General features: G+C 41.1%; 3 protein-coding genes across 26 annotated transcripts; 1 reads left to right on the forward strand and 2 right to left on the reverse strand.

Annotated features, from left to right (window-relative positions):
* Positions 1 to 537: 537 nt before the first annotated feature.
* Positions 538 to 47,520, reverse strand: ADPRHL1 (ADP-ribosylhydrolase like 1). Of its 6 annotated transcripts, none has more exons than XM_080375488.1 (10): positions 47,271 to 47,520; positions 44,526 to 44,622; positions 39,092 to 39,256; positions 37,516 to 37,672; positions 32,655 to 32,780; positions 29,916 to 30,056; positions 26,729 to 26,856; positions 22,737 to 22,869; positions 21,480 to 21,633; positions 538 to 15,606 (listed from the first exon to the last, which is right to left on the reverse strand). In XM_080375488.1, exons 5-10 carry the CDS (start codon positions 32,749 to 32,751, stop codon positions 10,842 to 10,844), a joined length of 5,418 nt encoding a protein of 1,805 aa, XP_080231614.1. In that variant the 5' UTR covers positions 32,752 to 32,780; positions 37,516 to 37,672; positions 39,092 to 39,256; positions 44,526 to 44,622; positions 47,271 to 47,520; the 3' UTR covers positions 538 to 10,841. The 6 variants fall into 6 exon arrangements, with proteins under 6 accessions (XP_080231614.1, XP_080231611.1, XP_080231612.1 ...); XM_080375485.1 differs by lacking the exon at positions 37,516 to 37,672 and adding an exon at positions 43,107 to 43,568; XM_080375486.1 differs by lacking the exon at positions 37,516 to 37,672.
* A 3,062-nt stretch (positions 47,521 to 50,582) lies between these two features.
* DCUN1D2 (defective in cullin neddylation 1 domain containing 2) lies at positions 50,583 to 75,970 on the reverse strand. Of its 11 annotated transcripts, XR_013926054.1 has the most exons (9): positions 74,432 to 74,938; positions 73,185 to 73,401; positions 69,946 to 70,114; positions 67,134 to 67,264; positions 62,184 to 62,351; positions 60,617 to 60,713; positions 59,292 to 59,372; positions 54,321 to 54,403; positions 51,878 to 51,935 (listed from the first exon to the last, which is right to left on the reverse strand). XR_013926054.1 is itself a non-coding variant. In XM_080375505.1 (8 exons), exons 2-8 carry the CDS (start codon positions 73,357 to 73,359, stop codon positions 51,038 to 51,040), a joined length of 903 nt encoding a protein of 300 aa, XP_080231631.1. In that variant the 5' UTR covers positions 73,360 to 73,581; positions 75,832 to 75,970; the 3' UTR covers positions 50,583 to 51,037. The 11 variants fall into 11 exon arrangements, 9 of the variants coding, with proteins under 9 accessions (XP_080231631.1, XP_080231630.1, XP_080231629.1 ...); XM_080375505.1 differs by lacking the exons at positions 59,292 to 59,372; positions 60,617 to 60,713; positions 74,432 to 74,938 and adding exons at positions 50,583 to 51,117; positions 75,832 to 75,970 and having other exon boundaries at positions 51,839 to 51,935; positions 73,185 to 73,581; XM_080375504.1 differs by lacking the exons at positions 59,292 to 59,372; positions 60,617 to 60,713; positions 74,432 to 74,938 and adding exons at positions 50,583 to 51,117; positions 75,832 to 75,969 and having other exon boundaries at positions 51,839 to 51,935.
* Positions 75,971 to 76,200: 230 nt separating this feature from the next.
* On the forward strand, positions 76,201 to 112,239 carry TMCO3 (transmembrane and coiled-coil domains 3). Of its 9 annotated transcripts, none has more exons than XM_080375490.1 (13): positions 76,211 to 76,378; positions 79,185 to 79,730; positions 83,830 to 84,009; positions 88,127 to 88,318; positions 89,095 to 89,223; positions 92,110 to 92,202; positions 93,374 to 93,560; positions 94,502 to 94,619; positions 95,196 to 95,391; positions 101,552 to 101,702; positions 108,020 to 108,099; positions 108,614 to 108,763; positions 110,383 to 112,239. In XM_080375490.1, exons 2-13 carry the CDS (start codon positions 79,284 to 79,286, stop codon positions 110,494 to 110,496), a joined length of 2,037 nt encoding a protein of 678 aa, XP_080231616.1. In that variant the 5' UTR covers positions 76,211 to 76,378; positions 79,185 to 79,283; the 3' UTR covers positions 110,497 to 112,239. The 9 variants fall into 9 exon arrangements, 6 of the variants coding, with proteins under 6 accessions (XP_080231619.1, XP_080231621.1, XP_080231620.1 ...); XM_080375492.1 differs by lacking the exon at positions 76,211 to 76,378 and adding an exon at positions 76,454 to 76,474; XM_080375491.1 differs by lacking the exon at positions 76,211 to 76,378 and adding an exon at positions 76,516 to 76,791.
* The last annotated feature ends 4,948 nt before the right edge of the window (positions 112,240 to 117,187 follow it).

The following is a 117,187-nucleotide window of genomic DNA, read 5'->3' on the forward strand; positions in this document are numbered from 1 at the left end:
TTTTGTGAATTGGCGAAGGAGTTCAGATGAGTTTAAAACAGAGATACGTACTTTGAAAAACAGATATGGAAAACATATTTCCCTAAAAGTGTGTGTGTGATGATTCAGTGGGACCCAGACTCAAAATTTTTGACCTCCTCAGAGAATCTGGCTGATGGTAGCACTGAGATCAGTAATGCTGCGAGTCATTGCTGAGTCCTAGTCTTGGATCTTGGTGTGGGACCTTTGGAGTCAATCAGTCAATATATGTATTTTGTAATTCATGGCAACGTATTACTAAAGACTGTAGGGGGCCCAAGAAAATGATAGGATGATCATCATATGCCTTTACTTCTCCTCCTGCAAGCGCAGTCTTAATGATTTTGTGCTGTGGAGTGTGGCCGCTGCTGAAGTCGGTAGTGAAGTTCCCTGTTTCCATTGCAAAGAATAATGCATAAAGATCAGCCAAAGTGCCGGTATTGCCATCTTCAGGGTGATATCCTCATGCCTAGTAGACAGCTGCTCATGTAGTAGCACATGTAGTAGCAGTAGACACAAAATTAGACATTATGGGAGAGCTGTTAGGGGAGGTGAAGGGTTAAGTCTTAGCCATCATCTTCAGGCAGCGTTTGATTTTCAGATTCCTTTAAGGCTGCAGGGCTTTTCCCCATCGTGTCAGGCAACAGCCACGTCTCCAAATGACAACCTCGCCATCTGCAGGCCAGCAAGACAACTCACAAGGACTGGGGGACAAAACAGCCCCACAAGCTCAGGGGCACCTTGCTTATGGTGGTCTTAGGATTTCTTCTTTTATGCACCAGTTAGCAAAAGGAAATAGCCCTTTGGGCGTTACCCCAAAGAAGTTTAGTGCCTGTCTCTGGGGCTTAAGCCTATTCCAGTGGATTGTTTAAAAAAACGGGAAAAAAAATTAGACCTGATGTTCTTCAGCGGGCTTATTCTACTCTTGCTAGCAGTCTCCTCATGCCCGGTCTTAGCTGCAAGGAGAGAGCATGCTGCATGGCTCCTGCCCCCCTCGGCTTCCCAGCCCAAACCTTAACACCCTCCACTCGCCTACTAGAAATCAGCACCAGTTTCCCTATGAAATATGGTTTCGATTGGAACATACTGTTTCTTCAGCATGTTTTTTCCATGAGTACATGTTTTATTTTTGAAAGATACTAAACCAGGGTGTTTCAGGAAGTTTGAGCTTGCTTTGTCAGGCTGGAGGAATGTTACTGGAATGTATTATTCTACTTGAAATAAATTTTAAGGTGAAAAGTTACTTTATTTCTGTGGCTGTCTTGTAATGCTCATGAATCACAGTTGCATCCAATTAACCATAAAAAGTCAAAACCTAAAGAAAATGTTTCATTTTTATAATATTGATTCAACTCAGCCCTTAAAAAACCCAAGAGGAACCTGAGGCAACCTCAGTTTCCCCCCATTTTGAACAAAAGCTATCTCAAAGATGCTGAAGGAAAACACATGTAGTTTAGCAACAGAAAAGTTTGAAAACACCACAGAGGAAACACAGAATCTGCAGCCCTTCTTTTGCCAGCCCTCTAAGCCATGTCCTCAATACGGCATGCTGATGAGAAACAGCAAAGCCTTGTAACTGCTATGCTTCCTGCCCATAATTCACCACACATTTGGCCCCACTGGTCCTTGCAACTGTGAGTGAGACCCAAGCCCATCTGCCGTGGCCTCCTCTAGCTCTTACCAGAGGTTTGGTGGTGGTCTTGTCCCACCTGGGGCTTCTGCTGTGGAGGGAGCTGCTCTGCTGCCATAGGGTCATAAGGAGGACAGCCAGCAGATGAGGGGCTGCCCAGCGGACCTGTCAAAGCTTCAGGGTCCTGTCACTGCTGGTTGACTTAATACACTCTTACAATCCTTCATCAGTCACAGGGCACTCAGAGAGGAATTTTAGCATCTTCACAGAGGCTGTTGTCATCTCATGGCCTTTGGAAGTGAAGCTGAACTGTTTTTCAGCCCCTGGGAAGTGGACAGGAGCCCCTGGGAGCCCCTGTCTCAGTGTAGTTTAATCCCTGAGATTTGCAAACAGCTGATTTTTCATGTAAACCTGGGTTTCTAAAGGAGAAAGCATAAAGAAAGACCTCATTTTTTGTTTCTGTGTGCCTGGAGTTGGGAGTAGTGGCCACTTATTTTTAAAAAGCCCATGAACCCATTTTTTTAGGCAAAACTAAGCCTCAGTGTTACCTTGTTTCAAAGGGAGCATCCAGAGGTTGTGTCTGTGCCACATGTTCGCTTCCAGATGAGTTCTGAAAACGATGGACTGAAGTTAGTAGAAAATAATAAATGTAATCTTCAGTTTCCCACATTGCCTGGAAACTTCAGGTGAGCTCTTGGTTGCAGTCAGGTAGGCAGTACATCCATATACATGCATTTGTTGCAGATTGCCATGACCCAAAGAACTTATATATCACGGATACAAAGACAGGCACCAAGGTGAGAGGAAAAGTCATCCATTCTCATTACACAGATGAAGAAGCAAGGCATAGAAAGAAGCTGATTCTTTTGATGTCAAAAAGACTTACTGTTTTGGGGGGTGGAGGGAGGAGTCCACTTATCTGTATTTTCATCATATTTTCTTAGGAACAGCTTGAGCTTAAGTTCTTGCTTCCATGTGGTACCTATACCAGTCTGTTTCTTCTAATTCTTAGTGACGTTCAGCTTCATACTCACTCCTGCTGGGAATCACGCTCCCACAAACTTTACACAACCCCTTTGTGCCTTTTTTGAACATGGGTTATATGGGTTGGTAAGGAGAAACACCAGATGAACATCAGAAGTCCCCAAGCAACAGCCAGCATAGGTTTAAGTAATAACAGGGGAGTTGCAACTCAATTAAACATACAGCTGAAAGAGTGTTGCCTGTCTACAGGATCTCTTGGATAACCTGCATGTTTGTGTGGGTTGTCTCCCACCACAGCTCTGCTCACTCTGCACCGTACTTCTCCCACTCAGTGGCCATCTCACCTGCACATGTCACCTGGAGAATTAACACCGAAAGAGTCGAAGGGAAGGTTAGGATCCATGGTGGTGGTTTTGGAAGAGGAGTAATGCACAGAACAATGGAAAATGTGGCTGGGCAGCTTCTGTCCTGGTTTCCCTGTGCTGCTCGCATCCAGGTGGGAGGTCCAGGCTGGGTGCTTGCTGGACCCTGGCCACAGCTGGCAGCCGAGCTCCCTGCTGCCTGTTTTGCGTGTCCTCTGTTTTAGGTGGGACATGTGGAGGGATTAAGTACCAACAATTGCACAGTTTGTATCAAGAAGGAACAGAATGGAACCTGGCTCCTCTAAAACATCTTCAGATGGGGCAGGGTGAACCCTCAGCAAGATTCCTCTTTTCCCTTCACTTTTGGCATTTGAGGGAGCAGAAGAAAGGGCCTGGCTTAGGCAAGGGTCAGGTGTCTCCCCAGGGTTTGCTTCTCACAGGCTAGCCCCAGGTTTGTCCGACGGCTCCAGATGAGCAGCAGGCAGGGCTGCAGCACTTCGGTCACCCTGGACTGCTTTGCAGGTAACTATTTCCATGTTCAGAGGTTCAGTTTGCCTGAGTTTTGTGTTCTGGTGGGGAGAGTATCCAGAGTAAATGCTGTTTTCCTTAAAGAAGGAGTAGCTGCCTGAGGCTTTTCTGCAGCTCTAATGCACTAATGTGGTCAGCAGGTTATTGGCTTCTCCTGCCAGCCTTGAATCAGGGGTAACCAAACCTGATCCAGGCCTGCTGCTGCACCAGGTTCATTTCAGGTGTGCATTTAATCAATTCCTTCACCAAGCAAAAGCAAGACAGACAGTGACGTCAGGTCATGCAGCCCTGGCTGGCCACCCCCACTCAATGGGCAGCACAGGAGGAGGACGCTGGTCTTTCCAGCCTGATCCTTAGCCTGTCACTGCTCCTATTTTGGTGGCTGGAGTCACCTCCTTGGCATGCAGCCTGCTCTTTGCTCAGGTCTGAGGAACCAAAAGGGACAGGGCAGCAAGGAGCAAGCTGCAGAAAATGCAGCTTGTCATGTTCTTTTCAAAGCCACAACATTTGCATAATTAATGCTCCATGTTTTCTACGAATTCCCAACTGTCCCATGAAACTCAGCATGTGTCAGCTCTCTTGGGTGTAAGGAAAACAGTTTGCATACTGATGAGATACTTACAGGCGCTGTTTCTCTGTTTCTCATGTTCCTTCCTTGATAATGACAGAAGGATTACAAATTCATTATTTTGTACGCTTTTATTATTTTCATCTTCTGAACACACAAATAAGACTCCGTGGTACAAATAAGTAACCCATCTAAGAAAGAAAACAGTTTTATTAAGAAATCTGTATGATATGACAATGGTACAGACTTTTTTGTTACATGGTGGGTGTAATTTAAATGAGTTAATAAAGAAGATGTCTTTTGGGGACTTCTATTCTTCTGTGATAAGTTTCCTGGAGCCTAGAGACAGTTAGAGCTGAGATGCATTTGGTGGGTGCTTATTTGGGTGCTTGGATCACTGCTGCCAGCACTGTTCCCATTCTTCAGAAGAATGTAAGATCCCAGTAACAGCAGCTAGCAATCCAGAGCTGCCTTTGGGTGGTCCATTGCATTGGTACGAATCCCAAGGGTGACAAGAATTTCATTCTGATGGTGTCAGCTTGACAAGAATTTCATTCTGATGGTGTAGCTTGACTAAACACAGCTATTTCTTAGTAAGGATGGACTGGCTCTACAGTGTCCAAGGGTTTTCTTTCTTTGATTCATGGGAATCATGATGGGAAGGACTCACCTTCTTTTTAGGCTGTCTCTCAACCGTATAAAAACTCTCACTTCCCTGCAAGGGCCAGAGTGACCAGCTTAGCAAGTGCCATGGTGCAGGCTAAGAAAGTGCGTGGTCTGCCCAAAGTGGTTGCAATTCCTTGTGGTAAAAGCAACCGGCATTGGCTGCATTCACACACAGGGCTGCAGCAAGCTGGCTAGTCCCTGCACGCCAGTTCTTTTGTTCACAGTCTTGTTTTTTAGATGTAGAGGCAAGTAGGTATCTGTGAACTCTCCTGTATTTCAGAAATCTGGGTCGGTTTTTTTTAGAAGGGGCTTTGGTTGCCTAACATGAGGCATCTTATGAAAGAAGCTTAATTTTCAGAAAGCAGGTGCTGAGCCCTTCCCCCCAAAATCAGACCCTTTGATGAAGTGTCCCATGTTGGATATTTGGAGTCACTAACTATTTTTTAAAATATATGCTGTAACAGCTATTTGATGGCTTTGTGAGGATAACCAGTTCAGTGTGTTATAGATTTCTACGGTTTTATCTTCTCAGGAAATTTTCCCTCTGGCAGTACATTTGTGCTGTTGTATGGCATGCACCACTGAGAGCCTGCTGTAGTGCTGCCTTGCCAAGTGACAATGCCACCATCTTACAAAGTTGTTCTTGCTTCTGCAGCTCAGTCGAGTACAAGCAACTGAAGGCACATTAAGGACAAACCAAGTACAATAACAGGAGGTGTGTAGCAATTCCCAAAATGGTTTCAGGCCCTTTGGGTCATAAGAGGTAAAATACTGACCTGCTGATTCTTCGGCTATTCAGTACACAAAAAGTCTTTTAGCTGGCAGGAAAGCAGATACCCAGCAAGACTTTTTTTTTCCTTTTTGAAAGTTCTCATCAAAGAGTGGAAAATGTTTCATTTTATGAAAAGATGCTCATGGAAATGAAAAGGAGAAATAAAGATTAGAGGAGATGATGCATTTTAGAAACCAAATAGTGAGGGAAGTAGTTAAAATCGTTTCTGCTAATAGCTGATAATACCCTGTGCTGATTTTTCAGGTACCAGCCAATTTACTTCAGCGTTCCAGAGGAACTCCTCACCCCAAAATCCTTAAGGATACCTAGCTGTTACTTGTCGGGTTTCTCTGGTCACACAGGCAAGCTCCTTTTGGATGGCATGCAGTCCTTAGCGGCACAGGAACAAGAGAAGAAATGGTCGCCTACATCTCCCTACTATTCCCACCGCTGTCCCTACTTTCCCTCCGCTTCCGTCAGCGCTTGCTTGCAACCTGCTTTAAAATTCAGCCATTAGGTGGAGCGTTCCTACTGCCATCAGCCCAGAGCTTTCCTCTGGCATCTCGGGGCTGGGAGGGATGCTTCACCGAAGCGCTGGATAACCCCTGTGTGCTGGGATCTGCTGGCTGCAGGTGGGAACGAGAAAGCTAAAATGGGAGGAAGAAGCTGCATTTTAATGTGAGGTATCTTCTATTCTCTTTAGTGCTTTTTTCCATTACCAGCTCCATTGACATCCAAAAAAGTACAAAGGGGGAAAAAACCTGAGGCAAATCATACAATTTAAGGTCTTGGTCTCTTTTTTTGTCATGTGTAGTGTGTTAAAGATTGTCTGAGAAACAGCACTAGAAGATGTTGATAAATACTAAGTTATTTCACAGTTCAGAGCTAGAAGTGTGCATTCATTAATTTTTGGTTTCATTTGAACAATTTGGAATTCGACAGCGCTACCGGGACAACAGTTTCTCCCCAATTTTGAGGTCTGGAGAAAAGCAGTGACACATTTCCTACCTTCGATGTGGACTGGTCGTGCCTCATGGTATAGCACTGGCCTGAGTACTTCCACTAGCTAGAACTTCTCAGGGCTTGGGCTCTTTATGCTTTATATCCCCTCTTTCAATTAAAAAAAAAAAAAAAGGGAACATTTCATTAGTCTCGTGGAGACAATACTCATCCAGCACGGCTTAGCAGCCCTTCCTGAGCTGGCGGGGGGGGGTGTGGGGAGGGAGCTCTCAGCTCTTCCCCTGGGCTCTCTGAGCTCTCTCAGTGCCTGAAGCCCCAGAAATATGGGCATCACATTCACTTCATGAAACTTCTGGAGAAAGTGGTGGTCTCTGTACAAAGCTGGGGCTCTGAGGCCTGGATTTGTCCCACTCAGCCTCGAGCACCTCAGTCAAGGGATGTGTTGCTGTAGAAGATGGAGGGAGAGCAGGGCACATCCAGAGGGCCATTGACCTTGTGCTGAGTTTGGGGACCAAAGGCAGAGAGGTTAGTCCTTCAGTCAGAAATGTGGGAGAACGAATGGGGCTGCTGGAGATGATGGGCGTGTGTCCGACAGTGGGAACGGGGGCTGTGCTACCTGCCGTACTGGTGTGCAGTTTGTTCAGGTCCAGGCTTGGCTATCCAAATCATCCCAAACCAATCCCTCGGTGATTCCCATATTACTGAGCTTACCTGAGAGGTGTGCTGCTGATGTGAAGTGACTAGGGGAGATTTTACTATCTTCTAATTAGAGAGGACATACAAAATCTGACAGACTTCACTGATGACCGCTACTGGAAGCCTGCCTGGATTCTCTGCTTGTCCTGATCTCTGCGCCACCACTAACCACTGAACTCCTCTCAGACCTGCTTTTTCAGCTGGGAACCTTTTAGGTACCCTAGTTCGGGCTCTTTAAACACCTCTTTTATTTGGGCTTCCAAAAACTCCTGGAAAGCTACACTTTGGAAAATCCAGAGCAATGGGCTATTGCCAGGGAAATTACATGGTCATTCATTGTGCCTAATCCCCTTAAAAAAAATCTCTGTGGGAGTCTAATTCCATAAGAATCTGAAATTTTAAACGATGTCACCACAGAGGGGTAACCTTGAAAAACCTTGCCTACCTGGGCTTTGTTCTTTCTTTCTTTTCCTTGTGCCTGGCCTGGTTTTGGTTGTCTGTCTGTATCTACAGCTAGCCAGGGCTTTAAGGAGGCATTACTAAAACTGGCAAAAAAAAAATTCCTGCTGCATTTAGTGCTTGCGAAGGACCTAATGCCTTCAGTGACCTTGAGAGATGCATTTTAGTAATGCAGAGACCTGGAGCATGGTGAAGGAACAGAACCGTACAAAACTACACCTGTTGTGCAAAACTACGAAAGCCGAGAGATGTGCCTGCAGGAGCACCAAAAAGATCTGCTGTTAGGTCAGACAAAGTGAGGTAGCAGCCCAGGAAGGCTCCCTTCACTGCCTCTCCTGTCACAGGGTGGGGGATGTGCTTAATGGAAAGCAGAGCCACGAGGCCTCTCCTCCTAGTGTGAAGGAGGCTGGGAAAGACTCCTGGAGACTGGGAATGACACTGTTTTCTGTTGTGTGTCTCCCTCAGGCAAGGGTCTCATCAGGGTTCAAGCCTGGCCATTTGCACACCTGGCACGGCTGACATCGATACACGTACCACTCCTTAAACTCCAGTTCTTTTGGAAATACCCATTTCTGGAATTTCTTTGCTTATCACCAGTGCTAAATTTCCTGTCAGCATGGTCTGGGGTGGCTTGTTTTGGGCTGTTGACTGCAAGACACACCGAGTTTCTACTGCTCTTCCAGCCATCACCACAGGAATTTGTAAGGCCTTGCTCCCTCATTCCTGAGGGATTAATTGTGTTAACTCCTGAAATGAAGTGATTTCCTTAAGTGAGGCATTACCCTTAAGGATGCATTCAGTGCAAATCTCTGTCACATTTTAAGTGCACTTCAGGGAGGAATGGCCAATTAACTTGGATAGGTGATTTACATTTTACCAGGGAGATTAAGGCATGCAGCAACCTAGAAGTTAATCCCCACAGGATGACTCTGCGGGAATTGTCCTGAACACGGGGTGCTGTGTTTTAGCCTCCTGGTGCTTTATCTCTGTTGAGAAAAATAGACATTGCGGTGTAAACTGGAACAGCTGAGGGTCTCCCGGTGCCCGCTGACTGGCTCTCCTGGAGGGCACCTGCCTAACACTTGGGTAACTTTCTGGCAGACAGAAGAAGTCCTTTAAGTTTTAGAGGGTAGTGATTTCCAGGTGTGAATAAGGGGCAACACCCCCCCACCCCCCCCCACCCCCCCGTAAATGTCTTTTAAAAGATTAGAAAAAGAATAATTAAAATGGCTTCTCCTGTGCTGGCAGGAGAAGCCAGCTAATAGAGCATTTACTATTCAAGTCTGGTGCAAATTCTCTATGTTGTAAGGAACTTTCTCAAATGGGTAATGAAATCATGGACAATAAAAAGTAAATTATAGTTTAGGTTTAGTACAAAGTGGGCTTTATGGTTGCCAGCTCATAAAAGCTCAGTGGGTGAAGTGCACCTCTGCATTTCTGCGCACCTCTGCACAGAAGGGCAGTCTTCCATCTCCAATAAATTCTGCTGGGCCTCTGTTTTGAGGACTGGTGTGAAATACAAATGTGATTTTGATTTTGTGAGCCTCTGGATGCCAGAAAGCCAAATTCTTGACATGTTGTGAAGGGAAAGAAGTCTAACTCTAAGCCTTTTCAGTGGTCAGGGGACATGATGTTCATGTCCCCTTTTCCTCCCAGCAGCGTCACCGTCAGGGCCAGCCCAGTTGTCACGTATGTGACTCACGCGCATTGTGCTGGCAGACGGGTTTGATCTCAGCTTGCTGCCAGCCTGTTCTTGTCCCTGTCCCCTCGCTGGCAGTGGGTCAGGGCATTCTGCCAGCCTGGGCTGGAGGAATGGTCAGCCCTGGGCTGCAAAGAGTCAAGTCTTGGAAAGCGTCGTAAAAATCGAAGGCAGGTCACTGCCATGGGGGAGCAGGATCTCGCTTGTGCAAACCCTCTCTCTTTCTGGATAGCTCTGCAGCTTTCTGAAGGTGGGACCTTAGAATACGCCTTTAGGGTTCCTCCACAGTAAGTTTTAACCTGAACACATAGTTACAACGCTAAGCTTAAGTGACATACGGGACAGTGGTACTGTAAGATTCCTCTGCCTGACACAGCTTTGCTACGGCACCCAAGGTGGCAATCCTGTCCTCACTTCTCCAAAACAACGTTCATCACACACAAACTTTGCGCAGAAGCAGCTATTATTGTAAACACAAAAAATCCTGTCCCATTAGTAGGGTTCATTGACACCGGCTGCTTCTCACTGCTCCATTGCATGTTGCGTTGTAGAACAAACGCTTCCTAAGACTTTTAATGTGAGCTGCGGCACCTGCCTCCTGTCTGTGTGCCCCAGGCTTTGGAGTGGGACAGATGTCCCAGGAAGAGCTGAATTGCCCTGGCAAAGTGTTGAGTCTCTCTGGCTTACATTGTCCTCAGGAGAGGTCCTCAGGGCCTTTCAGCTTCGAGCTTTTCTGAGCTCTTACACTTGTTGCATCTGCAGTAATTAAGAACCCCTTGAAATGCTGTACCTTTACAGCAATAATGCATACAGTGTATGGCCAAAGTGCAAATAGCTTCGGAGGAGGTTAAATCACTATTTTTCCAATATTAATATTAATGAGGCTGAACATTTGCATTCATGGTAAATCCTCTTGTAGCATCAATGTCCTTTGAGTTTTTTTCTGCAGATAAATGAAGCATTCCCCTCCTTCCCTCACTACTTTTGCTAAGTGTCACTCAGTGCAGCGATAAATCAACAGTTCCTGCTAATCTGTGAAAAGGCAGAGTTTAGAATAAGTGGGTTTTGACATAATTAAAGCTGACACTGCCTACCACCATTCCTGGAAGAAGTACTAGCAGAGTTTCATTAGAATAAGTAAATACAAATAGAATTCACCCTGAACAGTCGTCTTTGTTACAAACAAAACCCATTAGTTAGCAGGGAGAGTCTGGAGCAGGGCTGAATTCACGCTGATCTCCAAACCCTTCTCATATTTAATTTATAAACTGATGATTAATTCAGTGATTAGCTAATTCACTTGCAGTGATTAATTTAATTCATGTCTTCAGGCTAAAGTTTAAGAAAGAAAAAAGCCCAGCTCAGATAGATGCACATCAATGTCCTTGTGATTAAAAAATGATAATATAATGCCCTGGAGAGTGAGGGAAAAAAGAAAGATCAAGAGAACTGGTGCCATGACCAGTTGTAAGTTCTTGCCTAAGCTGTAGCCATATTTTTTAGCTCTGATGTTTAAACGTGTCGGTTACTCTAATGATCAGTGGTTTGAAAGATGAATCTAAGGGTCTTTCACTGTAGCTTTCTACTGTGTATTTCGAGAGTGGCGCTGCTTTAGAGCAGTCCTCCAGTTCTGCTTTTTTCTCACTTGTTTTGCCAGCTGCCTGCCAGCTCCCCTCCCTTTCATCAATATCTTTCTCACGCCTCACCAAATTCTTTGATGAGAGCGTTTGGTACTTCTTCAATCCAGGCTGTTTTTTTCTATTTCCAGCAGGATTTTCCTCATCTTTTGTTGCAACATGAAATGAGGATGATTTGGGGAACTTCTCTTCGGTAAGAAAACTGCTCTCTTTTGGGTTGGTATTGCTTTTACAATTTGTGCCATCACTTGGCAAGGGAGCTTGGTAGCTCTTGAAGTTGCCCACAGGGCCTTCCTTTCCTGAGCCGTCATTGCTGTGCTTCTCTGATTGACCTGAAAAGCGTAGCTGATATTTCTTTCTTCTCTCAGATTCACTCTTATTTTCCAGACTACCAGTTTTATAAGTTGTTTTTTCATCAGGTGGTGGTGGCAATTGCTTAGTTTTGGCTGTGGTGTTCTCTTCTTGAGGCTTTACCAGTGAATTTGAAGATGGGGACTGGCGCATCCCAGAACCTGGATCTTTGCTTTTATCTTTTACAGCACTTGCATCAGGCTTTGTAAAACTTTCAGATACAGTTTGTTGTTTTTCTTTTCCTGGAGGATTTTTCTCAGGCTTTGATGATTTCCTGGAAGGAGTTACCTGATGGTTCCCAGAACCCTGGTATTTATCATTCTCTTTTACAGCCTTTGTTTCAGGTGACCTGATGTCTTCTGCTGCTGGTGTCTTTTGCTTTCTGTCTCCTGAAGTATTTTTTTCTTGGGGCTTCAGCACTTTGCTTGAAGAAGGTGACTTCCTGGAATTTGGATCTCCACCTTTTTGTTTTACAGTATTAGTACCAAGTTTCTTAAAACCTGCAGAAGCTGATGTTTGTTGCTTTTGCTCTGGAGTGTCATTTTCTTGAGGCTTAACCAATGTTTCTGACGATACTGATCGGTACTTCCTGGAACTTGGAAATTTGTCCTTCTCTTTTGCAGCATTCGCATCAGGCATGGTAAAATCTTCAAATCTCGTTTGCTGCTTGTCTCCCCTTGGAGTGTTTTCCTCAGGCTTTGCTGATTTTCTTGAAGGAGGTACCTGGTACTTCCCAGAATGCTGGTGCTCATTATCCTCTTTTACTGCCTTTGTTTCAGGTGGCTTGATACCCTCTGCTGCTGGTGTCTTTTGCTTCCTCTCTCCTGAAGAACTTCTTTTTTGAGGCTTCAGCACTTTGTTTGAAGGTGACTGGAGCTTCTCAGAGGTATGCTTAGTCTTTTTTTCAACCGGCTTAGTTTCAGGCTTTACAAAGTCACCTGGTGACATCTGTGTCTCTAGAGGAGACGTCTGTTTCTGTGTCTCTAGAGGAGACGATTTCTTGTCTTGCTTCACAGATTGATTTGGTAATGGAATTTGATTTTTAGGATCACACAAAGTATTCTTCCCTCCTTCATGACTCTTTTTATGTTGCACTGGTTCATTTTTCAAATTACGAGGGGTATTCTCCTCCTCATTATTGTCCTGCCTTGATGTGTTTTTTGGTGGCATAGAATAATTCTTGAAGTTTGACTTGATGTTTTTTTCCCCTGCAATGTCATTTGCATGTTTCATTGGTTCATTTGATGAGGACAAGTGGTGTTTCCCATTATTGCAGCAGATATCTTCATCTACTGTCGTATCATGGTCATGTTTCACAGAATCTCTTGAAGGTGTTAGATGCTTCAAACTCTGCCCAGTATTTTTCAGTCCTTCACTGTTAGTATCACGCTCTGATGAAGGTAACTGGGATGTCTGAGGCCTATGAGCATTCTTCTCATTTGAGGAGTTATTACCATGATACACTGTATCCCTTGGTGTGAATAGTTGTTCCTCCTCAGATTTATGCAAGACATTTCTCTCCTCTCTCTCATCTGTCTCTATCCTATCACTCTCACGCTTCCTGTTGTCATCTGATGACACGAGCTTATCCTTTGTATGTATGGAAACCTTATTTCTACCTTTTGCATGCTTCTTCTGGTCTGAGACCAATTCAGTTGATAAAGGAAACAGGTTCTTTTCCAGCATATCACTTCCTTGCTTCATGGTGTCATCTGAAGTTGGTGTTTGGTTCTTCTTCAAAAGTAATAGGGGCTTTCTTGCTAGCGCGGTTTTATTTTCATGTTTTCCTGGCTTCTTGGTTGAAAGTGAAAGACAGTTCTCAAATCCCTGACATGTATTTGTCTCTTCAGCTGCAGAGGTTTCATTTTCAGTTGCGTGATTTGGGGACAGCACTTGGTTCTTCAAATCACACGTAGTTTCCTTCTCCACCATTGTATCATTCCCACAGTTTGTCAACTCATCTGAAGAGGGTAGTGGATGCTTCTCAGAGCCATGCTCATCCCCCAGATCACTAGCTCCCTGTCTCACCAGATCAATAGGTGGAAGGGCTGGGGTATTTCCAAGAGTGTGATGGATTCTTTGTCCTGCAATCCCACTCATTTGTGTTGGCAGAGGGGCTGAGGAGGGTGACTGCCCTACCTCAGAGTCAGGCCAGGGCATCTCATCTGCAGTGGCCTCTTCACGCTGAATGAAAGATTTGAATGGTTTGTGACAGGTCTCCAGGTCTGTCAAGGTACTCCTGTGCAGGGCCCGATTGTTTGCATGATTCATTGTTTCATTTGATGAACTTAATTTGTCCTTCCCAAAATAATCTTCTGCTACATAGGAACTCTGCTTCACAAAGTCACCTGGCAGAGGGCATTGTGTCTTTTCCAAATGAGAAGAGATGTGCTCTTCTTCTGCAGCACCAGGCTTCTGCTCCTGGCTCTCATTTGAGGAGAGAGTGAATTTGGTCTGATTTGCATCTGGATCTGCACTGGAATTAACAAAGTTATTTTGTGGGCTGGGCATTTGAGGAGGCTGTGGCTGCTTGGTTTTGGATTCATTTTGCATTTGGCTGTTGGGTGTTTTATTTTCTTCTTCCTTTTTAGTTGGGACATCGCTATCTTTTTTGCCAGAAGTAGAGGATATTTTGTCTTCACTGTGATATTTCGCTCCTTCTTTGGCTTCCTCAGAACATCTGCCTCTTAAACCTGGTATCTTTTTTTGGACTATTGGTGGCCTTTTGCCAGAAGCTGGCATTAGGGCAGTTAGCTGTCGATCTTCCATTAGAGGCTCAACTTCACAAGATGCTTGAACTCCTGGAGAATGAAATGGCAGGGTGTTTTCCAGTGCTTTCTGCTCTGGAAAAAATTTTTGGCCTGCAAACAAAAGATCTTTTTCTGGCTCTGTGAGCTCTGTGTCAGCTTCCTCTGAAGTGTATACATACATAGTTATTTCAGGAATCTCACCTGTTTCAGTATCCTGAGGACTTCGCTCATGGGCTCCTTCAGCTGTGCTAGAGTAAGGCAAGTTAGAAGGTGGGCTGTCTTCCTTAACATGTTGCCCAGCGTTAGTAATCCACAACACTGAAGATGTATCAGGCCCAGCTGTCATGTTATGCCTGTTGCAGTCTAGACTATGATCAGACAAAGGGGGAATGCTGTCTGCAGGAGCTTTGCTTTTACAGGTAGAAGAAGAGCTGTCTAGATCAGGGTTAAAGTTGGGTGCTTGCTTTGTGGAATCTACTTTGGCTTCAGCACGGTCCTTTGCATCAGATATGGCCTCAGGTGCCACCAGTAACTCTTCCTTGTCCTCCCTGTCCTGTGCTGCATTTTCCAGTGTTTTGTTCTTACCAGGTTCTCTGTTGGATCCCCCCTTTTCCTTCAGTGGTGTGTCATGACTGAAAGGCTGCTTTGCAGTATTATTTTTTGACCAGCTCCAAGGATGGTTAATTTCGGTAGCAATGCTGAGTTTGGGCACCGGGACTGTGGAGCACACTAAATATTGGGACTCTGGGCTGTTTATGCCTGTGGTTGTCATCGCTGCCGTGCGCAGCACTCTGACCTCTGGCTTACGAATAGTTTTTCTCTTTGGGAAGATTTTTGTCTTTTTCTCAGCTTTACGCAAGACCGGCGCTTTCACCTCTGCAGCTGAGCAGAGAGCGTTTCGTTCAAACTGCTCCTTCAGTATGGACAGGACTGAACTCCTGTTGACTATTTTGGGCAAACCACTCTTTGCCTCTTTCTTCTTCCAGATGGCAGACTTCTCCTTGGCTTCTTTTTCTTCGGCAGCTAAAAATTTCTTCAGGATGCTCTTCACCGTGTTTTTCCCACTCCACCTGGCCCTCTCGCCAGGCACCGTGTCTGCATCCTCCTCCACTGCTTTTCCATCTCCTTTCCTGTCTCTGCTTCTGTCCAGCTTGTTACCAGCCCTGCTCACCCACAGCTTCTCCTTAATGACCAGTTTGCCAACTTCTCTTCTTTTCTTGGTGTATGGCTCGCGATTGTTGTTTAGAAACCTGGACCGCAAGAGCTGAAACCGGGTGGGATGCTGTCCCCTGTTTGGATCTGGACATGGCTTGTTACAACTCACCTTGTTTTCTTTACTTTCCGCCCATTTTGTCCTCTTGCTGCTGAGCTGGGGGTCGCCAGCTGCGAGCTCGGTGACGTACAGCAGCAGGCTGCTGAGAACAGCAAAGGCCCCTTGCTCTGTTGCCATCCTATTGAGCTTCTTCTTCAGCACCAAAGGGTCTACCAGCACCTTATTATCTCCGCAAAAGCGTGTGCTTTTTGTGCTGCACAAGAGAAAACACGAATGTTCTTTCAATCATCAACATTGCTGCTACCTCTTAACTTTGCTTTAATAGCATGCTGCCGCGCGTAAAATGGAAAAAAATACTCCAGTTTATAACTTCTCAAGAGAGTTGTTGTTAGTGGCCTGTTAAAAAGCATGCAAAGTGCTTTACAAGCTTCGTGAGGCATGGTGTAGCAGGAGCGCGCAGGGCTTCGCATGGTCCCATATGGCACTGCCGGCTCTGTCTTCTGCGCTTTGTGGGCAGTGGAAGCGCTTAGGTGGGCAAGCAACGCTTGTCGGGGTGACCACATCTCCTCTGGGCCACTCCTCACTCATTTAATATCACCATGTCCTAATGAGAGGGTAACAAGGAAGGTGTTTTCCTTTCCTGCTAGGTAAAGCATAGGCAAAGATAAAACTGATGAGAACGCAGTTAGCAGGAAAACATGGTTCTGCCTCTGGGTTACAAAAACAGTCAAACCATTAAAACCAAATTTCAAGGCTGAGGAGCACAAATGTGCAGCTGATAGTTTTTGCTGTTGGCACAGGTCAGAAGTCAGTAGGTACCTCTCCAGACTTAAAAAAAAAAACCACCACAGGATTTGGATTATTTGTTTTCTGAAACCCCACATCAGGACTATGCTCTTAAATCTGCTTTGTGAAGGGTAACACCACAACAACCACACTGGCAATGTCCCTTGACAACACCACCCTTTAATCTGGAGGAAGGCGGCTGATACGTTGGACCTACACTTGAGTTTGAAGAATCAGACGCTTGGACAGCTGGGGATTTAGGCAATGCTTTAATTGCTGTGGATCAGTTACTGAACTAAATACTAAACCCAGCACAAAAGCGGGAGCCTACAGTCAATAACAATAGCTGGGGCTAGGAGGGGGAAAGGCAAGAGGTGTCAGCTGTCTGACACCGTGAAAAGCTGCAAGGTTACTTCACTGTGCAGTGAAATAGCTTCATGTGCAGAATGCAGCCGGCATACCAGGAGGGGATTAATTTTTATGAGCAGAAGCGGAATAAAAAATTCTTTAAATTAAGCCCACATGTAGAAAATGCAGAAAGGCTGCAAAGAGGCTCATGCTTTAGGGAGTGTCAGGCTCGAAAGGTGCGGAAGGCCCAGCTGTGCCCCAGCAGCTGGCACCCCATGGACTCGGGAAGAGACTGGACCTGCCCGTCCCCCTGCGATATTATGGAGACTGCAAAGTGCGGGGCTAGTTCTTGTCCAGTCAAGTCGTAAAATTTGGATTTCACTTGGCTGCATTTCAAACGCACATGTTGAAAATCACATCCCTCAGCAGTGGGATGAAGTTGCCATCTTGAATGGGAGAAGGTCTATTTATAATGACTTTGTAGATATTTTTAAAGGCCAATAAAAGAAAAAAGCATGACAACTGGCCCGTGTCTAATGTGACAAACAATACTTCAAAGGTTTTTATTGGGAATAACCACATTTCAGCATAGCACAGGTGCATGCTCTCACGTGCATAACGGGGCAACGTCCAGCCTTTCCTTTACTGAACTGACCACAGCTAAAGAGGCAAGGCTCCCATGTTACACCAAGATCCCCATTTGTCACAACTATGAGAATTTTCAAAATAAAGAAAAAACCAGAATTCACAGTATAATTGTCTAAAAGTATCCTGCTTCACTCTCTTTTCTATAGCCAGTCTGCTGATATTTGGACTGAAAGCTTGCCATGGCAGAAGACCGCTTGTCTCCCCCCTAAGAAGCGCCTGGTGCATTCAGAAACACATGTGGGGCCATCAGCCAGCGTGATTTAGGTTATCTCTGATCTCTCAACACAGCAGTGGAACCAGATGCCCTGCTTACCTCTCCCTCCTGGGCTACTTTGGATATAGTAAATGGCTACAGTAAAATATAGATTAGTCCTGCTTTCAGTGAGGTCAGCACAGCCAAACCACTATTGATTGTGAAGGGATGAAGATCAGACCCTCTCTGCAAGGAATATTCACAGTCGTTAGTCACTTATGAGCTACAAAATTCGAACAGCTTCATTAAAATGTATTACTGGCGAGCCCTGTTCAGGATTCTCCTTTTCTATGCTAGAGTGTTCTTGCAGGATGCCATCTGAAATATAGCATTTGTGGGAGTACTGCATTGCCTAAAGTACCAAGACATGTTGCACAGGTTGAGTGTTTGATCCATATTTACCAGCAAGCAGCAGAAAATGATCAAACAGCTATGGCACCTATTCAGGGCATGTGCAGGTCTTCCAAGATGACCTCACCTGCAAACCAGCATCATGACTGTGTAAATCTGAAATACATTCTGTGCAAGGGCTGTGGTACAATGACACTGAATTCTGTGACCACCACAAAAAATGTGGGTAGTGATGAGTCTGTGTTGTCCCAATGTTTGGAAAACACCATGCCTCCCTCTCAGGGAAGGAGGGTGAAATCAAAGGATTTCTCAGGTCTGGGAGCATGACCACCATTTTCAACAGACCAAGACATCATCCCTAATATTTCTTCACCATCTTTTCTCAACTGGCATCCTGCTGTTCTTAAACTATGTGACCTATCAATGAATTATAGTAACCTCTATATCAACTACGGATAGCCAACTCTACTCCCACCTATGGCCAGCAGGAACTAGGCAGGTATCCCCCGTGCACAAGGAGGGATCTGCCAGATGACAAGGCAGATACTTGGGTTCCTCCCTGATGCTGTGAAATGGCCTAATGTGGACTTCAGCCTCCTCAGTCCTCTCCTCCCGTGGAGACACTGGTTTTTATTGCTTCTAACGTGCGTGATGGTGCCTCAATGTGCTGCTGGTTTCTGGAAGTGCTGCTGCATGGTTTTCAGTGTCTGGAGGACAGACCAGTTGGGCCTCCAGAGGAGACAAGGCCACCTTCAAAAGTTTCCTGTCTTCTTGGCCCACGAATAATTAAGATGCGTAACACAGGCAGCTTAGTTATTTGTTCTTTGACACTTATCATGGCAGCATCAGAGTGGCAACAGCCTGATATGCTAACAGGTAGCAGTGCAACCCTATCCCGCTGGCTGGCCTGCTCCAGGGAAACCTCTGCAGCAGACACCACTGTGTTGTGGAGCAGAGGAGAGCTGACGTGCCACGGCAGAGGGACAGGAGCTGGCACTGTCCCACCGCCCTGTATGCACCCTCCCGCACCACCGCATCCAGCCTTTCCACTCTGCCAGGGGTCTGGAGGCTGCTCAGCAGTGTGGTGCGGTGGCATCCTGTGGTGTCTGCTAAAAGCATACGGCTGCTGGAGCTTCTGGATTAGTCTCCGATGTGGAGAAAAGAAGGCCCTGTCCCTCGACTCTGAATTACATGTGAAATATCCAACCACCATTCTGCACGCCCTGGCAGCCTGAAGAACTAGCTACTGTGTGGGCAGCACTCAGGGCAGGGGCAGGGGCAGGGGCAGGAGACGGCAGCACTACAGAGACTTCATCAAAAGACAGGAAAACATATTGGAAACCACTGTCCAACTCATAGAAGCTGCCAGAGATCAATGGATTGCTCTTGGTTGACTCTGGGGAAATGGCCACAAGCTGGAGCGTGCGAGGTGCTGCATCCCGTAGGCCCCCTCATCCCTGGGCATTCCGTCACTGCCCAGCTCTGCCGTGGTGTTTGGTCCAACGAGCTGCCCCTAGATAAGGAAGCCAACCGGGATTGGCTCTGCCTGCTCGGACGGATGCACAGGCCTTCATAGTGTTTTCAGTGAAATGGTGGCCAACACGCCGCTTGCCTTAACAGCTGCAGAAATGATGCTTTATGGGTTCAGTCTTTGGGAACCACCTTTTAAATTAGTTTCTCTCACTTGTCTGAAACAAAACTTGGTCCTCCCCAGCCTGGATTGAAGGTAAAGTGGGAACAGTTATGAATGCTCTTCAACTTTTTTTGTGATTAATTTTTCTAACAGAAGAAGAAAAGCCAAAATACTAGAGAAAAATCCTACCTTATGCAGGATATGTTCTTCTCTCTTCTCTACTGCTGAATTTATTACAGGTATGCTAGAGGCATCCTAAACTAGAAGGAATGTTTTTATAAAGTCTTGATATTCTCTTAAATCAAAAGCTACTGACCAAATGCTCCTTTTTTCCCCCCACATATCTCCGAAGCAAACATGAAAGCACCTTGCAAAGCTGCCAAGAGAAAACATGCTAAAACAACAGCTCATAGTACAGAAAACATTTTCATACGGATATTGTCATGCAGGCTGCTAATCATAATGACAGGCATCACCTGCTCCTCTTTCTGCCACATAACATCCCAATGACAATTCCAGCAATTGCTTACATGGAAAAAGGAGTAGGAAAGGACTTATATATTTTTAGCTATCTTTTTAAAACACAGTTCAGCAGCTGGAGGAGGACAGGAGAAACCAACACCATTAGGCACTTACTCAAAGTGGAAATTGGAAAGTGCTATGTAGACCTCAGTTTCTGAACTTCTGAGGTAAAACATAAGTTTAAACACCAGGGACAGATTCTGCGCTCACTTCTTCTGTGTCATTTCATTGAGGATTCCAGATTTGTGCCCGTGCTGCTGTAGGGGCATCAGAATCTCCTTCACCGGGGTTTACTATTTACTTTGCAGGAACTTTTAAGTGAATCATAATTTGTTGGTTTTCTTGAAAAATAAAAGTAAAAAATTGGGGAAAAAAAGGAAAAGGGGAAAAAGGAAAATGAAAAAAAAAAAGAAAATGGAAAAGGAAATGGAAAATAAGAGAAGAAAAATAAAAAAAAAGAAAAAAAGAAAAAGGAAAAGGATAAGAAAAATGAAAAAGAAAAAAGAAGGAAAAGAAAAAGAAAAAATAAAAAGAAAGAAAAAGAAAGAAAAAAGAAAAGGAAAGGGAAAAGAAGTTGAAGAAGTTGGAGAGGACATGTGAGGCAAGGCAAGGCAAAGTAAGGCAAGAAAGAGGAATAATGGGAATAAAGGAAAAAGGAAAAAAAAAGGAAAAAGGAAAGAGGAAAGAGGAAAGAGGAAAAAGGTAAAGCAGTTGTAACTCTTCTTCTTGAGGTTTTTGTGGTGCTCAGACTTGTGGAATGTATCACAGCCTGACTGCTGACCTATTACAACTGCTTGAAGACCTCGGCCAAAATTTCTGATACTGATACAGCAACATGTAATCTGCTCAATCTAAAAATAAAGAATGATGCTTAGGAAATAGTGTAAGATTAATTTATTTACAAACATTTCAGCCAGTTATATTTAAAAAAAAACCCTTTTGTTCTGAAGACTGAAGAAGAGTAAAAGCATAATTCAGAAATTTTAGACACACTGAAGCTTTGCTGTTCCTTGGGAGTATTTTTAGTGTTGGGTTTTCCTTTTCTGGAAGCTTCAATTGTAACAATACCTTGCACCACAGAGCTGGTGTGGGGTTCAGTGGTTTATTAAAAGCTAATCCGTGAGACATGAGGTTTACAAGTGTCACAGACACATTAGATTTGAGAAGGAGGAGGAACACAGTGGTGAAAGGATTGTCAAATATACAGAGAATATCCCCATAAGTGGCTCCTACCATTAGTTTTGCAGGAAAGCATTAGTTCTGAAAATTAATTTCATATGTGTGATTGCTGGTCACAGCTGCTTAGGAAGTGGTATTATAGCAAGTTAGACTGAAATCAGTCAAAAGAGGTTTCATTTATTTTTTTCCATTTGAGATTGTCTCACTGGTTTGAGCAGCACTCTTTATACTCAGAAATCACTACATCTGTAAAAAAACCACAAAGACCATAAATATCAGTCCTGAATAATTCAGCTATCTTCACCTACTAACTCTCGACTAATTCCTTCGCTATGGATGTCGGTCAGTTATCTACAGCGTTTGATATAGTCTTTATAGAAAGAGAAAATGGCAGAAGCCGCTTTACTTTTCCTCCATGGATAGCCGGTAAAGATTCTCGCCCAAGTACTCGAGCCTCTCCCTTTGTTCCAGGTCCTGGTACAAGCCTCTGGGGACCTTGCTCAGGCCATAAACCAAGCCGTAGAGGCAGCCGGCAATGGACCCAGTCGCTGCACTTTCTCCTGCAGGTTTAAGCACAATTGCAATGGTCTCAGTGTCACCAGCACATACAGAACCAAACCTGTGCTGCACAGAGGTGGAAATACAAAACTGCTACGGGGGCATGGTGGTGGCACGGTGAGTCGGTCCCAATGGCTTGCACCACCCCACATACTGCCTCCGGTAGCACAGGTGAGGATGCCCAGGGAAGGGAGCAAGGCAAGCACGTGATGATGCCTCTGCAGCATGTGCTCCTGGGCTAGGAGCTTCTACAGTGTGGGGAAAATTCACTCCAACACAGCAGCTCTTGTGAGCAGCTAGCCATCATTAGGAATAAAGGAGGGAAAAGTAGTTGCAGGGCTCCCTGCTACACAGAAAACATCCTGGACTGGAGTGTCTCTTCCTTCCTCACAGCACAGTGTGGCACTGCACGTGCTTTAAAGCCTCCAGCCATGGTGAGCAGCACTGATGCTCCGTGCAGTGCCCGCGGGCTCGTGCCTGCTGGGCTCTGCGGTGAGGGTCTGTGAGCTCTCACCGCTGTGTTGGGGCGAGTGAGCAACCCAGCAGCTTTGCAAAGGGCCCATGCCAGGCTGGGAGGGAGGGAGTGATTTGGGGCTGGGGTCCTTTCCCCCCAGCTACGCTGGCCCTCTTGAAAGCCCAGCAGGATGCAGCTGTCAGTGAGAGAGTTATCTCTTGCGAAGCTGTAGAAGTAATAAATTGTGTGCTTTAAAGTGCTAGGTTTCATCTGCCTGGCACTGGTTGGGCACTGTATTATTTTTCTCCCTTACTTGGTTTTGCTATGTGCAGCTAAGAGGTTCCTTTACCTGAGGGACTAACATTTTGGTGGGGGAAGATGCCACCCCTTTACAAAGCCATGCTGGATTTACTCCTTGTGCACCTCTGGCGACACCATGAGACTTGGATGGAATAGCATTCGAAAAGCACCGTGAATGGCTTGTGTGGCAGCTGCTGCTACAAGAAGGGGGTTTGTTTGGTGGGTAAAACCAGGGGCACAGATACAACAGGCAACGTGGAAGATCGGCCAACAGCAGCAGCCGACAGCCAGGAGGACTCTCTCCCACCCTTGGCAAGGGTGCAGAGCATGGGAGGCGCAGGGGGGCCTCACCTCCGTGGAACATGGAGCGGTTGCAGAGCTCCGTCCAGTCCCCGCCGCAGCCCAGCAAGGCATCGTAAGCAATCATGGGGGCATCGTGGCCTCGTCTGCCCCCCCGGCCTTCGGAGCTCCATCTCCTGTACGTCTGTGGGAGAGACGGTGGCATCAAGGTAGGGCATTGACAGTGGGGGTGGGAGGCACACGGCTGTGCCAGGGTGACTTCTGCCCTGCTGGGTGGGAATAGCTCACCTCGCGGGGAAAAGGCAGCAGGCAGCCGCATTGCCCTTGCTGCCCACACTGCCCGCATTGCCCACATTGCCTGCACTGCCAGCATTGCCCGCACTGCCCGCACTGCCCGCACTGCCCGCACTGCCCACACTGCCCGCACTGCCCACATTGCCCGCACTGCCTGCACTGCCCACACTGCCCGCACTGCCCGCACTGCCCACATTGCCCGCACTGCCTGCACTGCCCACACTGCCCGCACTGCCCGCACTGCCCACATTGCCCGCACTGCCTGCACTGCCCACACTGCCCGCACTGCCCGCACTGCCCGCACTGCCCGCACTGCCCACACTGCCCGCATTGCCCACACTGCTGCCTGCGGCACAGGGTGAGACAGCACGGCCGCAGCTACCGCAGCACGGGTGGTGCCTGAGGCGCAGGTGTAAGCCTGCACCCCAGCTTAACGCACCAAGCTCTTGGCTGGCCATGAAGCTGGCTTGATTTAAGCAAGCCCAGAAGGCCAAAAAGTAGGTGACATAGATTCCAAGTTCACACCTTTGAAATATCTTATTATTTAAAAAACTCGGGTTGGTAAGGACTTACTTTGTCAGTCCTTTTCCTGCCTCTGGGAAATATTCTCAACTCCCCTTGTCACACATTTGCAAATGTTTCAATTAGCCAAGTTTTACATGGAGGGTGGAAAAGTTCCAATTCCGTTATTTCTTTAGGGGCTCAATTTCAGACTATGTTATCTTAAGCCCCTTCTCCGAATTTTTCTTGACAAGACTTTTCCCTCCTCTTCTACAAGTATTTGTTAAATAAAAGGGAAAATACTTTGCAAATGTAAGAAAAGTTTCCTCCTCAGGAGGAGAAAGAAGAAAAAAAACCCAAACCCACAGAGAGGTTTTCAAAGGAAAACCAGATTTTCTCTAGAAGAGGTAGCTCCAGAACTTACTTTTTCCTGCCCCAAATCCCCAAATTAAATCAACGCTGATAAATGTATAGTAAAATAGTACCTCCCTTTAAAGGAAATGGGCAGCTTTATTTCCTGAACGTTAAGTTTCATTACGTTAGATCCACTTGTTGCTGCTTGGCTGGCTCTTGGTTTCCGCAACCCATATGCAGGGTTTGCATTTATATCTATTCACGTTACCCTCAGCCATTACACACATGCTTGTGGTTTATGTGCATATACATCAAACAAAGCAGAGTTGGACTGCAGCTTTACTCTGCTGCTGTCGGGGTTTTTGTTTGTTTGGTTGGTTGGTTGGTTGTTTTTGGTTGTTTTTGTGTTTTTTTTCCCCATCTATAAAGTATTTCTGTCTTTATCCTGTCCTCTGACACATGCATACTTTCCAGCCTTCTTGCTGCAGCTCAGAAGCTGGTGGAGCAGTACTGGCCCACGTGTAATACTACCAAAGGCAAGAGGACTAAGCGTGGAGGTGCTATTCTGGGTGCGCAGGCAGGAGGCTCAAGTGTTCCTGCATTTAGCCCTTAAGACCCCATATGCTTCTGCACACGTCTGATGTCATCCCACCTGGCTGAAACAACTTTACATTAGGGATAGATGTCCTCGTGGCCGAGCCTGGGGGGACTTAACTGCACCAAGGCAGCCCTTCTCAAACTTCGCGGCCCTGTCGTGTGGCACCAGCCCAGCTTCCCTAGGGTGGGTGGGCAAGGACCCGTATCACAGAGTGCGTGGACTGGAGTGTCAATACCCGCTCCTTCCTGCTGAAGGCACTGAGCTGCTGCCAAGCCCTGGAGGTAATTCACAGGTCCTCTCCTCGCTGCAAACCCCTGCAGTCAGTAATCACAGCTGCCTCTGACTTCCTCACCCTCCAGGAGCTGACCCACTACTGGCTAGCACTCCCTTTCCATCTTTCCTTTTCCTTTTCCACCCCTTTTTGGGTCCTTGCACAGTACTGGTTTAAGCAACTCCATCTTAAGGGGATGAGCTCCTCAGAGTCTAATTGGCCTGGGTGACTTTGGTTTGGTTCCTCCCTTTTCTGTCACACACCGTGTCCAGCATGGGAAAGTGAGCAGGGTGACAGATTTATTTGCAGAAGCAAGGCTGACCTCAAGTGCAGAGCAATGTCTGCCTGCTCACTGTGTATCTAGTATGTTCCAAACATGTACCACTGAAAAATGATTTATCCTACATTGGCTCATCTTGTATTTATCCATTCAAGAAGGAGTAATTTGCCTTTTTTCTAGTTTTCTCCAAATTTAAGCTGTATACCTGCTTACAGAGAATGTGACCGTTGCTGCTTAGAATTTTGAGGTGTCATTTCTTTTAGAGAGGGAAATTGCCTTTGTGATGTACTTGGATCAATCCAAGCCACATTTGAAGGCTTCACTTTCACAGCTCCTAAGCTGGTACATGCCTGCGAAAAGGTGCACGTGGTCAAGCAGGAACATGTGTACAGTGACCTGCTGGCAAGAGTGGTGACAGATATTGGTGCTTTAGTAATGGCCTGCAGAAAGGCGATCAGCTATACCTCCAGACACAAGTGGCCTGCTAGTTTGGAGGGAATGCAAAGGGAAACACTCCTGGGAAAAAGGCAGGCAGGATGGTGACCTTCTCCTCATTTATTCTTTCCATGGCTATTAACATGCTCAGCTTATAAGCATATTAAGTCTCTGGACTTTTGTCAGGCTGTGATCTCTGGCTGGCGGTGGAGTTTGAGGGTCAAGCAACATTTACCTTTGTTGTGCATCAAAATAAATAGCTCAATAGGCTAAATTAGTTGGGCTGGGGTGGTGAAAGTAAATTTTGTTTCTGCGTTAGGAATTCATGTAGTTCTCTCTTGAAATGATCATGGGGAAATACTATTTTAGTTTCTCCTAAAGCTAAGACTCTGGTAGAACTGGAAGGAACAAAAAGCTGGTAGTGAATTCATGGCACTGAATTAATAAATAAACCTGGAAGGGGATCTATTCTTTATGTTTAGAGTGAGCAATTTCTTATTATCCACAGTCAATCTATCTTCCATTGGCACCTTTCACTGCATAGATAAGCACCTAAAAATATACTAATTGACTTCTCAGAATAGAACTGTTTTAATAGTCTGGGAAAAGGATTGATTTATGGGAAAGGGTGACAAGAATCACAGACTCATTGCTTAGCTGCTAAGTGGAGAGTTTTGAGAGGTGCCAGCACATATCAGAAAGCTTTGAACACCAGGGAAGAAGACACATTCTTTCTCTTGAGTTAAGAAAATATAACCAGAATTGATGAGGCAAAGGAAAGATCATGTATGCTATAAAGTAGTATCCCATGGGACGTGGTGAAACACCATCTCTTGAGACACTTAAAACTAGTCTGGGCACAGCCTGCCTTGGCAGAGAATTGTGTAGGATGGCTGTCGTCTGTTCAGAGGACCATGACTAAGTCCAGCTCCTAGTATCCAGGGGGATTTCTGTGGGACTCGGGCCACAGTTCCATTAGGATCCATCCAGTGACATGTTTGCCTTCTCCACCCTCAAATAGCTGTGGCTTACGTTTTGTGCCTGCTCTGGGTGTCAATACATCTGACATTCAGTCGGCCTCTCTGCCATGTTTCCTCCTATTGCAGCAACCCCAGGACTGGTGACAACTGCTTTCTTACACTAACACATACCAGGGCCAAGAATGGGAGTTGTTTTTTCTTGCTTGAAGAAAAAGAAAAACTTCCTGACTACTCTGGCACTGGGAACAGCTGAAAAATCCTGGTGTGTCTCTTTGAAAATACCTCTCTGGGTTTAAAGGCTTTCCGAGCGCTTCCTGAAGTTCCAGTTACCTTTTCTCTCTCCTCTGCGTCGTAGTTGTCTGGAAAGACAGGTTTATTCTGATTTTCCTCATTGATTTCTCTCTCCTCCAAATAAAACTGCCACTTGGCTTCAAAATAAAACCAGTGCTCCTGATATTCTGAATACAAAAGAAATTAATGATGAAGTATTTCATCTTGGCAATCTTTTCAGTTTTACTTCAATACATGTTAAAGAAAATTACAGTATTGACTGACCCAAAACCCTAGGTATTTTACAGCAATGTACATTAAGCAGGCTTAGGTACTAAGTATGCATTTTAATATGGAGTGGGACATCTAACTGGAAACAGAAGATGTGAACGAAGGGAATATTTTCAGTCTTGTGATATTTTTATGGTGTATTAAAATTACATTAAGATACATCAATATGAGATTTTTAGAGAACTTACTGAGAAATGATCCAAAGAAAAGGTAAGAGTCAACAAAAAGAGAAAAAAAATCAATACTATGCCAATTTTTATATTCCTTTCCTACGAGTAAAGAATATCTGAAAATGCTTACATGTCCTAAATGCAAATTGCCTCCTGCCTCAGTTATCACTTTTTAATCACGTAATTTCTCCAGTATTTCTGTTCTGTTTTCACAGAGTTTCTATGTGATCTTTCAGGAAAAGGCAGATAGGAAAGGCCAAATTTTCCATTTGCATATATTATAATACCTATCAAATGTAGTAGAAGGGATAAACAGCACACACATCTGCTATCTGTGCCCACAGAAATAAGCCTTTTTTAATAACCATAGGTCTTTCGCCTTTTCCTGTCACTATTGGAAGAGTATCTCTAATCACGCTTAACACTGCGCGTGTAAATAATCTTATGAAATTCAGTTTATTCTCAAAACAATGCTCTGGCTCAACCTTTTTATAAAAGATTATAAAGGTGTGTAAGTCACCCCGACCTGTTAAGCACACACGCATGCACCCGTCTGCAGAAACGAGGCCTGAGTGAAACCTGGCCTGGGAAGCCCATGGGGATACGGAATTAGAAAGCAGTGACATGGACCGGGCGGCTAAGTGTGCCAAGGCAAACTAGCAATTCAGTATGGGACTGCTGGCGTACAGTTTAAAATAAAACTGAGCATTGCCATTTTTTCCCTGGCTCTGTCCTGCTTGGTCTCTCCGTTGTGTGCTGCAAGTGGCTGAGGAGCATGCACACAGCCAATTTCTCTGAAGGACGTAATCTGATTTTATTTGCCTAAATTGCCTCTTTGGCAATTAAAATCTTTAAAGCAGTTCAACTCCTTGCAAAAAAATCCAAGCTGCCTTGTAGGACCTGATAGTCTCCCAAGGTTGCTGGTTCCCCAGCCCCAGACAGGGATGAGCCTTCAGCCACATGCCCTCTATGCGGGGGAATGCCCAGCTGCCCTTCTTCTGAGTCCATGCCCCAGTTTTGCCTGATCACAAGGAAGCCATTCACTAGAACCCTAAAAAACTAGGGTGGGGGTTAGAAAACAGAGTGAAAGTGCACTCACAGGCATCAGGCCAAGAGAGCATCTTGAGGGGAAAAAAAAAGTCACATGAAGAAAATGTTGGCAGTTGAAGTGAACTACCAGCACCCACTCCAGCAGCTGGTTGCAAGACGGCTTTTAGAAATGCAGGTGACCTGACAGGTTTCTTTCTTTTTTTTTCCTTCCCCTACTTCCCTCACAACCATAAGCGATGAATGCATCAAAACCAAATGTTTGCTACGAAGTGCCTCAACGAGCAAGGAAGTGTGATTATTCCAATGCACAGGTTCAGAAACAAAGGGATAAAGCAGCTGCAGGAGACCTGTGTTGCATGGGCGACCTGTAGCATGGTCAGAAATCCCTTGAGCCCAGCCTGAGACGATGGTCACATTTAGGCCCACAGGACTACCTGGGAAGTGATTGCAACTGAGTATTGGAGTGGTGTGTTGAATCAAGCCCTCTGCAACTGAACGCTGTGTTTGTTCTTCATGGGGGATAATGCAGCTAAAAAAGAGTTTTCTAAAACTGGAAGGCTCTGGCAGGGTGTCTTTGCAGTGCATCTCACCAGCCAAGTAGCTTAACCTTAATGCAGGAGATTTTTCCCACTACCAAAATAGGATGAAGCTCAACAATATGGGCACTAGCCGGAGAGCGTGCCTCAGGAGTCCAACATGCATACCTCCATGCTGAGGGGTCCTGCTCGGGTGGAGTGACAGGGACCTGCTGCAAAGCCACTCAGAGAGGAGCTCGCTCACACTAATCCTGCACCTGCTCCTCATAGGTCTCGGCTAAAAAAATCCTGGTGCACCATGAGGCACAGACGAAAACGCGGGGTCTTTCAGAAAGGCTCCCTGGTGTTCCTTTCAGATTTTAAAGCAGCAGCTTTCCTTCCTGGGTAAATCTTCATTTCTGAGTGCTCTCAAGGAAAGGTTTCCATTGAATTCAATCTTTCTCAACAGCTGCCCCTTGAGATTAACAGAAAAACCTCTTTCCTCGATTGTTTAATGTAACAACACTTGTCTGTCCATGGCAGGTCTCACCGTTGCAAATGCCTCACTCCCTGGCAAGAGGGGACTAAAATACCTTTGCCGTGAAGATCACATACATTAGTAAAGTAGCAATGTCAAGTTCAGTAGTTGTGCTATGCTCAGTTGTTTTAAAACAAGGATACAACAGGTTGTATTTTAATATTGGTTCAGAAAAGCAACAAGTCAAATCTGGATTTGTGGTCAAAAGCTAACTCTTGGTCAGGTGGTATCTGCAGGTGAACTTTTCCAGGCAAAATGAAGAACATCAGTGGGTTTTCTTATGGAAAATATTAGATGGTGCTAACTGATGGAAGGGAGATGAATAATTCATATCTCAGCAGTTAGTTTGCCTAATAACCTGCTAAATATCATTTCCTCCCTCCCCCCTGCCCAGCAATCTTTGAAGACTTCCTAAAAATAAAACTGTGCAGTAGGGCATTATCATTGCTATTTCTCTTCGTATTTTTGCCACCAGTATACCAGGCAACTAACAGACTGTAGAAGAAGGTGGTACCACCTGTGAAGAGCTGACAGTCTGAGCAGAGAAAGCAGAAGGGCAGCCTGTGGAGATGGGAGAGTGGGGAAAGCAGCAAAATGGACAGACTGGGGAGCAATGTCTCTTTGGTGTCTTTCTAGCAAACATAATTTTAAGAAAAATAACTCTTTTGATTCAGACACATTACCTGCCATGTGGCGAATGGTCTTCTTGCAGTATTCTTCAGCCATCGGCACAACCTTCATCATCTCTCTTCCCCACTGCGCAAGGGGTTTCCCTTGTATTGCATATGCCACAAAGAGAGCTGTGCATAGGGACCCTAGAAAGCCTGGAATTCATTGGTAGAAATGATTAATTAATGCACGGTCTTGCTTGTACCATCCTTGTCATGTCCTTTGTAAAATCATTAGTGGAATGCCTCACGGCTGTTGGGTAAGATTAATGTATATGACCTATCCCCCCCCGTTTGCAGGCTGGCTCGTGGCATGTTGAGATCCTTGGCTAACATGTGGTGCCCATTGGGTTACAACTTACTTTACATAGAAGGGAGCCTCTGTTCTCTGTGGTGTGATATGACAGAAATTGAGGTAGCATTCAAAAATAAACATAATCCACTAATGTGATACCAAAAATCTTCTAATTGAAATAACTGACTTGCGCAAAGTGATTCAATTACAAGCTATACCATGTCACTTACAGATTCATCCAGCCCAAGGGCTGTGGTTGTTAGATCTAACACTACTTCTGGCTCATTTTACTCTAAAGGGACAAGTCCATGTCCTACTTGGACAATTGCTTCTTTCCTCTAAGGGGACAAGCCCATGTTCCCTTAGAGGAAAGAAGCAATTGTCCAAGACATGCTGTCGCCTGCCTAGCTGGGTCTTCCACTTTGGAAAAGAATATACTTAAGATGAACTTTCTGTTGATGGGTGCTGAACACTTCCATGATATCAGAAACAGAGGGGCTCATTTCTTGTCTTTTTTTGTGCTCATGGTATTCCGTCAAAGGCAACAAAACCAACCCCGTGCAACATGCAAAAGAAACTTAAGCAAACAACTCAGTCGTTTAAACAAGCCCCAGGTGAGCGAAGTATTGACGCGTGTGCATCTCTCAGTGCATGGGTACAAAAGCGCTCACTCGTGCGTAGAGGTAGTAAGGTAAGCATGAACTTTGTGTGTTTTGCTAAAGGTAAACCCAAATTATTTTAGGAGGTTAGAAGTCCAGATGAGACTATTACTAATTCTCTCTGCCATAAGACCTGCGATACTGCTCCAGGCCCAAGGCACATCTAACCCAGAATCTAACAGATGCTTTCATAAAGAATAAAACCCCAGGTAAAGCCAGCTCAAAGGGCCTCACCTGGGTAGTGAGCATCTAACCCAACTGCCATAAGGATCCTTGAGTGCCACATTCAGCGTGAGGGCGGCAGCAGAGGCTTTAGAGGGTGAAGTAAAGGGCAGCGGGACAAGTCACTGCAGAGGGTGGCAGAGGTTGAGGTGTGCCCAGAAGGTTTTGGGGGGGCTGGCAGTCTCTTTCTGCCTGTTCCCCAGGCAGCCCCCTCCCCCTGCTGCTATCACCCTGCTCCCCCTCCTTGCAGCAGCCCTCGCATAGCCTGCTGCCCCTCACCAGGGAAGGAAGCAAGCCCCAGCAGAGGGTTCTGGCTCTGCAAATTATGCCAATAGGGAGCGAGCCTAATTGGCCTGGCTTCTCCACACCCCAGAGCTTCTAGAGTAGCTCTAGGGCAATTTTAATTACACAGCTTGATTGCTTTTAATAGTGACAGCCTTTCTTGTCCGTTTGCCTGATCCCCTTTGAACAGAGGCGTATCTGTAGACTTTGCAGCTGCCTGTAGCAGCAAGGTCTGTGGCTTAACTGCGCACCACACAGGGAGGGATTTCCTTTGTCTGCTTGTTTCAGTCCTGACTGACACGTCAGTTGGTTTTTTTCAGACTTTGAGTTATGAGAATTGCAATTGACATTTCCCTGCCACCTTTCAGAATGGCGGTGAGGTCCATGGTGGCCCTTCCACCCCTCTCCTCTCCACCTCCCCGCTGTGCCACTTGCCTCTTTCCCCAGCTGAAAACTCCTTCTGGGTGAAATGCCTCCTTGTACGGAAGGTGTTTGACAAGGTGGATGCTCCTTGCTGCCTTTTTCTGGCTCTGCTAAGTCCTTTCTGAGGTGGGAGACCCGAACTGCAAGCAGTCTTACTGCTGCTAATGCACCATAGACTTTATATATTGGCTTAATACTATTTTCTGCTTTGCTTTGAATTCTTTTCCTCTAATATTATGCCATCCTGATGGCTTTTCTGACTGCTTCAGAGCACTGAGTGTGTTGAACATGTCACCATTCATTATGGTTTTATTTATTGCTGTTTAAAGCAGACAGAACGAATACACACTTACACAGCATAAAATTATCAGAATGACAGACCTGAATATTCAAAACAACTTTAAATCTATTTATTTATGTTTTGTTTAGAGAACGTTTCAGATTGTGTCCTAAAATGTGTGGAGTTAGATTTTTTTTTTTGGCTTTCTACCTTTGCCTACAGTGATTGGATATGACAAAACCTGTCAAGAGAAAAATGTTATTATCTCCTGAACCATAAACTCGCTTGATAACAGTGAGTCATCTAGATGTACATGAAACCTAAAATTTGATCAGGGCAAGTGACATGAACACGATCCAGACATTGGACGCTTTAGTTATTGGTATTTTAGGAAGGAAAACTTCTATGCCTGAGGTTGTTGTCTGCATAATATACAAGCAAATACATAATCCTATGTAAATATTGTATACATCTATATACTACTCAAGCAAAATTCAAACCAAGGCCTTGGAGTCTGCAAAGCAGAATCAATTTAACCAGGTGAATTCACAGCCTTAGGGACATCAGCACACCAATACGTCAGTGGGCATTACCTGTAGGGTGGTTATGAGTCATTCGTCCGCATTCAATGCTCACTTCAATCAGCGACTCCAGCCTTTCCGGCTTCCAGTATCGCATCCCTAAACACATGGCTTTTGTGGATGCTCCAAATCCAGAACCTAAAGTAAAAAAATAATGCCAAGCATTTTAAAGGAGACTAATAGTACACAAATATGTTGATAAAATGTGAAACAAGCACATTTTATCAATTCAGCTCGTGTGTGGGAACTTCCCAGGGAATGGGAAATTAGCATGCAACACTAGTTACAAGTTTTGGAAGTTTCTTGCAAAGAATTTTGCTTCTACGCAGCCATTCTGGTTTTACAGTTATTTTCCAATATTCTCAAGTGCTATGAAGAGAATAGTGGGTTCAGAAAGCAGTGTGCTTTCTCGTTCACAGACCTTGTTCAAACTCTCATGCTATCTTTACTCATTCCTGGCTAATAACCACCGTTTTGCTTGCTCCAGATGCCAGCACTAGAAACAGAAGTTTGAGAAACAGATACACGTTTACTATCCACTTGTTTTAGTAGTCTTCATGCTGAGATCATGATTAAAACACTTTATATGAGTATCACAGTTGATCTTTCAATTTTAATATGTTTCATCCTAGGGAGTCCCACAGGTAGTTAAAATAGTTTCTGTGACATACTAAAATATTGTCCAAAAAGAACCCAAGGGCTATGGAGCCAAATCATCCCAAGCTGGGCAATGTCAGGGCTGAGGTTTCCCGTGTGACCTGAATTAGTGCTTGTGAGCACACTCACGCTACAGCCTACACTTACTGAGCTTGGTCTTGGGAATTTCTGCCTTGTGCAGCACAGACTTCATTTATGGAATAGCTAATTCAGAATTTCTTTCAGTCCTCGGCATTGAGTGCATGATTCCAGGTGTTCAACTTTTAAGCGCTTTATTGAATGGAGAGTTAAATTTACTAATGAGTTTCTCTGTGGTACTTATCACAGTAATATCAGGATGCTACAGAATTTTTAATGAGCTTATCTTTGCAAGACACCAGTGAGGTGATTATCTCCTCTTTGCAACTGGTGAGACAAACGTGCCCAAAAAAGCATTAACTCATTGCAGGAGCCCACCCTGAGATAGATAGGGTTTGATTTTTCAAAGTACTTGGCATTTTTCAGCACTGTCTTTGCTCAATCACACTTCCCTGTGACCTTGGGTAGAGCTGAGAGCAATCAGCATTTCTCTCCTTGGCCCCTGGAAGATAAGGGGCATATTTATGCCACCTAATTTTAGCCTCTGTGGACCCTGCATTAGGAGCACAGTCTCCCTGTCTTTCCCAGATAGGCAGCATGGAGAAAGGCTGTATCTCTGTGAGCCCGTCTGATGGTGTAGTAGGAGCAATTCATGGGCTGGAGCGAACTGAAGCAGCAGATGCCAAAGAGCCAGGGTCAGGGCTTCTAGTCACCTCTTTTGAGAAGAGCCCTCAGCTGTTCCCCTGGGCTGTGGCTGCTGTGGGTGCAGAGCGCCAGGGGCTCTCTTGGAGCACTGCTTGTTGTTTAGCATCGTCTCAAGCAGCTCCAGCTCAGGTGTCCTAGGATCATGAGTGTGATCAGAGTGTGGTAATGGGGCTGGCAGGAAGATTTATTTCAAGCCAAAGTGAAGCCTGAGTGAAACTAACATAAGCCACCCATTGGCATCTCCAGGTTCAATACAGACTGACTAGGATCTGAATTTCTCCCTTGGGAAATGAACTCTTCTCCCAGAAAAGCAGCTATCCTGAGTGAGCACCCTGGCTAGGTGATGGAATTAGGTTAGCTGAAGGCATTTCTTCCCTTCCTCCTCAAAATCTGATGTGCAAATTTGCATGCAATAACTCTTCCAAATAAGGCCGAACACCTGATAAATGTGACATGAAAGGGTTTGCAAAATACCATTTTATTCCCTGCAAGCTCAGAGCTTGCTTCCCCATTCCTTGCTAGCCTTCCTGATAACAGTGAAAGGGGCCCTCTCCAGAATGCCTTTGGCCACTGCTCCTCATGAAAAGGCTGGATACTTGTTCTGCAAATGGCATGTTTGCTCCTGTTATGTCACATACGCTACCTCTGTAGTGCCTGATTATGAAGGAGCCAGGAGCAGATAAAACTGTCTGCCTATCCCACAAATCACACAGAAACCACCAGGAAGAGTCAGGAAAGAAATCCAGTCTTCCAGAGTACCAGTCAGCTTAACTGGGAGAATGTATCTTCTCCCGCTTACAAGACCAAACTGTTCATTAAACCGTCTGCTGCCGTAGAGCAGTGGATGAGTCTTTTTCACTATGCAGTCCTGGTTCCTCCAAAGCATGCAAGCCACAATCCACGCTGGTTATCCAAGAGGGGAGGGTGTTGCACTACACAGAGTTGTTAATTAAATGACATATCTTAGCATATACAAAGTGGAGGATGCACTACTGTAATCTGTCTGCTGCTCTGAAGAATCTTGTCTTTGCAATGTCATTGTGTTCCTCCAGTCTAGGAAGTTATATTAAAACCTTCTGCAGAATTAGAGAAACAAACTTGGTAACAAAAAATTCCATGACAGGGAGTAACATTAAGCCTAGACAGGGCTCCAGGTGATTAGCAGCTGTTAGCTTCCGTGTCTCCCTGTCTACCATTTGAATCAATGAAGTAAAGGACAGCAAGACTAGTCCAAGCAACAGGTGAGACACATGGGTAAGAACATAAGGACTGTCCTGCATGATCACACCAAAGGTTGACCTAACTTACCGTGTGTGATAGTGGCTAATGGAGAGGATACTTAAGAAAGAGCAAAAGTATGATGATGCTACCCCTTTGTACTAACTAAGCTGCTGCCAATTTGTGGCCCTGGTCCAGGAGGCAGCTGGCTATCCATCTTTCTGCTTAGTAACCCTTGAAGGATTTCCTTTGGGTGAATTTTCCCAGCTCTATTTTGAACTCACATGAACTGTAGCATCTGCTAATCAGCATTGGAAAATATATTTTTTCATAATTAGGTGTTGTGTGAAGAAGTTCTTCCTTTTGCTTCCTTTGAACTCATGATCTGCCAGTTTCATTTGGAGTCTCTGGTTTCTGTGCTGGAGGAGACTGAGTTTTCTGTGTCCCTATTCATGTTCTCCAAGTGATCTATGACTTTACAGCTCTCTATCGTACTACCTCAGACATCACAGCTTATGGATACTAGTCCAACCATCCTCTCTCATATTCTTTCTAGTTCTCTTACATCCTTTGGGGGGGGGGGGGGGGGGGCAGGGAGGGACCAGATTATATACAGTGATCAAGGAACAGCAGCTATGGATTTATACCATGGTGCAAACATGTTTTGTGTTTTGTTGTCTGTTCCTTTCCCATTAATTTCTGATAGTCTATTTGCTTTCTGGCTCTTATGGAGCAATGAAGTGATGAACTACATTAGCTCCACGATCCCTTCCCTGAGTGGTAACTGAGTCAGCAATTGCAACTACATATATAAAATTAGGATTTCCCTCCCTGCTCACCTATGGCTTTTCACTTATCTGCATTGCATCTGGTACTGCTACTGTGCCACATGGTTATTCATCATTGTGAGCATCTTCCACAAGTTGGCGTTATATTATATTTGACTTTGCTGATCCACTATACACTTGCATTTCTGGTTTGTTTGTGGACATGTTGAACAACAGAAGTTCAGCACAGGTACCTCCTTCTCTGTGGAGAAGACAGACTGCAATCTCCTGCTCTTCATTTACTGTCTTTTAACCAGTTGTCCATCCTCAGGAGACCTTTTCACCATCCAGCTTAGTGCCTCATCACTTAGTGCCTTTGGTGAGGGACCTCGTTGAGAGTCTTTTGGAAATCCTAACAGACCATCTTCACAATGGCTCCTTTATTCTTCCTGTTTCTTGGCTACTTCATGAGCTTTCTAATAGCATTCTAAGTTGTAAATTCTTGTCACAAAAGCTGTGTTGACACTTTCTTATTACATCATTTTAATTTGTGCACTATATTATTCTCTTGCAGTATATAATAACTCAGTGTGCTTTTCTTCACTCTACATCTGTAGAATAATAAAGATCAGCTTAGTGGCTGCTAAGCCCTGAAGAGGATGTGTCTTTTGTGACTACAGACTGTTCTGCATGAGACCGTAGAACCTGGCACCTTTTTCTCCTGCCTGTCTGCGGTTTATCCTTCACTTTTGTTCCCCAACTTTCCACATTTTACTCATACTCTTTCCTCATGCTCCTCTACCAATGCCACCAGCAAAAAGGCACTGTTCTCAAGTGCCACGAGGAAGCCCAGCAGCTGCTCCGGCAGCTGTAGATAAGGACCTGTTTGGATGCTGCAGCCTCAGCCTGGAATACACACAGTGCAGGCAGAGCCAAGCTGCTGTTTGACTGACTTTTCAGTCATTTCAGTCAGATTCTGAAGGCACATCTCTGGCTCAAGGGGTACCACCCTACTCAGATTTTGGTTCCAGCTCTCAAACATCAGTGATTCTCCTCTGAAAATTTTGATTTTTTGGCAATGGAACAAAACATTTTTACCACGTCTCAGAAACGGTAGAGTTATCTGTATCAAAACCTTGAACAACCGCTGACAGACGGAGGCAAACACTCAGTGGAGAAAATTTTAGCCTTGAGCTTATCAACATCATAAACTGGAAACAAACTCTTAAAACAGAAGGTGTTAGACAGCCTTGGACAGGTCTTCTGGCCATCACAGGAATCTCACCAGCCTTTAACATAAACCAGGTACCTCTGCCATTAGTGTGGCATGAGCATGGCACAAGGTGGCAGAGAGACACGCCGGGCAGCCTGACTTAAGAATTCATGCTGCTGACTACGCCCACAAGAACTTGAGTGGAGGAGCATTGTATAAGGCAACACAAAATTACCTAAGCTAAGATTTCACTGGTCCATGAGGGCTGGCACATGAATTCTTGCTAGAAGTGAGGTAAGACAGAATAACCACAGGAAAACAGCATTTTGGTTCCAGCTCATCCAAGATATCATCCATCTGTTAGGCATCCAGTGCCCGTGGAATGTCTTTGCCTCAAGAAGAAATAAATTAAAGTTCAATTTCAAAGTTAATTATGTCCATAGCAATGTCAAGTCGCACAGTAGGCTGAACATCGTCACCTCAGGTCACTGCTTCTTTTGCTCTCAGAGTGAAAAAAAGGCTTCTTGAGACATTCAGGACTATATTTGTCAGACCACACGGAGCAGGTGGGCTTTAGCTGCCAGGTCTTGAAACAGGAATTAATTTTAGATCCTTCTAGTCCAGAGTATCCCAAAAGCAAATAGTTTGTTGTGGAAAGCTGGGGAGGAGGAAGGCTAAGAGAAGAGTTGTAGCTCCAACACAGCAATGGGCCAGGGAACAGCCATGCTCCACTGCTGGAGGTGTTGAGAACTGCTCAGGGCCAGCAGCAGCTCCCACAATTGTTCTGACCAAATTTTACCCATGGTCAGTCATAAAATATACGACAACGGCTGAAGAGGCACTTTCCTAGATTTGCCTGGCTAATAGCAGGGTGGGCAGAATACATGGGGAGGGGATCCTTTTCCCTCCCAGCAGCTGTTGTGAGGAGCGGGGGCGGAGTGAAGGATGCTTTTTGTGTCAGACTGACTGCAGAGACCCAGAAATAGCCGTGGCATTGTGCCACTGGGTCTTTGCCACCATGTTGCATCAATGCACAATGCGGTTGAGCGGTGCCAGTATGTACTGTGGTGGTACAGCATCACACTGACAGTGCAATGTCTGTGTGAGCTGCCATCACCTTCTGGCTGTCTAGGTCTGCTTCACCTGGTGATGCAGTGTCTCAACGGGCTTTCAAGGTTAATTGCACTCTATGGCTATACGCGTACGTGTGTGCGTGTAATTGCATGCATGTTATTTAACTTGAAGTAGAAATTCAATTTATCATAAAATGAAATGATCATAAAGAGAAAGAAAAAGAGGTTCAGGGGTAGGGAAACAGGGCTAGGAATATTAAGGGTTATCAGCAAAAGTCATAGCTGTTAGCAGGGCATCCACCTGGAGAAAAGCCTCTGCTTTCCCTCCAGTGAATGCATTGGTGCTGAAAGCAATTTAGAGGCTTGGTTTTTGTTTCAGATATGCCATCACTAAAGAGATCCAAGACTACAAATGTTTAAACAAAAAATGGCAGAAAATATTTCTTAATATAACCATTAAACTCAAGGACAAAGATCTGGACCCCGAGGCACAGAGCCAAGAACAAAGTCTCTTTAAATAGATGTTAAAGCGGGAAGGGTTAGTTTACGAGAGGACATAGTGCCCTACAGAAGGAATTCCTGGCAGACCTCCTGCCATCCTCAGGCAAGCATGGAAACGTTTCAGGGGTAGTAGCCTTTGATGTCAGGGGGAAAAAGGAAACAATTTCCATATAGGCACAAACACTGAAAGCATGCATTATTCCAGCCAGGATCTGTAAATGGAAAGCGGTACTGTACCCTTTTCATTGAATGGTGTGTGCCAAGCAAGAAGGTAGTTGTCTGGTTTTAATTCCCTGCAGCCTTCGATGGTAGCGGGGTCTGGCCGCCTCCCCGGGAGCTTGTCGATAGCGTCCACGTAGCGTTTTACCAGCTCCCGGTACAGGTCCTCTAAACACCAGTAATCTGCTCGGAGGAGGGAAGAGAAGGTTGCTGTGTGAAGGCAGAAGAGCAAGAGGGCACTGACGACAAACAAGCAAGCTCACTATGCATTTAAGAAACATTCCTATTTCCACTTCCAATACACTGAGTTGTGTTTCTGGTGCCACTTTCACCACATTTTTGCACCCCCTGAGAGCGGGCTGGAGGGAGAACAGTCTCGTCTCTCTGTTCTCAATCCACTTTTAATTCCTTTAATCCAAAGATGAAGGCATTCTGTTCGTCAGCAGTAGCTGCTCAGGGGCTTTATTTAGACTCCGTGGTGTGAAGTATTTACAGAGGTGTCTAACCGTAAGGTGGGTACATGGCTGTCGTGGGCACTGGGTGTGTGCATGAAGCCAGCTGCACCCAGCTCAGCCTGTTATTTGCAGATGGGGATCCAATTTAAAAGTGAAAACCTATTATTTGAAAATTACCATCAAATTATTTTGAAGAGGTATGTATGATTAAACACAAAAGAAAATTACTGACCTTATTTTTAATCTATATTTTATATTTAATTTGTTTAAAATTTGTAGGTCTTTCATGCAGAGATCCCAGTATCCTATGTCAGCACAGTAACCAGAACTGTGAGCGTTCATAAAAATGTTTATAAAGATTAATAGGAGTAGTAAATCCATAGAGTCTGTAGTATTTCCAGCAGATAAATTTCTTTCTGGAATATGTCCACTAACAACATCTGTTTATTGATTACTATTACCAAGGTCTACAGTCTTGCCTAAGCAGGAACCTTCCCCCTGTTAAACATACGCTGTTTCTTCTGTATAGCTGCTTCTCTCAGCTGCTGTTGCATGTTGTTGGGCTTGGAGAGCCCTGCCCTCAGCCCTGGCTGAGGAAAAGCTTCCACCGGCATCTATTACAGTTGTGTAATCAGTGGGAACTGAGGAGGCAGTTGGGATTTGTCCATTTATATCTTTTCTACAAATGTAGAGACACTCCATTTAATACTTGGTTTGACGCACAGATTGAATGACACAGTAGGGGAAGTTCTTCTAAAAACATCTTCATTTTGTCAAAGATGATGATTTCTTGAAATCCACGCAAGGTTTAATTTAAGAGAAAGTCTGAAGCCCCATAATCCAGAGCTGCTCACAAATGCCAGTGAAGCAGACAGACAAATAAAGAAGATGCAGGGTAAAACCAAGATTCCCCTCTTTTCACGTAAAAAAAATACCCTATCAGTTACGCTGGTCGTCCCACATACAATCCTAAAGGAACAAGATACTTTCAAGCTGCTGACCCTTTCCAGATTTAGGAATCAGGTGTCAGTTTATCTGGATTGGAGCCAGGAGTAGGATTTACCGCCCAGCAGCTTCTGCAGAAGTCTTGTCCCCAGAGCCAGAGTCCCTGTGGTCCAGCACCTCTGGGATGCCTGAGCCCACCATGGCTCCTGCACCTGGAGCCAGGCTGCTGTCTCAGCTGTCAAGCCAATCAGGCAGGTTCTTTAGAAATTAACTCTTACATTTTTTAAACCTGTGTTTAAGTCAGGGAGGAAAAGGCTTTCCTTGTTGCAGGGATAATTCACCTGGCTTTGGTGATGCTGTTCTTGTTCCTCCCTTGTGGGACAGGTTCCTGCTGGAAGCAGAAGTTTCATTCATCCTTCATTGTCGGATCGACCTTTCAGTCTGTGCACGTGGTGGATTTGGGGAGCGCCACTTCTGTCTGCAGCAGTGCCCACAGCCCCCACCTGCTTCTGGCCATGGCCTTCCTTGGGACATCTTCCATGCAGCTGGCAAAACTGGCCAGAATCACCTCCCCAGGTGAGAACTGCCTTTGTCCTTAACACAAACCTCCACCTTGTGCTTGGCTGCTGCCACAGGCTCAGGCTGGGAGCTCTCCCAAGGGCAGCGCCCTGGCAATGGGACTTCACAGTGAGCCTAAGCCTTGGACATGTCCGTCCCAGCCTGCCAGCATCCCGCATGTTCCTGCAGGCACGCACCTGCACCCAGGGGATGCTGCGGGGGCAGGTGAACAGGAGGTGTGGGGAGAAGGGCAGGAGGGACAGGAATATTCCTATTGCTTATTCACCCTCCTTTCCCTTGCTCCCCACCTTTTTTTTTTTTGGCTGGTAATGTTCCAGACACACAATATACTCTTTAGAATCGCAGCTTCTGCGGCAGTGAGGGCTCCCCACTCCAGGTCACCAGGGCTAGGGCTGGCTGCCTTCAGCCCCACGGACCCACGTTCACCTTCCTGAGCTTCACTCTGCTGACCTGGGTGACGTGGCACACAGCCTGGGCCATGAACAAGCCCAGTGGCTTTTTTGCATTCCCCTTGCCAGGAGGAGACACTGCTTCAGGCAGGAAGCAGAGAGAAAGACTCTCTTTCCCCCATTCACCAATGTTACTGTGAAATGAAGTTTTCTTACTAAAATTCTGCACTCCAGCTTGTTGCTTTCTCACCAGCCCATACAATCACTTTTTAAATAAGCTTGTCTGATCAGGACAAATAAATGAGAGTGTAGGATAAACACAGCCGATGGGAATTATAGCTGAGACATTTTTTCTTTAGAGCCATAGTGCTCCTGCTATATTTAAGTAATAAGATTTATTATTTCACTGTTAGTCTAACTGGCTTGATTACCCAGAAGTTATAGGTTTAAAGAGTTTAATAAGAAAGAAACATATGATACGTATTTAATCATAGCCTATATTCAGAAATATGTTAGTCATCCTTTTTCTTGATAGGCTGACATCTTGCCCTTATCTTTAGTGTATTAGCCACCCCTTAAACCATTGGTTAGCTAATAGCCAAGTATGAAGTGTCCAACACACTCTTCAACTGATCTCTATGTACTAAATTTAGAGCAGATTGGAAGCAGGCAGATAAAGCGGTGAAACAGAAGCACAAGGGAGGTTTCATTGACATGAAGGATAGTTAGCCACGTTGTGAGCTTCTGCTACTGTTAGTTATCCAGCGTTACGCGTGTTTTGTTTTGTTTTTTTTTTTTTAAATCAGGGGTATTTTTGCAGAAATTAAAAAAATTGATTCATTCTGAAGAGGCAAAATATTGCTGAATGGTCACTGTCTTCTGGTGTACTTTGGATGATGATCTTGGCAACCTCAGAAAGCTCTAGTTTGATGGGTAAGGTGTTGATACACATATCACTCTATCTTACAAAAGACTATTCCTACCTTAAGAAAAACCAAACATTCTCAAACTATCGTGATTTTAGGAGACACATATTAATAACTTCCACTATTCTGATAGACTTTATTATAAGCATTGTGTGTTAGAATATTTTTTAGACTAAAGACACAGAGCTTTCCTTATAAAGCAAATTGTTCTTTTTCTGGCCTTGCAGGTGCAACATTTTGCCCGAGGGGCAGCAAAGAGGAGACAGAAATAGTGATTTTAGCCTGAAAGAGATATTAAGGTGACTTTACTCCAGCTTGGAGTTTTGGACACAAACATGTTAAAAATGTGCTTAGGAGAGCTCTTATCTTTTACAGAAGACTCTCTAGTGGCTATATTATTCCCTGCCATACTCCAGTGTACAGATAATTTACTTAGCAATTATTTTTGTTGTGCTGGACATGCGGTTTTTAGTCTTTAAGCTTTAACAAATTGCATAAACCTAGGGAAAATACAGGGAGAGCCCCTTCACACTCAAGAAATCGAAACTCCCCAGTTTGTGTGATGGCTGCAGGATTACGCTCACGGAGGAGACAAGCTAATGCACAACATCAAGCGCATAAGCAGCATTTGTGACGCTTTCTCACAACTTCCCCAGCACTCAGGCTTATTCTAAGAAATGCAGCAGTTCGACAATTTTGCTCCTTTCCAGACTGCGTTTGCTAGTCCCATCGTACCTACCTGTGATGACAGCCTCTGCTGTAGCCATGTGCATGAGCGTGTTGTCACTTACTGGCCACTTGTCAGGAGAGAGCACCAGGTTCTCAAGCCCTCCAATTTCCTTCAGCTCCTGCTGGATTTTTGCACCTAAAGCATTGTTTTCTCGGGAAAAATTGCGATAACCAAGAGCATCCCCTACCCCAGCCAGCACAAACGCAGCCTTAAATTTATCCATCCCTGAGACGTTTTCCACTTTCCTTTTGTCTGAGCCAGACACCACCAAATCCTGATCTTCCTTTGTTCCTTTGCCTTCGGCTCAGCTCCCCCGACACTTTATATCAGCCATTGTGTCACACCGAGAGTGCTCTCTATAAGGCAAGGACTTCCTTTTCTGGCTCTGCAGATGCCATCCCTTGTCTGGGACCCGACAGAGAGGAAATATTTCATAAGCCAGGGATCTTGCAGGGGCTTTGTTCAATGAAACTGCAAGAGCAGATCCACAAAGTGAAGTGCAAAAGCCTTGTTTCTGCAACCCAGCGTAAAGCAAGCCAGGAGAGCCTTAGCCCTACCCCGTGTAAGTAACTCTACACTCAGAAAAACAGATGCCTCCACAGGGGTGCTTACTTATTTAATAACTTGTAAAATATATTTTCCTGCTCTTTTCTGACATGATGGAGTCAGCCTCCCTTCCAGGGACCAGTCAGAAGGAAAGCCTGTCATAAAAGGAGTTTCCAGACTCTGTAAACACCAGAGTGAGGCGTTAGGCAGTAAAAAATCTAGTCAAATGTAGACGACCTCTCCCATTTCTAATTACGCCCTACGGTGATTTTCTGTCAACAGCCTTCTTGCTCTGTTCCACCTAGTACAAGGATGTTTTGCTAATCCATTGCACCCCTGGTTGAACACTGAGCAGAACACCAGCTTCACTCCCAAGCCTCTTACTCGTTGGCAAAGAGTGACTTTTTCCTAAGGCTGAGCTCAGGTGCAGCCCACATTTGGACTCTGGAAAAACTATTTTGAAAGATGTATTTAAATGGCATCCTGTGAATCTAAGGAAGTTCATGTATGAAGAAATACCACTTAGTGAGAACCAAGCTTTATTAATACCATCCTTTCAAACTTGATACTTGTGCAATTATGTGCTTCTTTCTGCTATTGCATTTTTTTCTGTGCTTCTGCCATGCAGTGCAAGAAGGGGCTCTGTGGTCTTGCAGCTTTTTAAATGCATTATGTCCACAAAGACATCCCTGTGTAGGCTCAACACCTCCCTTTCAAGGGGTCTGCTGAGACTGACTCTGTGGTTCTGAGTCATCATCCATGCTTTCCTAAAGGCTCACAAGTTACTACTACTTTACAGATAGAAATACAAAAGTAGATATAAATTTAGGCAGATAAACAGAAAGCTTTGATCAGCTTAACTGTAATTTTGATAAAGGGTACCTGGGGAAAGGTCTTTATTCTTCTTGGATCTTTTTCAGAAAGCGATACTGATTGCTGTTGGGATGGAAAAGGCCAGCGGTGTAAAGGACGCATCCTCCTATCACCCAGAGCGATAAGCAGTTAATGACAGAGTTATTAACACGTGTGGAAATATCACTGTACTTCATAAGAAACCTTAATCGAGTTTCAGAACACAGATAAGCATCACCATCCCTATCCTGCATTCGAAGAAATAAGGTGCCAGAGTGGTGAAAGCAGCCTCTGTTAGTACACTCCTGTTTTAAAGATCAGAATTTGGGTAACCAAGTGCTGAATATTAGGAAGAGGACACTGAGACTGTGTCTTCACTGTTAGGAAGGAGCAACTCTGTACTGAAAAAGCAAATAAAAAGGGCAATTATACCTTAGGATACCAGGGGCATTACGTAGGGACCAGAGGAGATGCAGGGCCAGGTATTCTGCCGTGGGGCCGAGGCCAGCCCGCTCCGGAGATGGCTGGCCACAGGTGGCAAGGATGCCGGCTCTTCTGCCCTGCACGGCTATGGGAACAGGCGTCACCTCCCACAGCCGGGGCATTTAAGCAACACAGAGGCAATCTTAGCGTCACCGCTCCACTGTCAGGTTCAGCAGAACCTCAGGTTCTGTGTGTCTTTAAGTGAACACTCCAAATGGAAAACTAAGGCCATGGCAGCTTACAAAAACCACACCAGGCAGAAGCACTGATGTTAATGTCTCCGTTAGTGGTCCACGCACCCTCCTGCGGCACCCACCCCTTCTCTGTTCCTGCAGAACATTATGGTTTGGAAGCACGTGGGAATTTGAACTTGCCAAGCAAGGACAGGAGAAACCACCTGCTGAGACACTGCGGAGAGCTAGTAAGGGCCTCATCAGGTGGAAGGTTCCCTCCTGAAAATGGGCAAAGCTATTCTTAGTTTTCCATTTACCTCTTCCTTCTGAATGTGGCTGGCAGTTGCACTGCCCTTTTGCCTCCCGTGGACTTTGCCCTGTTGCATGCACACTTGGCTGCTCATAACACAGCCCAAATTAGGAATAAAATCTTTGGCTTTAGAACTAAGGCTATAATGAAAACCCAGAGAAAATTTCAGAGACATTCTATTATTCAACACTGCAAAACAGAACACATCACAAAGAATTTAGTTTTTATTTAATTTGTTAGTTGCATGTGATCTCCTTTTTATGTGGTACTTCCAGCCACTGTGAGCTTTTTGGGCAGTACATTAGGCACGCTGACACCTACCCCTGCTCCCAGCAGAGGAGACAATTATTTGTAAAATACCACACTTGCATGGCTTAAACACAGCCAAAATACAGTAACTCCATAAAGATGGATAAGCATTTGCTTACCATACCTATTTACAATAGGAAAAAAAAGCCAAGCGGAGCTGGCAAAAAAAGGTTTGATGAAAGTTACATCAGATAAATGCAGCTTTGGTGTCCTTTTGGTACACATGACTGCTTTCAGATGGGGAGAATCCAGAAGAAAAAGAACAGGAAGGCAGGACAGAGAAAAGACTCGCTCCTGTTGGTGGCAACACGCTGTTCTTTCAGCCCAACTGCATTTGAAACCCTACGTGAGAACATGAAAGCATGCCTTCAGCAAATGTGGCTCCATCTGCTGCCTCCCACGAAGGGGATGCAAATCGCTGATCTCCATCACCCAGGAGAAGGCTCCCAGGCAATAGGGGCACTGCTGTCTTCTGCTGAATAAACAAGCTGGAGAACGAAGCATGGGCTGAGACCGCTCTGGCAGCACAAGCCCTTCAGCCTTTTAAGTCAGAAGACGACGACTACACCCCAAGTACCTCACCCACGAGTAAGTGAGCAAGTTGTACTTGCCCATTCAAAGACACTCAGCAGAGAAATGCTCTGGATTGCAAGTTCACCTATCCGAAGGATGCAGAGCCATATCCTGGAAAGGCAGGGTTGATACCAGATAGGTATCAGCCTTCTGTCAGAACCGCACCTTTGCAACTACTGAAGCGAAGGGCTTCCCTCTGGCAACGGGGACATTCTTTTAGGAATGATACAAATTATAGAACACATTCATTGAGATGCAGGAAAAAATAGACCAGTTTTACTCAATTCTTTAATAGTGGGGATGAATCATTTCCATACAGCTTTACACCACTGCCTTAAAGGAAAACTATGCCTTTAACAACACAGCATGGACTTCTTTCTTCTTCACCCTCTCGACAGGTCTATGTCATGACATGAAGCCTATAAGGTTTGCCTAACAACAAGTTGAGTATTTCACTGCTTGTAAAAGAGGCACAAGAAAAAACACATAGGAATTTGTCAAGTATACACACCAACAGGAGAAAGCATCTCAACAATTATACTCAACCAACATCTGAATGCCCTTAAGCTTCCCCAGGCTTTTCTCATTCAGAGGTGAATGTTGTACACTCCTGTCTGAAATACAGAATTTTCTGCATGTGGTTTTAGAGGTAGCTGCAGTTGCAGATCCCTCTGTCCATAGTTTATAACAAAAAAAAAGCCTGTTTTAGAGGTGTGTCAACCTCACCTAATTCAACCCAGCATACTGTACATAATGCACAGGTCAGAAAACATGTTCTGTTGAATACTTTTTTAAAAAAGGTTCTCATGGCTGTAAAACATTACTTTTTCCCTTTCAGAAGGGCTGGGCCTTTTGATGTGCCAGATGCTGGTTGGTATCAGCTGAGGAAAGCTACTGGAGCTGACACTTAAAAGGAAAAAAACTTACCATTGTTCAAGTATCAGCATCAGCAGTTTCACTGCTACAGGAGAAGGCAGACAGACTCACTTGACACCAAAGCAGCCAGTGGCTGATGAAACCACTGGAAAGGGATGCCAGCTGGGAGAGTACAGAGGACAACTTCATTATTTTGATTTAAGCTTTCAGAAGATATTTAAGGAAGTCAAATACATAGCTCTGAAGGTCTTTGCACAGACTTCTGAGTGTGCTGCTTCTCCTACAGTGCCCTGTGCCTAGGACTGAGCAAGACTTTCCCTGCAATTACACCTCTCGTTGCCAGTATGAACCAATGACGCAAATTGCAGAGTTTGGTCGCTAGGTACACGTAGTGGATGCAGCATTGCAGCTAAACACTGAGCTTCTAAAAAGCTTAAAGGTGGCACAGAAGAGCAAAACAGACATTTATTATAACTACTCAAAAATTAACAAATTACATCCTTGCCCTCTTCTGACTTGATGGAATAATAATGCAAGAATCTAGTAAATTAACCACGAAAGAAAAAAAACCAACACCCATGGGCCTTTGTAAGGCTTCCAAATCAGAAAGTGGACAAAACCCATACAGACATCTCACACAGCTGACTTCAGTCCTTTATGTGATACTCCCTTTATTCCTTTTTCCATTGCCGCAAAATTTACACACATACAGCTTACTCGGCAGCAAATCTCTCAGGTGCATTGAATGAGTAGATGCCTGCAGGTTTGCTCTCCTTGGCATGACATACATGATAAATTACATTTAAATTTAGAATTGGCAAGTACAAATCCTATGGCTCAGTTTCAAACGCTCTAGGCTGTAAAACCAACCAACTTGGCACCAAGTTCAAAAATACATACAGCATATCTAGGAATTGATACTGTATGCACTGAGCAACTTGAAGACATCTGTACCATTTATGATTATAAATTGATCAGCCTAGGTGTTACCACTGTACCAGCTTACCTAAAAAGTGAGTCGGAGGGCCCTGTAAAGTGGAACTGTGGACAGCAACAAAAAAAATTATTAAAATACGTAAGGAACTCATAATTTGAAAGCAGTTTATTTGCATTTATTGTTATGATTGTTCAAATGTGAAGGTGTTCCTCCATGATAAAATTTACAGGCATATAAAATGTCTATGTGGTTTCAACTGGGTGGAAATCTAGGAAAAAAAAAAAAAAAAAGCACACTATGCCTAGGAAGCTGGCTGATAAGGACCAGCTTCTATCTTGAGAGTATTTTGCCCAGTCTTACTCTGCCAGAAGGTGTCTTCCATGAAGGATCCTCACAGGAATGAGGCTTAAGAGTAAATGAGTAAGTGTGTATATATAGAAACTGAATACTCTGATAAGCACCTTCCTTCTTCAGATTAACAAGGCAAAAACTCCTTGACCCACGTGCATTTTTTATTCTATTTATTTTAAAATGTAGAAGGTGGATTTGAAGGAGTTTTCAGCATGAACAAATGTTTCACAAGCTCTAGCGCTATGAAACTATTCAGTTACATCACATACCAACAGATTAAACTATTTCTGGTCAGTTACATTATAGCTATATATTTTAAGTGGCAATTGTGTGACTATCAAGCATCCCACTGCTTTGGGCGGGATAAAATGCACTTGATGTTATGAGATGTTACACATTCTCCAAAAGCCTACAGGACAGATATAGAAATGGCTGGTTGGGGGAAGGAAGACTAGGTAAATCAAATGCATTAAAAAGAGCATAATACAGTTTTAAAATCTCGTTGACTTCTGTCGAGGCGGTGGACTTATGTACACAAATGCCCTTCTAAAGAGATGTAGTCAGAAACTAATAATTTGGCTTAGTATTACTCTGTAACTCTACGCTGAAGAGAGCGGCACCTGAAGACAGAGACACTGACATCTAGTGTCTGCCATGCAAGTTTTAACATTTACAAACACTGCCTGGGGTAAAAAGATTACTATTACTAAATCACTCATGGGGCATTTGCAACTTGCCTGCTATATTCTTATTAACAGAAAATTTGCTAATTTGTCCAGATTTGTCCTACTCCTGCTTTCTAAACATCATGCACAACTGAAATTCTCTCAAGCAGAAGAATGAAGGTAATCTTTCTGTACGCTGCATGTACATTTGTTCTTGTAGGTTGCATTGACATAAATGAAAGCTAACTGCTTATATGAACCTATAAGTATCAGAGCTCCAGAGACTATTGTAAGCTTTTATACCCCTCACAACTACAAAATAAAATAGTATGCTGTCATGCAATACTTAAATGATCTGATATGATACAAACAGATATAAATTATATAACTTAATGCATTATTTTATCCAAAATTGTTGCATCTATTCAGCTCTGATTACAGAAGATTTATCGATCATAGCTGTACATACTCTTTAGCAACTCTTCGCTTTAACAAACTTTTACAGTGGCTATGACAAACTCATTTTGATGAGGTAGCATTTAAAAGAGCCCTGTGTGAAAACATGTTGAATAGTTTCTGGTAAAACTTCTTTGTGCTTAGGTATTGGAAGACACTGTTGAGAAAGAGGAGACTGACCTCTGTACACCTTATAATCGATGGCTGGTGAAAGAGGCAAAAGAAACGACCAAACAAATTCAGATTTGGTGAAAACCGGTCCAATTCCACTAGCCTTGAGATCAATGATACTGCAGTAACTTACTCTTCCCCCCCCTTAATTAAATAAAATTGAATGCACATATATCCAAAGGCATGAATGCCAATCATCATTAACATAAAGTCTCCTTACCCCTAACTGCTTCTCCAAAGTTGAAGCCAATTGGTTAAGTCTTTGGGCTTATTCACATTTATTTTCTGTGAGAAGTGCCAGGAATTGCATTTATAACTATGTTGCATTTAGCTAGAATTTATGGTATGTTTCAGGCTACAAATAAAACTGGAAGTTTTATTTATTTTAAATAATGAACTGATGGAATATAACATAATTGAAGACTTAACTGAATTATGATAATCAAACATGAGTTGTAAAAGCATCTTTGGTTGTTTAATAACTACTTTAAGATGGTTAATAAAAAAAAAAGCTAGAGTTGCAACACCGCATAAAGCAGCAGCCTTTCCTCAGCAATGCTACTGTTACATGTCCAAGCACTTCAAGAAAAATAATGAGGAAGTTAATCTCACTGGGAAAAACCAAGAGGCTGTATGTAATCAATCTATACACCTAGGACCCAAAAATACAAATTTTAAATTTTGGCAACAAGTAAAAAAAGCGTAAGTGTTATTTGTTTTGTTACAATTCTACATTAGGACAGATCCATGGAACTAACTTTTATAAAAATACAACATACTGCATAAGTTTTATTTAGGGATTTAATTTATATACCACAAATACTGCTCTTAATATAAGTACAATATAATACAGTTTTATTTATGTAACTGCTGGTGTTCACTTTGGATCATGAACTGAATGGCATGCTGTGCTGTCAAAACTTTAATAAAACGGCCTCTAGTTAAACTTCTCCAAAGTATAAAATCATGCAAAATCTACATCCTATATGATACAACCAGTACAATGATTGAAGCCAATAGCCTACAAACAGCCTGGACTATCTTCTGAGTTTGTTCTTGAAGTGTTCAAGAGTCAGCAATCATTTTCTTTAGGCAGAAAGGAAGAATTTCAGTTTTGTCTGCAGAATCTCATCATGACCACCGAAACCAGCATCAATGTGCACAGTTATCAGTTAACAAATCTTCATTACCTAATGCAGTTCAGAGCGCATGTTTAGTCCAAACTGACAAGTCTGGGGTTAGGAAGTTTTACGTTTTCCTCCTGTGACTACTGGTCGTGCATATTCCACGAAATCATCTATAAGAACAGGCCATGCTCCTAAAAAGAAGTCAAGCAATTCAGAAATTAATGTATTATTTTCAGCAATAAATGGATGTAGTCTTTAAATACAAAGGAGCAGAAGCTCACTGCCATTTCTGGCCTAGTCTAGCTTTAACTTGCATGAGATTATAAACACATGAAAAAAAGCACCTAACTAATAAATTAGACATTTGAACCTCTTCTTGCAGCTATAGTTCTAAGTGTATTTAAAGCATAAAACCCCCACACTGCCAAGTTTATAAACATCAGCTGATAGCAAAACCATAGCATTCCTATTAGAGCCATTCATAACTTGAGAAATATTTCTGTACACAGTCATTCCAAAACAGGGTTTGCAGGATTAGTAGCAAAGTGTAAATTACTTCTAGATTAATAAAAAAAATGCCCATATAGACATTCCTGCCATTAGAAAAATGATGTTTTTCCTTGCAAGTAGCAAAAAATACAGTTTCACTGCAACTCTGATAGCATAACAGGTTCAAACAGCATGTGCTATATCATGGTGTGATAGTATCTTTACTTCTGTTTACACACTACACCAAACTAGTTCACCTTCTTATCTTTACCGTTTTGGCAACAAGTATGACACTATATTTGCAGCTAAATCTCTAAAGGTAAACAAATTAAGACAGAAGGTAGCAGCACACTCAGTTGTTCATTTACAGCAATATTTTAATTCCACTGTACCCATTTTTGAAGATATTCAGGTACTGCTTACCTTCTTCATCATAGTTGGACATATCATCTGCAATCATATTTCCAAAGTCTAACAAAAGATTCCAAGTATCTTTTGGAATTGATCTTTTATGATGTTCCTATAAAGGAGGAAAAATGGTACTGTTCAATCCAAACTATTTTCAAATTCCACACCAGTATTTTATATTGATGAATACAGAAATACATGTTTTAAGTATTTTTTTCTTCTTCTCTACATCTTTTTTTTAATTATTAAATAAAGTTCAGAGCTTCCAAAGAAAGCTACAAGGTAAATTGCAACTAAAGGAGGCAAAAAAGTGTAAGTCGTCTTTAACAGATGTATTTCTTCCACTTCTTCCATCCTGCTTTTAGGGTGTGTGTGTTCCTAACTCACTATGAAAAAGAATAAACCAAATGCACTTTATACTTCTACTTACTGGCATCCATTCCAGGTTCTGAAACTGTGCAGCCATGGGTTAGCATTCTGTCATTTCAACCCGAGTCCTTTTTTCCTTATCCCAGTTTCTCTTTCAACTTGTTGGTTATAGTTGCACCTATGCTCTTCTCACTCCCAGACTGCCTTCCGAACCCACCACCTCAGCCTCTCTTCAGCTAGATGTTTTCTCCTCCACCACAATGCACTACCTGCATCTGCTCCACTTCTGCCCAGTCTCCTTTTTCCCAGTCTGTTCTGTCCTCCACTACCATCTCCTTGACTAATTTCAGATGCGCTTTCTGCATCAGCCCATTCACAAGTACTAGTTACCACCCTGGCCAGTTTAAGCAGCACTCATAAAACTTCAGTTCTAGTCAGCGTTCTCTCAGCTTTTAAATTTAACACTCCCAAGAACAGAGAGTGTGTGGGGAAGCACAATTACTAAGCAGTTGAGAGCTATAGGATCAAGTCAGACCATTCACATCTCCCGCCATCTGTTGATACTGTTATACTACCTGAAGACAGCAGGTGATTAATAGGGAATTAAATTTCAACACCTAGTTCTGGTTTACAGGAAAAAGTTGCAACTGCATGAAAAAACTTGCTCGGTGAAGGGTTGGGTTTTTTTGTGTTTGTGGTTTTGGTTTTGTATTGTGGGGCAGGGTTTTTTTTTTGTTGTTGTTTGTATTGAGAAGAATAAATCACATTGCAAAAATCTGGAACTCTATCAAAATGAGGATGTTGTCCAACACAACAGCAAACGTGCCTTCTCATTCAAGGCAAAGGTCATATCTTGACTGCAAGAAACATGACAAGCAAACATACCTTCTGGAAAAGGTTCCTTAAAATAAGCAAAATGCAAACAATAAAAAAAAAACCCAACCCCATCCTAAAGAATCCCAACCTGCTTCCTTCTGAGGTTGAATTTTTTTTAATCTAAACATTTTTTCTGAAGTAAACATACAGGTTAAATATTTGTAGCAAAGTAAGACATTTTATACCAGATCATCTAGATTATTGCTTGAAGTAGAGATCTGCCAAACCGTATGTTGTAACAAACCTGATCACATAGCCAAGTGGGAAAAAAAGTTAAAGACTTTTTCTTCAGTTACATCTATAGATCTGGATTTGGATGTGTTAAGTGTGAAACATGAAATGTCACAAGTTCTCCTGATGAAAGTGGCACATTATTCAGTGAATAAACAAAATATACTGTCCAAAGATTTAGAAGAAACTTCAGAAAGCACTGTGAAAAATATACACTTCCCCTATTAAGCACTGGTGATTATGGGACAAAATGCAGAAAGACTTCCTAGTTCTCCTAAATTACAGATAAAAAGATAGATTGGGGAAAAAAAAGGTAAATTATACATTATGTAACATTATATAAGGTGGATTTTTTTTTTCAAGTGCATAGAAATGCAAATTTAGAAACATGGATGAATGAATCAGGTCTTTAATAAGAGTATTTTGCAATTCCTAAAGTTTAATTTATGCATCTTTACTGTGCTGCCCACAGAATTAAAACCAGTAATAGAAAACTGTCAAGATCAGCTCACAACTATTATCTAAAAAATGAGTCAAAATAACTACTCAGGCAGAACTTCCACTTAAAAAGAGAAGTCTCTCAGGTTAAGTCAGTCATAACAGGATTGACATTTAAAAAAAGACTGGAGTTTACGCATTAATACCACAGAAGGGAGGGCATGGTAAAATACTTGATTGACAATCATCACAGCTACCTTGAGAAAAAAGACAACATAAGTTCAATCTACAATCATGACTTTCTTTCATGCAGAAGCTTTTCTTAAGTAGGAGGACGCAGTATCAAGCAAGCAGAATGCTTTATTGCTTTACTATATCTTTTTGCATTCTTCTTGATCAGGAAATTATACAGACAAGATTTAGTTTGGCTTGATTTAAGACTATTTTATATCAGTTTCCAAAAAGGAACAAGTTTGAAGGAAGTATTCAGACATCCTGTCTTTTTCTTTATCGTAAGCACACAGCCTACAGGCCAGACAACTGTAGACTAAGACAGTCAGGAAGCAATATGGTACATACTTACCATCAAAAATTTATTCCAAAGATCTAGAAATTTAAACCTTCCTGACAAGACTAAATTCCAATATGCAATTGCCATTTCTAGATCTGCAAGAGAAAGCAACATGTAAACATTACAGCACATCATATGCAATAAAACAATGCTACATTCAGTACATTATGATACAAATGAATAACATTATTCTAAAATCACTACAAAAATTATAAGGAATGTTTTCTACTCTCACTAACCCAAAAAACTCAGGACAAACAGTAATGGTATAAATTGCATATTGAACATCACAGTCATAAAGATTAAAATTTTTCTGTCACCATCCAACAGTGCAAGATTAAAGCTACTTTCAGTCTGCAGAAACAGAACAAAGCAGTTATCACTAACTTTGCCTACAAATAAAAAAATACACACAAACACAACAATATTGATAGAAACCCAAGCATTTAAGTCTGCAGGTGCCAATTCCCGTTAATTTATCACATTTTAGACACACTTGACTTTAAAGGGAATTTAAGGACACAAGGGAATTAAAAAAAAAATATTTGTCTGGGGCATGGTAATTCCTCAGACCCCTTACAGTAATAATTCTCTTCTTCTGGAATCATTCAACAGACCAACACCTACACCCAATACTGAAAATAGAAGTCCAAGAAAGCAGCCCTTGTTCTGCACCATGACCAGTGATGTGAAAGCAGAGTTCAACTCATGCATGCCAACAGGAGGATGCAGCACTGCCGCACATTCAAGTGGAAAAGTAGGAGCAATATTAGATGCAGCGTAAGAGTAAAAAGGATGTTTTCTTGAAGGCCTGTTTTCATCCTCAGCAACTCACAATACCTAATGGCTTCTGTGCTTGGTCCCACAGGTAACAGCACTAAATGTATGCATACTGCTGTGCAACCACAAAACAAAGCACAGCCTTTCTGAAACCACAAAAAGATTTCACGTTGTGCTTTCAGTGTAAAGTAAGTATAAACAAAATATGAAACTTAATAGCAAGTACTGTCATAGCAGATAAGGCAGAAGCTTGACCTACACCTACAAGAAAGGAACAAGGTATTTGAAGTTGTACACACCACATTACAAACCAAAGGACACTGTCACCTGAAATCAAGTTTCAGGTCTGAAAGGGGTGTTCCAGATTTTAACATAGCTAGTTCCCTGGAGTCTGTATCATAGAGGGCTGAGGCCCAGACAAAGTGCAAGATTTGCAAGATGCAGAGAAATGCAATATGCCTATACCTGGCTATAGAGACAGTGCTGCCAGTGCCTGTTCTACTACAATCAAACTGCTTTTCAGTACAGAACTTGCTTTATGCCCTAATAAACTTCTTTCAGTCCTTCCTGTCTTTGCCACCATGCTCACTTTTCACAGAAAATAAGTAGAAGAGAATAGTTAAAAGCGTTTACTTGCTGTTTAGATATGCAGATTACTTGGATCAGTTATCCCCGATGAAAAGCAAAAGAAATGGGAAGGGAGAAACTTGAATAATCTTAAGGGTTTTTAAACTTCACTGTGAAGTGACCAGCTTTGATCCCATTCACTCAGGCTTCTTTAGGAAGACTCAACCTTTCCAAGACAATCTTGCAAATCTTATCATGTGACAACATTAAGGAGAATGATCCTGAAGAAAAACACCTTAATAGCAGAACAGTTTTTATACTTCTGATGGAAATATTCATTGGAAAAAGGAAGATGGTACAGGTAAAGAAACAAAGATGGTTACAGATGCCACAATAAAATTAAAGGGGAAGGAAGAGGCCATACTTCCTCGGTTCATTTGGGTATGTGTAAAATTTAGTATTATATTAGGGTAAACTTGATTATTGCAAAATTGCATTTAACACAATGCATGTGAAGTACTATCTTAATTAAGTTGATACTTGAGGGATACAGTATATGTGTGTGCAAATGGATTCTCCTGCACAAAGATACAGGAATTATTTGTTATAATGTACAACAAAATCATACCCTGCTGAGTATGCCGTTCTGTAGTGGCCGAAACCGGTCCACATGAGAGCTGCTCTCCCCATCAAGCACACTGAGAGAACACCTGATCTTGGTTAAAATTAGCTCAAGAAAAAAATAAAAAAAGTAAATCTTCCCCATCTGGTTCCCTGCAATCACAGAAACCCACGAACTAACGCAAGAGACACTTGAACAAAAAGGACTAGATGGGACTATCGCTTTTGGTAGTAGTGCCAGTTTATGCAGTCTTAAAGCTCTCAAGAAAACTAGGCCTTCAGGTGTGCTGCACCCTCAGGGGATATGGCTGACATACTGAAGATAATTCCCTACCTAGGCTGAAAAACTTAGCACCACAGGAGAGAAAAGAGGGTTTTTCTGCTTTAAATGGAAAACCTAGTTACAGAGTTCCAGCTCGACATTAGGATGCTGATAGTAGTATCAATAACAGAATGCTGTGGTGTTCATGCATCAGCTACAATTAGTGCAGCACTAAAAAGAGAAAACAAACGAAAAAAGCCTTATGCTATCCAAGTTCTGCATCCTCATAGGAAGATGTGTCTGCAAGGCATGGATTCCTTAGGCAGGCTTAGGCATACCTGTTCCAATGATGCATAGATATGAAGGCATCACTACAAATAAAACCAGAGGTACATTACAAAAATGCTGGTTTTGTACCAAAAATATGTTTCCCACATTACAGGCTAAGTTTTATAAATGGAAAAGACAGCTGCATGAATCTCTAGAAACTCACACCTAAGCAAGGACCAGTTTACAAGAGACTTCACTGCAAACATCCATGTTCACACTCAAAACATAAAAATTGTAAGCAGTTAATGTTTAAAGAACATCATAAAAATACCAGGTCATTTACTGTAACTTACACAACAGTTTGAGATTTCCCTTCACCCCAAAACATTTGCAGTGTCAATATCTAGTGAGTATTATATATCATGCAGCCCCTTCTGTATAATGGTTTTATACTCCAAAGTTTTTACATACATTGAAACCAAGCTTCAATACCTAGATATTCACCTTTCTGGATATCTAGTCTAGTTGTGGCTACATAATACAGAAAGCTTTACAGATGCTGTAAAACCCTAAGAACTGAGTCACCTAAAAGTGATACCAATTACCATTGCAAAATTATTAAAACTAGAATTATTTAAGAAAATTTAAATATATATAACATCTAAATAAAACAAGTTCAAGGAGGAGGAGAAGGATAGTATAATAATGTTCTGATTTAAAACATTTTGTTGAATTGTGTTTATTATAGTAAATATGTTTTAGTATGTTTTAAAAGTTCTTTACATTTTTGAATTATTTAAACAATCAGCTTTCCACAAAGTGAGCTACTCACAGAAGTAAAGCATTTTGAAAGATGATTTATTCTGAAACATTAAAGCCTCATTATATAATTGTTTAACACCCCCCCCAGTCACTTCTACCTTGTGTAAACATAAAGCTTGACGTGAAAACTTGAAGTGATAACAAATTAGCACAATTAATGCAGAAGGAAAAATAAATTATCAGTTAGACAGCCCGTGTCTACTTTCAGGATTTGATCAAATGTTTACCTTGATCAAAGATAAATCAACAAAATCATATCATAAAAAAATAATCAAATTAAGTTCCTCATCCTTTTGCTATGATTTTGGACAAGGGCAATGAAGTCATTGAACACAAGTAATCAAGGAAATGAGAAGACAGAAAGATAAATCAACAGATAGCAAGGAACTGGCTGAAGAGTAGGATTTATGAGGAACATGAAATGAAGTTCATTCAGACCTGCTGTGTCAAAACAGTACACTGGGACTGCAGCACTTGTCATCCTCTGCCAAACAGAGCTCTCCAGCGCTCAGACTGCCCTACTATCAAGAGCTGTTTGTGCAGTCATGTTTGAAGCTGTCAGAATATTAAAACTAATTCACCAAAGTTACTGATATAATTTAAAAGCAAAAAAGACTAAAGGCATTACACTGGCTTCCTAATGACATTTTGAAATCTTTGAAGTTATTTATAAGACTACTTCAATAGTAGCCACCGTTGTCCTCAGAATCCCTAGATAGCATATTAACTAGGAGCTGTACATTATGATGGTAGAGTCTATCATGTTTTAGAGCTTGGAAACAAGTAATTTATTTTAAATGCATCTTTTGAGTTTAACTCATTGTCCCAATGTTGCCTTTTTCTTCCTTTATTGATGTGGGATCATCTCATCAATATTGTAAAGCTTTGCTACTTCATATGTCATCTCTAGGAGAGACTCTGGGCAGCTTGTTATAAGCATCAGTGCTCACCAATAAGTTTCATTCAAAGACTACTCTCTCAAACTACATAGGCAGCTTTTTTTTTTTTTACTCCAAAATAGCAGGATGCATCAGCTTTACCCAGTACATCTACAAAAAAAAAAAAAAAAATCCCCCATATTAGTAAAGAATGTAACAAAGCTTGCAGGAGGAAAAAGTTAATTTTATTAGCCTCGTTAGTTAAAAAAAAAAGACAAAAAAAAATTTGGAAATGAAAGTTTTAGAGCCAAGAGCCCTTTGTTTGAGGCTTTCTCTCCACAGTGCTTTAACCAAAACTTACTCTACAAATTTGAAAACAAAAGAGCAGCCCACAAACTCTCCTGTTCCTCATAATGCATAAAAAATTAATTTGGACAGGCACAAGACACAGACCTATTTTTTCATTCAACCACCTTGTAAAAATACATATAGCTTCTGTAAGATGCTGAACTTCAGATGTTTGCTTTTATAGTCAGTCATACAGTTTGCCCTAAAGTATCATTTGGTTGATACTGTTTTATCTCTCTCCTCTTGATTTCTCACTGGGATCCCAGGCAACTATCACATAAAGCTTAAACAAAAGCATAAAGTTACATTGTTTCAATAAAATTCCTGGACACCCTGCCAAAATTTGTGCCGATGTGGCAACAGTGGAAACTGGTGTCAATCTGCCTCAACAACTGGACTATCACACTACCTGTCCAACAAATATCGAATGCATACTTGCAAGATTGACTGAGTTACTTGATTCCTTGTCTCCTCATCTGTGAATGATTTTAAGAGTCTTCTTTGGCCTCCAAATTACTAAGAACATGGACACAAAAATTAGTTTCTTTCCCAATCAGAAGGTTTTCTTCTTCTACAAACAAATAAAATCTATACAGCAAAATAACCAGAAAATATCATCAGGGTTCAGCCTAAAACCCCTTCACCAAATTGCCAAAAGTTTAGAGCAAAATAGCCCTTATCTGCAATTAGGAGCTCCCCAACAAAAAGAGAGAAGAGGAAAAACAGGTGAAGGGTATGATACAAACAGAGGAAGTGGCTGAAAACTCAGGGTCCAGCTGAGCTGGATCCATTCATCCCTGCAAAGCTGTAAGCAAAGACCTTCCCAGCGCTCTACGTTAGGGGATGTATAATGTACAGCACCAGCGTTTAAGTCCCTGTGGTAGACAGGGGAGAGTGGTGAAGCACAGCATGTGGATTTCAGAAGAGCTCAGCGGGAATCAGGCAGGGTCTGACTGTGCTTATTAATTCTTATCTCAGCATCTGCCATGGTGAAGCAGGCTGATTCCATGCAGAAGCTTTCATGTTTATTATCTTGAGTATCAACTGTACAAAAGCAGATAAACTGCTTCTGAATGTGAGGTAGGCTTAGAAGATGATAGCTATCTAAACATCAATTTGAGTGCAGCCTAATGAACTTGACTGTAGCCAGTTTCAAAATCCTTCCGTCTCAGCAAATCTCTCCATGTACAATTGAGATAAACTACAACAGATGACTTAAAGTTGACTGGATATACACTTCCTAAGTAAGAGGCAAACACGAGTAAAGGAATCAATGAGGCATTGCTAGAATTGGCAGTTATGCCACTCTCTTGCTGCTATTGGCCTTTTTTGGTCAGATGCACCCTGCTCTATACTAAGCTTCTTTTAGATTGCTGGTATTTTCAGAAAGAAAAACATGCCCAAAAATAAAGCAAGGACCATACACACAGACCAAGGCCATTGAAACACCTAAAATAAGGCATTCACAGACCTCTTCCAAAATAAACATGAAATTCATTTATTGAACTCCCTCCTCAGCTTCTTCCATCCACTCACTTTTACAAATGGATCAATCTAATTCTTCATTGAAAGTGGAGGAAATCTTGATAACTAGTTGGGGGGTGGGGCGGGGGGAAATCCTTCCCTAAAGTCTAGGTGTCTCTTCAAAGAATCTTGAGATACTGCTATGATGAAAGCCAAAGTTGATGTTGCTTCAATTAAAAAGAGCATATTATACTCATCTGCTCATAGAAGATGCAACCTCCTTGAAGTCCACATACTGGATGCAAAGATAGTCATTCTTCTGGTCTTGAGGTAATATTTGATTCAAGTCTGAATGCCCTCCTCATGTATCATCTCTTGCTTGATCCCAGGAAACTGGCAGAGAGAAGGAAGCACAACCTTTTGAGCCAGCAAGCAGGCGAAGGGACCACAAAGGAGTGATGAAGGACCAAATTTGCTTTTTGTTTCCATTTTGGAAGTCGAAGACCATGAAAGAATGCATTAAGTTCCTCCACGGTGCTGAAACAAACTGTGGTAAACTCCTGAGATGAGGAATCTCCTGAACATGTCTTGTCAGGGCTCAAAGGGAGACCCATCAAGAGACTCACAGTAAGTATCCAGTTACACACACACACACAAAAAAAAAAAAAAAAAGAAAAAAAAAGAAAAAAAGATGGAGCTAAGGTCTTGTTTTGAGCTTGAACAGTGTCCTTAGAAATCTCAACCGCTCTGTATACAACATGACAAAAGATCTACAACCCTCTTCTTCAGTGCACTTATCAACCAAGAGCTAGGATGCATAATCTCACTCAGATTGCAGTAGAAAAAGCTAAAGCTTGGGAGCACAAGGTGAGATAAACCTCTCCAAGTCTGCACCCTGCAAATCTTACAGATTTATTGTACTAAATATAGTAGTGAGAACATGAGAGAGCAGGTTAGACAGAATCATAATATCCATAACACTTTGTGAATGTCTCCTGACAAACCAGACCTTAATAAACTACACCTTTTATGTTATCTCAAAATACAGACAAAAAAACCACTCAGATGAAGTTTAATATATCAAAATATTATGCCTGCCAGGTCCAATATGCAGTCAGTGAGATGGCACTGCTGTGTTGAAATCTTGCAATCTTTTTTCCTGAATTCCGTCCACCACTAAGAGAGCAATAGTCTTAACAGTTATAAGCATCCATCTTTTTCTTAGATAATAATCAAACCTATCCCAATGTATTTGAAAGACACTTGACGGTTCGGTCCTGAGTAACATCAATCAGAACATAATTTTCTGCTTAAAGAAAATCACAGTAGATCTCATGCAACATGCTTTTCCTTCCTGCATCTCATTACTTAGATGAGCTATCACCTAGGGGGCACTGGTACTACTTTTACTTTTCCAAACAGCACGTGTCCAGACTGAAGCACACTACTTGACAATATTAAGCTAACAAAGTAAATTTTATTTCTTTTTTTATTTCTAACATTCAAGTTGGATAAGACTATAGAGACAGAAGTCCTGCAGATGTAAAGAGAAATAAAGAATCCCTAGTACCACCACACAAACTACAGAAAAAGAGAGACTCCTATAAAAGGCAGCCCTACTTCTAGGAATGAGTATTCTGAATGAGAATTCTAGGAATGGTATATTGAACACTGTGCCTGTTTTGGGGAATGACAGAATACATGCAACTTAATTTACTGGAGAGGATTCTTCCAATCTAATTACATAAAAGCAGAATTTCTTGAATTGGTTTTGAGGGAAGCTGTAGAATAAGAAGAAATTAAAAAACAATGGAAGACAGGCTGTTCTAAAAATGAACTAAACACAAAACTGCACACACACACCTCTCAACTCCGGGCCACTTTTCTGGAGCAAACTCTGCTGCATTGTGAAGATGACGGTGTTGGGTATCACCAAAATAATTTCTAAGAATGGCTTCTGTGCCTTCCCACTCCCACCTGTACAAATGGCGGCTGGTTTAATAAAAGGTACTATGCATCCTGCTGAAATTTCTGGAAAGAAAAATGTTTGGGATACACAGAGATTTTCTTCAATATATGCTCCAGGCAAAAGGGTTCAATGAAAACTGACAGTAATCTCAGAAACGACTTCTAGAAATTCAGTCTGAAAGTGCTGGTACCCAAAGTGAAGCTAGACATGGTGAAATTCATCTTGGTATCCCAAAGGAACCTCAGACTGCTACCTACCATCTTTAAGATTTCACAGAGATTAAAAGGAGGTTCTAAAAGAACCTCAGTGGTTTTCTGCCAAATTGGGAGAAAATAACTCATCCATGGGGGTCAGTCCTGTATCTAACATCATCTATGACTCAACTAACTCAGCTGATACAACAAAGAAAACCTGTATTAAATCTGCAACTTATACAAAACCTACAAAAAGTATAGCATGGTAGAGGACAGGATTAGAATTCAAAATTATTTGGACAAGCTGAAAAACCACTTGGAAGTAAGAAAGATTTCATTAAAGAGAAGTACAAAGTCTATAGCTAGTGGGAATAATCAACTGCAGAAATGCAAGATCAGAATTAAGTGGGTGCATTGCAGTTCTGCAGAAACCCGATAATATAATAGATCACAAACTGCAGACAGTACCAGTGTTATAAACATAATCAAACTCAAAAATGGGATGTAAAAAAACCCCAAAATATTTAAGGTGCATGGAAGATACCTGTTGGGTACTACAAGACATGAGAAAGTTAGATCAATTGGACTGCAAGGGAAAAGAGAGTTGGAAGATATAATTCCATCATTACCGATTTGGAAGATAAAATTTTTCAGGGTAGTCTGTTTTACTCAGTTTAGATACTATGGGAAGATGCAGACACGCTTGCCAAACATAGAAAAAGTTGTTACTAACTCTAAGGAAACGTATTCTGCATATTTACCCTGGATGGTTAAGTACTGAAATGGAGAATTCAGGAACAAAGATTTAAGGTATATGCTAGAAAAAGAAAAAAAAAATAAATCTAACAATAGGTTTGAACAAGTGTGGGCATAGACATGAGACCTGCCATCAGAAATTCAAGATGATATTATTATATGAAGGCAGTGGCACTCAAACTTTCAGCCAGAGGACCAGTGCCAATCAGAACTCAAATCTTGCTGATAACTATTGAAACTGAAAAGGCAAGTTAGTATATATTGCTAGCATACCACTGAACATTTGGTTAGAAAAACATCTGCCAGGAATGGTTTTGGTAGATGTCTATCCTGTCTGGCACAAGGCAATACACTATACAAGTTTTTCTCTATATTTTAAATGTAAAGACCACCTGGCATATTAAAAAGGAATCCATGAATCACTATTTCCTGATGTTCTTCGAGGGAGATGGGGCAAAAAATAAAGTAATAACTGCTGCTTATCACTTCTTAAAACAGCAGAAATTTTAAAAAAGTAATCTGAAACATATTAAAATACTGACAGAGCAATGAACATGACTCATAACCAAAGCATCGCTGTTTCAACATTTTAGAGGTATTTCAGCAATTTCTTATAGTTTCAATATGTTAAGATAATAAACGTGAAAAATAATTGCAGAAATGAGTCTTCTATGCCTAGCAGACATTTTTCTGGTGAGCTCTATTCTCAAGAGTTATTTCTGTTAAAAAAACCCACATGTGTTAGCACTTAGCCTGAAGGATCCAACAGAAGGACCATTTTAATTATGTCTTTTTTTATAAAAAAGTTTTTATTAACAATCTGCTAAGAATAAGAATTTCCCATGTGTTACTGGCACTATGTCAAATTTACTTAGTTTTCAAACAGGCGTATTCATAGATCATGTGTATACCTGAGAATCAAGCAATATTCTTTTAGCCTACAGATGACTCCCCTAAAGCAACAAGCAACAGCTACCATACTTGGTGATTTCAGCTCCAAGTGTAATAAGAGGAAGCACTGGATACTTCACCCCCCAGAAAAATCACATGAAAATGTTCTGTAATTGAATGTTAGGAAAGAATTCCTTTGATTATTTCCACTTCATTAATTAAAAGCATTCACTTTTATTCCTACTTGACATAAACTTACTGACCTCTTAGTCTTCAAGTCATAATTCAAATGTGAACATATGGGAATGAGCAAGCAAGCACTATCATGGGAGCACATCACCAGAAACATTTTACGGCAAGCGCATAGGGCAGCAGCTTCGCAGCATCCTACACTTAGGCAGCACTGCGGGGTCATCTAACACGCATGTGGGGAAGAAGGGGAGGTCAACACCTGACAATGACCTAGACAGAGATTTATACAAGCTTATTTGGTAACAAATCTAATTATACGTTCTCTTTAACTATCTGGACTGAATTCATAAAAGCATCCTAAGCCAAGGCTCCAAACTTAGTGATAGAGAAACAGACTTCGTACACAGATGTGAGAAACTCCCACATCTCCTTGACAATAGGGCACACAATCATTGGTACACAAATACCAAACACCTCTGGAGAGAGGGAGGGAAGATGGACAGTTTCTCATCCTAAGAGAAAATACATAGTGTATACAGAGTAAAAGATGCAAAATAAAAAAGCACCTAGGTCCGTATTAAATGTAGCTGAAGCAACTAGAATTCTCAGCTCATACTGACACTCTTGTAAGATAACTAAGTTTTTTTCCTTGCTGAACACTTTTTTGCTGAAAGAGAACAGACGTAGCTCTTAGAATAATCACAGCAGGAAGCAGTACATTGTACATGGCAACCTGTAAACTTATTAACTCCATCTCCTTGCTCCACTGAATATAATGGCATTTGCTGAAAAGATTTCAAATCCAAACCTATACAGTGTTAATTTTTATTTGGATAAGCTATCACTGACCTTGGTCACTCCACAATGTCCTATTAGTCAACATGCTTGCTCAACATTCTCTTTCTACTTGACCTATAGCGACCCAAGTTCACATCAGACAGATATGGTGTATCTCCACAGAAATGAAACCAGTGGCACCTGCTTATATTTAATATTTGGAATCACTTTAGAAAAAAACAGAAAAAGTCGTACAAAACAGTATCACCAAAATACTGCCATGCAAGAACTAAGCACTATTTGGAATTAAGAAACAGTATTACAAGAATTATTAAAATTCCTGAAAACTGAGATCACCAACAGTTCCAATCAATACTTTCTATAGTTTGTTTTAAGCTTTACTTTCATTTTTGCACTTCTTTCTTTCTCCTGCTAATACTTCAGCTCTTAGCGCAAGAAGGCACTTAGGTGTTCTATTGCCAGAAAGTACCATTTGTACACAACAAAGACAGACTTACAAACGAAAGGGCCTCCATGCCAAATAAACAGAAGTAATGGAAACCAAGTAAGTTTCCTTTTCCCTCCTCATGTCAAATAAACAGTACATTCACTTCCACAATCTGGGTTGGGCTGCCTTCCCTCCTCCTCCTCTTTGTACAGGCTTAGGTGAAGAACTTCCGAGACATATTTCCCAAGTACGTGAGTTTCATATTGGAACTGATCCAATTAAAACAGGAAGCCATTTGTGACATTTCTTTAGGTATCTCAAATTCCAGCTTCAGCTGTAACTGACTTACCTTTTCCACAATATGAAAGTACTAGGCTTTTTAATGAAGAGCGGCAAGAAACTGAACAACTAGCTAAGGGACCTGAATTCCAACCACCCTCACAGAACCACTACAAGACACTTTCATTTTTGCATCTGGAAAGGTGAAATGTGACCCATGAAAGTGACACACAGAATGAAGAATGAAATTGCTGCAAAATATAAGGAAAAGTGGTAACTGGCTAAAAGCTACCCACAGTTTAAAAAAGAAAAGAAAAAAACAGACACCAGGAAAGACAAGAGATACTATTCAAAGGAATTCCAAAGAAAAAAATGTGGAACAGACGCCTCTGGTTGGGGAGGTCTAAATCAACATTCTGCTCCCTCATCTCACTACTCTTCTAACAATTTTCGAGAAAAAGTGTTTATTAACAAGCTTGCCAAGTAACGCAGACACAGAGTTAAAGTGGCTATGTTAAACCCCCCCCCCCCTTTCCTCTCACTCACAGCACAAAGAACTGGTACGGTGCTATTTGACATAAAAAACAGTTTAATTCCTCCCTACACAGTGTCTTTTGAAAGTGAACATTCAAAAAATTTGAAAGGATATCAGATTTCATCTTACAGATTTTTTCATCTATTCACAAACTATAGATAATTTTGATTTGAAGAGAAGAAAACATTGGAATTTAAATAATATATGCATTTTACTCCAGCAATACAAGACATGGGTTGGGATAAATCTCAGACTTCATAAAAAAAAATAATGTTATACTGTATAAACTGTATGCCTATTTCTAGTCATTATTTGAACCAAGTCCATAATATTCTTTTTATAAGCTTTACATAAAAACTGTAAGCTAAAACTAAAAATTCTTGTAACGGTAACTTTTGCACAGAGTTTTCTCCCTCTTTTTAAGCCAATACGGACATCTTGTTTCAGTTGTTCTGAACAAAATGGAAAACACAAGGAGCTCACTAGCTCAGTCTTTAAAAAAAAATATAAATTATGACAGGTCTCTAAGAACTGCAGGAACTTCCCTTGACAAGATGAGAAAGAATGTCAATACTACAGAAACCCCCATTAAATTATCTGTACCAAGGGTACATTAAAGAAGAGATTAATTTAAAGATAGGAAAAAGGAGAAGTCAGTGAAAAATCAATAATGAATTTACTATAAAATCACCAATGAGAAAACTGTATTATTGGAAGTATTGGGAATTGACTTCACTGTCTGTAGATTATTCCTCGATTTTTTTCTACTTACCTAGACCTTTTTGTCCAGGGTTTTTAGCAAAGTTAAAAGTAAACTGATAAAAATCTTTAAACTTTGTTGGATCTTTTAGCTCTTGTTCCAGTCTTGGCAATAGAGCTTTTAGTTTTTCTGTGGTGTCACACCTGTTCAAAAGAGGTTACGTTATTTGTAAATATTTGACATTTTTTTCTCCCCCCCTTCCTTTTTTTATTTTTTAACTTCTAGTTTCAGAGCAAAATAAAACAGCAGTTAAGAAAAAAATAGAGTTTAAGTATACATATAGGGTATAAGATAAAAATAGAGTAATATTAAAAATGTAAACACTCATATGCCTTTACTAAACTGTTTTAAGTGGAACATTATATACAGGCATTCATTAAGTACACAACCCAAACAGGATTCAGTGGTTTAACTTTTCTCAGACTCTTCACAAGTTTATGAACTCAAACAACATTTGTTATTCTGTTCTTAAAAGCATACAGACCTCACTGACATCTGCTATCCTTTCCCCTTTTATAGCTCTTGTAACACAAGGTTGTGAGATTTTGCTTTAATCTAGATAGACCTTATTCCCTGCTCTACCTAAAAGAGCTACATACTACATTTACAGTTAGATTAGAGTTCCCAGCAAAATGAACTATTATTTGCAGTCATCCTCTCCCCACCATAGGACACTTGCAAATAAAAAAAGGAAAAAGGGAAAAAAAAAAAAAAAAAAAAAAGAACTTTTGACAATAGCTTGAAGGCTGGCAAACTGCTTAACAGCCTGGCAGAGGTAAGCTAAGATAGAATACATTACTGAGATTCTAACAGAAACACATTCCTTAGTAACACAAGACAGAAGCATTTCCAGTGAAAGCACCTGAGCTGACAACATGTAGTTTTAAAAGAAAGGGTTTCCTCCATAACAAGGAATAAAATGAATATTCAAGGTTTATAGGACATTACCAATACTTTGAATTGTACCTAGAAACTCAAAGCAAAGGAAGCAGGTTTCAAAGAAGCAGCTATCACAAGTAACTTGCATTTGAAAGTTCTCAGTAGCTAAACATTTGTAGTTATTCTAAAGATTCAAGGGTAATTTTATTAAAGGACGGCTAACTATTGCAGAATCCATAAAAAAAAATGCAGATACAGTTTTAACTGTCTTGCATGGTACAGATAAAAATAAGTACCTTTCTGGCTTCCAGCAGTACCTGGTGGAGAAAAAGATAAAGAATTCTGCCAACAGTCTTCACCTGACAACTTCATGGGGGCTCGATCTAGTTAACAATAGGGACATATATCATACCTTCCCATAGGTTTCTTAAAGGTGCTATATGAACTAAGCCTCAGGGAATTCTTTTCATTCACATCTTCACCTATCTTCAATGCTAAAAACTGCAGACACTACACCTCCAGTATGTAACAAAACCATTGCAAATTCTCAACAGGCACTATACCATGGCAAGCAGATACGATTGGATCATGCTCTCAAGAACACTATAATGCATGCTGAACAGAAGGAGATAAAAATCACAGACCTCAGTGGAACTGTATGAGAGACAGTCATAAGGACATAGGAGCAATGGGAAAATAAAGTTACAAAACAAAATCCAAGCCAAAAGACACAGGTGGTTTAGCAAAACCTTTTTAATCAGCTATATCAAATAATGCTGGCAGCCTTTAATGTAGCAGCATGAGCACTTGATTGCTGTCCATGGCTAGAAAATTGTAATTATTCTTAGAGTTTCTATCCAAAGGGACAAAACAAAGCACTGGACTTCAGATGATACCACAAGTTATTTCATCACAATTTCTGAACACCCTTACCTAAACAGGAAAGCTTCGAAAGAAGTCAGTAACTGATGAGATCATTAACAATAATACTGCTAGGACCCCATCTCAAGAAACTACCGCCACATTTGCTAGATGCTAGTCTGTTGTAGAACAGTGTTGGTAACGCACCATTCTAAGGTCAAATGAAATTATTTAGCTACAAAAATTATGCACAAGTAATAAACTGTAATTCTCCACCTTTCTAATACAATCTGTTTAAAAAAATAATCATTTTGACACCTCTATATACTAGAAATACTGCACCTCTTCCAAGGAAAAGTTATACACAAAATATTATTTTATGGTGATAAATGCTTGACTTTATTGCTAAACAGAGGCAACACCATTTAACCTCAAAGTCTATTAGCCAGAACAGTTCCATAATCAAGAAAAAAAAAATTATCAATTACATCACAGTCAAACTAAACAACCTTTTCTATTACCAATACCCTCACTTTTATTTCAGTTTTTCATAAGATATTCTGTACAAATGGAGTATCCAGTATACAAGGCATAAGAGAAAATTGTGGTCTGTAAAACTGGTAAAAAGAAAAAAAGTCCTATTTGGTGGTGGTAAGGTAAAAGGAAAGAATTGAAGGTTCTTTTCAGCTTTCCTGTTTCTTTTCTTTGTCAACACTAACTGAATTTCTTTTTTACTCATGCATCTCCAGTGACTTTCAGCTTTTAACGACCCACAGTCCAACTCAAAATCTTAACACAACCATGTGTATGTTTACTGCGAATCACATAGGATCAGCATATCCACTGCCTTCCTTGCTGTACAGGTAAGAATTATTTTGCTTCACCCTTTTGCAGTCATTGTTAAGGTTTTGCAGTAAAGCAGCAAATGAATGAAGATGAGACACTACAGGCATTTAGCACTTATTATGCTTGGCACCCACCTTACCAGCTTTTTGAAGCTTCACACTTAATTCAATTAAAAATGCTTTCAACAGAAACCGAGCTCAGGTCTTACATTATGAACTATGCAGAAATGAATACTTACCCCAATTCTGTCATGCCATCTACAAATTCCTTTTTACTGAATTCACATTGAGTAGCTGCCCTGAACTTCCATGCTACAACCAGAACACTGATACTGGCTGGGTCTAGGCTTAAATCATCACAGAACTGTTGAATCCCATCAATGCCAATTTTATTTTCATCTTGTGGGTCTGCAGTTCAAAATACAAAGAAGAGAATTGTAATTATTCACAAAAATATTTACAAATAATCATCCACATAGCTTTTATGTACTTCACAAATGTTTTCACTTGAAATCTAGTTAACATCAGTCTTGAAGAGTAGCTGCGAATAGATTAAGTATTCTGCAGACTTTCCTAGAAATTGGTTTGCAACTCCTTCCTAAATTCATAGCTAACAAATGAAATAGTTTTGTCTTCTTTCCACAATGCTCTATAAAAGATCTGAATTAACTGAGGAAATGCCTGACTACAGCTAAAAGCAGTAAGGCTGATAAACACATCAAAATGTACAACATACTTATTGGTTAGCATGTATTAAACTTTAAAAGAAAAAAGAAAATAAAAATAAACCCAAACCCAACAAAAATACATCTATCAAGTGAGCTCACAGATTTTTTTTTTCCTCATAGGTATATAAGAGAATCCACTAACTGTTTAAAGACTACACTAAGTCAAATACTTTCTGGTTTTTAAATTCTAAGTCAGGAAAATTGCCAAAATATTGCTTAAATAATGCCTTAGCATTACAGGGTCTTAAGCTAAAGAATATAACATAGGAAATACTACATTTCACTAGAACTAAGTAATACCTTTTTGAATGTCAGAGCCACACTTGGTAAATAACTTCCTCAGGGTGGATGTCACTAACAATTCTGCAACTGTAACAATTCTCTCTCAAAACCCCCCACAAACAAATAAAACAACCCCCCCTCTGCACGTAAACTTAAATTATTGGGGGAGAAAACAAGCTAACAAAATCACACCATTAGTTTTCAAAGCTTGACAGTTTACAAACTACAAAACTGTCTTTTCCAGCTTTTGATAGGAAGACATTTCAGTATTGCAAGTTGACTATGTAGAAAAGTGTCCCTCCAGTAAATTTAAGACTAACCCCTTCAGCTGGTAAGATTCTCAGCCATGCTATTTTTAATTCCTTATGCAATGAGTTGATAAAAAAATAATAATCAACTCTAAAGAAAACTTTATTTTTTGGGGGTTTTAAGACTCGTTGTCTTCTGCTTTTCCAGCCAATACTACAGTGGAAGAAATGTTAAAATGCAGAGAGGAAGTTAATTTAGCAAATAAAGACTTATACCCATTAAAGAATTACAGTCATGGTATAATTTAGGGACCTTTGAGCAGGAATAACAAACATCTATCCCACTATGTGCCTGATCTAGTTCCAAGACATGTAAAATACATTTCTTGTATATTTGGGAAGTAATTGAAGAATCAAAGGCAAAAACCACGCTGGTGTTGAAACCAGTGGAAAAATTCGGATTGACTTCAACAAGGACTGTTTCATCCTTATCATGTTTCACATCATCCAGGTAACCAGGAACAAAGACAAAATTGTTTTTTTGACAGAGTTGCTGGATAAACAACTAAGAAAACTAACAAAAGGACAGCACAGAAAATGAAAGATCTCTCATCTCAGATTTCAAATACAGGGCAACGCATGGAACATTCTATAGGCCCTGTAGGACAAATGAATACCTTGTTCTTGTGTGGCCAATGACTCAGGTTTAAGTGACATATTTAAAAAGGAAAGATGCTTAACCAAAACTTTTACAGTTTTTTTCTGACATCTTGTGAAGGGTTTGTTCAAGTTTACAGCTTTACTTAAGTATTAAGGGTACTAGAACTGCAAAGGTGTGCTGCTAACCAAAACACAGACATAAAACTGACTAAACTTCCTTTGACAAAAGCCAAGCCATGCAGCTTGCCACTGCTATAAACTTATGAATAATAAATAACATTCGTGATTTTTTCCATTTTAGATATCCTTAGCAGCATTTACAAATTGTATATAATTTTGACTGAGCAATCTCCAAGACTGACATGCAAGGCAAGATGTAGATATACGTTTCATATCTATGTACATCTCTCTCTCCCCCCCCCCCCCCCCCCCCCCCGCCCCAAACAAATTTTAAAAGTGCTTGTCTTTTTTTTTTTTTCTTTTTCCACAAAGGAAATGCTATAGTGTTGATGGCTCTTTGTCCCTACACAACTCATTACCACATAATAATGAAATATTAAGGAATGTCTATTCTTAAAATAGAACCCATTAGGTAAAGAGTAACAATACAATAAAGAGGTGGAAACAATATCATGAAGACAGCTTAAAGTGTATACAGGGCATGCCATATACTGCAATTCAAAAAGTACACAAAATCATAGTTGAGGAATTGTTAACAGTTCATTTTTTAAAACACGAGGTGCATGGATCTCAGCAGGGGCTGGTAATGGTTCCAGCCCACACTGCTCTAACATGTAATGAACAATGCATACATTCATGTCAGATGGCCACATTTCAGAAAGCACTGCTACCTGGATCTTGTACATTCTTATATTTACATGGCTATCTTTTCCTTTTATTTTTTTCCTGTTCTTTTTAACAACACTGTAAAAAAAAAAAAATGGAAAAGAAACAACTCTGCCTTTAATCCACTTCTCTGTGGCTTCCCCTCCAAGCCTTTCTGAACAGACACATCACTTTTGCTGTAATATGCCAGCACAAAGAAATAAGGGTGGAGTTTCTATGACTAGTTTTTGAGATTTCTTATTTGACTGTTTTGTCAGACTCCTAGCTGTAACATTATCTGAAACGTTTTTTATTTTGATGTATAGAACTGCTACTATCTTTGAACAAAACTAACGCCCTCAAATATTAGTATAATTAGTATTATTTTGCTACACAAAGTACACTGTACATATATTTAACAGCAGCCACTGGCAAAAAATTAAGTTGCATAATAAGCTTTACTCTCCAACATATGCAGCTGACTCATTATAGATTTAATTTCCTACTGCGAATTTACTTTAAGCTCTACAGGAATATCTACAGAAGTTGTGTACTGAACAATAAGAGCATTTAAAAGCTTTTTCATTCTTATCTCACTACCACAAAGTGAGAATCAAAAGCTAGCAATTTCTCCTTAGAAATCCTTAAGGATGGCAGAAGGAAAAACAGAAATTACACCCAAATGAAATAATTAGAACAAATACCCAAACCCCACAACTAAAAAAAAAGCCTTACCTTTGTATCGATTATACAATTGTTCTAATTTCTTCCTGTCTACTGAATTTTTCATGGATTCTTTGTAGTACAAGTCTGGATTCTGGAAGTAGTTGTCTGTTGCCACTTCTAGTTTCCACTCATTCTGCATTAAGCAGTATATAGCAGTCCTTTCACCAGCCTGGGTAAATGCCATAAACTGGCGGACCTTGTCCTTCTGAGACGATTTAAGCTTATGCTTTGGGATGCAAAAGAAGCAGGAAAGCCAATGAAGCTAATCCAGAAGTTTGTTTCAGCATTCTACTACTAATGCCTATCTTTAAATGGTTTTAGTTTTCTTGTTGATGACAACTTTCACTTCAGAATTACAGGAAGACAAAGCCTTGTTCTTCTGCAGTTAAAACCACAGCATTTTCTTCTGAAAATTGAAATAACAGCATCTATATATACATTTTTAGCAGCACATATTCTAGCAGTATTAAATTTGTATTTCTGCTTTATTGCTCACATATGCATGTTTTTCTGTTCTGCAACAGCAGTAAACAAGTTCCATCCCATAACAATATGGTTATCTTCCGAAAAATATGCCTAGCGGTTATACAAACAAGAAATTAAGAAGGCACAACTTAGAGATTCTGCGTAAGTCCTTCATACATGGAGGAAAACTGCTCAAGAGTTCTCCTAATATTTTCCTAGCAACAACGAACAATGTGAAGTTTAATCATTTTAAGTGATCAGCTGAAAAAGGCAGAAGCGTTTCTCACATTTTTACATTAGAAACCACTGCCAACAGAAGACACGAGACAAAAAGAAAATAGGCAAAGCGGACATGTCGGAGATTTGCTGAATGTTAGAACAAGACCATGAAGTTGCTATAAATGAGATCCAGAACTTTAACTCTGAAAATGATGTTTATACTATTAATATGTTAAACAAAACTGCCTATTAAAGTGGTACACAGGAACCAACGTTTCTCTTAATGGCAGCGACCATATTGACACATCCCTAAACTTCTGCAACACCCAAGAGGTAGGTAGGAACAGGGATTCTATAGGGAGCAAATTTGCTATTAACATAATTCAACATTATTCTTTACATGAAGTTGGAAGAAGGAAATAGCTTAAAACAGACTCTGGGTTTAATGATATTCTGATCCTTTCCAAAGTTGTTAAACCATACTTAACATGTTCCAGGCCAACAATTAAGCTGAGAAATTTACCTAAGTTCATCACTACTGCTTAAGTCATCAGGTATAACAGAAAACGTACTAGTCTCTTGAATATCAGGGAAAAACTGAATCCTGATTCAGTGAGCAGTAAACATAGGACCATCTTTCAGTTTACATGTTATCTCTTGTACACATATGGGCGGTGACATCTTGACTACAGATGGTCCTGAGACAAGAAACACATCATGTAAACATGATAAGGACTGTGGCCTTTCCTACAAGATTTTTCAATTTTATGTCAGAAGAAACATGCAAAGTTTCTTTTTATACAAGAAGCAGCATGTAAAACGGGAAAAGAGCTGAAAAAATAACTACATGGTATTTTGGCAAGAAAAAACTCAATAATCCTTTGCAAGCTCTGCGTAACCTCCTCCTCCTCCCTGCTCCCCCTCCCCCCGCCCCCCCAATTTTCATTAAAGCCTAACTACAACAGTCTCTGCGCTAAGATCTTCCTCGGTTCCATAAACTTCGTTTGAACAACAAACTTAGCGACGACCACTTTGAAACAGAGGTCTCGGACAACATTTTCCAAGTAAACCCCGCGTCCTCTTACGAGACCGCTTCCCACCGGGCATTTCTTAGGGATCTTTTCTAGGTTCAGAATGAAACGCCAAGTTATCTGAAGGCATGGGAGATAAGAAGCACGCTCGGCTGCCCGACCTGCTGCTCTGCCACGTCGTACGGCTGCTGCTCAGCGCCCTGCAGACAGCGGTACCTACACCACGGGGCGCAGGGGGTTCCAGCGTGCCCTCTACCCCGGGACCCCCAGCGAGCACCCAGGCACCCGGAAGCCACGTCTGAGAAGCCCCCGCAAGCCGGGGAGCTGCCCCACACCGCAAACCCGGCGGGGGAGCCGATGCTGGGGCAGCGCGGGCGCCGGCGGCAGCCGCCCTACGAGCCCCGCACGGGGCAGCGCGCCCGCTCCTGCCGCCCCCCGCCCCGGGACGGGGCCGCGCACCGCGCCTCTCCCGCCGCTGCACCTGCCGCCTCCGGGCTGGGGGGCCCGGCCGGTGCCGGAGCCCGGGACGCGGCGCGGCGGGGACCTGCCCCGCGAGCCCCAAGCCCAAAAAAGGGAAAGGCACGCGCCGCGCCGGCGGCCGGCGCTCGAAATACCCGCGGCGGCGCCCGCCCCGCCCGGCCCGGCCCCCTCCCCCCGCTCCCGGTGACCTTCCCCGCTCCCGGCACCGGCGGAGGGGCGACGGGAGGGTGACCCCGCACGGTGCGCGCGCCCTCCCGCGTGCCGCTCAGCCCCCCCTCGCCCCCGGCCCGCGCGGACCCCGCCGCCCTGCGTGTCCCCCCCGCCCCGAGTAGGGGAGCGGGACCCGGCGCCGAGGGAGGGGAGGGGAGCGGCAGGGGCGCTCAGCCCGCAGGGCCGGGCGGCTGGGGCTCGCCCCTCCACCCAGCCCCGCAGTTTCCCTACCCCCCACCCCAACAACCTACCATTTTATCACCGGCGCTTTGACCAACTTCGCTGCCCGGCGCCGCCTCCCGCGCAGGCGCGCACCGGCCCGCCCTCGCCGCCTATCGCCGGCCGCGCCGCGGGGACCCGGCGCAAAGGCGGAGCGCGGGGACGAGCCACCCGCCCGCCCGCCCGCGGGGCCGGTGGAGCCCGCGGCCCTCCCTGCACCGCTGCCCGCGGGGGGAGGCGGCGGCCGCCGTGCCCGGGCGCGCCGACCTCGGCTCCCGGCGTGCGCCGCGTCGGGCCCGGCGGCGACTACGGCTCCCGGCGTGCGCCGCGGAGCTGGGGGCGGGAGGGCGCGCTCTACGGTTGCTGTGAGGCGCCGCTAGGAGGCGCTCGGACTACATATCCCGTCTGACTCTGCGCTTAAAGGTGCCGCACCGGCGAGCGGCGCAGGGCTGGGGGGCGGGAGAGGCTGCTGGCGAGGACGGGGCTCCTCGGCACCTTCCGTCAGCGGCCGCAGCCGCCGTACCGGTCCCGGCCTTCCTGCGCTCCCCTGGTCACTGCCGGCCGGCCGGCCTCCCGCAGGTGAGCGGGGCGGGGTAAGGGAAGGAAACGGCGCCCGGGGCCGGCGCCTCTGTCTGTCTCCTGCCGCTCGGCGGTTGGGCTAGCCGCAGCCCTGAGGTGGGCGCCGGGCGGCTGCCGGCGGGGGTGTGTGGGGGCCGCGAAGAGCCAGCGGCGGGTTTGGCCTCACCGCGGGGCTGGGGAGTTGAGCGCCGCTGCCGGGTGGGCTGCGGGGCGGCGGGCTCGTTGCCTCCCTCCCTCCCTCCGCCGCCATGAGGGGGCGGGGAAGGGGCTGCTCGCACCCGCGCTCTCCTGATCTCTTCCCGTTCTCCCCCGCCGGCCTTCCCCAGGGAGAGGTACCGGCAGGCGCCGCCCGGGCGCCCGCGAAGAGCAGGCGGCGGTGCTGGGCGCTGCCCGCCGGCCGCCATCGCGCTCAGGTGGGTGCGCGCCGGGGCAGCGGTGCCCGGGGGCAGCGGGCGGCGCCCCCGCCTCGGCGGGTCCCGGGGAGGAGCTCGGACTGGGGGAACCGGAGGGTGGCGGCCGGCGGGCCGCTGCGGGAAGGACTGGCGGGAGGGGGCAAGGGCTCGCACCGGCGGCGCGGTCTGAAGGCAGCCGGATGAAACCTGGTACGGCGGCGTCGTGGTCAGGAAAGAAAAATCCGGAAGATGAGCTGCGGTCCGTCAGAAGACGAACTGTGCTTTAAAAGGACTCCAAACGACAGGAGTTCCCTCAAATTAGATACCTACTAGGTGCCTGGAGAAGTGTGTGGGGTTTTTTCCTCTTTATCTGCACTCTGAAATACATACATTTTTATACATACGGTCGGTTTTCCCTTAAGAGCTTTTGAGCACTGCCCCAGGTGCCACTTTTCTAAATAGTCTTTGCTAGCCCAGTAAAAAACACTTGCTGAAACAAAACTGTATTGTGTCTGAGCCACGGCGGTGAGGTTACATGGTGCAACAACGTGCAAGCTCACTAGTTTGCTCAGAGTTTAGGTATGCAGTTTGACATACTGCCTAAGTCGTGCAGTAGAGTTTTTTTACTCGACTCCCTGCAGATGGAAGCTTGAGTATACACTAGGCGTTTTCTTCTCCCTCTTTCTTGCAGGAATAGGTTGTAATATGTTCAGAAAAATCTCTCCCTCAAACTTGTTGAACAGGAAGAGTATTACTTTGTATATGTGAAGAAGTATTTCCTTAAATATCACACTTGAATTTTGCCAGGTGGAGAGGATAGTTGTTTTTTCCAGGTCTCTTAAAAATAGTAAACCCCGTAGCTTTGTCCAAGTTTTGAAATATTTCTACTTTACTATTTTGTTGATACTAAGAGTATGTAGATATGCTTTTGCTGTGATATTAAGAGTACGCTTTTACTACTTCAATTACCTGTTAGTTCTTAATTTTAAAAGTTTTAGCTCTTCATGTTATTAAACTCTAGCCTATAGTCCGCTATTGATAGCTAAATAGCTTGGCTTGTATTTCCTGCGTTGAAAAGAAATAATCCAACCCACAGACAGGTTTCCTCAGTTGTCTCTGAAGCAGAGATGGAAGGGCATTTAAAAATGAGGGTCGTGCATGGCTGTGCTTGCCATCTTCCCTTCCCGTACTATATATTGACAAAGGCTGGCTTGGATACTGGTGATTGTGACTGCTGCTGCATTATAGGAAAAGATTATCTTTTGGGTAGACTGCTTCCAGATGGCTGTGTCCATATGTTAGCTCCTGATTAAAGCTGTTGGCCCAGAGATCAAGATTGCAGCTAAAGTTTTAGGCAAATACCTGCTCTATTACTGATCTACTAATGTGTAGTGTATGTTGTACATTTTTAGAATGCCATACTTAAGTGATAAATGTATGTTTTGTACCTACATTTATGCACTGTTATCATGGGGTGTGGGTGCTGGGTTTTTTTTAATGGTGTTTTGTGTTTGTTTGAGGTTATTTTTAAAAGAAAATGTAACTGTTACTTTACAATAAGGTCAGTATTTTCCTGTAGGATCTGGGGGAAGGAAATTAGTTCTTAGTTGTGAAACTATCCTGCTTGGTGATAAAAGCAAATACACCAGTTTAAATATAGACCTTCAAGTAGCTTCTGGGAAATGAACTTATGAATGAATTGATTTTACTCTTAGTGTTCCTATAACCATTTTAGAATCATGAGGATCAATGATTAGCTTTGAAGTAAAACACCTTAAGGCCATGTACCCTTTCAGGTGAAGGTGTTTGGTCCAAACTAGTAGTGCTCAGAAGTCCGGGAAGTTTTGCTGTTTTTTCTTTACTGTAGAAATGTTTCTTTCACAAATATGGTTTATGATATAATCCATTTCAGTTAAGCTTTTTTAATTATGTTTTGTATAGTTGAGTGTGTTAATGCTTTTGAGGCTGTATAAATAAATGATACAATTTTTTAGGATGCTCTTGAAAAAAGACAAAAGGTTTACTAATAGATAAGAATAATGAGTTCTGGTGCTAGGTTCAAGTACAGCCTATGGCATTGTGACTTAGTATTTTTAACGTTTTTTCTCTCATATAAGAAGTGCAGGTGACTACTGTGTGAAATGACTAAGCTTTCCATTCGGTGTTTTTAAAACAAGATGATACATAGAAAATAGTCAAGGGGAAAATGAAATTTCATATGTATCAATATCCTTGGGCTCTTTCTTGGTCTTGATAACTGTTGACTGATGGAGAACATATACATTCTGTTGAAGATCATAGTGCAGGATCACAGATTCAATCACATAATGCAGTCTTACGTTTGTTTTCTACATTTATTTAACCTAATGGCCCAACTTTATCATGTTTGATAACCAATTGGTACTGTCTTGCAGCCTGGTACACATACTGGACATGCAGAAGCCATGTAGCAGAAAGTTTTGAGCAGTTGCGGATTATCAGTTGCTCCAGACGGCAATAAAAAGTGAAGAAGAATGAAGGTGACTGGCTTTATTCACCTATGGATGTTGGTTTTGCTACCTTGTGGCCAGTTAGCAAATCCTGGAGAGCATGAAGATGTAGTAAAGCATGCAATAAAGCTGCACCGTGGAAAAGGAGCCGTTATCGCTCAGAGAAAGCAATGGGTGTTGGAGAGCTGCAGAAAATTATCTGGTCTTCTTCGCCAAAAGAACGTTGTTCTCAACAAACTAAAAAATGCTATGAGAGCTGTTGAGAAGGATGCAGGACTGTCAGATGAAGAGAAACTTTTTCAGGTGCATACCTTTGAAATTTTCCAAAAGGAGCTAAATGAAAGTGAAAACTCAGTCTTTCAAGCAATCCATGGCCTCCAGAGAGCTCTACAGGGTGATTACAAAGATGTTGTAAATATGAAAGAAAGCAGTAGACAGAGACTGGAAGCCTTGAGAGAAGCTGCAATTAAGGTTAGTTCCCCCATGTATATTACTAGAGTATTAATTTTCTACTTGTGATTTTAATTGTATTATGGCACGACTTCAGTCTGTTTTAATAAAAAAGAGGATCTACTTAAAACTTGCAATGTTTACTGTTTAAGATGGATTTTGAGTGAAGTATTTGTTCTCATTAGTAAAATTAGAAGTAATTCTGGCATAGAGCTTAAAACTTACTAGCAGTCAATAGTTCTTATTTCAAAACAAAGCTAAGCATAATCATGAGACCTATGGCAATTATTATGTTAAAGGAAAAGGAATACACGAAGTGAGTCAGTGCACATAGCACAGTTGCACTAGCCAAGCCAGTGGGATTATCAGAGTGGAAATAATACCATACATTGACAAAATACTGTTTTTTCCACTTTAAATGAGAATTGCTCAACCAAAACCTGCAACTTAAACAGGATGACTTCTTGCCTTTTATTTCTATATTCCTGTAGATATGGGTAGAAGGGACATGCAAAATATGAGATGACTAGTTTTTTAATCTCAGTGTAGCACTCCTAACCTAGAAAGTACAGGTTTGAAAAACAGTGCTTCCAAGAAAGAGACAGCTGAAATAACTTTACCAAGGAAAGCACAGATGAGTAACAGTAGAGCACAAGTATTTCATGGAAAATTTGAGTTCCCATGTCGATGCAGACCTGTTAGGGTGTGCACAATCTGCCACTGTCTGCTGGACTTGATGGTGCTGAGACTGCGTACCGGAAGTCTCCCATTGAGAGAAAATGTCATTTAATTGATCTGGTATTTAAATTGGTCTTTTCTTTGCTCTACCCCTCAACCACTGGACTAATATAGTAAGGATTTTCTTTGTCTTCTGTCTCCTAAAAGAATAGGATGCCCTTGCTCCAAGGGATCAAGAGAAGGTAAAAAATGTAATTGGGATATAGGATCTGAGCTGGGAGAATCTCTGAAAGGCATTTGTGTAAGAGATGTGCAGATCTCCAGGGATGAAGGTGGCAAGGGATTGTGTACAAGAAAGGTGTGCAGTGAGTTGTGGCAAGAAGGGCTAGTGGAAGTATAAGTTGGGATGCAGACTTGAGAGACTGCAGCGGTTTGTGCTGTGAAAACCAAGACTGAATTACAACAGATTTGGATAGGGAGTAGGTTGGATCTAGGTGTGTTCCAAGGAAATGCTCAATATGACTTTGACATTGGCATTTAATGGTAGTGCCAGCCTCTGCTGCTTAGAAATGGTAGCAATTGTCATGAAATACTGAAGTGATCTATCCTTGAACTTGAGGATGGCGCTTCCTCATTTTTCTCATAAAATGAGGCCTGCATGTGTAATGATGTTTTAGATGCGTCCTGTCAAAACTCTACTGCAGAGGTGGATTGTGTAGGCTTTTTTTGTATCATCGTATCCAGATATTTACTTGAATGAGCAATCTTACACCCTTCCGTCTTACATCATGTGCATGATTGTTTGAACAGTGTATTTGTTGTTCTAACCTTACAACTGTTACATAAGTGAAACAAAGGATAGTGGCAAAATGCATGCCAAAAGAATGTAATTTACATGGGAAACGTTTTTTTGGACAACTACTTACTTCAGAAAACACCCATTAGTTTCAGTTTTGTTCCAGTTTCATTTTATTGTAATGATTACTTTGTTGGTGTACTCATAAGATGTCATTTCCATTTTTTTAAACGGTGATTGAATGGAAAATACAAATGACTGTAGAGGATGCTGGACTCTTCCCTTCATTTTATTTCTGTTAAGTATTTGAAAGTCTTTAGTGTTGGGATATGTATGCATGTCTGATTTATTTCATGCTGGTTCTGCAGCTGGGAAAAGGTATAGTGCACAATCCTTATCTGTATTACCTTGCTTGAAAGATTGCTTGGTATGTACCTTGTGATCCAATGTCTCCAATCCCAGCGTGAGTTGTGGAATACTGTTTGTACTGTGATGCACTTCTGCTTAACACGTAGCAGGCTGTTAGAGATAGCTTGTTCTTTTTAAGGACACTGTTCTCCTATTGTCCCATTCTACTGCCATGTCACTGGTCTGTAGGTGAAAACAGAGATGCCACTTTAATAGACTACAAAAACCTTTATCTTCATTATTTTTCAAAGCTCTTCTACCTCACTAGTCAGAGAAAGTTAACTTCTTGCAAATTAGTGTTATTTATTTTTCTGCAGTTTACCTCTAGCTCTGTTCAGCCTGTTTGGCTCAGCTGACAGAAAGGTCTGATTGGCACTCTCCACTCAAAACCTGTTCCATTTTTGAGGGGAAAGAGTCTAAGCCTTCTCAATTCTCTCTTGCTGACTGAGGAAAGAATCTGCAGCTCATGTGGGGGCTGTTTTTTACATCTTTCAAGCAATGTCTGTTAGCAGAGAACAACAGATAGGAAATGTTTTTCCTTGAGGCTGTATGAGAGTGACTGTCTCTCCTATGTGTTGCATATGAACTAAAGCAGTTGACATTGGGCCAAATGCATTAATAGTTACATTTTTCCCAGCTCCAAATTATTTTGGGAACTGGGTAATTTTCATCGTGCTGTTGTAACTATGGCAATTTTAAACACCAACATACAACAATTCTGTGGTTTCACCACAACTAGAGGTATTCATCTGACAGGATTTTAAAAGAGTTAAGCTACGGTTACTGTACTGAACATTCTCTTGTCTGGGTGTCAAGGAGTTGATTATATGCATGTTCTTGCAGGTTTCAAGGGGAAACATGTGGAGGAGGGGACACTCCAGTTATTTAAGCATAGGAGTTTAGGATCATTTTAGATGCCCAGGTTATGTAAGATATCTTTGTGGAATAAAACGGATAAAACACACAACCTAAGAGACACTTGTGTTCTGTTTGATTTCCAACTGGGTTGGATATGGCAGGGCATCTAAAATGGAGATAGAAACTTGTGTTTTCTGGGAATTCAGTCTGACCTAGAGATTGCTTATATTTTTTGCCCGGTCTGTTTTTTCTCTTGGTAATAATATTGGCTTACTTGATGAGACAGACCCTACATCTGTTCTTTTACATATTCTCAGCATCCTGAATCTAACTGAAAGGAAGAAGCCTGCCTTTGCATATGTTTCCTCATTCATAGTTGTTCTGTCTCTCCATCACTGCACCTTTAAAAGAACATAGGCATGTAAAGTGAAACATCTTTTTTTTTTTTTTTTAAAAAAAAAAAACAACCTCAAATTATACTCTGTCAATGTACAAAGTATTCTTTATTGTCTTGATAAGCACGTAGAAGGTGCAGTGTTAGGTCCTCTATTAATCGGTAAATAAAACTTTCTAGCTTTGGATGTTTCAGGTTCAAAAACGGAGAAATGAAACATCAGAACTTTTATCAGGGAAGTTACTGGAAATTTTTGCACCAAGTCAAACCACATCAGCATTTTTTATTTTCTTACTTCTGAATCCTAGAAATGGATTTCAGAAGACATTAGTGCAAGCTTATAAGTGGCCCAAATGGAAAAGACTGACAAAGTCAAGTATTTTACTTCTGATAGGAAAAATGCTTCTTGTGAAACATAAACAGGAACCTCAGCTAGAGTGCTTGACTGCTCATCTGTACTTTCTTCCAACTGCTTTTATTTTTTTGTAGCTGTTTCCACAGTACTTGTAATTTTTCAAAACCATAAACAGACCTCTTCCCATGTTTATAAAATTAGGATTCATTGTGTTTTCCTTCCAGTTTGTCTGTTTGTAGCTAGTAAAATTACGCTTTCAAGGTTATTATGCTTCCCTGCTAAAGCACTGAGCTCTAAACTTTACTTTGCTCTGAAATATTTCCTAGAGTTCCTCAAAGTAGTTCCTTTCTTGTATTTTCTGGATCGTAACCTTGGGGGCGGCTCTACTGTTTAGTGGATAAGAAAAGGTGATTGGTAGGTATTTTGTTTGGTGGTTGTTTTTCTTGCCCACTTCCCCCACTGAAAATCAGCACAAGAGCAAGCAATCTCCAAATACCATTATAAAGTCTATATTGCTTTTGTAATTCCACTTGTAAGATGTTTTGTGTCAAAAAAGTGTCCATTTGTCAGATGTTTTTCTACTTGAAGGCCTGACCAGTACTTAGTATCTCTGTGTTGTAAAATTCAACAGGAAGAAATGGAATATGTTGAACTCCTAGCAGCAGAAAAACATCAGGTTGAAGCCCTTAAGAATATGCAGCATCAAAACAAAAGCCTGTCAATGCTTGATGAGATTCTAGAGGATGTCAGGAAGGCAGCTGATAGATTGGAAGAGGAAATCGAAGAGCATGCCTTTGATGACAACAAATCTGTAAGTGGCGTTTTAGACTCAGTCTTTTCATTGGCGTGCGTTTATTTCTTAGTTGATACTTGCACTGTAGGGGTGTTTCTCTTGTGTTATATAGTTGTTAGGATTCTAATGACTACTTTAAAAAACCAGTTTTGCTCTATGCTTTTTTTTTGCTTCTCAACAGAAGAAATTATTTAGTGGTAGAATGATTGCTCATTAGGAGTAGCAAACAGGAATAATTACTCCTTTTTCCTAGTGATTTCTGGTTTTGATTTGAAAGTCCTCTCTGCAGCTGCCACTTCAACAGTGACAAGTGTAATCTATCTCACTGATACAGCCCTTGAGAGCTGTAACATCTGGGGGGTGGTGGTGGTGACAGTGATACTTAGACTTGGTAGGATACAGAGTTACCATGTTAAGCATAGTCTCCGCTTTTTTCTGTTTCGTTTTGTTGAGAAAGTTATGGGAGAACAAGAATCCTTGCAGTTAGTTTTCACAGTCTGGGAGAAGATACATTGTTTAAGGTAAGGACTGGAAATGTGTTTTGTGGTGTTGCTTTGTTCCGCTTCAGACTTCCTCTGCTTTTTCTACCTTGGCTTATTGTTCATTGTTTCTATGTTGAATGATGGACAGTACCACTCAGGTAAGGCTGTATATATTAAGAACTTGGAGTATATCAGTTTATTCTAGTGTCCCATTGTGCTGTCCTCAGAGACTGACTCTCTAAACGGGTCGTGTTTGCATAAACATGGGTTGCAATTTTATTTGGTTTTTGCTTTTGGAAGGCTTTTGTTGATTTGCAGGTTGACTTCTGAGGCGAGCATAGCTCTTGAATTCTGCTGAGGAGAAAAAACAGTTGCTCAGTAGTAGAAAGCCAGGCCATTTTTTGTAGTTGATCTTGTATTGAGAGAAAGTGAAAGCAGCTTTTTATTTTGTATATATGCCCGATCGCAGCACTTGTACCCAGTGGGAATCCTACCTAGCAGGACTGACAGCGGGGAAGGGACGAGCTGGCTGGAGTGCCCTCTTCTGTTCCGCCGGCGCATAACGGCACGTTTGAAAGAGACCAGGAAGGAGGCTTCTTCCACTACACCTGTCAGTTGGCCAAATGCCAAAGCATCTTTTTTTCTGCAGTGTACCTCCTTGGTTTTCTGTTTGTATTTCTATTCATGAAAGAAAAGGAATCATGAAATGCGACCTGGAGGACTATTTACATCTCCATCTTTGCAAGAAATGTTTAGTGTGTTTTCTCTGAAGATAGAACACTGGGACAATAGAACAAAGAAGCTCTAATAGATTCATCAGTAATCTGATAAAGATACAAAAGTTTCTATTAAAATATAATCAGATAAGTGTAGTAGGTAAAAATGGGGGGGGGGGGAAGAATCTGAGCTAACCCACTTAATGCAAAACAAGAGTATTTGCACACTGTATTCTGTTAAGTACAACCTGTTTTCAGGAATTGCTGTTTTAGGAAATAAAGTCCTGAAGAGAACTTTTTTCTCTCATGTCCTCAAATTTATTAGTGTTTAAAAGCTCATCTGAAGCTGTGACATCTACTCTTGTTCTTGTAGCATAGTCTGTCTTTTGTTGGCTCCCTTCTCTTTTCTAAATGCACCATAATATCCATACAGTGTATGATTTTTATATATATAACACAGAAAAACAAAAAATTTTTTTCATAATTTTCTTAATCTTATAAACATCTTCCTTTTTTTCCTAATATTGTTGCTCAGCAAGACTGTGACCTCCACTAGATGAGGAATGTGCTTATCAGATTGCATTGCTTTCGTGTGGTCTTTGATACATTTTTAATGTTGATGCAGAGAAGTTTGGTTAGAGTCCGGACACACAAGCTACCAAGTACAAAGGAACATATAACAAATTCCATATGGATTTGGAGTTCCAGAGCTTCAAAGTAGATGCTTCATTACTGATGTATTTTTATAAGATAGTTTTGCTTAGTGAACACTATTGCTGATGTCATAACATTAAATTCCCAAGAAGGTACTAGAACAGATGTTGGCTTACTAGCATTTTGTTTTTTAGGCAAAGTAGTAGTCATCTGCAAGATGGGGATACTGCACTGAACTGTGAAATAATTCCAGTGTGAAAGTCAGTGTAAAGCATGTTTTATATTGCAGAGCCAACATTTAACAGTAAGCTCTAAGCTCTGTTTTAGTATCCCTGGAGTAAGAATGAGGCTGTAGGAGAGGGTGTCAGGAGGAAAGATTACAAAACCAGTAGGACTGGGCACTTAAGTTTGTATCTGATTAGAAACAGTTCTTCCTGTTTGCTGACTGTAGGGAGGCCTTTCTTCTGTGCTCCAATACTGTCAGAATAGTTTGCATGTATGTGGCATGCATCTGCTCCTGCTTTCTCCCATCAGCTGAAAAGGTGAAAACATGGTTTGGTTTGATCTCTTAGACTTGGCAATGGACACCTCATTCTGGACTGCAAAATAGCCTGGTAAGTGGGGAACTTAGCGAAGGTAAAGGCAAGATATATTTAAAAGGCCGAGGTTTGGGCAAAAAAAGAGTAAAAAGACAACTTTTATAATGCATAAAAAGAGAATGATCATAAGCCTCCCAGTCCAATAGCTAAAAACACTGATGTATGAAGCAGATATTTTGCGTTTCTGAATAATTCTGCAATCTTCATAATATGTTTCAAATTCCTTTGTCTCCCCCTCTGTCTGATTCTTACTGACTTCCAATTCTTTAGAGGTCTGTCAAATTGCACAAAGAAGATAATCAGAGGGCTGAAGCATGTCTCATATAAAGACAGGCTGAGAGACTTGGGGTTGTTCAGCCTGGAGGAGAGAAGGCTCCGGGGAGACCTTCCAGTACCTAAAGGGGGCTTATGAGAGAGATGGAGAAGGGCTTTTTACAAGGGCATGTAGTGATAGGATAAGGGGGATGGCTTTAAACTGAAGGGGGTAGATTTAGATTAGATCTAAGGAAGAAATTCTTTACTGTGAGGGTGGCAAGATACTGGCACAGGTTGCCCAGAGAAGCTGCTGATGCCAGTGCTGAAGGCCAGGGTGGATGGGACTTTAAGCAACCTTGTCCAGTGGAAGGTGTCCCTGGCCGGGGGGTGGGTGGGGTGGGGTGGGGGTGTTGGACCTAGATGATGCTGAAGGTCCCTTCCAACTCAAACCATTCTGTGATGTACAAAACCAGGGGAAGAGGTCATTCCCACAATAGAAGGTTTCTCTAATTATACACACACAAATGTAAGCAGTGGAAGAAAAGGATAAAAATTGCAGGTTAAATATTAAATATTGAAAATGCAATATTTATCTGAACAGTTTGGGGAAATGTGCTGGGGAACTGGCAAAGAAAAATAGGAGGCTGCTTTATAGATGGCTTATATGAATGCATTTTTTCATTAAATTGGGGAATTGCTTGGGCCAAATATGGCATTCCAGAAAAGCTGGTATTTTCTAATCAGTCATTGGAATGACAAGAGCCTGCTCTCTTTACCGGAGTCTAAAATAAGTAACAACCTGAACTGTTTCTGAATACTGATAAAATACACATTATTTAAAATAAGGGAATAATAAAGACACTGGGATGATTTCCACTTTGTAATTACAGGCACTGAAGACAGAGCCAAGTAGAAAAAGTTCTTAATCTCTCTCCTTCAACTTTACAGGACAGTGACTTTTTCTTGACTTGGAATGTAGTCCTTTCACATTTTTTTTAAACTGAATATCACTTTGTAATCTCTTTGGTTTTGTTCAAGGGAATAAAATATTACATTTCAATCCAACCTTTTGTGTTCTAGATGTGATAAAGCTTTTTTTTAAAAAAAATATTTCAGATTAGATGCAATTGAAAATACTGAATTGGAATTTTACAGCTTTGATACCCTGTCTATATTTTTTTTTGTTGGGCAACTTGGGCAAAGTGGTTTGGAAACCCCCTTGGTTTTAAAATGTAAAGCAAATCATAGCCTTTTCACTTCTGGACATACGGTTTTGATAAAGAGACTGAAAGACTTCTCTAAGAAGAAACTGCAGTATTTTTAGTCACTGTCAAATTCTGGAGCAACTTCAAGTACAGCTAAACATCCCTTTTTACTGTATGCTTCACTGATCCCCATTTTTTGGTTGTTTGATTTCTTTTTCTTACAGGTAAGAGGTGTAAACTTTGAAGCAGTTTTAAGGGTGGAAGAAGATGAAGCCAACTCCAAAAGAAATGCTTCAAAAAGAGAAGTAGAGGATGACTTGGGTCTTAGTATGCTTATTGATTCCCAGAACAATCAGTATATCCTTACCAAGCCCAGAGATTCAACCATTCCTCGTGCTGATCATCATTTCATAAAGGTAATAATTTGAGAGGCATTCCACTAGTTTGTATGCTAGTACTGGTTGGTTGAATTGAATATAGTTTCAGCATTTCCCCATCTAAATTTACGCTAGCATTCATGATTCCTCTGTCTGCTGGTGATCTGGCCAGTATGTTCCCAACTCCTGGTATAGTCTTAACAAGAATGATCATGCTGCTTGCATGATTCTTCTCTGGGTTTATTTGATTTAACTTGTTGCACCTTTGGGACACCGTCCCTTGTCTTGGACTGCATTGGTGTTAAAGCAAGCTACTGCTGCACCTCATAAGACACTTGCACGTTGTCACTAGAGAGAATGTATCTGTTCATGTCATATAATGAAAAAAGGGATGCTGGAAAATACATAGGCATGATTTTTTTTTATCGTATTTGTGCTTTATCAAGAATAACTGGATTGGGATATTTTTAAAATAAAAAAGCCAAAACTGATCGTTTCACCGTTTTGTTTTAATGCAAAGTGTCATTCCCCCCATGATTCCCCAGGAAACAGTCTACTTCCTGTAATATATTTCAAATATTTAATAAATTGATCAAAAGTCCTTAAAGCTACCAGTTACTTAATATCAGTACCTCACCTGCTTCATCTGCAAAACCACAGTGCTTACATCTACAACAAAGTGTTCAGGTTAGTTTACTGAAGTTGTTTTCATTATAGGCAGTAGTCTATATTTAATTTTTAAAGACAGTAGTCTTTAATTTTATCACCAAATTGTGTCATTTATGTTAATGCATTTGTAAATCTTACATATTTAGGATATTGTGACAATAGGAATGTTGTCTTTGCCATGTGGCTGGCTGTGCACAACAATAGGATTGCCGACCATGTTTGGGTATATCATCTGTGGAGTACTCCTAGGACCATCAGGACTAAATAGCATCAAGGTAAGCGTGCAAGTTGCTTCTTGACTGATTTCTTTTGTTGAAATCTTTCAAAGTAGTTTTAAAAGAGTATGGTACTGCCAACCTCAAATGTATTAAAAAAAAAAAACAACACCAAAAAAACCCAAAAACAAACAAACAAAAAAAACCCTAAACCTTGAGCTTTGCAAAAGGAGGCCTTACAATTTTATGTCTTTAAATCACTTTGCTCTGGTTTATTTTCTCCTATATAATCATGACATAAGCAATTGTTGAAAGTGAAAGCTGAAAGTTGTGTGTTGTGGGCTGTTTTTTTTGGTTTTTTTCTTTTCTTTTTGTCTTTAATCATAAAACATCACATTTGAGAGCCAGATTATTTAAATGAATGAAATACTCAGACCTGTAGTTCCCCGAGTAGCATAGTGTGGCTTCCTAGAGAATTATTTTTCATTTCCATAGCTCTTTCATCCATCCTAGTGACCCTAATTCTTTTCCATTCCCCTGCCCACATTCCTGAAACCTTTTGAACCTTTTTAGTTCCATCACATGTACCCTGATTACTAGCTCATGTGAAACCATGGGCTGTGGTTGGCTAGACATGACACATTTTGATTAGTGGTCTGGTGTGCATTAACAAATTGTTTAGCTAGCAGGCAAAACAGAATATGTGTTAAGGTTGCATGGTAATGTCAAGTTAAGTTAAATGTGTCTGTTACATTGATATCCACATAGCTGCTAGGAACTTACTGTCTTTGCAACATATGCTTTTATGGGGACTTCTGTTGAAAATGACTGTTGGGCTCAAAAGTAAGTAGGGATGAGTAGAAATTGTAGGATTTTGTCATTCTCTTATTGGAAGAGAAGGCTACAAATACTACACTTTAAAAATTTCATATTCTAAAATTGAGATTAAATAATAAACTTTGTGTGGTACATAACTTCTGTGTTGAGAAGGTCTGGAAAGCTTGACCACTGAGACAGAAACAAATTTCTAAGTTTCCATTAGAAAGAGATTAAACAATGAATTGTCAGAGGCTTACACTGAGGAAGATGATGTGGTCAGACCAGACATAAGAGAGATTTCTTAAGGACAGTTTCTTAGTGAGCTGCCTGTTTCTTGTGGAACTGCGATTAAATATTACTCATCTGGATAATGTTCACGTTGACTGGGTCTTTTGTTTTTGCTCCCTCCTTTTGTCTCTTCTATATTTCATAAAAAACTTGAATGTTGGAGGAACTGAGGAGGCAGGCAGATTCTAATTTGGCAGGGAAGAGTTTCCATCTCTGCTTCTCTATGATTGATGATAGACCATGTCCTCTTCTGCTCTGGACTGTAAATACATAAAAAGGAAGTGTTAGATTTTTAGAATAAAGTATTTTCGGTTCGAAGGGACCTACGATTGTCTAGTCCAACTGCTTGACCAATTCAGGGCTGACCAAAAGTTAAAGCATGTTATTAAGGGCATTGTGCAAATGCCTTTTAAACACTGACAGGCTTGGGGCACCAACCAGCTCTCTAGGAAGCCTGCTGTGTCCAGTCCAAACCTCCCCTGGAGCAGCCTTGAGCCATTCCCACCCGTCACTGGGTACCAGGGAGAAGAGATCAGCACCTCCCTCTCCACTTCCCCTCCTCAGGAAGCTGTAGAGAGCAAGAAGGCCACTCATAAGCCTCCTTTCCTCCAGATTAGACGTGCCCAAAGTGCTCAGCCACCCCTCATAGGACATTCCTTCCAGCCTTTTCACCAGCTTTGTTGCCCTCCTCTGGAGGCATTCAAGGACCTTCACCTCCTCCTTCAATCGTGGGGCCCAGAACTGCACAGTGCTGCAGGTGAGGCCGCAGCAGCGCTGAACGCAGCGGGATAATCATCTCTCTTGGCCGGCTGGTTACGCTGTGTTTGGTGCGCCCCAGGATGCTGTTTGCCCTCTTGGCTGCCACAGCACGCTGCTGGCCCATACTGAGCTGCTGTCAGCCAGCACCCCCAGATCCCTTTCTGCAGGGCTGCTCTCCAGCCACTCCTCTCCCAGTTTATGATTGTGCCCAGCATTACTCCATCCTAGGTGTATTTCAACTTGTTAAATTTCATCCCATTAATGATTGACCAGTGCTCCATGTTTCTAGATCCCTCTGCAAGGCCTCTTGAACCTTTTTAGCTCCATCACGTGTACCCTGATTACTAGCGCATGTGAAACCATGGGCTGTGGTTAGCTATAAAAATCACATTTTGATTAGTGGCCTGGTGTCCCTCAAGAAAGTCAACAGCACCTCCAGTTTGGTATCATCAGCAAAAAAATGGTGCATTAATTGCTGTGTCTAGATGATTGATAAATACAATGGACTGAACTGGCCCTAGAATTGCAACTCATCACCAGCAGCATTCCTCAGGGTTTCAGGCAGATGTAGCCCCATTTTTATTTTGTGACAAGGATGACAACCACTTTTCTTGCTGTTGTACCCTTCTCTCTGAAGTGGAAAGGCTGGTAGTCATACTGGTCTGAGCGATGGATGCATGGAGTCCAGGATGGAGCACAGAACAGCAACTACAGTCTAGCAGAAGGATTATACTAGTAGACCAATAAAATAACTAGCCAGAAATAACTTCTGGAATGCAAGCCTTGGGGGTTTAATAGCATATGTATAAAATGTAACCTCTTTATTTTGAGCAAGCAAGCTTACCTAGATCAATGCATGTGTGCATTTTGGATGACCAGCACTATCCAACCAAACTATCTAGTAGCAGCCAGGTGATGGGAATAATGTTTGAACCCTGAAGATGCTGAGGGAACTTCTGATGTCATATGACCAGGAAGTGAAGTACCTATGGAAACATAATGAGAAACAATTTGTTTTGTAAGAGGACTTATTTGTATTATAAGTAGACTGCTGTGCACTGATTTTATTTTTTTTTAAAGTCTATTGTACAGGTGGAAACATTAGGAGAGTTTGGTGTATTCTTCACTCTCTTTCTAGTTGGTCTGGAATTTTCTCCTGAAAGATTAAGAAAGGTATTTTTGTGTACTACCTTTATATTACGGGATTTAATTGCTAACATTCAAATTATCAGTTATTTCAGATTAACTTTATATGTTTTTCAAAAGAGAAATACAACATTTGCTTCTGCTCCTTAAGTCTCTGGAACGAACAGAATGCATTATTTATTTGGTGCCTCAAAAAACCCCAAAACTTTACTATTCCTCTTCTTTTTAGTAAAACAGTTTGATTACTAGAAGAATCTCACACTATTTATGGCAATCCATTTTTGCTTTATTTTAACATGCAGCAACATGCAGTTGCTGTTATGGAGTATCCAGTGATGTGTGCTAGTCCTGTTACAAAAAAAAAAAAATATCAGTTTAAGTACTGCATACTGAATTAATGATACATACTGTACTGACAAATAAACTGATTGTGCAAGTATGTTAGTACAATCTGACATATTACATGATGTGACCATCAGGATTCAGCAAAAAGGTACAAGTTTCTTTTGGTCTTACTTTTAAAAAAAAAAAGTTATCTCGTAAACCACCTAGAATTTTAATAGTGGAAAATACTGCTGCAAAATATGTGAAGAATGTGTGTATGTAAAAAGTTGCATTGTGTGATTTGTTCCTAAACTAATGGTTTGGAGTTCATGAGACTATAAACACTTTAATTGAAGTGTGTTAAAATTTATGAGCATTCAGCTTAATCTGCTATTTCTAGTCTATCTAAAGCCAAAGATAAAAATTGGTAATTCAAGTGTTCCTAAACTGTAATATGTAAACTACTACTTCAGAATTCCCTGCGCGGTAGTGTGGGATGGGCTGCTGGTATTGATGATGGCCTTTGTGACTCCTGTTTTTCTCCCAGTCTGGAATCGCATCAAATAACTGATCTTCCGTGTAATGATTTTTATATATTCCAACCCATACTGGACCTTTGGCCCTTAATTTGTCTGTGAGTTCTGGGAAATTTACCTAATTTCTGGTAGTGAGCCTTCTGGCCTAGAATATCTACTAGGCGTAGTAACTTAAGAGTTTTAGGATGTATAGCATGATAGCCTGTTACTTCTGTGGCCCAGTACTGCAGCCCCAAATCATGCAACTTTAACTGATTATTTCTGCTGAAAATCATTGCAACTTATCAGTGAGAAAAGTGTCATCAGGCTTTATCATAAGAACTTGTCTTCTTCCCAAGGTATGGAAAATATCTTTGCAAGGACCCTGCTACATGACAGTTCTGATGATTGCCTTTGGTTTACTGTGGGGACACTTACTCCAAATTAGACCAACTCAAAGTGTCTTCATTTCCACTTGTTTATCTTTATCAAGCACACCATTGGTGTCAAGATTTCTTGCAGGTAGTGTTCGAGGCGATAAAGAAGGTAAGTATAATTTTAAAAACGGACTACTGTATTATCTACAAAAGATTTGAAATAAGTCAACTTTGTAATATTACGAGAGAGAGTAGTTAAAAAACCAAAACAAACCCCACTGTTAAGTCTAGTTTACAAGTGATCATTCTCCTTTAACACCAGCCAGCATTGTGTATATTCTTGTTATGAGGTGTACCTGCTATTTACATCGTCAGTCCTCTTTGGAGGCAGTGCAGGCAAATCAGTACTCTCCATGTTAAGAACCGACTTTACTAATAGTCTGAAATCCTTGTGCTTAGTAAGGGGTTACTGGGTTAGATCATTGCTACCAGTCTGTCATCAGGGCAAAGAGGCTAAGAAATAATTCACATCCTTCTTCAGCAAACTAAGACCAGCTCAGGTAGTCTTTCATAGCGAACAGCTCTTCAAGTAAGTACCTTCAAGTGCCATATTGCTAGCTTGTCAAATGCTTCCAAGTGTTTCCTTTCAGAAGTTTTGCCAGCCTGCTTTCTTCCACTTAAAGCTCCCTTATATGTACTGCATTAAAGTTCTCCCCACCCTCTAGAATGTTCATATTCTAATGCCTAAATTAAAAGTATATGTTTTACACATGCTGCTTTTACATCTGTCTGTTACTCTAAAGACTGTGTGTTTTCAGTAAAGGAGTTCCAGTAAATGCATAAATAGTGCTTAACTGCTAAGCAAAGTCTTTATTTTTATTGTGTAACAGAAGCTTCATATGAATATTTTATATTTTTAATATGTCTTTATATATGTATATTAATTTACTTACTAGTGTGTGTGGGGGGGGAACCAGAATACCTTGAATGACCTCACCCCATTGAGAACTACACTTAGCATCCATTTGGTTAAGACATTTCTAGATTTCTGAGCACTGCAAGCATTCATAGACTGATGGATGTTTCCATGACTGCTTTGCTGGCGTACAGGGGATATTGACTACAGCAGCGTACTGCTTGGCATGTTGGTGATGCAGGATGTGCAGCTTGGTTTATTTATAGCCGTCATGCCTACTCTTATTCAAGCAGGAGTAAGCACACATTCCAGGTAAAAAAAAAATAGTGTATATATCTTCCCCCCTACACCCTTCCAATTAGTATGTGATCACCAATATGAGTATGAGTGTGCTACAGTTAATGTCAGTTCTATGAAAAATATGCACTCTGTGAGTTCCCTTTACTATTTGTACTCACCATGTTGTATGAGATTATTCTTTCTGCTCTAGCTGCCTCAGTCCTGTCCAGTACATAAAATTTGTGGTGAAAAGTTTGATATTGTGTGTATATATATAAAAGTTAATTTCTTCGGTTACTTTATTCCCTCAGGACATATTTTTGTCAAAGACTCTGCAATAGTATTACTGAGCCTGATGGCTTCCCTTGAAGATCAATCAACAAAAATCTTTTTTTCAAATCAACACAGAAGTAAATTCTAAGCTGTAAAAGAGATTTCTGGGCACTCAGCAGATTTAGTACTCGTTTTGTTTACTAATGTATCTAAATATCTTACTGTAGCTACTCATGTTTTGAACATCTGTGGAATTAGATCTTTTCACTCAAGGGGAACTGGTTGGGAGTCATGAGAGCACTTGAAAGAAATCTTTTGTTTGTTCTTCTCTTCCAGCATTTTCAAGGAAATACTGAGAATACTGATACTGATTGGCCAAATTCTCTTTACTCTGGCTGCTGTTTTTCTTATATGTCTTGTTATAAAGACTTACCTCATAGGACCGTATTATCGCAAGTTGCATGCGGAAAGCAAAGGGAACAAAGAAATCCTCATTCTAGGAATAACTGCATTCATCTTCCTTATGTTAACGGTAATCTTTTAAATTAATAAAACATTTTGATAGATGTGGTAGTTTACTGCATCAGTATCACAGAAACCATCAGACTTACTGTTATTGCATAGCCATGTACCTCTGTAGTTAACTGGTTTTAAAATGTTTTAAAACATCCCCTATATGCACAAACGATTTATGCATTACAGCATAGATGAGTAAGAAGAGATAAAATTTTAAATTCTCTCAGCTGAACTTCTGCTGGTAACTTTTAATACAGCCAGTTAAAGGATCATGATTCTATTTTTAATTTTGGGCTACTTCATGCATTTGAAAATAACTTAGGATGGGTTTTGAGATACTGATAATGGCTGATTGTGACATTTTCTCACAAGTTTCTTTTCGATAGCTAATTCTCAACATGGTTTTTATAAAATAATTTTCTGTGGGAGATAGACAGGTGGCATGAAGTTGAGAAAGTAAAGAAATGTCTTAAGGTTCATAGGTCTTGATATCCCTTGTGGGTTTGGTTCGTTTTCCTCTGAATCTCCCTTCTATTTGTTTCTATCTTATGTTTCAGCCCTCTGAAAAGCTATTCTGCTGGGGAGCAGAATGTGACAGTCGCTGATAATGTTGTGGGTTTGAAACTCCATTATCCTGGATGTGCAGATTGTTATGTGTTCTGAGAATTTCTGAGAAAAAATATCCCAAAAAGTTCCTGTGCATGTGCCTTTTTTTCTAGAGGTATTTGCTTAATTATTACAGGTCCAACAGAGAAAGCTGACCTCCTCCAGGAAGAAGGTCAAGGAAGAAGTTAGTGAGAACATAGCTTTACAATTTGTTGATTTCTATTGTATAGGTTGAAAATGCCATCCCTCTAATTGGCTAATCACTTTCCAAACGTGTCATCTAATGAGGGAAAGAATAGAACTAGTTTCTCCTTTTTACTTTCTAACAAGCAGACTTCACATCTGTAGAACAACTTCAATAAAGAACAACAACCAAACCACAAAAGTTGCATAAAATATTATGGTATGTAGAAGCAGTCTTACTTTAATTAAAAATATACCCTACTTAGACTGATGTGATTGAATTGGGTGTCTTGTGCCCAAATCATAACAAATGTACAAGGAGTTTGTCTATATGACTTTACATAATAGATGTGTGTGTATACAAACCCGAGGGAGTATATGCTTGGGTGGTGGATTCATGCTGTGAAAACAGAATGCTTCTTCAGCATGGGAAGCATTTGTGAAGGAGCAAATATTTTGTGTGCTTTAAGTGAAAACGATTTTCCTTTTAAAGTTGATAAATAATGTATAAAAGGGAACAGTACAAAGGATACTGCATGTAACCTCAGTAAACCAGTTGAGGTGCTTGCTATTCACTGACAGTGATACGTTCATTATAGTAATGCTACAAGCTACGGTTTGAGCACAAAGACTTTAAAAAAGAAAGAAAAAAAAAAAAGCAAGCCCCCAAAACAAAAAAGTATTTAGTTGTCCAGCTGAACAGATCAATAAAAAAATTTTCTGGAAAACAAATCTGCATTGGTATAGAGGCCCTACTGTGTCAGGAATAGAAACATAGGGTGGGGGATGGTAATCTAATTTGAAAAAATGTTGCATGTGTTTGGAAAGGATAAATTAAGGGTTTTGGGTACCAGCTAGGAAAGCAATTATCTTTCTCCATGGAAAACCAAGCCTAATTATCAATGGAGTTTGTATAATTATCTGCAAACACAGAATTTTCCATGCTGGTGTAATTCTAAAAAAGCTTTTGAATTTGTAGGAGGAATCTGAGAGTGCATATTTTAGTGGCCTTAGCCAAAGATGACTCTGCAGCTCCATTTAGAAAACTTGTTTTTAAACAAAATATTTTAACTCAACTCACTTTCTAGCATGTGAGTTATTCTGCAGGCCACATCCTTTCCAGTACATGACAAAGAGGGTAGGAATGATATAATTTTCCTGCTTCATGCATACAGTTACTTGTTATGTGCTGCAGTGTTGATTGGATTTCTGGGGTACACCAAAGTTTATCCTGTATTGGGGTTCATCTGTAACACTAGCACATGTAATGCACATTATATATATTTATAAACTTAATTTATTTTACTTGTTTTCACTGTTTGAGAAACTCAGATGACTGATTAAACAAGAATTGCCTTTTGTCTACCAATAAGGGCAAGTTCTATATGGGAAAGCAAGAGGGAGGATAGGACAGAAGAGGTTCCTACACTGCAGCATGAGTAAGCAATTTTGATGTAGGAATTATCTTGTCAGTTGAAGAACTTCCTGTATGGAAGTGACTTTTGAGCATTTCTGAACTGCTTAGCTCATTGGATAACATTGCAACGCACTAAATCTGAAATGGGATCTTAAATACGTTTCTTCTTGATAAACTAACTTAAATGTAAAAGATGCACCAAACCTCAAATATGAGATTTTATTTTTACCAGGATTTGGAGCTTAAGATACCCCTTTCTCTTCCCAAGTATACTGGGAACTGAAATTCCCCTCCCTTTTGTTCCTCAACTAGATAGGCAGATCAGGTGGGGGGATCACGTCAAGTGCCGATCCTATAAAAGTCTAGCTGACTTTGAGACGCAGTTGTGCATCTTTTAATCATGTACCTTGTCATCAGTAACAAAGGTTCAGTAGATCATTACTACATCTTCTTTTCAGGCTTTGAATTATGCAGACACTCTTTTTTTTTTTAAATATTGGGGAACTGTTCTCTAGAATCACAATGTAAAGGGCAAATGTAGCATATGGTTTTAAATATGACCATTTTAGGATCGATGGCCAAACTGGTACTTCTAGGGTGAGATACATACCACAGTGAGCTGAAGAACATGTTATAAGTCAGCCAGAGTGTTCACTGATGTAGTGTTGCTTTTTCATGTTCTGTATGTACAGAAACATTACAAGGAAAATTGTTTTAAACACTATCCTGATAACGAATTGTAGTATTAGATATCTGCTGATGAACACTGGTCAGTTTTGTTTTGTTTTAAAACTACCTCGCTGAATGTAATGAAGGAATTGGATAAAAATAAAACCTGACCTGACAAGGTTAGTAGTTATATTTACATATTTATAGAACTGTGCATACACATGGGGTTGGAGGGAAAGTGGCTTCCACTTTGACTGCGTTCTTGTTGTCCTGGGATGATGGCAGCAGATAGAAACTGCCAGCTTGTTTTATATACCGAAAAGATGAAAAGAGAATAGAGCTATGTTATTGCAGTACTCTATATATGAAAATGTACGTACTTTTTCCTGCAGTGTATTAGGAATGTCATTCCTGGTTTGCCTGGTGTATTTCTCAATGGTTCATAACCTGCTTATGAACTCCTTTTCTATCAATTAAAAGGAGAAGATTAAGGAAGAACTGTAATCTTAAATATTCTAGTTAATTATTTCATAAAGTGCAGTTGAGATGGTGTTTTTACAAGACTCACTAAAAATTTTCATTTCTATTAGACTTTACTTTCTTAAAATGCAAGCTTAGAATTCATTTCTTTACTCATGGGCAAATTTAAGTTACTAAAGCCTGAAATTCTAATACATTTGTTTCCATCAGGAATTTCTTTAATGAATATGGTAAGCCAGTAAAATTAAGCTTCTATGATGATTAAAAAGTAGCAATAAGATACACATTATTAGAGAATATAGGTAAAACAACTGCTGAATAAATGGTTGAAATTCAACTGGAACATGTTATAGCAGTAATGTTTTTTTCTTTATTGCTATGGTAGAACATTTGAACATAAAAATCCAATATTCTAGTGAAAGCGAAGCAATCTTTTCTGAATTAGAGTAAAATGAGACCTTTGAAAACAACTGAAAACTAAATTGTATTGGGAAAAACATGTAAATTGACAAAACTTTTTATTTCGTTATGACTGCAAATCTTTCTGTAATGTAAGAGTTGAGAAAAGGACAGTGCAGAGCCCAGGGATTAGTAATCGTTAGAACCCTGTTTGGTAAAGGCAAAACATTAAAAATGATGCAAGCAGAGAGGGAATACTAAATGCAAAATATTTTTCAAGTTTTACTTGTATCAGAAATCTTGCTTGAAATGCCCTCTTGCCAGTAAAACAAACCCTCTCTTGTGTATGTGTGTGTGCACGTATGCCCACACATTATAAGTAATAAATCCTGATGCTATAGATTTAGTTGAGGAAATGTGTCTACTCATTGGTAATATTATTGGACAACCAGAGACCAGGATGGCAATAATAAAAGGAATGTCTGTATAAATCTAGATATAAAACTGAAGAACAGATGGTAGGAGGGGGTATGTGGTTAAGAAAATAATGTAATTTCTGATTCTTTTCTTGCCCTCTCATCTACTTTACACTTTTTGGTGTGTAGAGCAACCTGTAGATTTTGTAGACCTGAAGTTGTGCAGTACCTAAAGAGTAGACAAGAAATAGCAAAATTTGTCTTTTTATCTACCAGGCCCTTGAGCTGTTTGCCATAGTGTGAAGGCATAGAATTCAGTTTCTATGCTGTGGGAGCAAACCTAAACAGACATACAGTTCCTTCTAGTTATGTCTGATGCTTTCTGAACAAGCATGTTTCTTTCATGCTTAAATTGCTCCTTGCCTGAACAGCAATTCTCATAACAGCACAGTATTATGCAGTTCTGATATCAGAGATCCTAAATAATTTCTTATAAAATAACCTAACAATGTACATAGGAGTACCTAAAATATTAGCTATAAAAGTTTTGATCTGGAGCTCTATTATGGCTGATAACAATAAAAATAATTTCAAATTTATTTGAAGAGGCTATATTGGATCTTAATCATACTCAAACATGGGATTGAGAAGAACTTAAAGGAAACAGTTATGAATAGGAAACATATTATTCATCTTTTGGTGATTTTAAAGCCTTTCATATAGATTTCCTTCTTCCCTCTTACAATTTCAGATTGTGGTGAAAAGCACTGAAACTTTTTCTTTTTTTAAGATGAGAGTAATACTACAATGTTGTTGGTTTTGCCTGATTAGCACCTATTTGCATTAGTTGACACAACCAATTAATTTTCTTAAATGTCTTGCGATAAATTACGGATTGTTAGCACAGACGGAGTTATGTGATGAGCATTCAGACATTTATACTTCAATACACAAAATTCTGGCATTTAGGTAGCATTTTATACATAGCTTGGAGACTTGTTTATTGTGTCTTTTGCTCTCTTCCATTAATTTCAAGTCACTTGAGTTTTAGCTTCATACCTTACAGTGTAACACCATTCATGATGTGGTGAATGTTGTAAATAAATGTACTATGGTATATTGTTGTTTAAATTAGTTTGGAAGTAAGTCTTCACTTTTAAATGTTCCATTAATATTCATACCATTGCCCTTCCTCAGTAAGATGACAGTCTGCAGAAGCATGGTCTTAAAGTAATTATTTTAAAATTTATTTTATACAGACTAAAGTACTGCTTGCTTTTTTTAATGTTCCGAGCATTGTATTAAGCAGTTGTTTTGTTTTTAGTTCAGTCTCTTTACATATATTTCATCTCTTCCTTCTAGTACTGTATTCAAATAATAAAAAAGAATGAAGCAGTCTGAATTCTTTCAAACAGATATTGTGCTTCATTTCAGCAGTTTGCTTCACATACTTAAATACATTCCTTTTCAGTAAAGTACACAGGCACATTTAAGTCCTGTTTACAATAATAAAATGTAATTTATGTTTGGGACTTCTGCTAAATTGAAAGTATTCTCCCAAATTACAAGCTTCAATTTTTATTTTTTCCCCTTATTTGACAGCTGGAAAATATGCTGTTCTTACATTGAGGTTGTGAAATAAAGCAGTATTATGTAATCCTGACTCCGAAGCTGTTATAGTCTGTCTTGTTTTTGTGAAATCAGATGCTATCCTTAAGAATGACACAAAGCATTATAGTGTAGATTAAGAAATGTATTTTTGTTTTTTGTGGGGAAGGAGGAAACATGGAGGGCAAGCTGGTTTTGTGAGTCTTGGGCAGCATTGTATTTATACAAAACACTGAAATACATACACTGAATTCCATTTGTTGTTGCACTTGCATAAAGACATAGTAGCTTCCTCTACATTCAGTATAATGTACAGTTTTGTAATTTCACTGTGAAATGGTATATAAAGTCACTCAGGGCTAGAGAACAGCAATAGATTCTCTGTTATTCCTTGACAGATCACAGAGCTGTTGGATGTTTCAATGGAGCTGGGATGCTTCTTAGCCGGAGCTCTGATCTCTTCTCAGGGTCACATGGTTACTGAGGAGATCATGTCCTGTATTGAACCAATACGTGACTTTCTTGCCATCATTTTCTTTGCGTCCATAGGTAACTTCTAAGAAAACTTACTTAAAAATAGTGTTAACCTACAAATGTGGGGGAGAAGAAAGTGGTGTCCATAAATTAATGGGAGGAGATAGACTGTTATTTTGTTGAAATACTGAACTGTTAACTGACCACAATATTGGTTTGCCTTTGCTAATATTTTTAAATGTAACATTAATTTTCTTAAGCAATTTCCATGTTGTACTCTCAATTCTTGTTGTAATGTTAGTTTTTCATTGGTAATTCTGAATTCAAGCTATTTAAAACATAACTAAAAATTTTAAGGGAAAAAGATTTTTGTTTGGCTGTTGGGTTTTGTTTTGTGTTTTTTTTTTAAATGTTCTTCTGTCTTCACAGCTGCTATATTCGTAATTTATACTAAAATTGCATTACTGTTTTGAGTCAATTGGTAGAGTAGATTTCAGGTTCTTGTAGCGTGTTTTTCTCCAGAAGCAGGATATGATAATGGAAACATCATTTTTTTATAGTATCTTGTTTCTTTAGTTAGGGAAATGTGATCTGTGTGTTCTCAACACAGGGAAGAAATAATTGAATAAGATGTATCTCGGAGACTACCTGAACTACCAACTGAAATGCAGCATTGGTGCCTAAGGCCAGGAGACTAACTCATAATGCTTGTTATCCAAAACAAGTTAACTCTGAGAATATTTACAATCAGTAGCTTGTTTTGAACTGCTGCGTTCTCTAGCTGTCCATGCATGCCTCAATACACTTTCTCTAAAGGAAACTGAAACAGGTTACCGAATTGTTTAGGTACAGCGAATGAGGAGACTGGCCCTGTGAAACCACTTGCCTCTCCCTGTGGGTTTTATAGGAGATGTGTGTCCTGTTTTGGGGGCATTGCAAGGTCTAAAACGGGAGATTTGAATGTGGCCCATTGCACAAATCCAACCTCCTTCAGCCTGTGCTTACTCAGACATCCTTAGGGGTGGGGGTTTTTTTTGTTGTTATCCCCTGCCGCCAGACCACCCTTGGTTTTTCTTCTGGTTTTAAGTTTTCTATTTATCTTCATATATTTATTCAGATAATAATGAAGTCCCATCATCAGCATAATTTTAATGCCTTTTCTTATGTATCTGTCTAATACCCATTGTTTCATAACAGAAACTAAACCTGTTTCTGAGGTTTGTCAAAAGAAAAAGGAAATAGTCATGCTTGCCAGTCTTCCTTTTTTTTTTTTTTTTTTCCCCCCAGCCCATGATAATACCTTGTGCTGTTCAGTCAGATTGCTTAGTAATAGATATATTTATTTCAATAACTTAATTTTTAATAAAGGGAGGAAAGTGGTGAGCAGTGATAAAACTTTCGGGCCCATATATCTGACAGGGTTGGATGAGAAACTGCTAAATGCTCACAGGTTAAGCTGTGTATGTGTTTCAATAAAGATGTTGATGGAGCAGATAATGTTATTTGTGATACAAAGCATGACAAGTAATTATAAGCCCAAAGTTAATTTTACAAGGGATTGAACAAAAATACTGTCCTACGCTCCTGTGACTACGTAAATTAAAACTAGAGATAAGACTTGAGAGTACAGGAAAATAGCAAGACCTCAGCTGGCATGCTGGCAGCACTCCATATAGCCTATGTTATACTGTAAAGAAATTATTTCAGTAGTTCTAGTACAGAATAAAAAAAAATAATCCTTTTAACTGTTGTTACCATTCTAATTGCAAGAAGGGAAAGAAAATAAAATTGCCTAACAAGTTTGTATGTTTTTAGAGAAAATGGGTGTTATTCCTGCCTCAGAAGAAAGTTAGCTAAAAATCAGGAAAAGGAGCTATGTTATAAGTCTCTGACAGAATGTGATAATGCTTGCTTGTAAAAACAACAAAACACATAAACAAAACCCCAAACACCATCACCACGACCACCACCCTCTCCATAAATATTATCTCACCCTTCCCCCTTTACTTTCAACTGCTTTCAAATTTTGTGGTTAACAGGAAGTTCTGTGGGGTGGCAAGGAGGTAGGTTTTAAAAAGGAGTGATGTGGCATTGCAAAGAAAACCTGAGCAGGATAAAAATGATTCCTTGAACTTTTCAAGAAGAAATCTAGTAAGAAAAGACTTCTTGCTTGCTCTCTACTTACGTATGTACACATGGAAATTATATGTATCTATAAATATATGGAGATTCACTATGTGGAATTATGTCAAAGCCACAGTGAAGGATTCTTCTCTCCGGCCTAAAGAGGCTTGTTGCTGTATGCAGCAAGCACCCTATTATAGGGAGAAGATACACTTGAGATCCTGAGGTGGGATGGTACACTACTGCAGTAATGTAATTTCTGTTCCCTTTTAGAGTAAATGAGTAAACAGAAAAAAATCAACTTAATTGAAAACTGATTCTAAATATGTCACTTGGAAAAGTTAGTTCCTATTTTGCTTGTTTTAAATGCCTGCGTTTCTGTTCTCACTACAGAAATCCTTCTGGTGCCTAAAAGCTGGGCTGAATAGTACTTGTTCGTGTAATTTCTGTAACAGTGGTCCTGCCCTTAGCTTGACCTGTGTAATGCTACTGCTTTCAAATTCATGCATGGGTGCATCTGTGGGAATAATACATCTTTGCAGTTAGGCATCAACAACTGCATTTTGAGTTACTCTCTATCTGTACATTCATTTAGGCCTGTCTGTGTTCCTCAAGGTTTCTGGCGCTCTCTATGCTGTCTTCTGAGGTTAGAAAGATTCTGTTAGTCTCTGTCCTCACTAATATTTTTGAAAGACTATCTGGACTGGTCCCTTACAGTCACATTGTGAGAACTTTCTCATTTCTGTTTTGGTACCTAGTACTCAGATCCTTCCCTTTCTACCTCTGCATAATTTCATTTTGTTTTGGTTGGTTTTTGGAAAGATGGAAGGCATCTTTGCATAGACTGTTTGACTTATTTTTAAAGGCAGTATACAAGGGCTTATAATTACTTTGTAGACAAAATTATTTTGACAGTCTACAAGGTGTGTTGTCAATGTGCTGCACAGATGTAGTCACTTGCCAGGCTCCATGTTTTCCTTCTGGGTGGTCAGCATTGGACCATGAATGCAAGATGCTGAAAATTCTTTAACAATGAGGTCTTTTTCTTCAGAAGATGGGTGATGCTGATACTGTCAGTGCTACCACTGTCCAGAACAAACACACGCTCAATGTTTCTCTGATAAGCCTCTTAACATTTCTGTTGAATTTGAGAGAAATCAAAGAAAGATCCCAACTGGAATTTGTTAGGTGACATAAATCTCTTATTCATCCAGCTCTACTGCTTTGTTGTCCTGCATGGAACCGAATGAAACTCGGAGGTTTCAAGCTTTCAGAACTGGCATTAGAATCAAGAGGGTTTTCCCCTTTGCAGAAAGATAAAAATGAATGTTGCTTTCCCTCTCCACTGCGTAACAATCTAGCCAGGGATGCAACATTTATTGCATTTGCGAACTACGATCTCAGGTTCATTAAGGCTATTACTAGAGACAGCATCCTAACGCATCGCTAATGTGATTTTTCTGAGTGATGTCCTGTCTTGAGGATGTGTCAGAAGTAATTCTGCTGGCTCTGATTTGACCAACAGAGTTCTGGTTTCCATAATCTTGTTTGCCATCAAGGATCTCCAAGATTCCTTTTCTTGATGCTGGATCATCCAAGATGTGGTCGTGACATTTGGATCTTTGCATGCTGTTTAGCAGTCATCCAGCAGATCAGTGGAACCTGTCCAGCTAGGGGGGAGACAGTTTTCTTGTTAAGAAAAAAGTACTTATAAAAAGAATGTGCTAAATCTTGCCTGTAATCATCCATAGAAGAACACAGACCAACTTACACAAGTGCTTCTTGGCTTGATGTTAATGCAGGGTCACCTGCGCCTCAAGGCCTCCATTCCAGCTATCCCAGAACACTGCTTAGAATTGAAGTCCAGTGGTTTACGCTCAGCTCTGTAAAAATGTACCTAAGTGATATCCTAGCTATTGGTGACAGGCCAGCATGCCATGTGCTACCTGATAACAGTGGTGAAGTTCTTGAGTTATTCAATTGAAGCATTTCTTCCATTTTAGAGAACAAGTCCGTAATGACTCCTGAGCTTAGTCAGGAAGTCTGATTAAAACCATTGAAATAAATGTCCATATTCATGCACTCTCTGTTCACAAAGTTAATCTTTCTGATAATGTTCGTGTTGTCAGGGAGGCTTCATGTCCCTGCATAGTAGTCTGATATGTCTTCTGGCCTTATCAAAAGTTTTCATCTAGGGCTGGGGCAAAAGTCTAATCATGAAATTCACTGTGGTGGGATTTATTTTCCCCGAAACGTGTCTGTGTGCTGCGATGTTGGTTTGTTTGCTCGGAATAGCGTATGTAACAGGTTAAGGCTTGCTTCACCTTGCAGACACTTACCCCCATAGGATTCGTAGAAATCTGTGGTAGTTTGTGCCTCAGCTCTTTGGAATATGGTAATAATCTCCATGTCGGGCAACAGTTCAAATGGACTTGAGACTGCCTGTCTGCGCCAGAACTGAAAAGGTAGCTCCACCAGGAGTGATGAGAGCACTGGGCCTCCCCCTGAAATCTTCAATTCCAGATGTGGCAGAGTTGGCCCTCTTACCAAACAAGACATTGTTACAGGCTGTAGTTTTCTAGTTGTTTTCATGTATGTTTCTGAGACAAGCCTAAAGATGAATGAGCAACATGCATATGATACACAGTAAAAAAAAGAAACTACTTGCCCCTCCATGTGCATGTGTACACACATTTGGATTTCTTTTTTTGGTGAGGTGTTCATCGCTTTTATTCTGCTATCTCTCCCCTTATTCTGATAGTCTTTTGCATTTATGCTTCAGTAGTTGGAAGGAATTTAAGAAATAAAACAGGGTGTGTACATGCTGACTGGGTATATTACCTGCATAAAAATATCTGATGTACTTGATGTATGTTTCCATTCACAAGGGAATGTGATTATGAGCAAATCATTGTGAAGTTACTGTAAGTAACTTCTCTTGTGTGCTCAAGAAGAGAAATGACGTAGTTTTCTGTAGTTCTCCAGTTCTGTGGTGTGCTATAGGGCAGGAAGGATTAGTGAAAACTTGTCTTGCATTAAAATAAGAAGTTACAGCATTGATTTATGTGCCTCATGCTTTAGAAAACTAAACTGTCTTGTCCTTCACTAGAAATAATAGGGTTGGAGAACTGCCAGCTATTATGGATTTATGAGGAACACCACCCCTGTTTTGGTTCCTCTTTTTAAGAGCTTTTATGAAAGAGCAATAAGCTTCCAAAGATACACAGTTATGTTTGCCAGCACGAGTTCCTCATACCCTAGGAGGAAAAAATGGACTTGGTCAGTTGAGTAACATTCTTCCTAAGTGACTCCAGGACTAATTATTTGGAGACATTCAAAACCCACTTGGATGCGACTCTGTGCCAATTTCTCTGGGAAAACCTGCTGTAGCAGGGGTTTGGACTAGATGATCTCCAGAGGTGCTTTCCAACCCTGATATTTCCATGATTCTGTGTGAATTCTTCAACAAGTATTTCTTTTTCTTATGTTTAATGTTAGTGGGATTTAGTTTTAAATTTCTGTGTTCTTTATGGTTCTTGTTATCTTGCCTCATACAATTACAAAGTAAAATGACAGAAGAATTGGGGGGGATGGGGGGGGAAGAGACACCTCACCCCTGAAAAAAAAACCCAACAACATCATAGCAATGGGGTTTTATATAATTCCTCAATTCTTAGACCATGCTCAGGGGTTTATGACTTGACCCAATTCCAGTCTAAGTGACTTTCCCGGTTCATGTGACTTTCAGCGTTTGCAAGTGAGGGTCATGGGATCAAAACAGTTACACTTTCTGTTGTGGCTGCAGCCTATACAAATACTGAATATCATGTTCCTCCCATAGTGATAGTCCATTACCATCTCATACAAAAATGTTAAATGGCTAGCAAAGTGTATTATAGTCGCTGTGCAGAACAAAGGAATTGTTTTCCTGCAGTATTTTTATAGCTTTCATTAGACGTGTGTTTCAGATTTGGATTGTTGACTGGTGTGGAAAAGAGAAAACTTCATAAACAAAAGTGCTCGTGCATCAGTCACACACAATTTAACTCAACTGAGAATATTGTTTGTGTTAAACCACTCCAAAGGAAAAATGGTTGGATAGCGCAGGAAGCGCTTTAGTGATCGAGTAGGTAGTGTTGGTAGGTATGTCAGGGCTTTTTGTTTGTTTGTTTCTGAGAAGAGAGTCTTAATTAAATCTGTTATTAATTCAGAAAATGATCAAATTATGGTGTTGTCCTTAAACTTTGAAATATTTTCTTTCCTCTTAGGACTTCATGTTTTTCCCACATTTGTAATCTATGAACTCACGGTCTTACTATTCCTTACGTTGTCTGTGGTCATAATGAAGGTATTTTCTTTTTCTCTTTTTAATCTTTTAATAATCTAAATAATCTTTGTGCTGCATGCCCTAATGAAAATTCTGTGCAAGATCTGAACATCTGATGTAACAGAGAATGTTACTTCTTTATGCAAATCTGTATTTGGAGGAATCTTATTGATTAGAATACTTTTTGATACAACATTCTTAGGGTATTAAAAAAATGAAAGATTTTATTTGAAATTTAAAGTAAGCTACGCAGAGAAACATCTACCTATCTAGCTTGAGATTTGTGACAAAATAATAAAAACACTAGATAATAGTCAACAAGATACTGCTTTTTACTGTGCAATGTACATTTGTCTCTTTTGGCATTAATACAGAAGACGCATTTATAAGTGTACTAGGTTATGTCCAGAATTACTGCATTAGATGCTATGTATCTTACAAAGATTGTACTGCTTTCTTTATTACACTTCTGTTATTTAAAAAACAAACAAACAAAACAAGCCCACAACAACCCCAAAAAACAACGTTTTTAAAGTTTGTCTTGGCAGTGCTTGTCCTTTCTCTGATTCTTCCAAAGACCAGCCAGTATATCAAGTGGATTGTCTCAGCAGGACTGGCACAAGTCAGTGAATTCTCTTTTGTTCTGGGAAGTAGAGCACGCAGAGCAGGGATCATATCTCGGGAGGTAAGCTGTTCTATAGTTATTAACTTTGCTTTTTGCACCTGAATAATTTACTGGGATTTTGTATTACAGTGTATCTGAAATACCAATACATTCCAATTTTGTGGCATCCTTCAACTGTTAGCATACAAATGGATACATTTATGTCCCTGACAAGTGTTCTTGGCTCTGTTTTTTACTTGTTTCATACTGTAGTTTAATATTTTAAATAGCAGGGTTTACTTTTAAATAGCTTAGTTATAAATGCTTTACCTTAACTGCTCTCACTTATAATTTCTTTATTAACTGAGCAGTGAGCTGTAGATAGCACCCACGTCACTAAGACTGAGAAGCTTTTGCTTTTAAAATCTTGATACCGCTATAGAAAGAGGTAACTAAAAGTATAGGGTTTGACTAAGGAAATATTATTAAATAAGAACTACAGAGCAGATATGGTGAAGTGGAAATTGCCTTAACACTTAAACAAGTAAACTTGAAATCTTTACCTACAAAGCTTGTTTATTTAAAATCCTCTGCAGAAGAAACAACAAGCTTTTTCACTGTTCATGAAAAAAATCCCCATGGAGGGAAGTCTTAAACTAAGTTTTATATTGAAGCTGTGAGAACATTACTTTTTTCAAGATGAAGTCTGCTTTGTGAAATTAAGTAAATTATGGCTGTAGAGATACAACAACTGACCTCACTTTGTAGTGCTAGCTGTTTTCTCCTCTGTGTCTCTGCTCACAAAAATACTCTCTTGGCGCTCTGAGCTGTTCATTGTTTGAGCAAGTGGGCTATATAATGCTGGAACAAATTCCAAATAAAGCACATGTGAAAAACTTACACAATGCTGTTCACGTGTGGGTATAGGTGACTCATTTTCATGTTTGCTCCTGCATATAATTAGGAGTTATAAATATTCTGTGTTTGTATAGAGTTTCAAGATACCCATACGTGATCACAGAACCAGTTTAGGGGCCCACCCGCTGCACTTGGAGGCCTTTAGGCTTCCATTTTTTTCCTGTGGCCGCTCTCACATGGTAATCTACTGTATAGGTTTATGTAGCTCTGAAATTTCCAAAAGTCATTCTTCTGTTTGAGACCTCAAAACTACTTCCTGCTGCTCTTTTATAAGACTAATTCAGACAATATAATTAAGATCATTTTCAGAAGATGTGCAGTATGACTTAAAGAGATTTTATTTGTGGTTTTTTTTTTAGTGGCAAACTGTTGTTTTATACAGTGAATGTTGCCATTATATCATTAAACTAGAGTAGTTTTGGGTGGGTTTTGTTGTTGTGTTGTTTTGTGGTTTTTTTTTTTTTTTATAAAGAGGCATTTGGCTTTTGACCTTTTAGCAAACATTAAGCTTTCAAAATTGACCTCTTAACTATAGGTATAAATAATTGTTTTTCTATGAGCTCATAATTTTGCTTTTATGATTGTATCTTCAGATAAACAAATCACTAGATGATTTGAGCATGCACTTGTTTGCTTTTGTAACAATAAGCATAGTTGTTAGGCAGACAGGTGAAGTCTTTTGACGACACCATCTAGAAGAGTCTGATCTCCTCAAACTTCTAATTGGTTCTTAGTTTACCATGTAACTAAGAGGGGTAATGACTTTTCTTTGCAATTTTCAGGTGTATCTTCTTATTCTGAGTGTGACTACTCTAAGCCTTTTACTTGCCCCTGCCCTGTGGAGAGCTGCGATTGTGAAATGTGTTCCGAGACCTGAAAGACGCTCAAGTACTTGATTAAGATTTGCACGTATACAAGAATACATCTTGCAAGGAATATCTTGATTTCTCATTGTATTTCTATGCACTTAGAAAACTAGAGGTTTTGGATAGTCAGTCTTCTTAATGTGCACTTGGTCATAAGCCTTATACTGACCTTAAAACAAACAAAATTTAACATTTTAAAAAATTATATAATTTGAATTGCATAGTTTTTACAAAATTTACTTTCTGACAGATTGGAATCTGCCAGAATATTTGTTCCTGACCCAATCAATTATTCAGAGCATAAATTATTTTTTTAAAAATACAGCATCATGCAAACTGTGTTTATTTTTTGCCTGAATGTGCCTTTTGATTTTCATCCTGTTTCTGCTGGTTCATCACCAGATTTTGTTTAAAGAGGAAAAAAAATAATATTATGGTGCCTATGGTATCTTCTTTCACTAAATGACTTGAGTCATTTTTCACATTTAGGAGCTTAATATACTAGTATAAAAAATAATTACAAAACACATTTCTAATGGTGAGTAAGAGTGTAGTCCTCTACGCAAAGAAAAAGGTTAAACTGTTTAGCATCAAAGTGTTGTAAGCAGTCAAATACATATTCCAAATGATGCAGCCAAAATTGTATGGTATTTTATTCCAAATTGCAGCATATAATGCATTTTCCTGTTGTGGTAACTTCTATTTGTGTTAGTTCTTGTATTTATTTACATATTTGACTAAAAGTTGACACAAAGAAAGGGCATAACTTAAGTTATATTTGAATACTGACAGTTGTCACCCATTCTTGTTGCTAACTGCTGTTACAGTAATTGTTTACAGGTTTTTTTCTTTGTTTTAAATAAATTTAGTAAAACTGGGAAGTCAATTTCAAGCAGATGTGAAAAACATCAGTCTGTAACTTTGGAGGTTGGATGTTATATGACACTGTGCTAGCCTTGAAATTATTTTAAGTAAATTAATTTGCACAAAACTGGAAATGACAGACTGGATGTGTATTTGGAACTCCACGTCTTTAGAAATTGCATTTACATTGAATAAATTGTTAGTCTCTTTAAAATATCATGACGTTCTAAAAAAGTGTTTTGAATGTGATCTTTATAAGTGCTCTGTTCTTTAAAACATTGTAAGTAGCCGAATAAGCCTTGTAAAAGCCCATGCTTTAACTGTCATAAAGACAAGGTACTCATAGGCTATAGTCTACTCTGACAAACAGGTTAAAAATCATCTTGAGGTTTATCTGCTAAAAACAATGCTATTGAAGATATAGTAACACTTTAGGTCAGTATTATACTATCATCTGAAATAACTTTGATGCATTTTTCTAACCATTTTGAGTGTATGTTATGTAGGTTTAAATTGCCAATTAAAATGAAAGCGGTCCTCCAAGTAGCAAACGAAAGCTTTGGATGGATGTGTGCTTTATACCTCTTTCCTCTACTGTAGAACCCTCAGTTTCCTCCTGTGTTTTCTCTTGACATCTGCTGGGCTTGTCAAAATGAAGCTTGGACTAGCCTGGAGCGTATACATACTGTTAGGACAGGGTACACTTTATCATAGTGGAGTTCTTGTTACTGGATTCAGAGCTTTCTCTCTGGGCACTAATGCTTCATAAAGGTTGCAAGAATGTAGGGCAATTCCACCTCTCCTTGAATTGTTCCAAAAGTTGTCAAGGAACAGTGACAAATGCAAAGGAAAAAGCTGCCCTATAAACAGAGTTTTTTTTAATAAAATGAATCTGTAACACAAAAGACACTTGAAACTGATTTGTCGGTGTATTTCAGTATTTTGTTTTCAAAATACAGAAGTAATTAAAAAATGTTATAGTACTGTTTAACAGTCTACTAGCTTAGACCTTTTTATTCTTTTTCAGGTGCCTCACTAAAATAATTTGTTTTTTAACTGTAGTTGGGAAAGAAATGCTTACTCTATCCACTGACTTAGCTTATAGTTTCTGCTTGAAATACAAGCTTCTCTCCTGTATGCCCCATTTTGGTTTTGAAAGATGTTTATTTCACATGTACTCTACCACCTATGTTTCAGGGGAGAATAAGCATCTGTGACAGACCGTGGTAAAGACTTTGTATGGTTTCCATTATGTCAGTTAGTTAGCCCTTGAAACTATTACACAAAGTATTACAGCTGCGATGAGTAAACTTTTTTCCTAAATAAATTGCTGTGGCTAATTGTACTTCTCTGGAAAATTCCAGTTAGAGTAGGAAATACTGATCATTTGTGTCTCTTAAAAGATAATCAAGAAAATGTTTTCTTTCTTTTAAAGGAGCTGGGTGAAGAGTCCTCTTGGTACTGTGTCCAATAAGGAAAACAAATATCTAGATACCTTACTGCTTGCCTGGTCTCTGTCACTTCTTTCCCAAACAAATTTTGATTCAGTCATGACTTGGCTAGGCTTTAGGAGAACTAGGAAAAGAGAAATAGGAGCCACATCTGAGTATCAATGTTCTGTGCCTTTGTTGACATAGACTTGGATTGCCTGATTGAATATTAGATGTAAGTTCAAATTACTAATTTTATTGGACATATGATAACTTTGTTTACAATCAGATGTCTGAGATCTGCCTCATAGAAATCTGGAGGTATATTGAGGTACTGTAAATGTTTCCTGAAATGCAAATAATGGCACCATGCATGTCAAAATGGGGTAGTTACGTTGAAACAATCTTAGGATAGAAACAACAGACCTTATTCCTGAATGATCAGTCATGCCTGCATGGAAACAGGGAGAATATTTCACAATTGGCCCACTTCAATGTAATTGCAGCTTTTCAGGAACCTTATACTTGTACTCTGGAATATTCTCTTTCTGTGTCAGGTAGGTAAAGCAGAGATCTGGAAGCCCTGAAAGGAAGATCTACTGATTTGTTGATGATTTGTTGAAGAACAGGTGGTCTTTTCTGGAAATTTTTGTTTCAGCTTGTTGGACAGTGGTGCTATCTCATTCATTTATCTAATGATCAGCATCATTAGAATACAGAAAAAGCTGATACAGAGCAGAAACTTCGTAAGTGATGAGAGGGTATTTCCATGGTGAAGCTGAACTGAAGGGACTGGAAAGGAAGGGTCTGCTCTATGCTTGAGTAGCAACTCATTCAGCATACCTGTTTACGGGTTGGTCTTTTTATTTTGTTTGGTTTGTGTCAGAGGTGGGTTGCTTGGTTTGTGTGGCTTTCTCTGAAGATTTCAGTTCTTGCATGTTACCACTTAACTGCTACCTTTGGCCTTTGTTCCCTATGAGGGTGAAGAAACTGAAAGTTTAAAAGCTGGTAGTGTGGGCTACGCTTATACTTTGTGAGTTATTTCCCTGTCTCCAGGGTCAGACTGGTATATACAGACCCACAACCACTCTGCTTATGGGCTCACCCCATACAGAGCAGGCTACCTCAGTTTCTCAGTGGGAAGCCATCTGGTGGGAGCTGTGAGGTAGGTTCTTGCAACTGTGATTGACATGGGTCTAGGATGGCTCAAGGAATGCTGCCATGGTGGCTCAGTCCATGGAGCTATGTAGCTTTTTAAAAGATATAAGAATTCATATTTCCAATAATCCTCAAACATGAGGTGAAAGCAGCCTCATAATACCTTGGGTTTTGTTTGTTTTACAGTTGGATATCCTCTTTGTGGGCCAGGAGGCATGTGGTGGTGCCTAGCATGACAGAATAGTGTTGTATGATGATACTTGATGGAGGGTGTGAGAAACCTAGCGCAGCCTTACTGCTGTTGGAGCGAACCCAGGAACAATCTAACCACAAAAGCACTCCTGGGGTTTGTGTAGGGCAGGAATCTGTAGTTCTGCTCTGTAAGGAATCCTGGCAGTGCTCCAACACATGGGCAGTGCCAGAGGTGGAGGAAACTGGACCCCTGAGTGACAGGAGGCAAGCCAGGCTAACAGCCTTAACACCTTTGTGGGAAACAGCAATAGCTTATAAAGAGCAGCAAGTACCACACATCCGCTGTTAAGGTGACTGGACAAACGAGGGAGCCAACAAAAGGAGTGAAGCCAGAAGGAAGAACATTAAGATGTCCTTAGGGCTGGGAGAAGGGCCAAAGGAAACAAAAGGCAGAGGGGAAAGGCATACCTCTACCAGCGTCACTTAGCCCAGGAGGGGCATTGCTGTGGCTCCCCCGCTGCCTCTCTTCAGCAATTCCCATGCTGGGTGGGAAGAACTGGCTGCCAGGACAGCAGAGACTAGGAAAATCGGATTGCTGGAGACGACAAACTCGACAATGGTATGGCCAGAGTGGCTTAGGGACAAAGTGATCCTGCACTGGGGGGACAAAATCTAGACCGGGGAACGGCAACAATTTCAAGGTTATGGTACCAAGCTGTACTTTTTATGTCCTAAAACACAGCAGAAATTTGAGAAAGCTTGTCAGCTGGGATTTGGTCTCCATTTAAGCCAGGAGCTTGCAAAGGTCCCTCCCTTAGGATGGCATGACTTCCAGTGCTGAAGCGTGCAGGTCAAAGTATGCCCACATGCATATCCTCTGGCGTCTGTGGTAGGTTTCCACATAACCTCTTGAAACGCAGTCTCCTTGTTGTGTCTGTCGCAGAGTTCTGCCACAGCGATGCTGTTTAAGGTTGTGATCCATTCCCCACTTCAAGCACACTTCAGAGGGCGAGGCTGGCCACAGAAAGCAGTTGTGAACCGGAATAGCTTTTCACCACTACAAGTCCTAAAGCTCCAAAATGCCTGAGAAAGGCACGCTTAGAGATCAGAGATGGTTTTTCCACTGCTACAAATACCTCAAATTAGAACAACTGTCTGCTAAAGAAAAAAAAAAGTACCTGGGAGTGGCTGTGCTTGGGCAGCTAGTAATGTGTCAAAAGAAGTGCTAGCAACTCAGGACACCCTTTCTTGTTCATGCTTGTTCAGTTGCCTGGTGAGCAGCTCAGGGCAGAGAGGGGCTTACTGGGAAGCAGGAGCAGCACAGCAAGATTACGTGACAAGTGACAATAGAAGAACTGGAATCACTAAAAAAGGTGGTCATCAGCCACTCTACTGACTAGGGTCAACAAAGCGTCAATTCTGATGTTTGCAGAAAAGCTGGTTTTGTTTTGGTTTGCAAAAGCAGGTAGCTGCGGGAGGTGGTATGTCCTTTGATTGCTGCTGCTCCTCTGTTCTGAAAGCTAGTGTAGCCACCTTAGTCCATACAAGTCACAACTGCTGATGAATTATTTTCTTTTTCATTCGTAAGTTTCTGTCAATTTTGCTTTGTACTAGAGAGGGTAGAAGGCTTCTCTTCAGCCCCAGACTTCTTCCAAATGGCACTAGTCTCTTTGGTAAAACTTGCAACAGCAGAGGAGATGCTTTGTATCTTCGTACAAGTACAGTCGTTTAAATCTACCTTTCCAAAAGCACGTTTGCTTTTTTTGTAGTTCCTCCTTTACCTTGGGACAGACATACCCTGTTGAGGGTGCAGCCTGGAGACTGCAGGAGATCGGGCAACAGTTTTTTCTACAATAATTAACATAAAAAGGGGCGTGGGAGGTGTGGGCAGGGGCTTAGATAACACAGGCAGTAGTTTTAAGTCCACAGGCACAGCATATATGACCTGGAGGGTGGAGAGCAGCACTGCAAGCTGAAAGAGGTGTCTTTTAAGAAGCAATTGCTCTGCAGTTGGTTTGGGGTGCTTCATGTTTGGTTTTTTTTTGTGTGTGTGAAAGTTTTTGCCTCTTACTGAAAAGTTATGAGCAGTTACAAAAATTTTCATGATCTTCATTCTTTGATGTCCACCACCATCAAGCTTAGTCAAGAAGAATGAAGAAAGTGGGTAGTAATGGCTGTTACCAAATCAGGCTACTGCATGAGCAGCAACAGAACCCCAGAGCAGCAAGCAGGGGGTTAATGTGAACGAAAAACCTCCAAGATTGCCATTTATCAAGAAAATTAAGGTAGCTACTGTTTCCTCATTTTTACAAAACTCAACTCCTCCAAGGCTTAAAAAAAAAATAAAATGGAGTAAGGTATAAAAGTAATTAAATGTGAATCTAGTCAACTGATGAAATGCACCTCCTCTGGCATCTGTGCTAGATTGTTCTGCTGTTTCCATTAGTGGCTCTGCTGGTTGTGTCTTCTGTTCCCGACTAGTCATCTTTCCCAGCCATGATCAGGGAACAGCATGGTTTTGGAGAAAGAACAAACCTTTTGCTTTCTGCTCCCCTCTTGGTGTTAGGAGCAGTATTGAACAACACAGGCGTGGTATCGCATGCAGAAGCATGTGCAACTTCCCTCCCTGCCCCCCCCCCCCCCCCCCGTCAGTGTTCCCTACTCCTAGGAGCAGCACAGCTTTTCAGCTTTTTGACTTTGCTGTAGTTTCTACCATCAGCAGATATGTGTTCACAGCCCCCGCTACACGTGCTGAAAGCGTTTTGCTCCAAACTGCACCATTCTCACGCAGTTGCATCACACAGCCCAAACTGACGCGCACCGCCGGCACGCGGGGTCCCGCCCGGAGGCAGCGGCCAGCGCCAGCACCGGGTCCTTCGGCGCGGGCCTGGCTGATTCGAGGCCGAGCGCTGCAGCCGCCTAACGGAAAGCTTCCACTTGGACTACGGTAAAATAACGATTTTTTGCTGCAACGATCGCAGCAAGCGTGCTTGCTCAAGTAACGGCCGGCCGAAACGTGATGAGGAAGCACCGGCAGGATGTTGCAGCAACCGGCCGCGCCGCGCTGCCCCGCCGGC

Source organism: Falco punctatus (genome assembly GCF_963210335.1).
Source record: "Falco punctatus genome assembly, chromosome: 2".
In the NCBI taxonomy this organism is placed as follows: Eukaryota; Metazoa; Chordata; class Aves; order Falconiformes; family Falconidae; genus Falco; species Falco punctatus.

What these genes read in the sequence shown, in the direction of transcription:
- DCUN1D2 (XM_080375500.1), bottom strand. Translation starts at nt 74,494, where the DNA reads ATGGTCCTATGTTTACTGCTCACTGAATCAGGATTCAGTTTTTCCCTG. An exon ending in AAGTGGCCCGGAGTTGAGAG is followed by an intron (nt 54,404 to 62,183) that starts GTGTGTGTGTGC and finishes TTTCTCTTGCAG; the next exon opens with ATCTAGAAATGGCAATTGCA. An exon ending in TTTGGAATAAATTTTTGATG is followed by an intron (nt 51,936 to 54,320) that starts GTAAGTATGTAC and finishes CCTCCTTTATAG; the next exon opens with GAACATCATAAAAGATCAAT.
- ADPRHL1 (XM_080375485.1), bottom strand. Translation starts at nt 43,320, where the DNA reads ATGGATAAATTTAAGGCTGCGTTTGTGCTGGCTGGGGTAGGGGATGCT. An exon ending in AGCAGAGGCTGTCATCACAG is followed by an intron (nt 39,257 to 43,106) that starts GTAGGTACGATG and finishes TCCTCCGAGCAG; the next exon opens with ATTACTGGTGTTTAGAGGAC. An exon ending in CCGCTCCATGTTCCACGGAG is followed by an intron (nt 21,634 to 22,736) that starts GTGAGGCCCCCC and finishes TTAAACCTGCAG; the next exon opens with GAGAAAGTGCAGCGACTGGG.
- TMCO3 (XM_080375490.1), top strand. Translation starts at nt 79,284, where the DNA reads ATGAAGGTGACTGGCTTTATTCACCTATGGATGTTGGTTTTGCTACCT. An exon ending in CTGATCATCATTTCATAAAG is followed by an intron (nt 88,319 to 89,094) that starts GTAATAATTTGA and finishes TTACATATTTAG; the next exon opens with GATATTGTGACAATAGGAAT. An exon ending in CAGGACTAAATAGCATCAAG is followed by an intron (nt 89,224 to 92,109) that starts GTAAGCGTGCAA and finishes TTTTTTTTAAAG; the next exon opens with TCTATTGTACAGGTGGAAAC.